Below are 143,290 nucleotides of genomic sequence, written 5' to 3' on the forward strand. Positions count from 1 at the left end.
TTTAGAAACAATAGCTGTCTAAATTTGACATAGAACATGGTTATACTTTCATAGATCTTGAGCTTCCAGATACCTGTAAGTGTTCTTAATTTGAATAGTCTGAGTAAGTACACATAGCTGTGAACATCTGGTGTGCTTAGAGGTAATCATGTGTGAATATCAGTCCAGCAGTGTTATTGTCAACTTTCCCAGCTTACTTGGACATAGAAACTCTTCCCTGTTTCTACCCATGGGGGTTGTCCTTGCAGCCCGATCACCTCTGCTCCAATCTTCAGCCTTCAGATCAGCTGGGTATTCTTGTTTTCCCTTTTCTTCCAGAAGGCTCTGCTGAAAGGTACCTGCTCTTACAGTTACACACTATTTATAGCTAACCCAAGATTATTAACTACCCTCTGCCAGTGCTGGTTTAACCAGCTCTTCATTAAATCAGACTGTTTGTTTTCCTACTGCATCAGTACAAAAGCAGTTGTTTCCCTTCTTAAGCTCTTGACTTATTAAACAAACCAAGATTATTTGGTTTTTGTTTGGAAGACATGATCTTCATTCCTCTGTACATCAATTCTCATTTTAATTCACCCTGCTGGCACATGCCTGAGAAGAGCTATAGACACTCTTCTAGAGTGCTGGTGCTTTTTGTAACCTGGTCTTAGTATTTCCCTGACTTGCAGCACCACTCTTGCCTGCTATGTCCATGGCCTTTACCTGGTCACACAGAGTTGACTAATCCTGTTATCAACTAATATGTCCATGCCTTTGTTCTCCTCCATCACTGCCAAATGGTGAGGCTGCAGTTGGCAGAAAAAGTTGCTGGTTCATGACCTGGAACTTGATTTAATGAGATTTGTCTTGATCCTGATTCTTTGTGATCTCTCCTGGTGACTTTCCTGCTCACCAAGAACTCCTTTTAGGCACAGCCCATCCAACTAAAGGAAGAGGACAAGATTTGTCAACCATGCCATGTGTTTCATCAGTGCATGTTGCCATTCAGCTCATTTTGCAGTCATCTACAGGGTGGTTTGGGGTTTTTTGCTTGTTTAAGACAGTGGGAATGGATCAAAGGTGTCTTTGCCTCATGTCTTGGTAGGAGATGCTACATTTGCCATTGTCAAACTTCATTAGAGTCATCAGAATGACTGCCCTCAAACACTTGTCTGTGCTTTTTCACTGTTCAGAGAAGGACATCCAGTGTCTTAAAACCAGGTACGTGTACTGAGCATTATATTTATGCTGGTTGCCATACTCTCTGTTTCCATAGTATCTTGACTTTCCAAGCCCTAATAGGCAGCATACAGGATTGGACTGAATACCTAATTTCTGTACCCATTCCAAAGACACTGCTAGCAGTTAAGCACTTGGGTATCTTCATGTCTAGAAATGCAGGTTGGTCCCTATCAGACCAACCTCGGAACCACCTGATGTGTTGATGTGCTTTGCTGTTGGGCAGAAAAATCTCTGTAGGTGCCTGTATCAACCTTTACACAGCATCACTTTTAAAAATAGATTTTGTGCCTCGGAGGCTTTCTTTGACTTCATTAACTTGGTATTTTGGTTTTCCCAGTTGTTTTAGATGCTAAAATAAACTCAGCAAACTACATTTTCAGTTCTTTTCAGTAAGGGTACATTTTATTCTCTCTCAGAAGCATGTTTTCTGAGCTGCTGGTGGAGGTTTCCATGCTCTGAATACATAGACAGACCTCCACAAATTACAGGCATTTTGATTTGTCTTTTGGCTCTGGGTAATTTGAGAAGATTAAAACCATCAGAACTCATTGGTGTGCTGGGCAAAATGACCTGTTTTGTGCAGCCTACGAGCCCTTCTGTGGGGCAGGTGAGGTGTAGATAGGGCTCAGTGATTTCAACAGAGAAGATGTCTCCTTAAAGCTCCAAGTGGCTACACAATTCTGGGCATTAACTTGAGTGTGATCATGTTCAACGCTACCTTAAAAAACTGATGCTCCCATGCTGCATGATGTCACCTTGACCCAATCATAACCCATTTTCTGTGAGCATAATCTTAACTCCCCAGAGAAGCATCCGCTGAGTGACAGCAGCATCCCATGCAGCCGTTGCTAAGCGACAAGATTCAGCTTTCAGCAGGATCTAATTTTAAAGTATTTAACCCTAGATCTGTCAAGGCTCATTATTTTCAATGTGGTTGTTAATCCCTACTTGTTGGTGTCCAACTTCACAAATACCCTGGTCCTGGTAGTGTTGCTGGTTTATTTATCATAGATAGTGGCTCATAACAAGAAGCATCTCACCTCCTGGTAAGCACCCCAGGTAGATCTTGATACCAGATTTCATTCCAGTGATGGCCTACACACAGAAATATGGGATGCAATTAGAGGTGGAAAACAGTGCATTGTCACTTGGTGAATCTTCCTTTCTTTGCTGGCTCACACAACTGGCGTGCACCTTTCTAAGGAATGCAGGTTTTCAAGTGAATGAAAGCTTACAGATGGGCAGCTGGCAATCACAATTTAGCTTCAATTTTTAGAGATATTATGTGTCCTCTTACTTCTAGCTGAATTTCATCTAGGTTAAGGAGCAAGCCGTCTTACCTAAAATCATTCAAAAAACCTTCTGTCATTTTGAAATGTAAAGGGATTTTAATACTGGAAAATTTCAAGTCTTTTAAATCATTACCTAGATTATTCACCAACCATAAGGAAGTTTTTGGGGTTTTTTTGTTTTGTTTTCTTGGTTTGTTTTGTTGTTGGTGGTTTTTGTTTGTTTTAAATGTAAACATTTTTCTTCATTTTATTTCTGTCTAAAGTGTAGAGGCCTGGATACCTACTCCCATCTTCTAAATGTAATCTCTTCATTATTTACTACACATGTCTTTGTAAGTGCATTGTAAGTGCACTCAAGTTCACTGCTAGCTCCTTAAAGGTATGTGGTATGTGCTATTTCACACAGCTGAAATAAAGCTGCTCTTAGTGGTCAGGATCATAACCAGAAAAAAACCTAACCCACTGAGAACTGCACAACAACCCCCTAAAATGTAGGTAAAAGTAAAACAAAAAACCAAAACCAACAAAGAAAAAAATTAGGTTATCATAGATTTTAAAAAATGCTAATATAGTTCATCCCAGCCTCATAATCCTGCCTAAGGTTCTTCCTCCTCCCATCCATTGTTAGGATTTAAAATGGACACTGCGTTGCTCCTCATGCTGTTTCTCTTTGCCAGTTCATGCTGATCTGCAAAGATAAACCTGTCTTGGTCAAGGCACTTTTTCCAGCAGGCAGCTTGATGGTAGTACTCTCGTGCTGCATTTCCATCCTCCTGAGGCATCCCTCCTTCCAGTGCTTCAAGTTAAAGGCTTGCAATGTACAAATACCTGTATGTCACCTCTTTCCACATGGTGTGTTGTGCCTTGTTCCCGTGCTCTGTCAGTGAGGAACCCTGCCCCACATCTCCTCCATCCTGCTTCTTTTTCCACAACATTCTTTACACCCGAAGGACCTGGCTTTAGTTCATTCCAAAAGCTCAAATTACTTCTGGAGGTGCCATGAACATGAATAGTTCTGATTAAAATGTTTCCTAAACTGCTGGAAAATCTTCCAGATCCCTTTTCTTTCTCTGCTCATGTGTCTGTCTCTGGAGAGTTGAGAAAATGAAGACAAACTCATGCCACATTTGCTGCAGGTAGCTCCTCACATAGGTGAGCTGGGACTTCCATCAGAAGCTGTGTCCACACCTGGTGCATGTGAAAGAGCATCCACTTCTCACTGTATGATCTTCATAACACCCCTTCTCAATTCAGTCTTTTATCTTTCTCTATGTAACAGGACAATATGTCTCTAGGGATTTAATGTACATTGTTTGTATTTTTCTTTCTCCAGCAAACATAGAAGACTGTAGAACCTGAGTGCAGGCAGTCTTAGCTGAGCCAGTGTTTCTCAGCAAGGGCCCCTTCAAGCATGAAAAGCAGGAAATGAGGCTGCAGATGTGTAGACCTTCAACAGAAGATGCCAAAGCTAGGGAAGAGTTTTAATTTTCCTAGAAGAGGGGGAATTCCATATTCAACAAAAGGGAAGTAACAAACTTTTCCAGGTGTTTCCACTGTCTGCTGGTTTATGAAGTATCAGTAAGGATTTGCTGTGAAGATACAGAAGTTGCTGCTGTTGCTCCAAGGCCGGTATGTGTTGTACCCAAGTGGAACATGAGCTGCAAAGTCAACTCTGAATTATCACAGGCAGCTGCCTACTCAGGCTTTTTTCATCTTCTTGTTCTCAGCAATTTCGTTTTACACAAAGGCACCACTCCCCCAGCCACGCACACACCCTATAGATGACTCAAGCTATTTATCCTATGGGCTGGGAAGGGATATGAGAGACAGAGACTTGTTTTCATTTCTATTTTTAAATGCTATGGAAACAGTGAAATTATAATAATGAGGACCATAAATAATTAAGAGAAACTGTTCTGTGAAGTGCACAGTTGTATGGGCATATAGCTTTGGTTGTTTTGTTGGAGTACTTCCCTTTTTTATCAGCACAATCGCAATTTGCAAGAGGTGAAGGTTATGAGCAACAAATGGTTTGTTACAGAGTCACCATGAGAAATAACGAGCGTGTACAGTGAGCACACATCCTGCTGTTCATACTTGCTGTTGCTAAGATAACAGAAACAAAACACCAGTTTAGGGTGTTTGCAGCTTCTGAGGATGTGGTTTATGCATTGCTTGCAATAGTCTGATGACTGAAGATGGCTCCCTTCCCATCATTTATGATTTTTTTGCAGGTCTTAGAAACCTTTTTGTTGTGAATACTTGTAAGCATGTAAGTGATGACAATGAAGTTTATTTTCCCTCAGCACAGAAAACATTCTGAATAACTCAAAGGATCCTCTTTTATTCTCATTTCTCTACCTGCACCTATTCACAGAGTATGTAAGTACAAATTGTTACTAATGGGATAGAGGGGAAGGCTTTGTTTGAGCAGGGAAGGGAGGATAAATGAGCTTGGAAATAGAACATATTGAAACAATCACTGTAATTCTTTAATAAATTATTTTTCTCAAGAAAGTATCAAAACTTCAACACCCATTATAGCAGCTGCTGAGCACAGACATAAAGTGTGGCCTCAGTTCCACTATATATATCCCTTGGTTTGCATTCTCCCCCACAAAAGGCAACAAGACAAGCAAAAATGCTCCGACCCTTGGAAGGGATTTCTTTGCTCAAGATGTCATGCTTTAGCTTGTATTAAGTTCTGCTGCCACAGCGTGCTCTTATATTTGTGTGGATGCATTTGCAGAAGGGTCCTGTGGCAATGACCCCACACTGGCTGGTGTTCCACTCACTTCCATTCTTGCTCTGAACTTCTGATGAGAGGATCAGTCCTTTGCAATTACATACAGAGTCACTGATGAGGAAGCACACGACATCACGCTGCAGCAACGTGCATGGTGCACCTCTCTGGTGCAGTAGCTGGACATCCTTGCTCTCAAGAGAGAGATGTGTATTAAGTGACTGTGAGGAAATGGCACAATTAAGACATTTTTTCCATAGCTGAAAGTCGGGGAGCAGCACTGCAGCTGCAATGACAAATCAGAAGGATGAATCTGAGGATTTCCCAGGAGGAAATAGAAAAGGCAAACCAAACCAAGCCACAGAACTGTTTGTTACCTGTATGTCTGGGGAACTTTGGCTCGAGCTGTTCACCAAACACCACCATGGAAAGGTGATAAATTACCAATTGTATGTTCCTAACATTACAGGGCCTGCAGGATCCATGAGAAAACAGACAGGGCCACTCTGAAATACAAGAGGCTGGCCTGATGCTCCAAATACATTGAAGGAGAGCTGTTCCATTGAACCTAAAAATCCCTCAGTCAGCTCTCAGCCTCACAGCCTTTGAGCAGTAAAAGCGCCATCTTTTCATTCACTTTGCTTGTGTTTTAAGAAATTGGCATTTCCTCCTATGATAAATGCCCTATATAATGCACATTTGGATCTTGCTATTCTGGATGGACGTAGGCAAATGAATTCTGTGTTCCTCCCCCCTGAATGCTCGCTGCCCAGTCAGGAACACCGTTGTTGTCAGTGCAAAAGCAATTCATTCTGCTACAACTAGGCTCTGTAATTCCCCCAGCTCCCTTTCCCAGCTTTCAGCTGTGAAACCTCTCTGCCAGCATTCCCTGCACCAGCCACAACGGGAATATTTTACCAGAAAAGCATTTTTGAACACAGAACTAACCAGGACTGCTGTATTTTGCAAAGTATGTTCAAAGCATTTCAGTCTTAACACATCATGAAAGGCATATCCTGGAAAATGCAAACCTAAAAATACAGGTTTCAAATAAATTGTAAAGGTTTGGGTTTCTTTTGGTTTTTTTTTTTTGGGGGGGGGGGCTTTGTTTTGTTTTGTTTTCATTTTCTAGTATAAATTTAGTGCACTGACATGTGAGGACATAGTATAAGGTGTGCTGCTGTTAACCCTGCTATGATAAATGGCAATTGCAAACTCTATCCACTTCGTTAAGAACTTCGGTAGGGTACACAAAATGGAGTGGAAGGAGTAGTCTATCAGGACCCTAATGTTAAAAACTAGAGCTTCCTTATTTCTTATTCCAGGATTGCTGTTTAAGCTCTTGTGGTCATACGGAATAGCAGTAAGATCATTCGGATGAATAGTGACAATACATGTCTCGCTTTTTCAGCCCTTTTAGACTTCCTAAAAATGTGCAGTCTCTGTTCTTGGCAACCTGGATCAGTGACATGTCCTGCAACACTAAGACTTACTGTGGAGATACAAACATATTTACTAATCTGGCCACCGTTATCTTATTTAGTGCTTGCCAACTCCACTACCATGATAAGCAAAAGAATAGCACACACCATCAAAGCCTCGAGAGTAAGGAAAAGGATCAGCTTCCATCACAGGCACCTACTATCTACTCCTACTTTAGGGAAACAAAGAGAAAAGGAGGCAGGAAAACGATGACTTAGTGTCTCTACCCACTAGTGAGGAAAGGCTATGAAGACAGCATGCTGAAATCAAGTGGAAAAACCTGATACCATGGAAACTGAAAATAATCTGCTGTTACATCTCTATCCTAGACCAGGAAGCCCTTAACCTGCAGATGCTCAGTAAATACTGGTGAGGTATCACCACACTTCTGCCTTGTTATTCTTTCCCTTTTCCAGTCATTTTCAGAAACAAAATCCTACATTGGTTGGATATCTGGTAGGACCAAACACACCTATTACAGTGTCTTCAGATCCTGCTTAACGAGGGGTGATGGTATAGCCACATTTAAATACTTGGCAAATCTGAGGATGAGGAGTAATAAACACAGGAGATACTCAGCACAGCCCAAGCAATGTCTGGAGGATGGCTGAATGCAGAGGCTGAAAGGCACCTCTGAAACAAAGGGGCCGATAGGCTGGAGGCAGCAGAGAAGCCTTCACCCCCCCCGGGAACCACGGGGTGCAGATACCCAAAATGACCCCCACGACTAGTAGTTTCTGCAGCTTATGAGCAGGAATTATCCGTGTTCCCTTCATCGCGATACAACGGCACTGAAGGTTGAGCGCAGTAGGAAGCGCCAAGTGCTGGCACCTACTAATGCCATCCCCGCCATGAGGAATGACTTCACTGCCTTTTGTCTCATTTCTTCCCGTATGGGAAGATGCACATCTGCATTGGTGTTACGTGCGCTGTGTCAGACACCATGCCACATGCTGCAGGCCTCCTTCCCCGCAGGCAGCCAACAGCCCGCACGCTGCCCTTCTCCCCCGGCAGCACGCCCCAAGGTCGCTGGGAAGCCAGCCCCGGAACACCTGTGGTTCGGATGGACCCTCAGCGGCCCGGGGTGGCTGTCCAACCCGCTGCCGCAGGCCCGGGGCTCCCCCTAGCGATGCGACCGGGGGACCGGCACTCTGCCCGGGGAGGGGCCGGCTCCGGGGCACCGCCCGCCTCTGCCCCCATTGCGATCCGCAGGCCCCCCCCCCTTCCCCTTTACCCCAGCGCGGCGGGCGCTGAACGCGCAGCCGATGCTTTTTGAGCAGGGTGGGGCCCCGTAGCCTCGAGGGCGCGCGGCGCCCGGCCGCTGTTACTATGGCAACAGAGGCGGTGGTGACAGCCTCGCCGGTGTCACGTGGCCCCACCCTCCTTCGTGCCGCCATCTTGGAAGTTGCGTCAAGATGGTGGCGCCTGCGGCTTAAGCTCCGCCCTCTCCCCCTCCCCTCCCCGGCGTGCGGGTGCGTGGTGATGTCATCGCGCTCCCGCCACCTGAACCCGGAAGTACGTCTTCCCTCCGCGGGCGTGAGGGGTTGGCGGCTGTGGTGGCACCGGGCTGAGCCGAGCCGGCGGCGGGGACATGGCGGCGGCCGCGGAGCTGCAGGGGAAGTACCAGAAGCTGGCTCAGGAGTACTCCAAGGTATCAGGCGCCAGAGCCCGTCCCCGATGCTCCGCAAGCGGCGGCCGCCGCCCCTCTGACGGTGCCGCCCCTCTCCAGCCGCCTAACGGCCGCTTCCCTGAGAGGGCAGCGCTCGGCCCGCGGGGCTGTCTGTCCCTGGTGTTCGTGGCGGCGTGAAGTGTTTGGGGCCCGCAGGTGGCCGCTCTTTGAGGATGAGGTGAAGGCACGGGAGGTGCGAGTTCGCAGGTGCTGAGGGAATTCGATGGTGCCGGATGGATAAGCCGGTGTGAGCATCCAAGTGGCCTGGTCTGCAGAGCATCCAGTAGGACAAAGAAGAGGTTCAGCAACACCAGGGCAATGCTTTCTCTTGCTTTTCCACTTTTCAGTCAAGCATGAGGCTTAGTGATCATTTTGGGTGTGAACATCTTTTGGGGTCTTGGTCTTGTGTCTTACCTGTAAGCTCTGAGTTTAACTCGTGGAAGTTCAGTGGTAGTGGTAGTACTTACAATGGTGTTGCAGTGTTTTGGCAATGAGGATACTTGATTTCACACTTCCCTGTTCCCATTCTTCTGCATCTGCCTTAGGTAACTTTGTTTCCCGTTTCTGGTGCTGTTTGACGGCGTATTTGCAAAGACTTATGGCCCATAACAGAGAATGCCTTTCCAAGGTACTAGCAAGGATCTTTTAAAGAGTGAAGTCTTGCTTAATACTGAACTCTTCATTCTTGTTCCTCCACTAAGAGGAAGAGGAGACCATTGGTCTTGAATGGCTTTAGGAAAGCAAGCTATCGCTTCTTGTATAGCCCAGCGTTAGAGGTTTGGCACAAATCACTTGACTGCATTTGATATCTTTCCCTAGATTACAGAATGATGTATCTTTAGATACTGTTCTCCTTGGAACTGCTAAAACCCACAAACCAACCATAACCATACAGATGTTTATTTTTTAATGCTTTCACAAAATCACTTATAAAAACTGAAATAATTTTGGGGCTTTGTTGGTGACAGGGTTTATATTTCTTGTTGCTTTCTATAGTGGCTCTGCTGTACCTTGGAGATAAAAAATGGCTTGGGATAAGGTAATTGATAGACTTCGGTGCTTGGTTCCCAAATGAAACTTTTAAATGTAGACTTTTAACTACAGCTTCTAAAAATTCCAGCTACTGGGTCCTCTTTCGTTTAGTGTCATGGTGTCCAAGAGCTTTTATTTAACTTCATCTTGCAGCTTTTGGTCTGTGATGTCTCACTGGTTCTTTGCAGGAACTATTTCTTGGTCTCATCCCACTTCTTGTGCAGTAACTTGAGGGCATTGTGGGATCCCCTTTGCAGATAACTCACCTTTTTGTGCGAATGATCAGTTGTTCAATTGCTTTTTTATTGTGGTGGCTCTCTACTGTGAGTAGAAATGGCAAGTAGCCTTGGGAAGTGATTTGATTGTTCACTTACTAGTGTTGTTGAAGCTAAGGAGAGTGGTAGACAAGGGCTAGATAGACTCAGGGAGTCTAAAGGGAAGTACTTGACAAAGGATTGCTTTCCTTGTCAGTTCACAGAGCAGTCCAGAAGGATATGTTTTCAGAGTCTCTTCCCCTCAAGTTCTTGGTTCTCTTGTGCAACCCTGATGGAAGTAGGAGTCAGAAAAGACTTTTTCAACTTGTGACAGCTTTTGGTGGATTAGTCTTCAGCCTGCATATCTCAGTGCAGCATAGTTGAGCTAGTTCATTCACTGTACTTAGCATGAACCTGCATTTGTAGCTGTGGCAGAAAAGTGGTATATAAAAAGTACTGCGTTGCTTTTTCTTGCTAGGGAAACCCTGTGCTTAGAAGTCTTTCTGTGGTGCTCTTGCAGTCTTCTCTTGCCTTTGTGATGCCTGAGCAGCACAGTGGGAATACTGCAGGGCAGAAGCCTGTGCTTAGCAGTGTCAACTGACTTTTGACCTTTCAAATTTATTCAGTCATCAGACTGAAAAGATTAGCCATTGCTGTTTTACATTGAATCTTGCCTTTTATGCATCTGCCAGATGTATTCCCAAACACAGTACAAACCCTTCTAATTTGTATCTGCAACAGTTGGACTCAGACATGTCAAATGAATGCAAACTCCCATTGAAGAAGCCAGGATTCAAGCAATTATCAAGGAATGGGAAGATGGAACTGTCGGTATCCTCATTGCTGCAGGGTAGAGGTACTCTGTGAACTGACTGGGAGATAGATTTCTTGAGTATCACTTCTCACCACAATGATTTTTAGCTCAGATTTCTGAACTAGATAAATATGACTTAGAGGGCTTTTTCTTCCATGCTTTTTATGCATTTTCCTCAAGTGTTTGTCAGGCTGTTTTCTCTGGATCATTTACTGTTATTAGGTATTTTTGCATTAGAGTATAGTTAAGCTCTTCTTGAACTGATATGAATTTTGACTTTATGAGTCCCGCTTATGTCCCAGAACCAGCATGAATAGTTTTGGGGAGAAAAGGGGTGACACAAAAATAACACTGAATATGAACAAATACTTGGTTAGTTAGGGAAGAAGTCACAATTTTTCCATGTGTTCACTATTCTTCAAACTTTAATTATATTTGAATAATTTTTCTTACAAGATATTTATTAAGAATTATGTTCTAATTAACCAGAATACTCAGATGGTAAGGTAACTTTCTGTTTCTTAGAAATTCTAAATATGAATTGGATACTTTTTTCAACCTGATTCTACTTCTGTCTGCCTGAACAGAATATTTTAAAAAGCATGCACAACCTGTGCTGTCATGAAACATGATATGATGCTTCATGCACATTCTAATGAATGGCTTATATTTATTCTTTTGTCTTGTATAGTTACTGGCGTCTCTTATTTTTCAGCTTCGAGCTCAGAACCAAGTACTGAAAAAAGGGGTTGTAGATGAGCAAGCAAATTCTGCCTCTCTGAAGGTAATCTTGAAAAACCACTCATGTCAAATGTACTAAGCTGTAGCAGGATAGTTAAATAGGAATACATTTTACTCAAAGTATTGTGATTTAAAGAGTAAGGAAGGAACTTGATAGAGTAAAAGAATTTCTGTTCTGCAACTAGTCTTCATTGTTCTCTGAAGATGTAGACTTTGAAAGTGGAAGGTTGCTTCTTGATAATTACCTTACAGAATGAGGTACCTACTTGAGTGTGATCTTTGGGCAGCTCAAGAAAGTGAAATCTGGTTTTACTTTAGAAGCAATAGTTTTTTCTGCTTCAGTGTTCAAATAGCAAAGAAAGCAAATTTTTAATGTGTTCTTTTTTTAATGCAGTACTTCTTCCTAAAAGCATGCATGAAAGTAAGTGTAAAAGTTTAATTTTAGAACTTTTTGGTCATTCAGGAACAACTGAAGATGAAGGATCAGTCACTGAGAAAACTGCAACAAGAAATGGACAGCTTGATCTTTCGAAATCAGCAACTTGCTAAGCGGGTGGAGTTACTTCAAGATGAACTTGCACTGAGTGAAGCTAGGGGCAAGAAGAGCAAGGTATGTGCTACAGGAAAAAAACCCTTGCTTAGCAGATGTCTGCTCCTCACCTGACCGTGATTTCTGTCAGGGGTTGCTCTGTGTCAAAGGTTGAGCTGAATGTTTTTGTTAGAACTTGTGGTATTCACTGATGTTAGTGAAAATACTCACAAAACAGATATTGATACATATAATGTGTGCTAAGTGGTTCTGTACTCTTCTTTCTAGTGTGTCAGCTAACTGATACTGTCTCCTTTTCCAGATATTTAAGCATTCAAACAGCTTGGAGCTCTGTGATTAATCTATTGCTATGAGAAAAGCTAATCACTCCTCATCTCTTATCTCCTTGCATTGTAATTTTGATGTCAATGGTTAACTCTTCAGACAATGACTGTAGCTTAGGTGAATCTTGTAAAATACTTTGAAATCTAAATTTTTTGCTAGTATTCCCTGTGTTATTTCAAAATGACAGAATAATTTGAGCTTTGCAATCTTTGTCTGTCAAAATGCTTGCTGATTAAATTTGATTGTATCATGTTCTAAGCTCACCAATATCTTCTGTAAGTAACATCAGAATTCCAGGGGTGGTGCGTCTGAACTTAAAGAATTCTCACGCATCCTTTGCTACCTTCCTCTTATGAAGAAACCCCTCTTAATTACTGTCATCTTTTCTTTTTGGTTAGCTCCCAAAGTGCTGTAGCAATCAATACTGTCATTAAAGAAATTATTCAACTGATTAGTAATACAGTCATCTTCCTTACTTTTCCCCTAAACTCTTGTGCATTTTTTTTTGCTATCCAGTACCTTGACAAGCATAGTACCTCTGACTTACATTGTTCATGCACCATAGTAGGTTGTTCTTCAAAATACAGTTTGATCCTTCTTTTATCTCATATTAAGTTACTGCTTTGCCAGATAGGCTTCCACATTTTGAAGGACCTCAGTCTGGCTTAAGTAGCTTTGCAAGTCATTGCCACTGACTGATTTTCATGGTGATGCAAGCACTTGAAGTTCAGTATTAAGTTTAAATGTAAATAGCCTCCCTTTTGTTTGGTACTTCCTTTGTTCAGCAGTGTGGTTGAGAAAAGTAGTGTGGAATTCACTGGTGGTCTCTGGGTCTTTTGAATGAAATGGGTGAAAAATGAGGAAGCAGTTGGCAGAGAGATGTCTGTATTATCAGGGTAGAGGGTAGACATTGAAGACACTGTGTTTACCAGTGCAACCTTGTGCTATAGCCTGCTGTGGAGCAGTGTGCTTTCAGTGATTATTGCTGGTCCCTCCTGAGATCAGACCAGCTGAGATGTGGATATTTGGTGTGGGCAGCTGTGCCTTACAGAGAGCTATCAAACCAAATAAGCCTGTGTCTGTACAGTTTAGTATTGCTGACTGTGTAGAATCATGGAAGAGTCAAATTATGTCAAATGGACACCTGCTCATACAAGCCATTTCATGCATGTGAATGTGATGCCTGAGTGGAGGCTTTCCTGAGTCATTATCAAGTTGGCATTCTACCACTATACAGTAAGAAAAGTGTGAAGAAAAAGTGCTGGTTTTAGGCTCATCCTTTGTGCAATATGTGTACCTTTTGAAATATTAGTCAATGTATGTAACAGATATATATATATATATATGCACACATATTGCATCTATTGGGAGTTAGCAATGGGAAGTGTTTTCATATACTTGGGGCTGGGCTTTGGGGTACCCCCAGAGACTTGGAGATCATGAAGGCATTTTCTTTTTTAGAAAAGTGCAGAATCCTCATCTCAGTTGAGTCAAGAGCAGAAAAGTGTCTTCAATGAAGATCTTCAGAAGAAGATAGAAGAAAATGAACGACTACATATACTTGTGAGTGAAACTTTTTTTTAGTCTTTTTAGTTCAGAAAACTGGTCACATAAACAAAAATAGAGAAAATGCCATCTGAAAACTATTGGGTTCAGAAGCTCAATCATATGCAAAACAGTGAATTAGAGTGGATAGCTTGTTTATAAAGACGTTCAGTGTGCAAATGAGAAAGTATTTTGACTTTCGGTTCTTAAGACAGTATGTGGAATAACCCATGTAATACGTGTTTTCTCATTTAGATTTGTGACTTTTGGTGACACTTTGCTACTCTACTGAAAACAGCCATATAGTTAGTACTGGGTGGAAACCTTTTGGTTCACTAACTGTTTCAGGATCGCCTTAAGGCTTAAAATATTTTATGCAAGCTGCCGTAATTGAGTTTGTATTTTTTTACTGAAATTAATGCATTTCACTTCGGTTTTAGAAACCTTGAGGGAAACTTTATGGCTGAAGTCTTAATTTTTCAGGGGTCTACTATTAATCAGCAATATATTTAAGGAATGCTTGGTACTGCAAAACCTTAGTAACCACAAAGTGCTTTGTTCCTGAATCTTTTCTCTGTAAATATAATAAAGTTTCTGTTTGTCTGAGATCTAGTACTTGCTATTAACCTGGACTGACTAATTAAACTAGTATAACTCATAAGACTAGATTCTGTAGTAAAATGGAACTTTCTAAGGACTCTGCTTTTCTTCTTTTAGTTCTTTGAAGCAGATGAGCAGCATAAACGTTTAGAAGCAGAGCTGAGAACTAGACTTGAAGTTTTGGAAACTGATGCTGCCCAGCATCAAACTGTGGTGGACAGTTTAACGAAGAAATACACGGATACTATAGAAAAGCTGCAGAATGATAAAACCAAATTAGAAGTAAGGAGTCTTTCCTCTTACTTGCAAGTTTTAAAAGTTTTGAAATGAAATGTCTTGCAGTACTTACATTGTAAGATTATCTTCTTGCATAAAGATCAAGTCTCAGACACTAGAAAGAGAAGCTAAGGACTGTAGGCTTCGAACCGAAGAATGGTAAGTGTTTTTATTTCATATAATGAAAAATTGATTTAAAGAAATAACTGCTGTAAAATATTAACTGGGTTATTTTTAGAGAATACTACCTTAAAAATAATAAGGATTTTAACTCAAAATGCCGGGCAACAGCACATTAACACCAAGACTGTGCAGGTCATGTTTCCTTCTGCTGAGTATGTAGCTAGGCAATCGATTCCACAGATTCAGCTTTCAGTAACAATCGATTCCACAGATTCAGCTTTCAGTAAGAGCAGCTTTGTTGCCAAGCTGTTTTAAGTAGCAGTGAAGTTGATGGAAGCTTGGAAACTTTATTTCTAATGAAATACTATAAAATGTAGAGAAACTACTGAACTTATATGAAACAAAAGTGCAGCTGTTTCAAAAAACAAAGCTTGGGTAAAGTATGCTGATTCAACAGACTGGAAAGTGTTTCAAAAGTCTCTTTCCACATCAAAAGCTTCTTGAGCAATTGCTTTTCCTTAAAGTATAACATGCTTAGCTAGAATATTTGGCAGGAGGGGGAACACAAAGAACTGCTTTACCTGAAAGGAGCATGGAGTGAGGAGATTGCTGGTCCTTTCTCCTAAGTGACAAGTGTTAGGACAAGAGGTAATGGCCTCAAGCTGCATGAGGGGAGATTTTACTGGATATTAGGAAAACTATCTTCCCCAAAGGGCAGTCAGGCATTGGAACAGGCTGCCCAGGATAGTGGTGGAGTCACTGTCCCTGGAAGTGTTCAGAAACCATGTAGACAAGGCCCTTAGTGACATGGCTTAGAGGTGGCCTTGTTAGGGGTGGGGGAACGATTTGAGTTGATCTTGGAGTTGTATTCCAACCTAATTGGTTCTGTGATTTAATACCTGAAAGCTTTTGTTAAGGATTTTATTGCTTTTGAAATACCTTCTTTGTCTGGAAGACAAGTTGTAGAAAATGGGAAGAATTTGAGGACTGAGCAAATCAAATTAAGTTAGTTGTTAAAGTGTGTTTTTTAAAGATGTATGTGCAGTATATATATTTAATGGGTAAAAAACAGTGAATGATAAGATGAGGAATTCCTTCTTTCAGATTATAACCTTGAAGTATGTATTTTGATTGTTTTGATAGATGTGAAGATACTTGAATTCCAATAAATCTGCTCTAGTACAGGTCTGGGTTTCACTAAGAATGACTTGCAAAAGAGGGTGAAAGCTGTGTTTTGCTGCTGTTTGCTTTTCTGTGGTGTTTGAAACACAGTGTAGTCTTAATTTGCTACTATTCCGTTTAGAGCTTGTCTGTCATGTTCCATAATGACTGGGTAATTAATGTAATTGTAAGAAATTTCTGTACCATTTAAGAAGGGAGGCTTGAAAAAATTATAAAGCCTGACACTTCTTTATTTTAAACACTGAAATCAGTATCTCATGAACGCAGGACAAAGATGTCATTGAGAGTACTGCTCTTCTGTTTTCCCTGCTTGCGTAGGGTAAGGGATCCATTTGCGTCTGACGCCCATGCTTTATTCAGGAAAGCAGGGGATATGAAACTTGACAGCCTGCACGCCTTGAAAATTACAGGGCAGAATGTAAAACAGTACTTACCAAACTACTTGTTTGTTGTTCCTTTATAGTACAAAGGGAAACATCCATACCTCTGCAGTTTGAGTTTTCCTATCGTGCCCAATGCTACTGTGGTTCATACTGTACAGTATCTATGCAGTTTTGGAGCTGCTGTTCAAGAAAAATGTTTGCTAATGTGCACAAGCTACTTTTTAGCCTGTTTCTTCATATCTTGCTTGTTTATTTTGGATTCTTTTTACTTGTTAGTCCTGATAAATTTTCACATATCAAATGTTTTTGTGAAAAAGGAGAAACTGTCACTTTGACACCTTCCCCCCACCCTCCACTATATGTGCAGGAGTTCTAGATGTCAAACGGGAAGCAAAACAGTGAAGAATTTGGGGGCCTAAGTTGGGTAAGGTGTGGAATTCGATATGGATCAATATACAGTAATCTTTGTTGACATATGCATATAATGCTGGGATATGTTACTGTTCATTTCAAGAATCTGTATAAATGATATTGATGATCTTAACTTCGGTTTGCATCTATATACACAATCAAATGCAAGTGAAGTAGATTTAGGGAAAAATCACTTGAGAACACATCAGAAACATATCTGCCAGGTCTCTGGTAGTGGGCCATATATCATAGTAGTATTTAAATATTCGGCCTTTAAAAGCTTGCAGGGTACTTCTAATAGTGATGTGACATAGTTAAATGAATTATTGACAGCTTGCATATTTGAATACCTCATTGCTTATATAGTAACCAATTTAAAGATCCTTTTGCATTCCCATTCAAATTCCCATAGGAAAGAATATCTTCATATTGCTCATACAATAATAGCAGAATTGGAGTATAATGTAAAGGTTAACTCTGAAGTAAGTTGTGCTTCTGAAGGATGGACATTGTGATTTACAGCAATTTATTGCATCTTTTACAGCATATTTTAGGGGTTAAAATACATTAAATATGACATAAAGGAAGAAAAACAATTCCTACTGTCTTATTTCTATTTAACTTCTAGAAAGAGACAGATACCTGTATGTTGAAGGGATGCTTATGGTAAGCTGTGGTGTTGGTGATACAGATTAAATTTTGAAGGATTACAATGTGTGTGTGTGTGTGTGGTTTTTTGTTTGTCTTTTTGTTATTTAGCCAGCAACAGTTAAAGAATCTTCAAGCAGCTTTGGGCAGTAGACTGGAAGAATCTCTATGCATAATCAATGAAAAAGTCCCTTTTAATGACACAAGTACGTATTGCTTTGGTCTGGGTTTCTTGTTTAATTTTGGGTCTCCATCTGGAGGGAAGTACTCCTTATGAATTAAAACGTATTAGCTGCAAGAAGTGTTGGATATCTGAACAGTCACTTGGTAATTGTAATAAGTATTCGTAATACCTGATCTTGTTTAACAATCTTAAAATAACAAGGTTTTATATTTTTATATATATACCTAATGAAAATCAAAACTTCTGAAGGCTTTTGTGTAATTTGCTACTTGTCTTGATTAGTGTTGACAGAATATTGTAAAAGATGAAGGAACACTGTCATTTTACTGGTTTCTCCACAAAGATTTCTTCAGTTACTCATCTCAAAGAGTATTATTTTTGGCAAGGTATATTCAAGAGTTAGAGTAAATTAAAATGGGGATAAACTAATGGCTGCAGAGACGCTGACTTTAATTAATGGGACATTGCACCAATAATACTTAATACTAGTGGGAAGTCTGTCAACATGTCTCATCTCTGATCAAAGAGCACCCACACTAGTTCCTGTCCATGGTTTGTTTCGGACTTGTTCATCTTCTCAGAAGAAAAAACACCCTTTGTATTTGGGGACTTATACCAGAAGCAGCATTCTTTTCTGCTTCCTCTACAACTGCTACTAGATAGGCTGAAGTGCAGCAGATACCATGGAGTTAAGAGAGCTCAGTGGTTGCACTGCTTTGGTACAAGGATTGATTAGTATGTGCTAGATCAGTGCTGTGTAGTGGATGCTTTTGTAAATAGCTTGGACATGAGGTTTTAGATAGGCAGGCAGCAGTCTATACTCTTTAGCAGTGAGACTAGGAAGACCTGGAATAGTGAAAAAGCTCAAAGTAGTGGAGAAGCAGAGAAGTGAAAATAGGCTGCTAAATTTCTAGTAGGTTTTATTGGTAGCTTTTGCATTCTCCATTCAGTTTAAAACTTGCTGACAATGTTTTGAATAGCCTTAGGTTTTCTAAAAGCTGATCTGGCAGGTGCTGCAGGAGTGAGGCTTCCAAGTTCTCCACTGGGTTGGCAATTGAGTGAGTCTTGGCTTAGAAACACCAGATCATCTTCTCTTTAGGAAATGTTGACTCTCATATAGTGTGTTATGCTTAGGTATTGATGCCTTCAGTTGATACCCTTTTCACTTCTTTCCTCTCAAAAAGATCACTTTGCCTGGCATCTGCTCACCATTTCTACTTCTCTGGCTTCTTTAGCTGTTTACTTTTTGTTGTTTTTTTTATGGGTGGTTATCATTGTAGCAAGAACTTTGATACAAATAATTTATCTGCTCAATAGCATAATGTTTTTTGCTTTTATGGAAAACACTAGAAATAGTGGACAGATCATTAGTGATGGAAAAGTGAAAGAAAGTCAGGAAATGTTTGTCTGCTATGGATTTCAATTTACTTGTAGGCTCTGTAGTTGGTTTTAAGTGTAACTAGCAGCTGGCTTCAGTTCAGTAACAATCAAACGACTTGCTGAATACTAACCATGATCTTGAGAGCAGAAACATGACAAGAAAGATGTTCTAAAGCATTTTACTTAGGAGTAGGATTTGGTAAATTCAAACAGTTATTTGTTCTCAATACAACTGCTTCCGATGTGTTAACTGCCAGATGTGAACAGTACAAAAGGAATGAGATTTCTGTTGCATGCAGACTTTAAACTGAAGTGGTTATTATTTCATTTAATCAAGGATGGATGTGATTGCTTTAAATCTGTAAGACTTTCTAAGCTGTTCTGTAGTTGCAAATAGCCATCTACATCTTTAAAAATTGTGACCCCCTGTAATTGAATCATTCTAGTTTCTGTAACTGGAACAGATTGCTGAAACGTGGAGAGTACATCTTATTCTTAATTATGAACAAATCAACTATATGCAGGAGCTTTGTTTTTTAAATGTATAAACCATGAAAAACATACATTCAGATTGTCTGATGGTACCTAGGATGTGAATGAAATTTGAAGATATCTTGAATTCCTTAAAGGTTTTTAGAAACTAACTTTTCACTCTTGTCAGTGAGGAATACTGTTCTTTTGGGCATGAGGATTCTGCTCTCAAATTCAGGGTGTTCAGATGGGTAAATAAGGCTTGTAGTTGGAGACAAGAATGGAAGTGCTGTCTCTCCACCTAGTCACAATAACAGCTCTTAAGGATGTTTATGCCTAATTTATTGAAGCCAATTGTTTGTATCTTTTTAGTTCATATTACTTACATGAACTGTAATATTACTGCAATGACACTTCATTTAAAAAAAAAAACAACTACTATTTACTAATAATTGTCTCTTAAAATACCATCATGTAATAAGTGCATATTTTTATCTTGTAGGATCTAGCCGATACAATGCTCTGAATGTACCATTACACAACAGAAGATACCAGGTAAGCACTTTCTGTGGCTTTGTATGTGATGATGCAGCTTTCTACACAGATGCTGAATAAAACCAGTCATTTTAGTGACATGAAATTGGCAATGATAGGCTACCTTCCTACTGTCATGATATTCCAAGGGAATTTCTGTCCACAGAACCTCTGTGCTTTTCAGAATGTAATCTATACTGCTTTTGTGTTGGACTCAAGTTGTCTGTTTACCTCGCTTCACTAGAGCTAATCTGTTGACTTCTGGCTGATGATCTCTGTAGGTATTAACTTGTGCATGCCTTCCAAATGAGAATGGCAAGAAGGTTTAATATTTGTCTCTTGGTAAAGTTATATGAAGAATTCTTCTACTATGCCAGCTTGCAGTAAGTTAGGACTTAAACATTTCATTTTTAACATTGTTTAAAACTATGTTAGTTTAAAGCTTTTTGTGGAAAGCTTTAGTTTGGGTATCTTAAATTACATTTTCCACAAACTGAGCTTCTTTAGTCATATCACTTGAGCCCCAGAGAATGTTTGTATTTGTAAACTGTACATTGGTGTGTATGCTGTAATACCATGTTAGTTGATGTTACTTGCCACTAGTCATAATCCTTTTAAGGAATAAATCATGTATCTTTGAGAACTCTTAATGGCTTTTTTACATTTTATAGGATATTTCTTGCCAGAGCACCTCTTACTTTCAGCCAAGTCACCTGTATTAATGTAAATGTTATTTTAAACAAAGACAGTTTCTGTTCATTTCTGTAACTTATATTTCCTTGGGAATGGGGTTTGCTCAGTATTCAAAAATGAGGATTAGTTTTTTGTGAGTAGCTAACACTTTTTTACAGTAGTGAATCAGATGCCTTGATGCAATCAAAATTTTCCTGTTTTGCTGCCACTGAGGATGGGCTCTGCAGAGCTGTTTTTTTCTCTTTTCTTGTATAAGATGCCTCAAACCTTCAAGTTAGTGCATTGAGATGCCACTGTAGAAAGACTTCAGGTAGCTGCTTTCTCCGTTCTTTAGAAGTGCCTACAAAGAGACCTTGTTCCTAATATGTCTGCTGTGAGAACAGGTGACCTGATGAGCAGTTCTGTGATGGAAGTAGCCCTAAATTAACCTGCTGCTGAGTTCTAAGAAAAATCTGAATAACTGCATGAGATGTTTCTCATTTTACTATTTTCTGCTAGCACTATGTCAGCCAACCTCATGCTTCAGGATCTACAGTCTTGAAGATGCTCCAGGACAGATTTTTATGACTGACTTTGCCAGCAGAGGCAGAATGCTAGTGCATTAGCACAGGCTGCAGTGTAAAGGATAGCAAATCAGTAATGTTGTCTGTTTTCCTTCCTTGCATAGTTAATTAACATACACAAACTGAATATAATGGCTGCATTAATTACTTACCAACATTCCTGATCCATAATCAAGATTCACTTGATTTAATACTTCATTAAAGTATTAGGAATACATCTCTGAAGGATAAGTCATTCTTGGCTGAAATGTCACTTTAACCTTATTCTCTCCTCTGTAAATCACAAGAACGTGGTTTTCTTCTTTGACTTTGCTTTTTCAGGCTGTTCTATTTTGGATTCATTTCTTGAATACTTTCCTACTGCACTAAAGCCACAGAACAGCCTTATTCATGAGCAACAGCTCAGTTGTGTCCAGGACAGAATAAGAACTAAGTGTTACTAGTTAGAAGCAGGCACCTTTTATTCTGACTGAAGACCTCATTGATTTTTACTTACTAAAATGTATGTTTCCTGACAACCAAATGTTACAAATTTCTTAACTATCACCACACTGATAGAACTGAGCTGTTGTCAGCAGTTAGTCTCCTGGTCTTTAGAAATCTCAATTTCAAGGATTGTTTTCTATAGTTGTAACCTCTAAGTGTTCTTGTGGCTTGTAGTTTGAGAAATGCAGCAGAAGGAAAGCATACCCTTCTGTGTGGCATTGTAGTTTATTCATAAGCTTTAAAAGTGAAGTTAAAGATAATGGCAACTATGTATTTTAGGCTGAACTAGTAACAGGAAAGAAATAACTTTTTTCATATTTTTACAAGTGCATGTCAAGTATAATCATCTTATAACTGTCTTTACAGCTTAAGTTGCGAGACCTTGCTGGCCAGGCACTAGCTTTTGTTCAAGAACTTGTAACAGCTCTTCTGAACTTCCATACGTACACTGAACAGAAGGTCCAGATCTTTCCCATTGATTCTGCAACAGACACTATATCACCGTTAAATCAGAAGGTAAAGCTTACAGATTTCAGCTACAAGTTTGTCAATTACTTTCATGTGTGAATGATCTTAGTCATGCAACTTTCTGCCACCTCTACTGGAGTGCTGTGAGTGTGTTCCTATGGGGCAGCCTCTCCTGCATGAGGAGTCTTTTTCTATTGAGTGAATTCTCTGAATGCAGGCGAATGTGTAGCTGCAGAGAATCCTTTTCCCCTGTGCCTCTGCTATGAGAGCAATATGATAGTCAAATCAAGGCTTTGCTTTTTAAGTGCTAAATTTAAGTGCATTTGTCAAAAGTTCAGATGATTTATTTAAAAATACACAAATACTGCATTGGTAAATAGATACTCATCTTTGTTAATGTACTGGGGCATGGCAGATGTTGGCATAGGAGGTCTTGTGTAAAGTGAAGTAAACTGGATATATGATAGACTTATGAAGGAGCAGAATTTGGATTCTGTTCCCTTGTCAAAACCAACTTTATAATCTGATCTGGGGCTATTTGTAAGACCTTTCCTGCAAGTGTTCTGAAGCTTCAGGTCTCTAAAGTATGTTGAAATTATTGGGAGAAACCTGACCTGTCTCTTCCCGTGCAACTCTGTGGGAAGGCTTTTCTGAGAGTATCATTCAGAGCTGTTAAACTGAATCTATTGCCTTTCTATGCCATGAAGCATGGAAAAGAACTCTTTGTACAAAATTGCTTTAACATCAGAGTTGTTGACTTCATAGTGCAAGTAGACCTATGTGCATGTAAGTTGCTGGATGACAGTATTTTCTAATTTAGACTATAATTTCAATGCAGTTGTTTGTAGGGCTCAGACTTGAGACCAAGATGAATGTGACTTGCATTCATCAAATGGCTGTGATGCTTGTATTGGCAATGTTAACTATCATTAAACTTTCCTGTTCTTAGGAATCCCTCCTTTAATCTCTTTGCAGATGACAAATACGCTTGCAAACGTGTTTATCCGCCACAGAAATCACACTCTGTTTGTCTTCTCAGTTGTTTATACTATCTGAATTAAGAGTCCACTTTCATGGAGATTCAACATAGATCTTAGTTTAAGAACATTGTTTTCTTGCTTCCTTCACCAAACATAGTCAAACTGGCAAATCTTCCTTGTGAAAACTATGCAGCTTTGTCGTCTTCCAAATTCTTTGGGGCAGGATCTGTGTCTTGCTTATGTAGCCCAGTGTGGTGACTGCATTCTGCAGATACTACAGCAGTTTACACTAAGGGAATAAAACCAGGTTTCTTAGACATCACTTCGTACACGATTTTTCTTAATGTCCTAGTTAACTTTTCTTTGTTGCTTTTCATCAGAGAACTGATTCCACACAGCTGAAATAGGCAACGCTGTCAGAGCTGTAATTTGATTCTCCTTTTCTGATAATGGACTTTGATTCAGCAGTTCAGGCTTTGTTTGTATTTATAATTATGTATCTTCTAGTCTGCCCCACAGTGTATTCATGGCCTAATTGCCTCAGTGCATACTACCTCTCGGGCCTTTTGCTGTGACTTCCCACCAGTGAAGTATCTTTTATTGCTCACTGAAGCCACTGTTGCCCCAGTATTTTTGATTAATTTATCTGTTTGTTTGGCAAGTGATCTTAGTGTGATCTTGACTCCTCCACCAAGTGGTTCAAAAACTTTCCCTTAATGTGGTAGAGAAAATGAGACAAGTGTCAGGTAGTGGCTTAGCAGAATTGCACTGATTTATTTTTCCCCAACTCCAGGTCTTGTCTGGTGCTTTCAAGCTATTTTCCCCACCAAACATTCAAAGTAGATGTGGACAATTCCCTTCCAGGTTCAAGTATTCCTTTTCTCTTTAAGTATTGGATTGCTGGGTTCTGCTGGGTCTTCAGCATTGTGCCAGATAACTCCAGTCCTCTCTCTTGCAACGGAAGTCAGGAGCACTCTGCATGTGTTATTTCTTCCTCCTTAGATTTAGGAATTTTCCCTAATTCCATCCAGATTTGTGCATGCCTGAATGAGAGCTTGGCATCATTCTTTCTTGTTAACACTGTGTTACTACACTGTAATAATAGAAGGAATTAAATTTTCTCATACCCTATTTGCCTGGGATCTTTAACTGTTGTGGTTTAAATAATCAAAGGTGAAGGTATCTTTCTGTGGGGTGAAATAAAAACCAAGATCACTTTTGACTACCTGTGCTGATCTGTGGAATGAACTTTTTTTTGTAGTGCTGTGCTATCAGAATTGAAACCTGATGGTACTGTGAAGTTTTTTATGTAAGAGTAAATGCTGTTGTTCTCAGGTGTATTTTTTTGAAGGTGGAATTAGCCACAGAATTTACTGAAGCAGTTTTTAGCCAACTCAGGCAGTTCTATGAGGCTGAAATTTTGTAATAGCCCAAACGTGTCACAGTTCTTGAAAGTAAAAATTTTCCCTTTGATTAGTCACTGCTCCATCGTTTGCATTGGCATAACCATGTTTTGAGCCATTTTGAAGACTGGATACAGATAAAGATCAAAATTAATCTCTTGCTCTCAGTTTTAACTTTTAGTTCTTCAATACTTTCCACAGCATAGCTGTGCAAATCAAATGTTTGTGCTGCTGTACAGGGCAAGGGCTGAAAGAGAAACAGCAGCTGGGAGAAAGGTAGGATAGTTTATTCTGGAGGCTTAATGGTGCATGGATTTAGCCTTAATTTCATGGAGCTGAGGAAGGAATGCAAGAATGTTTAAACTTAAAAAGCAAGGGTTTGGTGTGCTCTGCATGGCAGTTAAAATGAGAGAGGGTACTGTGGCAAAGCCCTAGGTGGGGTTTTGCCTGGACTTCCATTGCAGTCTTCACTGTTTCTCAGTGTCCCTCAAGGTTTGTGTTTGTGTGTCCTGTAGAAGAGGTTGCTGTACATCACTTGACTATTATGTCTTATTATTGACATCCTGGGGATCACTTAAAATGCAGGAGCTTTGCTAAAGCAGACCACTCACTTGTTAACATGAAACAGTTTGCAAGAGCCTTCAGCAAGCACCGTTTAAAAATCTCTCTGTACTCAGTTCTCACAGTATCTTCATGAAAATGCTTCCTATGTTCGCCCTCTGGAGGAAGGAATGCATCACTTGTTTGAGAGCATTACAGAAGATACCGTGACAGTGCTGGTAAGATTTCTTGGGTTTACTACTGAAAAAAGATTTATACAGAGCAAAAGTATTTATGTGTTTGTTCTTCCTTTCAGGAAACAGCTGTGAAATTGAAGGGCTTCTCAGAACACTTAGCTTCCTACCTAGGCTTCTTAAGAAAGATTCTTCCTTATCAATTGAAAAGGTACTTTTGATTTGATAGATTAAATTAAAGGGGCACTAAGTGTCAGGCATGCAGCATTATTGACATCTACAATGCAAATATCAAGTCAACCTTTAAAGCACACTGTCTTAAAAGGCAGAATCTTTAATTTTTTATTTCCTGCTGGTTTTTGAGACTTCAGGTTATGCATGTTTGTTCACTGGGCATTAAAGCTAAAGACATGTATTTTAAAGCCTTTTTTTCCCCCTCTCACAGATGGGACTTTAATGAAAGCTGAACAGATTTTAATGTTTCTTAATATTGTTCAATAGCATTGATACTATTCAGGGATGATACACTGAAACTGCTAATTTCTTCAGCCTGTTTGAAGATTATTTATCATATTGTAAATATAGCAGTGTGGTAAAACTTGGCCAGATGCACATCCCTTCTGCTGTGAAAATCTTTGTTCTTGAGTGGATCAAAGGGAAGAGAATTACCAATGTAAAGGGCTACTTGAAAGAGGTTTTGGATTGAGGAAGGAGAAAAAGCTTGGTTTATGCCACCTTTGTACCTGTTCTCCTGCTCCTTAGGAAGCAAAAGGTAAATTATATGTAGTAGAGGAAAAAGACTTTAAAATGATGCAGTCAATTCCTTGTTGCAAATGTAAACCATTCCTTAGGTCTGAAAGCCCTAAGACAGGGGATAATACACACACAGAGTAACTTTTATGTATTACTAGGTTACTTCAATATGTTAACCTTTCTAAAATAAACTCCTAGTCCATTGTTGCTTAGGAGTAGGGATGTAGACAACACTGGTAATCTACTTCAAAAGTCATGAACTTGGTTTATTTTTTTTTTTAAGATAATTTCTCACTTCTTAAAAAAAATAAATTCGTATGTTCCTAGTTTGGAAGAAGAGTGTGAGTCTTCTCTTTGCACAGCTGCTTTAAGAGCCAGAAATATGGAGCTACACAGAGACATGAAAAGGTTGACTGCAGTCTTTGAGAAGCTACATACATACATTAGTCTTCTTGTGTTACCAAGTAAGTGTCAGGTTTTTGGCTCAGTTGGTTGCATTGAGGCTGGAAGGTACTAGCTTTTCCTTTTGGACTAGTATTGAGGTTCTTGGGGGTTTGTTTGGTTTTGGGTTGGTGTTTTTTGTATGTGTGTGTATGTTTTGTTTTTTTAAACCACACACACAAAAAACTACTGTGATAGAAACAAAACTGATTAATGCTACTCTTTAGGTACAGTCTAAACTATGAGGCAAGTGAGTTCAACCTCATAGCTGAACTTTGTGGCTTGGAGCATGAGTGTGCTCCAGAGTGTTTCTTTAATGCCTCCACACTCTTCCTTCTGGCTAGATATGAGCATGGTGCAGGCCTGGAAATTAGCAGGTCACATGTAGCACATTTTAGATAGTCATAGTTAACTGTAGGGGAGAAGTAATGACTGTGGATTTTTATAGTATGATTGACAGTGTCTTTTGTCATCCTTTAATCATATAGTTAGTAAACTACACTTTATTACTAATTGCACTTCCAGCTTCTGTTCATAAGATTATTAAACTGTAGCTCTCATGGGAATGACTAGAATTGGGTAGAACCTTTGTGTGTGTGTATGTATGTGGGGAAACTACCTCCAAATGCGTACTGTAAAGAATAAGGAAACAGTTACTATGTAGCTTCAGGTTATTTCAGTCTTCACTGTTTAGAAGGACCCAGATGGTGCTTCCTACAGCAGTGAACATGTAAATCTTTCTGCATGTGTAATTGTTTTTTGAGACCAAAACAGATGATATTTGTAAAATCTGAATGAAACTGGGGAAACTTGGGAGTCTTTTACCTGCCTACTCTGGCAAAATCTGGTATATCTACTTTTGAGATTAAAGTATATAAATCTCTTATGATTCTCATACCCCATGCAAATGTTTCTAGTAGATGGAAATTGGATTACTTTCAAAGCTAACTCTTCATTCATGGTCAAATCTTAGTGGTGTTTTTCCTTCCTACATTGTACTCTTAGGTACAAAACCAGAAGGACTTCTTAGGACAAATTACAACTTGGTGTTTACAAACATTGCTGCAAGTCTTCATGGATTTCATGACATTTTAAAAGGTGAGAGTACAGGAATACTGTTATGTTTCAACTCTGTTTCTTTCTGTTTAACATAGCACATGTGTATTCTGTCTGTAACAATGTTGAATGTATAACGTGTGATAAAACTGGTTTGGTTTGCCTTTATAAACTAAGATAAGAAATCAAACCTACTAACTACCTGTTTTGGACACGCATGTATGTTTTTCACTCCTGTTAGATTTGCTCTTCTAAGTTGCTAGAATGCTTGATTGTGGTGCTCTAGATCTTCCTGAGCAGTTTCCTCTTACTTTCTGAACTTCATTGATCTAGGGGAAATAGCATAAATGTACGTGTTTTCCCTTGCTTGCATACTGTTGACATAGCACCTGCCTTCAAAGTGGAATTTTAGCTTACTGTGTATAGTTTTACAGAAAATGTGTTATGTGCTAGAATTTCTGTACCATATAGCACTTCCCAGGGAGAAAAGAATCCCTATAGGTGAATTGTTTTATTACTAGTCAACTGTTTAAACATTAAGCTTTTATAATTGTAAGCAAACTTGAGAGGGTTTTGTTTATAACATCAGTAGCATAGCTCCATTTTGAAGAGTCTGTTTTAAAAAAAGATTATATTAGAGATTTTCCCTCTAACAAAATGAGATACTAAACCCAGAGTTTGTAGCATAGATAAGTTGATTGATAAATACATTGTACCTTTTAACATAGCTAGTATAATGTAAAATCAACCCAGCTTATACTTTACTTCGTTTTTCTTTATTTCCTTTTTAAAAGTGCTGAGGAAGACTCATTAGAATTCATCAGCTAGCAATAGAAATATTGTACTTAACATCTCACACTCCCATCCTCCAGAATGTTTGTTTTGTCCCTTCTGTCCTTCATTCCCAACCCAAACTAATTTCCAGCTACTTAAGCTTGCCTCAGATTGTAGTTTTTGGTGGTGGTGACCTGGGATTTCTCCATTCTGTAGCAATAGTACTTTATTGCAAAGTTGAAATTAATTAGTGTATTTAAGATATCTTTTCTTTTTCTAGATATTTCCAAGCACTACAGTCAGAAAGCTACTTTAGAACAGGATGTTCCAACTGCCACGCAGAAACTCATAACTACAAATGACTGTATTTTATCCTCTGTTGCTGCTTTAACAAATGGAGCAGGCAAGGTAATGGATATTTTTGTTTCAGTATAATGCCCTTCCTTGTGCAGCTTTAGAAAAATCCCCACAACTTAAGTGAATGATTTGGAAAATCTATGTATGCCTCTGATACTAATAGTTTATCAGGTGTGTTCTGAGGTATTTTCAGGCTACAAGTTAAAAACAACTGAATGGGTGATAAAAGTAGGAACTGTGGAGAGGATGCTTTACATTAGAAAGGTCTAAGTTATGTGGAAGAGTCTATAGCCTGCTTGAAATGCTTGTTATGAAGTCCTGTTTCGCTCAATACTTGTTTTTCTCTTGAAAGAGTAATTGCCCTGATGAATCATTCTGGCCAACTTAATTCAAAAAGTGACTTTTCCTGATCTGTCTAGATTGCCTCATTCTTCAGCAACAACTTGGATCACTTCACTGCTTCACTAAGCTATGGACCTAAAGGAGGAACAGAGTTCATCAGCCCTCTTTCAGCTGAGTGTATGCTGCAGTACAAGAAAAAGGCAGTTGCTTACATGAAGTCTTTGAAGAAGGTTTGTTCAGCTGTCGTGCTTGCACAGAGAGGAAACAATTCTGTTGATAATTGGTTTTGCTACAGAGAATACAGACTAAGGATTTTCAGTATTTGGAATGGGTGAGATTCTTTGAATGAGAATCTTTGGCTGAGCAATAATGCTGTTGAAAATTTTAGAGAAAATAGTTCTCTGAGGATATGTGCCAATTCTGCCATTACCCATTTCCACTAATTATTTCTTTGCCAAGACTCCAATGAGAAAGAGGGTAACTGCTTAGTTAAATTTCCTCCCATATTCACCAGGAATATAGAGTGAATGACATCATATTCTTACACTTGCATTCACTGGAAGGCAGTGGAGAGCAGCAGGAAAAAAAAAAGCTGAAAAGGAGGTGTGCTTTACCCAAAGGACTGGACAGTCCCATGTCTCCCTGTTGTCTCCATCAAAATCAACAATTACATGATGGTGTGCTTAACAGTTGTTAAATCTGTGAAGTAGGCCTTAGGATGCATTTGATCACTTTTTAATCAGGTGTGCATATTGGTTGGTGTTCTTTTGTGAACTTAGACTATGCTTTTTTTTTTCTACTGGCTGGTAAACACTTGGAAGATGGTTTGTTTTTTTTTCCCCTTTATTAAAGTAAGGAGGACAATAAGAAGATAAGCATAGAATACATAATCTGATCTACTGAGAAACATGTTTTGAGGTTTCTTTTTATCATTCTGCAGCCTTGTGCAGCTTCAGTGCCTTATGAAGAGGCTTTAGCCAATCGCAGAGTTCTTCTGAGTTCTACAGAAAGCAGAGAAGGTCTAGCACAACAGGTATTCTGGTATAAATTTTACTAACGTGTATGATAATGTATTTTATAAAGGTAAAGTAGTATCAAATAGTCTCCACATTTATGCATGTGGTTGTTTGTAGGTATATATGCATATACTTAAGCTTAAAGTTAGTCTGTAAATCTCCTGTAGAGTTTTGAAAGTAAAATTTATGCTTGTCAGGCTGGGTTATCCAAGATTTGTTCTGTACCTGCAGAACGTACATGTAGTTATAAAAGACAGCATAATACCTCTGTTGTCTTTGTTTATAAATACAATAAATCAGGCAATCTTTAGTAATTCAAATAAATGCAAAATAAAGAATAAGGTATACTGAAGTATTCCTTTCTAGTGTTATGTACTGCTGTGAGTGCTTTTTTGGACTATGCAGGTTTTATTAGCACTGGTAAAGAACAAAGATTTTCCTTTTCAGTTAGTCTGTTAATAGACAACAGTTTATCACTCTTGCAGTGTGCATAGATGCATAATTTTTGCCCATTATCTCATGTGAATGAGACTGACTGATCAACACTAGAACATCCTTTATTAGCTTGAATGCTCAAGCTATGCTTGAGTCACCATCATAGAACTTCTATGAAGAAAAAGAACTTTATTGGTGTGGGCCTTTTTTGTAGTGGCCAGTATTCAAACTGTATTAAGAGTGAGATGAATTCCAACAGAAGTGTATGGAGTGATGTGATAAGTACTGTTCCATAGCAGATTTTTCCTTTAATCTGGACAAGTGGGTTCTTATCAGGACAAGTGTAAGGTGGGGCTAATGGGAGGGGAGAGGTTGGTTCTCTTTCTAGGGTAGAACAAGACAATGCTGGTGCCAGCCACACACCTTTCAAGTTTTCATCAGAATCTTCCCTGCTTTGATTTTTCACCTAGTTATGTTGCCAGTTCTATGAGCTGTAACTTTGTGATGCATGTTTCAGACGAATTAAATAACATGGTCATTTATGAGAGGTGACTACAGTTAAACATGCAGCTGAAATCAGTAGTTACCTGCTGCATTATTCATTCGCTCACGTAATGGTTAAAAATAATACAGTCTCAAACGTTTCCTGTGTGGCTTTTTTTCCCCTGGTGTTCAATAACCTGGCCTGTAAACTTTCCCTCCTAAAGGTCCAGCAGAGCTTGGAGAAAATTGCAAGACTTGAACAAGAAAAAGAGCACTGGATGTTAGAGGCCCAGCTAGCTAAAATAAAGCTAGAGAAAGAAAACCAAAAACTGAAGAACTCTCTTAGTGGACATTTAACTGAAACTATACAAGAGCATTCTGTTTTGCCAAATGTAGCTGAACAAAAGAAGGAAACCACAGAAAAGAGTCTGAGGGAACCTATTAGGAGTACTAGTCTGGTAAGTGCCCCTTTTTTTCAATAGAGAAAAATCCTCTTTCTTTAGTGTAGTGCTGTTTGATCAGTGGAACAGTAATAATGAAAGCTTTTTTGACTGTGTTGAAATGCATTCACACTTGGGCTCCCTGTATTTGCAAAGCTACTTGCTAATGCTTTCTGCAGAGTTTGGAACTTACTGGATTTTTGAGGCTTTGCTCACTGCCTTTAGTATCATGGAGATATTTTTGTAGTTCAATACCTGTGTGACTTAGGGAGAAATAATAGGCACTGAACTCCTAAATTTTTCTTATTTCTTAATTAGGAAGCCTTGCAAGTAATATGTATCTTGGGTCTGTTCTGAATTTCCAATACTTAATCATGTGTAGGCATGTTTTAAGCAAACATAAGTAGGTAATTAGTATTTTTAAATGGGTTAAGACCTATTACAGGTTAGTTTATTATAGCTTAATTTTAACTTGAAACTACTCAAGCTTTCAGTGTTCTCTGGAGCATTAATTTTTATGTAACCTTCGTAGCTGCATACAATTTGGGTTCAAGAAATGCCTTTGACTATGGCATGCAATATTTCTTTGTTCTTTTATTGTTGGTAAATGGCTTTTTCCTGTTTATTAGTAGAATTTAAAAGGGGCTGACCTTTCTTCTGAGTTAACCACTTCTGAAGTGGTATTAACAGGGATGTCATCTGTAAGAAATAATCAGTCTACTCAGCACACAATAGAATTTCCCCCTCCATCCCACACCCCCTTTCCTTTCCAGATCTGGGATAAAAATGACCAATGGATTGTTTTGAAACCCCTGATCTTAAAGTAAATTGGCATCATAAGTTTTTGATCCTCTATTTTGTCTGTTAGGAATTTGAAGGAGATGCCTTTTTCTAGTTACAGTGTTTAATGCAACTCACAGGTCAACATATTATGTAAATATTTTGCATATACCTAAATATCCATTCCTATTGAGATCAGAAAACCCCTTCTCATTTCTCTATGAAGATATTCTTCCATTAAACTAGTTCTTGGCATACACTCAGCTGCTAGAGTTCTGTCAGTGCTTTATAGCGAACTGGCCATGTAATGCACTAGTTGAAGTGGAAAGAAGGGAATTCAGGAGATACTAAGGAAATCCAAGTTGTATTTTCTTGCTGTAAGATATGCAAAGTAATGTTTCAATATACTACCATGCCTCTGAGTTAGTTTAATCAAGCAGTTGTGTAATTGTACAAAACTAGCAGCATCCTGTTGTTTTTATTGTTTTTTCTCTATGTGCATCGTAAGGAAAAATATATTTGGAGAGTTGGTGTCAGCTTTAATTCTGTTCAAGGCATTCATGGTATTGTCACCCATGTTTGTTACAGGTAGAAGTACTTAAATCTGGTTTTGGTCTTAATTGTGAGAATTTTTTTAATTTAAAGTCCTTCTATAACTGAAGCTGAAGTGACTTGGAGTTATGGTATCTATTTTTGCAGTTCTCACTTAAGTGTATTTTCTTCCTTGTTCTAGATTGGAATGTTGACTATAACTACTGATAATGAAAAGGTAATCTGTTTTAAACATTATAAGTGTACATCTGGTAAATACTTCAATTCTGATTCTGTTAAACATATTTCAAAGGTCTGATTACTAAGTATGATGCCGTATAATGGCATGAATCACCCATGTAGTCTGTAATACTGTATGTTCAGGTTTCTGAAATCCATGTACTCATTTTCTTGTTTAGTGAACTGTTATCTCTTATTCATGTAAGCAGTTTGGAGCAGTGTGAGTTATGATCCAGGTCTTATCTGTAACTTGAGGAAAGCATTCCTCTGTTTGTACTTCAGTAAACCTAACTGCATTCCAAACCTCAATTCCTAACCCTTGGGGAAGAACTTAAGCTGCAGATAAGTCACTGGCTGTAGTGTCTGGTGTTTAACACTTAAGTGCAGGCTACCCCAGAGTACAAGTCACACCAAAAGAAACATGGAATCAGCTGTCAGACTAAATGTTAGCTCTTTATTTAGCACTGCAATAGTGTTATGCTTGCCCCAGTAGGAACTTAGCAGCATAAGATTCAGTACTTTCTGCTAATAATTCAGGGAACTGATGTGTATCTTAGTTTATTCCTCCTTTTTTTCTGAAGGTGTGATTAAAAGGGGTGGGGGTCAGAAAATAACTGACACAAATGCTTAAAAGCTCCTGTGTTGGTTATTATCTGACCTTGAAGGTAATGAAAGCTGGTTTTAGTGAGCTGCTCTGTAACTTACAGTGAACTGGCAAGTTGTCTTGGTGTGTTTGTTTCTAAAGTTCAAATGTCTAGAGAAACTTCTGGAACATGCAGCATTAGAAATAGTTCTGACTATTGTGAGCTTCTGAAATTCAGTTCTGTGAAGGAATTCTTCTGTGGGAAGTTTTGATGTGGGTGAAAGCAGTTCATTTCTGCATTGGATTTTCATCTTTGTCAGAGACTTGATATGTTGAATCAAGCTAATGTCTTACCTCTCTGCCAGCTCTTTGTTCATTCATGTCAAAAGTCACCATCAGAGTGCCAGGTTGCAGAGTGACCTGCTATAATTTCTATTGTGTTTGGAGAATGTAATGTTTTCGGGTAGAGCAGCCAGGCCTCAGGAAGGAAGAAAAGTTAGTATAGAGGGCAATGTTGTGATGTAAGTATTCAATCTGAGAACCATGAATGTCTGTCTGCTTTAATTTTGGTTTGCCAGACTCCAGATATTGAGTCTCGTGAAGATCTGATAAAAAACCACTATATGGCAAGGATAGCAGAACTTACATCTCATCTGCAGCTTGCTGACAGCAAATCGGTACACTTTCATGCTGAGGTGAGCATATCTATACTGAAAATAATAAATCCCTTTTGAACTTTCCACAGGCAAGTGTTACAATAATGAGTTTAAATATATGGAGCATAATCTTCCATAAAAATTTGTTTCTGGCATGTTTTTTTGCCTCTTATACAGTATGCATAAAAATGGATACTGTAGAAAGACATATATGAATAAATCCTTTGGTAGCCTTGTCTTGGGTGTATTAAGAAGTATAGTGTGTGTCATGTATAGGCATGTTCATAGAAGCTGAAGCAGCTGGCTTTAGTTACCAGGCTGGTTTTGACTTAGTGATGCTGATGTCATTCAAAAATTTGAGTGTATCTTGAAGTGATGAAGCAGTTCTCTGAGAAATTGCTTCTTAGACGTAAGTTCTAAATAACTTCAGGCATTAACAAAATGATTTGTCATATCTATGGCTTCGCATTTTCATTGCAAACCATGAGGTATTTTTTCTTGACAGTAGTGGCCATTTCAGTTTGTAATGAACTGATGTGGAATATACCATAGCCTTCAGGTTAACTGAGCAAATTATACTAAATATCTTTTGAAGGTAGATGACATAGTGTAGAGGAACCGTGTTTGTCTGATACTCTTGCCATGTATGAACTGAGTTGTTTGTATTGCTTTTTACTTATGACATATTTCCTAGTAATTTTGTGCTAAATAAGATGGATTTAGAGGATTGGCAAAATGATAATTCTGTGAAATGAAACAAAAGTGTGATGTTAACTATTGCATTACCTTTGCATTTAAAAAATGTGCACAAGCTCTGACTAAATTTCTTGAAATGTAAGGATTACAGAAAGATGGAAACATCCAACGCAATCAGTTAAAGATGGCATAAAGTAATACTCTGGAACTAACTTCCTCCCTTCTACCTTCCCTATGCTGCTCTGATTGACAGTGTCGAGCACTTGCCAAAAGGTTGTCTTTAGCAGAGAAGTCCAAGGAATCGCTCACGGAAGAGTTGAAGCTAGCTAGTCAAAACATCAGTAGGTTACAGGTAAGTAAAAAGTTGTATAATGTAATGGAGGCATTTTGTAAGCGTGTGTAAGGGGAAGTTGGAAGAGAAAAATTGGAGCCATCAAGCGTGATCATGCCTTTATTAGGTCCTTATATGATGTAGAAACTCTAATGGTTGGTAGAGAAGAGACTTAAATAAGATACTTCAAATCCCAGGTTTAAAGTTGAACATGTTTGCAAGGAGAAAGTTACAGTAACCAAGCCTGTGTTTTAGCACACCAGTCAAGGCTTTTTATGAAAATGGCTTTTTTAATGTCAAAAGGTGTGGTTGTATGGCTGATTTCAGATGACACAATGAACTCATTATCGTTTCTAGCATCTGGGACTGAAAGTCTTAAAAATGCTAGGGTGTTTTTTAGACATGGGTAGCTTAACATTAAGCAAATGTAACTCTAGGGTAATCTTTAAGAAGCCCATCTTAACAATAGATAATAAACTCTTAAGCCAGACATCCTGTAAATGTCCTGCCCCTTTGTCCTGTCCGTCCACACAGCTGAGAAAGGAGACCAGTAGTAAAGTATATATAAATATTCAGTTCATAAATGCCTTTGTGTTTTCTTTATGTTCAGTTTATATCTTTATTGCTCATCTGTGATGGTGAGTACCTAAAATGCTCCATACAGGCAGTTAAGGAAAAAGATCTAAATAATTGTTAATAAACATAGCGTTCTTTTGATTTTTCTTCAACAAATTCCCTAGTCAGTATCCAAGTTGGCAGCATGAGATGTTCATCTCCAATTACATATTAACATCCTAAGAAAAGATAGCAGGTTTACCATTTGTATGTTTAGTAGTCTGCATAATACTGAATGATGGAATAGGTTGGAAGAGTCCTCTGAAGGTAAGCTGGTCCCCTCTTATGGTCAGAGCAGGAGGAGTTCAGATCAAGCCATCCTGACCTTCTGCCATGACTGTTCCACTTCCTAAGCATTGTACTGTTCTTTGCTTTGTTCTTGATTGTTCAGCTTTCCTGAGCCCCTTTAACTTCCAGAGCAGTTTTACCTGGGATCTTGCCAAGCAGACCTTGAAATAAGCCAAAATCTGCTCTTCTTAAATCTAAGGTTGCTGTAATTCTGCTATTCATCTTGCTTCCCTCAGAATCTCAAATTCCACCAGCTCATGGTTCCTGCAGCCAAGGCTACCATTGGCTTTCACATCCCTGACCAGCTTTTCCTTATTTGTGAGTAGCAGGTCCCCAGAGAGCATCTCCTAGGCTGATGGATCACTGCTGTCAGGAAGTTCTTTACTACACTGAAGAGAACCCCTGAATTGCTTGTGTTACAGCTTGTTGCCCTTCCAGGAGATCTCAGAATAGTTATGAGGATCACGATCTTGGGGTTGAGAGATTTGTATCTGCTTGTAGCAGATACCTGCCATATCAACCTTTTTTCCTCTGATCCCTATATATAAGATCTTAATTGTCTTTAAAACACTCCTTCATGTAAAGCATGATTTCACTGATTTTATGCTGTCATTCCTAAAGTGTCTGTATCCTCCCTTCATTGCTGAGTTCTAGTAACTCACAGATGTGCAGTATCCCACCATGTGTCTCTAATGCCAGAGAGGTCATAGCTTCACAACTGCATATGGCTTGCTGATTCCTTCAGTTTTGTATGCCATGTATGTTCAAGTACAGGCTGTGCTCTAACCCTAGAAACTCCACTTGTTTGGTGGCTGGAAGCAGTGTTGGAAAGCTTAGCGGTGTTAGTCTTTTATGTAAGCCATAAAAAGTAGGGAGGGGTGTAGAAATGACAAAGGAAGCAGAGCAAAAATAAACAGTACAGACCATGCATGAGACTTAAAAGAAAAATAGCTATTTTCTTTCATAAAATATTTTTTCAATGATTTAGTTTAATTGTACACATTCAGCATAAAAGTGTATCTCACTAAGTGGAGATGGAAGTCAGCTGCTGTGCCAGTTTTCACTAATACTGAGCAAAGGCTTGTGGTTATTTTTTTCCCCTTAGGATGAATTGATGACAACAAAGAGAAGCTATGAGGATCAGTTAAGTATGATGAGTGACCATCTCTGCAGTATGAATGAAACCTTAACTAAACAAAGGGAAGAGATTGATACGCTAAAGATGACTAGTAAGGTAAGTTTGGAGTTCTGCGGGTGGCATTCGGCATTCCTGCAACACTAATCTTTAACAAACCAATTCACAAGTTGTAGTTCTCATTCTCAGCCAATTGGAAAGTAAACTCCAAACCTGTGAACTTAAATGCACACTTAAGTTCTTTTCCAAGCAGGGTGTCTACCCATATATCAGAAGCAAGTTTTTGACTTACCTTAGTGTCAATGATGAAAACCACGGAAATCTGCTGTTTTGAGCAGCCAGTGATTAATCCATGTTACATCCTTATTCTTACAGTTCTAGGGAGATGTCAAGGCAGATGTGAAGGCCTTTATCCTTCACTCACCTGGCTGTGAAACTAATAAACTAGCATTGTTCTCCTTAACTGTGGGAATGTATGGAAGCAGGTTTTGCTGAAGGGTTAAAAAGAATTAAAAAATCTATGTTTTGATTAAAGGTCCCATGATGGGGATTTAAATTTTTTTAGGATAAACCCTTCCCCCCCCATTTATGAACCTGTTTTCCTTCAGATATCTGAGTGGCTTGACTTGGCATCGTAATCTTTAAGACTACTTTTTGTTGTCCAAGCTCTTGTGTTTTTAGAGAGAAGCTCTTGGCTGCATACTGACCATAGCACTTCGTGTTTTTATAAGATGTTTTCTGGAATTCTTCACTTGTCATACTTTTAAGACTTGAAGTGGTACTCTGTCTGTAAGGAGGGAGTTCAGAATCTCACAACAGTACATTCAGGTTTTCACATGCAGAAGGCGATTGGGTTGAAATCAAAAGGATGCCATTCAAGCTATTATCACTTGGAGAGGGTTGCTGGTTAGTTTAAAAACAAGTGTTATCTTCAGGAAATAGGAAGACAGAGAATTGCCAGCAAGTAACTATTGTACTTGTAAAATAAACTTGTAAAAGTTTATTTTAAGCTACACATTTGCTTTGTGGAATTGTTGCAAGTCAAATGTGAGTTGGTTAGTTGTAGAACTAGTTCTTTGCTAAAGTAGGAATAGTTTGTATAGGCCAAGTTAAATTTGTTTTGGAACAAAAGGATAGGGTGGAGCATTCATTTTAATTTGAGGCAATTATCCTATGAGGTTTATATTTGACAGAGCACTTGTGTGAATTACGATTTAACTTGACTTCACTGCCCTTGCAGCATTAATGATGTTGATACAATTCAGTGTCTTGGGATGTAACTCAGATGTCTTATTTTCTACAGATTGCAGCTAAAGTAAGGTACTGTTGTGCTTATTTGAAGTATCTGGTACTTTCCTGTCATGCCTGTAAAGATAAGAGGGATTTTCAGAGCAGGCAGTTACAAGCTTCCATTATTAAAAGCCTATGGACTGTTTATTTTGAGTTTGACCATACTGCTTTGCTGTAGACATAAATTATCAGACATAAGGGTGTATGTTATCTGTCTAGATTTTCTTATCTGAATTATATGTTCTGTTCACTTGTTTCTTGTTGCAGGGAAATTCTAAAAAGAACAAAAATCGATAGCTTGCAGCCAGTCAACTATCTTCCGAAGCTGCTGCACAGGTTGCAGATAGTGAATGCTCATTGTCCAATTCCTGTTCCAGGAAGCCGAGCGTCATATTGGGTCTAGTAAAAACTGATTTGGTGCTGTAAATGGCTTTAAAATATTTAGAACTTGTAACAAATCAGACAGAACTTAATGTTGGCTCTAAACCCGGAAATAGACACTCTGTGGATAATTTATATGGTAATTACCTTCAGTTTTTACTGTGCACTTTTTAAAACCAGGTTTTAATTTCATGTAATAACTTCAGATTTTGTATATTTTCAACTATGATTATGCATTAACAAATTTGGATCAGTGCAGCAGTTGTCTATTTTTGAGTTATATGTTAAATTGTCAACGTGTACATTCCTTGTTAATTACAGTTTAAAAATGAGTTTGGAGACTTTTGGCCATGCAAGCTGTGCAGTTACTGTAAATGTATTACTCCTGTTCTCAGCCCTTTTGAATTAATTGGAATTGTGGCTTTAAATGATTTCTGTCAACTCACACAAATAAATGGGATCACTGTTTCATTTTAGACTCCCATAGTGGAAACTTTTGCTGCTTGTATTTGGCACTTTGGATTTTGAAGTAAAGAGCACAAATAACTGAATTGGGATACTTCTATGAAATCGCTTGAAGCCCTTATTTTAGGCATTTTGTTTACATGTGTCTGTATATATATATTGGTTGAACTAGCTGTTTAGAGGAAATTGTGATTGTAATTTGCCCCAAAAGAGTGGAACAATGCGTGTGTAGAATAGATCAGCTTACTGTGCTCACTCTTACAGTAAAGAAGAATATGAAATATGTAGAAGATTTAAACACTGAATTTGCAAAAAGCCTTCATGGAATTAAGTCCTCATGGATTCACTGGGGGGATGCACATGGCTTTTCCTGTGTTTTGAGAAGTTTGTGAACTCGCTCCTAAGATTATTATTTCCTTTTTTTAAGTGAATTCTAATACCACCGGTTTTCACAGCACTGATTTTTTTTATAGATATAATTATTATTATTTTATTATTTTAATCAGATGCTGTGCTGTTCCACACTTTACACTGATCTTCTCTTCTGTAATTTGCATTACGGCACTTACTTGTCCCATAAGGGTTTACTCTGATATCAGTTGTGTCAATATGTATTATTAGTATGTAATAATAAAATCAGCTACATGAAACCAGCTGCACTGCTTTCTTAATTCTGATTATACCACGGTTGCACATTATGATAGTATGGTGAGATATTAACATCTATTCCCAGTGAGGTAAGCTTAAGTAATTATACCAGTCTAGTTACTCCTGGTAGTGCTTCTCTTTGAGCCAGGCTGCATTTCTGTATCTAGTGCAAATACATTGTGTCCAAGTTAGCATTTTTCACCTTCTTGTTTGCCTAAAGGCCAACAATCATCCAGCTTACATTGATTCAGCTGTGGAGCTGTTCTGATACAGTTTTTCCTTTTAATGACAGAATGGATGTGGTTGTGAAACTGGTGAGGAGGTAGGGAGGGCCTGCATGCTTTCTTACTAGCAGCATGTTGAATTGAAAACTACATGGTGGTGCTAATGAGGTTTGGGAAGTGGTTACTTTCTAGCCATTTTATTGAAGCAGATAGAGCTTCAACTGTTTCATTTAGGGTTGGAAGCTAATTACTTTCTTTCAGTTCTTTTGAAACTGCCCTTTCTGAAGACTTTCATCATGCCATGAAGGTATTAATTTGATTGTTAATTTAATTCTCTGAATCAAATTGCTGAACTTGTTACTGATGCTACTTCTCTTAGGTGGTTGCATCGAGAAAAGGGTTTTGCTTATGCCATTTTTGTCAGGCTTAAGTAAAAAAATCTTTGAAGACTGAGACTTTAAAAACGTGCATAAAAAGGTTAAATGTAGCTTACCTCAAAGTGTGTTTACAACAGAGTATATCCCCTGATATCAAAACATGAATTAATATAGACTGTGTAGGCATTTAGGTACAGTTGTGATGTACATCTGTTTATCAGCATTTTCTTCTAGCAGTATCTATTTGGAAGTGTGTTGGGGTGTCCCTTTCACCGATCAGCAATAAACATGCTCAAGAAGAGGCAATTTTGATCGCTTGAGCTACCTTCAGTGTTTCAGGGAGCTGTTTTCAAGTTAAGTTCCAGACTATCATAAACTATCAATATACAAAAACAGAATCTTGGAGAAATTAAGTAAACCAGTATTTTGGATACTATTGTAGTAATGCTATGGAGTGACATAGTATACTATATGTAACTCAGTGGCATTAGAAACTGGAACAAGTGGAAATGCCCAGGTAGCTTGTTGCTCATCAGCTCACCAGGTGGTTCTGAATCAGTCTTTGAATATCTCAAATGCTCTTAAATACCTAAAGTGTTACAGAACAGTGCTGTGTTATTGAAAAGCTGAAGGCTGTCTTCAGCATTGCAGTGAAGAATTCATCTCTGAGACACAGTTACTCAGAAACAGACATTTGAGCAGTCTGTGTGTATTATGGGATGCACAAAATGTGGGCAAAGAAGTTGTACTAACGCTGGAATTAGTGTTCAAAACTTTGACTTCCTACCTGGTTAATCAGGGACCTAATGACAAACAGTTGTAAGGCAGGAAAATGTTTAGAACCATACAGTGTAAAACCAGCATTAAAGAAGAATCCCAATGCTAGGGATTTTTTGTAATGGACAGCTGATTGCAACACAGGTTTTGAAAGCATTTTTTGGAGTGCTTATTCATTTCTCTCTAATGCTGGGCACCTCATGAATAACCTTTATACTTGTAAATAAACAATTCAGGAAAACAGCACTATTTCCTATTAATGGTTTTAATAACTGGGTTTTCAGAACTTTGTTTCAAACCTATGCGAACACCTTCAAAGCTTTCACAATGTTTAGCTATCCTAGATTTCTGAAAATACACCCCTAGTAACTATTCTGTGTGTGTTCAAAATCAGTATTTGCTATAACCAATAACTAATTTAACTTCTAGATTGCCCTTTTAAGAGCTGCTGCTTCATGACTTGAAAGTACCCAAGCAGCACCAAATCATTGGCTATTTTAAAAGGCCTTAAGCTCTTGCCGGTCAGGGTTCCCTACCTAAAAGATTAACTTCTAAAACAGGAGTCTTAGGCTGACATCGTCATAAGCTGCACAAGAGTGTCATCTCATTGCTGTTTAAATAATGATGTGATTATTTTGTTTCATCTATGAGTATGCATCTGTGATTTAAGTACGAGCATCTTTAGTGTTGATTTGGTGTTTGTAATGTCTCTTGCTAATTCCTTCAGATTCATTCTTAACCAGCTCAACATTTCAGTAATAGCGGTGTCAGGAGCTTCACACTAGGTATGATCTAGTTGCACTCCATGCAGCATCAGTATTAAGACTGGAACATTTCGCTTTCCCATCTTTGTTGAAAAGCATTTGCTACTTGTACGAGGTATTTTCCCTTTTTACCAAGCCAGCTTCATTTCTGATTTATACTTGTAATCCTGGTGCTCTTTCTGCTCCAACTTCTCTTGCTGACAGATGAGTTGAAGTTTTGATGAGGAAAGCTGGTTGGTCTAATGTGTTTCCTTGATGCTGACTTTGTGCACAGCAGGGCCCCATCACCGTTTAGCAGTGCTCACTACAGCTGCAAAGAACAGATTTGCTCAGGCATCCAAGGCATCAGTTGCAAACAGGAAAGGAAATAAACTTTCTATCCAGGTATCACCTTCACAAGACTGGAGAGGTTATTTACTGGCTTGGTTGAGCAGCGTGAACTCTCTTTTGGTTTTTTAATCATATAAACCCAATGATATATTGAACTGTGGAGCACCATTTGGCTCTGTAACCTGTTCTTTAATACAGTATGTATGTAAGGTAATTTGAGAGCACTGTCTTAGCAACAGCAGGGTCATAATAAAAATAGAGCTTAGTGCAGTAAAAAACTGTAATTGGTACCAGAGGCCTGATTACTTCCTCCCACAAAGGCTAGACGCCGCTCTATTAAGAATGCTTGCTTTGTCTTATTCTGCCTTTCCTGCCTCTGTTACTACTTGCAGTATTATTCAGCAGTGAATTAAAAGTATGTTTATTTAGAAGAGGCCATGTTTGCCCTCATTCCTGAGTATTTGTTTTAATCAGAGTGTTAGAAACCTACTTTAACTATGTTTGTGTCTACAGACCTGCTAACTCAGTCACAGATGGGGACAGAGAAGAGCTTTTGAGGACCTTTATAAACCAAGGCCTGAGTGGGGCTATGGAATCCACCACATGGAAACTTGCCTGGGGCAGATCTCATTGTTTGCCTCTGCTGTGTGTGTAGGCAGCTTTAGACATGCCAATGCTAATTTGGCTTCTTACAGAAGCTTTGAGTGCAAATACTGTAATGCTGAGGTTAGGCAGCTGAGCTGTAAAGCAAGAAGCAGTTGATTCTGGTTGGGTTTCATTTGCATGGCAAGCTACCATGCTAACAGCCCTTTTGAGTTTAAACTTTTATATATGTGAAAGTCAAGAGATAAAGCATGCTCTCCCCTGTTATCTGTACTAGTTTTAATTCCAATTCACCCTGTAAGTCCAAAGCTTTATAAACTGATGAGGTCTTCACTCAGGATGTAGCCTTTGAAATGCAGGCCTGGGGTCAAAACTGTGTATATAAACAACACAGCTTGGTCTTGAGAAGAGTTAAACCCATGAAACTAGAATCCAGGTCATTTCCAGTCATTTTAAGCACTATGCATTCTTTCATGAGTTGACTAAGATGTTACTCTGTGGTGGTAAGTAGCTTCTTGTAAACTTTCTCCATATAAAGCTCATTGCTTCTGAAATTAGTATGGGGGGGACATTAAATCTCCCCACACACCCCCTTTCTACTACAAAGCCTTCATCCTTGTCTGCCCTTCCACTAAAGCTTTAAGTTTCCTTCCTCTCTGACTTCGAAGGCTTCAATTTGTGCTCAAATAGGAAAGGCAGAACACTTTCTTTGGGAAAGATTAATGAAGTTATGAGCTTAAAGTCTGAACTGAGAATTTGGGTGCAGTTTCATTAACGGCAGTCTTTGCCATGAGGCACAGCTGGAATTATTGCTGGTGGACCTATTACTAGTGACCTAGTGGTAGGAAGTATTACTACTAACCCCACTGCTGGTGGGATTATTGCAGCTGGAACTATCACTATTGGAACCCCTTACATGCCTTCTACTTGGTGACTTTCAAATTGCTTTTAGAGACCTAGATGATCTTAAGGTCCTTTCCAACCCTAACTATCCGATGATTCTATGAATATGCAGCTTTGGACATGGCAAATATTCACCTTGGGATGGAGGGAGTCAAATATACCTGAAGTTTCTTTTGCCATCTGGAAAGGTTGATTTATTTTCCACCCAGACAAGTAGATAAGAACAAGTTTCTCTTGGATTATCAATCTAGCCCCGGAGGTCAGGAACATTTGAAACCAACCAGCACTCAAACCACAAAATAATGTGAGTATGCTCAGTTTTATAAAGAATTTATACGTAGCGAACATAAAGTACTTAACTGGTGAGTATAGCAAACTTGGGAGGGTTTTTTGGTAGCAACAGCACAAAGACAAATGAATGTATTAAACGAGAGGGAGAGAAGACTTTGACTCCGTTGGGGTTTGGTTTGAATGCTTGGTTATGGTGGACTTTGTTGGTAAAAAGACAAATTGGTTGAAAGACAAATTCTGCCCTTCCCTGACTCTGCAAAGGGAGGCCAGGCCAGTGATACCCTACAGACATAGTTATGACCAAACATAAAACCAGAGTCACCCTAACTATACTTATTAGTACAAAACCTCCTCTGCTGCTGCCACCCAAATGAAATAATGTCATCAGACATTTTCTTCCCTGCTTTCTGCATTCCATAGCTTGGATAACTTCCTTACCTCTTATTTACATGAAGATTAAATTAATGCCCTCAAAGCACTCAGTGCTGGTGTAAAGTGAGACTGTGCAGCAGTCCAGAAGGACTCAGTGGTATTTACTGCATATATCAGGATTTGTGTGTATGTCACTAGCAGAAGCTGCTGAAAGCCAGCCCTGGAGCTGCTGTATTGTATTGTAAGAATTATGATATCTAAGGAAAAGGGGCAGGGATGCTACAGTGTTCCAGCAACAGCCCTAGAAAGAAATCTGTTTGAAAGTAATATAAATAATGTAAATTAGAATAAACACTTCTTGAGAGGGAGGCCCCTGTCCTTTGAAGAAACTGATTATATGCTGGTGAGTTGGAATAGAACTGTAATTCCAAATAGGACTTGTTTATCATGGAACCACAGACTGGTTTGGGTTGGAAGGGACTTCAGAGTTCTAACCCCCTGCCACAGGCAGGGACACCTTCCACTAGAGCAGGTTGCTCCAAGCCCCTGTGTCCAGCCTGGCCTTGAACACTGGCAGGGATGGGGCAGCCACAGCTTCTCTGGGCACCCTGTGCCAGGGCCTCAGCACCCTCACAGGGAAGAATTTCTTCCTAATGTCTCATCTCAGTCTCCCCTCTGTCAGGTTAAAGCCATTCCCCCTTGTCCTGTCCCTACATGAGGGGATTCTCCCCCTTGCTCCACTTTGGTGAGTTGTGTCCCTCCCACCACCCTCATTCCTGTATCCAGCTCTGGGGGCAGCAACACAGGAGGGACATGGAGCTGTTGGAGCGAGTCCAGAGACAGCCACGGAGATGCTCCGAGGGCTGGAGCAGCTCTGCTCTGGAGACAGGCTGAGAGAGCTGGGCTGGGGCAGCCTGGAGAAGAGAAGGCTCCTTAAGGGGAGACCTTAGAGCCTAAAGGGACCGACAAGAAACTTGGAGAGAGGCTTTGGACAAGGGCCTGCAGGGCCAGGACAAGGACAACGACTCCCGCTCCCGCTGGGGGATGCTGACCCGATGCTTCCCCCGGGGGCTGGCCGGGCCGGGCCGGGCGGGGAGGGGAGGGAGGGGCGGCGGGGCGGGGTTTACCCACTGCCCCCCCCGCTCCCGGCCGGTGCTGTCTGCGGGCGGTCCCGTGTCCCGGCGGGCGGTGTGAGTCGTGGGTAAGGAGCGGGCGGAGGTCGGGAGCGGGGGGTGTGGGGGGGTCCGTCCGCAGTGGAGTGTTCCCGGTAGGGGGGGCGCAGCTCAGCAGTCCCGGCGGGGAGCGGCCGGTGGATGGGGCGGCTTTGTTTTGGTCTGAGAGCAGGACTGCAAACGTATGTACTTGGCTCGGGCTCTGTTTGGGTGGTTGGGGTTGGTGGTTCCCCCCCCCCCCCCCCCACCGCCTTTCCGCTTTTCTCCTTTTCCCCTCTTTTCTTTTTTCTTTTTATTTACCTTTTTCTTTTTCCTTTTTTCTTCCTTTTTCTTCCCTTTTCTTCCCTCTTCCTTCCTTTCTCCCCTTATTTCTTTCCTTTTTCTTTCTTCACTTTTTTCCCCCTTATTTCTCCCTGGGTTTTTCCCCCCTTCATTTATCTTTGGTTTTATTTGTATTTTTCTTCCTTTTTTATTTTCTATTTTTTCGCTTTCCCTGTGATTTTCTTAAAGCAGAAGTGCTGAAAAGGGGATGGCTTCTCCTGGGGTATCCGGAGCTTTGAACCACTGCACAAGTCCGTGGGGTTTGAGTGATGGATATCCCGCAGGATCGAGTTCCCATGACTTCTGCTTTGTTAGGGAGGAGACTGGGGCGATGGAGAAGTTGTCTTAGTTTAATCCTTGAAGTGAAATGAATTCCTGGAGCCTTCCTCATGTTTTCTAATGGCTCAGCTGATGACGTTACGCTATGGATGTAGGCTCATGGTGCTTGAAGTCATTGCTGCAGGAATCTCTGTTGTACGTGCAACAGGGCTCAGGGCTTGGGAAAACAACTGGAGCGGATGCAGAAGGATGTGCTGCGCGGGGCTGAAGTGATTTGACTGCGCTTACCATAGGCACCCTTAGAGCAAACTCTACAGGTGGTATTTAAGCATAGAGCAGCTGAGAAGGAGGTATGGGAGGTTTTCACTTTCTGGCTTTAAGTACTTGCTGAAGGGGACTTCCCGGTTTGTTTCGTGTTAAAGATGTGGGTGTTCTGATACTTGCGGCAAATAAAAGCCCTTCTGAAATGCGCTAGGAAAAATGCTCGCTAAGGCATTTTATGGGAACCCAGGGACAGTTCAGTTACAGAGGTCTCCCCTCGCCTTCCCCAGTGTTTTCTGTGTCTGAGGTGGCCGCACTAGAAACCCTCAGTGATTCCTCTGCAAACAGGACTTGGATAGTTTTGGGAGAGCGGTAATGACTGTCTGGGGAGGAGGGAACTGAGCTTCTGAAGCCTGAGGCTTTTAAATGCGAACCGCTCATTTTGCTGTTAACTCCCTTTTCCCTGTCTGGAGGCTGAGCCTTTTCTAAGTGTAAGAGCAGAAGGAAAAGCTGAATACAAAACGTGGAGTGCCTGGTTTAGTGTGGTGAAAGTACAGCTACAGCGAGAAGGTGTTGTGAGGAAAGATTTGCTGCTCTCTTGACTGAGTGTATGAGTAGAGAGCTTAGCACTGCACTCTGAATAGTTGTAGCCGAGCACAGTAGTTTGTACTGGCCACAGACTCGACTTAACTGCGTTGGAATTGTAAATCACACCACTGGGGAAACCTGTGTGAAGGCAGGTCCAGTGCCCTCGTTCCATGCTCAGGTTTCATTATTTCCCTTCTCCCCTAGCTCCTTTTGCTCATATAATGAATGCTGCTTTCTATCACTTTAAAATTGTTGGCTTTTATAAGCTTAATGGCCCAGCTTGTTGATGCTTCTGCCCAGATCCAGATCTCTAAATAGAAATGAATGTAAGCTTTTAAGTTAATCTGTGTACAGTTGTTAACTCCAACATGAAACACCCGATTACATGACTAGAGATGCGCTATCACAGACCACATTTTACTTCATGTTTGGTAAACAAGATTCCTTTAGCCCACCACTCATTTCCTTATGGTTTTGATTGGTATGAATAGGAGCTGCTTAAAAAGCTTTTGGAGAGGAACCCAGTGAGGTTTTTTTTGGATGGCTGCATTATGAATTACACTTTCTGACGTGACTGTCATCAGTTGCCATTACAAATACCTCTATCTAAATTAACAAAGGAGGATTCAACTGTGACTCTTCTCCTTGCCAGCATTATGGCACTATATTATACTATAAGGCCTTAAGGCAGGGAGAATGGCAGTAACGTCTGTTGGAAGATGTTACTGACTTGTCATGTTCAGAAGACCTCTGTGTATCTTACCCCATGGGCTAGTCTCTGCAAAGGTACCAGAACTTGTTTATTGGGCACTAAAGCATCAGGTAGTTTTGTATCCTTCATGGCATTTCATCCACTGCTTCTCTTGGATACTGCAAACACTAACAGAGGACCGGGTTGAGATTCGCTTCTGACCATGACCAGTTTAATACATTGATACATGATCTGTATGCCAGAGGATTCAGGCCTTTATGTTGTTTTGACTTGTTTCATCCAAAAGGCCTAAAGAAATGAGGCTGTGGCTTTTACAGACTGGGACAGCCACCCGTAATTGCAGTTATGCTGCTTGGTAGCATGTAATAAATCTCTGCCTCTGCTCAGGGGAAGGGGAGAGGGAAGGGTTTGGGATGCACAACTACTTGCCAAGAGCCCTGTGTAGTGCTGCCATGACCAGGGCACTTCTGTGGGATGTTTGTATGTTTCTAATAATAACAGTGTGTTTCCTAAACACAGTTAAAAATTGCCTCAGTAGATGCAGAAACATTCCATGAACTTCGTGACCTGAAGGAGTACTGTGAATAAAAATAGATCTATTTTCCTGTCTCTTCCAGGCCAGAGCACTGTGCAGGGGGCTTGTTGTGTTGGTTTGCTTTGGGTTTAAATTACCCCCCCCCCCAATCCTTCTGTACAGTAAAACATCAGCTAGTGACAATAAATAGTTTACATGAGACTCTTCTGACGCTGTTGGCTTTCCAAACTCTGCCTACAGCGTCTAAGTTGTGCAGTCACTATGGAGATGCTGAAGGGGAGTGTGCTCAGAGAGGATAAAGCAGGACTGGCTGAGTGAACTGAATGGGAGGAGGAACAGAAGCATCTTTCAGGGGGGTACCCATGCTGCTCCCTGCAGCTTGACAGCACAGTGGCCTCGGCCTCTTCCCTGTCCTTCTAATGAGGGGGTTCATTTGTAGGAAGGGAACAGGCCCTGGGGAGAGGTGTGTTGTATATGTACGAGAAACATGCATATGTCCAGTGAAGTGAATGATAAGTGATTTGTGTATCTTGTCTAACCAGATAGTAGGAAGAAATTCAGTGCAACATCATGGAGCAGTGCATCAAAAGCCGATCTCCAGCTATAAGGCTGCAATGCAATTGCAATTGCATTGCAGGCTTGCAATGAGCGCTCTCTAACATTAAAAAAAAAACATCCAAAACCCCACGTTTTTTGACCCACCTTTTTGTTACCTATTTGGTTTTGAGAAGATGTGATTACATCTTGCATGACATCGGGCAATCACATGTTGCACTCAAGTGATGTGTCTTAGAAGGCACTGTGATATCCAGGAAGGAGGAGGAGATAAATACTGAGCAGTTAATGTGGATTTGATCAGGCTTTTTGTTATTTCTTCTAGGAAGAAAAAGTTTTCTTCTGTTCAAGGTGTTCAGTACAACCAAGATAACCATTTTGTGGTTCTTACGGTTTAATCCTATCCTCATTCACATCAGTAAAATGCTCCAGCTCACTGATGGAGAAACTCATGAGTGACTTCCAACAATTGCTTCAGGTGTCTGTTCAGGCATCCTTCCCACCAACATATAAATCAGATTTCTATTTTAGTTTATTTATTTATTTTTAATTTATTCTATTTTCTTTATTTTATCCCATGCTGAAAGTTACGTTTGTGATAACAAACTCTGTGAACCCCCCCCCCAAAACCAGCCTTTGGAGGACCAGTGGTGTAGATCCAGGTGTCTGCGTTGTAGCGATGTATGAAAATCTCTCCGTTCCTGTAGAAAGCATCTTTGTCATAGGCCTATACAATCCTATGGGCACTTCCAGTCAAGCATTGTCTCTGGGCTTTCCTGCCTTGATTTCTATGCCCAGCTGAGAAAATACTGAAGGACAAAGCTGGTCTGACTCAGCCGTGATGGAGTGGCCACTGGAGGGGGGGTGAGGGAGGGTGTGGGAATCAGGGCTTACAGTGTGTGGGTGATGGGTTGAGGCTGATGGTGTTACACACAAGACCGGTCATGCGTAATGTTTTGTTGTGTTTTTGAGGCAGCTTTGAAATGGCTTCAAGTCTGAGTGTTAGGGAAAGGCCTCCAAGAATGGAAATAGACATGAAACGAGTTTATAAACAGTGACCAGCAGGTCTGGGTGCTTACTTCATGGCAAAGATGGGAATTGTTTTGAACAGCTACACTAAACATTCATATAAACTGGATGGTCCTCACCATCTAACCTCCTCCTGTTGTGAGCAAGAGGAGCTGTTTCCTTGGGGAAGACCTGCTTCAACCACAGGCTACAACAGTTGGCAGAGATGTGCACCTGGCAGCAGTGCTGCTTTTCTTTCATTTTTCTTGGAATCCCAGACTGGTTTGGGTTGGAAGGGACCCTAAAACTCATCCAATTCCAACCTCCTGCCATGGGCAGGAACACCTTCCACTAGGCCAGGTTGCTCCAAGCCCTGTCTTTAGGTATTGGAAGAAATTTGAGAGCTTGCCATAGGTTTTCCCTCCTGCATGAATCTCATACCTGTTTACAGCCTTTAAAGCATGAGATATGACTCTGAGAGGCAAAAGAGCCAATGTTTCTTCAGGTCTCCTTCGTCTAGTAGCTCTATGTAGCATCCCTCCTGGGCGCTGGATGCTCTCCCTGTGTACAGAGAGCAACAGTGCCATTGCTGTCTGTGTTTCCCCTTTTGGTGAGGAGTCCTCCATGTCCCAAACCATCCTCATTAGACTGTTTCAGCCCTAAAACTGTTAATTTTCCCCTGCTTGCACACACAAATATCAACCACTTGTAAACTCCCCTTTGACTGAAGGCAGAAACAAGTAATAGCGAGGAGTGTGTGCATGAGTTCTGCCTGCCTTTGCTCTGGGGATGTGTGTGCTGTCAAAAGCTGAAAGCTTTAATTCCTCCGGCTCTTGAGGCCAAGAGTAAGGAATTCCGAATTAGACAGATTTGCTGTGAGCTCTGAACCTCTCCCAGCCCTACCTATGCCCCAGTGGGTGAGCAACGCAAGTATGAGTTCACATTACACTTTGAAGTCAGTGTGTATTTTTGACTATTACACCAGTTCCTTATTTTCTAGGAGTAATGGACATGAGTAATGCGGTGGGAGACTTAATCCACATATATATCCCAACTACAAGTGAAAGCCAAGAAATTCCTATTTCCTTTCAGTTGTGCCTTTTGCTTATGTTTATTTCAGATGTATGGCTTTGAGAACTAGGAGAGGTAGAGCAGAGTTAAGTAAAAGTGCAGCCATCTGTAGTCTCAAAGCAAAACTGGAGGCAAATCAACATAAATCAAGCTGTATTTTACATGGAAGGTGTGCTTCAAGGGGTTTTTTTTTGCATGGTTAAGTAATAAATGAAACAGTGATGCAAAGAATAGGGCTGTAAAACACAGAGCTAAATCTGCCATACTTTACTTGGATATCACAAGGGCTTACAGACGTTTAGGGTATTTTATATGTGTGCTTTATTGCTTAAACTGCAGAGAATTTGTACTTTCCTGCGAGACTGTTGCACTTTATGGCAAAACGCTTGGAGAATTGTCTACATATTTGTACAAGAGAAGGTAACAGCTCATACGGTGTTGTTATGGGATAGCTTCAGCACAGCATGCAGAGTTTTGTGTTAAATTTCTCTATATGCAGCAAACAACATTGTTCCTGGCAATGTAAGTGACATGTAGTAGGTGTATAGGGTCCATAGTTGTTCTCTAAGGGTGGGAAGGTAATGACCAGGCGTTAACCACAAACAGAGCAGCTCGTGTGAAGAGTACAGCTTATTCTGAAGGGGTTATTTAACCCTTCTGTCAGTCTGGATGGGGGTAAATCTGAAGCAGTTTGTGAGGTTGGTATTTGCCTGGTAAGACTCCACCATACAGGAGGAATGCGTAAGGAAGTAGCAGCCTTCAGTATCTGCTGGAGAGAGACTCTTCATCAGGGACTAGAGTGATAGGACAAGGGGTAATGGGTTTATACTTTAACAGGGGAGACTTAGGTTGGCTATAAGGAAGAAATTCTTCCCTGTGAGGGTGCTGAGGCACTGGCACAGGGTGCCCAGAGAAGCTGTGGCTGCCCCATCCCTGGCAGTGTTCAAGGCCGGGTTGGACACAGGGGCTTGGAGCAAGCTGCTCTAGTGGAAGGCATCCCTACCCATGGCAGGGGGTTGGAACTGGATAGTCTTAAGGTCCTTTCCAACCCAAACCAGTCTGGGATTCTATAATGTATAGCTTACCAGTTTTGAAGCCACAGCGGCTTCTGGAGCAAGAGAGGCAGTAAGGAATGTATTTATGAAATGATGCCCTTCTGTGTGTTTTGGAATGTGAGTAGTGTCTGTGGTACTTACTTGCTTTATGCTTTGCAGAAGGGAGGTTGTTTCCCTGCCATTTCCTATTAGCTGATCCCATACTCCTCCAATACTTAAAAAAAGGACCTTTGTGTTTAAATCCAGAAGGAACTGCTGGAGGGTTCTAACTGCTGCCAGATGTTAGGGAAGACCCTGGGAGTGAAATGCTCGGGGAATTCAGTTGTGCGCTGTGCTGCTTCAGATGCTGCCGCTTCCCTGCCGTGGAGGCAGCTATGGAATGTCATGGAATCAGGGTGGTGGTGGTAGGGGATGTTGCTGGATGACAAGTCAGTGCCCTCAGCTAGCTGAGGACCCAGGCATATCGGGATTTGAAGTACCCAAATCAATACCTTGAACTGCACCTCGGAGCCAGTGGGAAGCTGTTATTACTGTTTCACTGTGGGAAGAGATAATTGTATCCCCCAGCAAGACACAGAAGCTGAGCCCTGTTTTCGCTGCAGATTTGATCTGGGATTTTTGAAGCAACAAAGGACTCGGTAATAGCTGCAGCGCATAAAAATCTCTCAACAATAGGGTAGGATTTCTCTTCCTTGCCTCCTCGAGGTATTAAAAGGAAAAAATGAAGCCTCAACTACTGTTCATTAAATGCTATGGGGCTGAGTTAATCTGATAAATGGGGAGATTGTTTTCAGGCAGAGGAGGATGAATTGAGATGAGTTGCGTCTTTTGGGTTCACTGGAATGGGCGCATTTAGGATGAACTGTTATTCCAGCCAGCCTTTGTGTTTGCAGTCTCAGTATGCTAAAAACAGTGTTTCCTGTCACATATCTGAATGAGATACCACACGTGCTTGTAATTTAAATGTTATGGGCTGCGTAACATGTGGTAGTGGAGATCAATGGCATCTTGTATCGTGTTCCTCTTACCCAAAGTGTTTGGGTTATGTTAGCACGGGTCCTATGGGAGCCTGTTGGAGGCAGAGTTTATGGCAGTTTTGAGGGAGAACATCCTAAGTCTTGAGAAGGAATTTGGAACACTTTAAAACAAAGGAGAGAGAAAGGATTGCTATATTGTGGTGTGCAGATGGAATAGCTTTTAAAGATCCACTCATGTCTTCTTTTTGCTCCATTCCTAGTAGTCAGCTTAGAGGAGCAGTGAGCAATGGTAGGGGACCCAGTGCCTACTTCCACACTCGTTTCTTGGGGTTTTTTTGTTAACACCTGTTTTTTCACTTTTCTTTTCAAAAACACATACCTAGAACAGTAATAAAAGGTGGAAGCTGCAGCCCGTGATGCTGAGGGTGTCGTAGCTACAGATGAGAGCTCAGTCTGTGAAAGTGGGTTTCTTTCTTTCTTTATGGACTGAAGTGAAAGGTTTGGCAGGTGAATTTCAAACATCTCTTTGTTTTGTAATGGGGAAAAAACCCTACGGAATAAGCTGTAACATCACATTTAAACAAGTGAATAGTAACAGACCTTGGGGAGGGTGGGAATCAGCATCTGGAAAGAATAAAGGATGCTGAAAAGCTTCATTTCTATCAAGAAAGGGAAAGAGGCTGCAGGATGTGTTCTCTGCTGTAAACTACATTTGTATTTACTTACATGCCCATTTTATGTTTCCTTTTCTGCTGGAGTCTCCTGGTGTTTGGTGATTTGCCTTCCCTGTGGCTGTGGTCACAAGGAGCAGCTGCCCCTTCTGCAGTACCTCTGGTCATCCCGGAGCCCCTCTGGAGAGAAAGGCTGGCTCTCCCTCCCTTCATTCTGTGTGTTTTTTAACTCTTTTTCTCTAAGCAGTGGCTTATCTCTTGCAAATGCCAGAGCAGCTTTTAATGGCCACATTCAGGCTGCTTCCCAATGCTCTGTTTACCCACGTGCCCCATGGTCCTGGGTATTAGAGAAAAGAGTTATGTGCCGAGTTAGCATCACATTATAACACAGGAGGAACACGGACCTGCTCAAGGGAATCCAGAGGAGGTCATGGAGATACTCTGAAGGCTGGAGCAGCTCTGCTCTGGAGCCAGGCTGAGAGAGCTGGACTGGTTCAGCCTGGAGAAGGCCCCTTAAGGGGAGATCTTAGAGCAGCTCCCAGTGCCTAAAGGGGCTGACAAGAAATCTGAAGAGGGACCTTTGACAAGGGCCTGTAGGGACAGGACAAGGGGGAATGGCTTTAACCTGACAGAGGAGAGATTGAGATGAGACATTAGGTAGAAATTCTTCCCTGTGAGGGTGCTGAGGCCCTGGCACAGGGTGCCCAGAGAAGCTGTGGCTGCCCCATCCCTGGCAGTGTTCAAGGCCAGCTTGGATGGGGCTTGGAGCAACCTGGTCTAGTGGAAGGTGTCCCTGCCTGTGGCAGGGGGTTGGAACTGGATGAGCTTTAAGGTCCCTTCCAACCCAAACCAGTCTGGGATTCTGTGACAAGCTGTTGTTAACAAATGAAGCTTGTTAAGATGAAGCAAAGGCTGAAAACTTTAATAGTTCTCAGTGTAGATATAACCAATATATACTGCTGAAGAAGCAGTGCTAGCAATCAGAGGGAAAGGAGACGAAGGGTGTGGAACAGGAGGAAGAAATGATGACCAAGTCAGAGACAAATAGCTGTGATTTTTCTTTCCATTGCTACACATTATTTTGATGCAGTGACTGTGTGGGTGAAGGATACACTGGTAGTTGTGTGTGTCTGAGCTATGGCAGTCATTTGTAACTTGTTTGCTCCTTTTCTCTCTGTGTAAGCGGAGGGGAGAGTGCTTATAAAATAACTAGCATAATGCAAATAGTTTTACTGAACAAAAAGGGCGAGAGTTCAAAAAATAATGAAGGACCAGTCCTTCTCCATTGCAAGGTCTTGTTTGCTCGGCTGCAGAGTGAGCAGGTTGTGTCAGTTTACGGTGCTTTCTTAACGGCTATAAACTGGCCAAGACACGTGGAAAAAAGGTAAAAATAATAACTTGTCATTTAAGATTTCACTTGGGTGAACTTTGGCATCTCTAGAAACAAACTGTTCTCTAAGTACTACAGATAAATAGAATCCCAGACTGGTTTGGGTTGGAAGGGACCTTAAAGCTCATCCAGTTCCAACCCCTTGTCATGGGCAGGGACACCTTCCACTAGACCAGGTTGCTCCAAGCCTTGTCCAACCTGGCCTTGAACACTGCCAGGGATGGGGCAGCCACAGCTTCTCTGGGCACTCTGTGCCAGTGCCTCAGCACCCTCACAGGGAAGAATTTCTTCCTAATGTCTCATCTCAATCTCCCCTCTGTCAGGTTAAAGCCATTCCCCCTTGTCCTGTCCCTACACACCCTTTTCCTGGCTTTTGTGGTTACATGATTATATGCTGTAGCACTGGGCAATTAATAATGGCTCTTCAGGAAATGGAATAGCTTTAAGTCATCATTACCTAACCTTAATTAACAGAGTAACATACATGCAGGTGGTTTTGTCTGTCTGAGCTCTGCCTTCCTTGTGCTTTCAGGCAAACATGAATCTGTTCTGACTTAACAAGAATAGCTTTTTATCAAATGAATGATGTTTCTATGTGCCCTGTGGTCCTTCATTGTACTTGATTCCTTCTCAGGCATTAGAAAGTATTGCTCGCTTCTTCATCAGTCAAAAGCAGCAGGGAGGAAAATCTTTGGGGACAACATACCCTGCATAAGGACACCGTGAGCATGATTTAAAACCATAAAGGCAAGTTTAATTATTTGCTGTTTGCAGTCCTGCTCTGAGGACATCCAGCCAAGCCCTTTACTAGAGATACTTCATCTGATGAAGTGTAGTTCATTAATTGCTTTAAACACCTGTACTTTTTCCAGGCTACCAGCTAATGCAGTGCTGAGTAGGTGTGTATGTTGTTACTTGGCCTTGACTTGTGCTTCACCAGTGTTTTACCTCCAGTGGGTGCCTGTAGTCTACCCTTCAGCAGAAATAAATCAAATTGCATCTTACTAAAATGCTGTTTTGTTTAATGGGGGGAAGGAAGGGAAACCTCACCTGGAGCAGATGCCCACTGTGGAAAATCTCTGTCCTTATTCCAAGCTATATGTAAGCTGTGTAGCAGGAAGAGTTACTGAAGCAGTCCTGTTCCACTGTGGGACCTTCAGCTCTCTCTGACCTAGAGGCTGCACACATCAGATGCTCTGAACAGCCCATAAAGCTTCGATCTCTCTTCAATCCCCAACCTGGAAGAGCAGTGGGGATTTATGGGCAGTTTCTCTGTTCTCATAGGGCTATCTCAGATTATGCTCGTAAAACACAAAGTACACTGGACTTGTGAGCTGCACACAAGTTTTGAGCTTTCTGAGGCTTGAATTCTATAACGGTTGTGTTTCTTTTGTCTTTCAAGATAATTCTATGCATTTATTTGTGCTCACGTCTGTTGTTTCCTCTGTAGATGGTTCGTGGGTGATACGTGCGCAAGCGCCTCGAGTTTCTCCTACAAGATGTGTTCCACAAATCCAGCAAATTGGGTCACCTTTGATGACGAGCCGCTCTTCCAGTCTCCTCAGAAATCAGTGGATAATCAAAGTAGTTGTAAAGCAAACGGCCTTAAACTCAATCTGTCTAGCATGCATGAGTCTTCAAGTAGGTCATCTTCTACAAGCAGCACTCCACTCTCGTCTCCTGTAGTTGATTTCTACCTAAGTCCTGGACCCCCCAGCAACTCTCCACTTACCACACCTACCAGAGAATACCCAGGAAGTTCATGCATCTCCAAGTCTGGGATTCACATCCTTTATCCCATCCCTGAATGGCCATCAAATGTTAACCTTCCTCCGTCACCCGGGATTTGCTCATCCCTAACCTCGCAGACACCGAGCAGCCTTCCTTTGAACACCTCACCTAGCGACCATCCAGTGAAGACTTCAGTCTCCAATACAACAGATGAAGGAAGCCCGAAGCTGCCAGGAAGCTGTGAGGAGTTAGGGGAGTTGTCATCGGCACCGGGGCACTTCCCATACTTCCAGAGTGACTGCGCTTTTTCCAGTCCTTTTTGGAAGGAAGGGTGCTCGCTCAGCACATCACCAGCTAATGTTAGCACGCACAGGAAGGACAAAGCACTTGACAGGAGCATCTGTCATCCTAAAGACAAGGAAACTTGCCACGACCAGAAAAGCCTTAACCAGGGCTCCTTCAGTTACATCTGTGAGAGGCTTGAACACCTGCAAGCTGATAGCTGTGATGCTGCAGGAAACCTGCCTATCTCCAGCACTCAGGCATGGCACAAGCATTCCCCCTCCATCCTACACAGCCTCTTCAGGAGCCGGAAAGCAGATGGGTGGCCATTCATGTTGAGGATTCCTGAAAAGAAGAACATGATGTCATCTCGGCAATGGGGCCCTATCTACCTTAGCGTCCTACCTGGAGGTGTATTACAGATGTATTATGAAAAGGGCCTGGAGAAACCTTTCAAGGAATTCCAGCTGCAGCCGCACTGTAAGCTGTCCGAACCCAAATTAGAGAGCTATAATGTCTCAGGAAAAATCCACACGGTAAAGATTGAGTGTGTATCTTACACAGAGAAGAGGAGGTATCATCCCAAAGTGGAGGTGATCCATGAGCCGGAGGTTGAGCAGATGCTGAAGCTGGGCACCACAGATTATAATGACCTTACCGATTTCCTCGCAACGGTGGAGGAAGAGCTTATGAAACTTCCTACCATTTCCAGGCAAAGGAGGACTTATGAAGAGCAAGAAATGACTCTGGAAATAGTGGATAACTTCTGGGGGAAGGTCACTAAGGCAGAAGGAAAACTCACAGAAAGTGCCGTCATCACGCATATCTACTGCTTGTGTTTTGTAAATGGAAGTGCTGACTGCTTCCTAACCCTGAATGACGTGGAGCTCCAGAAGAGGGACGAGCGTTACTTTGAGAAGGAGAAGAAATGGATTGATATTCTTGATTGCCATTTCCATAACTGTGTTAAAGTGCAGGAATTTGAGCAATCACGAATTATTAAGTTTGCCCCCCCAGATGCCTGTAGGCTGGAACTGATGCGTTTTAGGACACGGTATAATGGGCAAGACCTTCCCTTTTCTGTGAAGGCTGCAGTAGTGGTTCAGGGGGCATACGTTGAACTTCAGGCTTTTATAAACATGTCTTCAACTGCTCCAGTCCCAACTCGTTCACCTGCTGTGAAATACTGTGAAAACGTTATGATACACTTTCCCGTTCCCACACAGTGGATCAAAGCACTTTGGACCATGAACCTCCAAAGGCAGAAGTCCCTAAAAGCAAAAATGAATAGGAGAGCGTGCCTTGGTGCTTTACATGAGGTTGAATCTGATCCTGTAATACAAGTCTCAGTTGGAACAGCAAAATACGAGAGTGCCTACAGGGCGGTTGTGTGGAAGATAGACAGGCTTCCAGATAAAAACTCAAGTAAATAATTTGGGCTATAAAATGATGGGTTTGGGTGCACCTTTTCACCTTTAATCAGCCTCCATGGTGTAGTTTGGTTGTTATCTGTGTGTTGGTATTGTTAGAAGAGTAATCTTTTATGACAAAGAGAATATAACCTTATTTTTTTCTAACTTATTTGATGGAAACGGATATATTTTTGTCAGTAATTATAAGCGTGCGGTATCAGGGAAGTGGATCTGATCATTCTGAGTGAGCCTCAAATCTGCAGTAAGAAAGAGGGAAAGACTCATGCAATAGCAAAATGATCTGCCCACCGAGTATCGCACACTTAATATAGAAGGTGGTATTGTAACTGTTGGGTCTTGGCTTTCTAGCATCACTTAAGAAACGGTAGGCATGATGCATAACTAGAAGGCAGGGTGTTCAAACTTGCTGTAGGAAGTTGACTGTGCTTTTGCAAAGGCAAAAGAAGGTGTCTCTTACCTCTTTTATGGGCTTGGATATTGAGACTATGTGTTCACGGCAATAACCGCACTGACAAAAGATGCCTCCCGCTTCATTCCTCTTTCTCTCTGGTGGTGGTAGCTCACTAAAAAGCTTTATGGAGAACAAAAATATTTACATGGTTTTACAAGACCAGTTTTTAATCATGTTACCAGATTAACAGCCTTATATGGGACTGTTCTAGCATACAAATTCTCAAGGAATACAGTATTCTGCTTCTAGTGCTGTAGAGTGAATTTGATCCTCTGCTTAGATATGCATTATGTGTATTTGAGGCTTTGGGTAAGGCAAGGGCATCTATTGAGGCATTTTGCCTAAAATATTGATAAAATCTGTACTTTTAAGAAGAAGGTAAGTGTGTAGTAGTAATAAATGGATTGGCCTGTACTAACTGCCTCTTTAGAATGTCTAGAAAAGGTTTTACCTTCTTAAGTCCTGGTTTCAGGGATGCTAGTACTGAGTTGACATATCCACTCTGACAGCTAGATGTGTGTTGGGGAGAGTTAACATTCAAAACTATTAAAAAAAATATATTAAAGTCAAAAAAGCCCTCCAGAGGATATTTTGTTTCCTAATTTTGAACTAACTGTAATGTATAGTTAATCTGACCTGTTGTTTAAGTAATTGAGACTTTATCTTTTTACAGTTTGGTGTTTGGATTCTGATTGGTATTTCAGTGACAGAAGCAGCAGATTGACAGGAAAACTGAGGCAGAAGCAAATGAAGAGGGGAATATTAGCCTGAGCCTATATACAAACTAAATAAACTGATTTTAGTGTTAAAACAGCATTTGAAAGCATCCTATAGCAACATCTTAATGCAGCAGTTGTGAGGGTATGAATTATTGCCTGGCTAGTGGCAGACAAAACCTAGTATTTTTGCTGATGATGTTGTATAGCAGTACTAGTCTCTTTTGCATGCAGACTATGTCTTGCTTTGGCAATGAAGTCTCTCAAGTCTTGAGCAACTGCGTCTTTAGGCTTCCAAGGACGAGGAACAGTACAAATGACACCGTGGTCAGATTCAGAAATGATGTTGTGTTAATGCCATCTCTGTTTTTCCTCTTTTGCTGTGGAAGAAGCTGTGGTTAGCTTGGACCTGTAGTCCAAGCTGTAATGCCATATAGTTCCTCCCAGATTGGCTGAGTGCTCCTTTCTACACACAACTTGTTCTCTGGGTATCTCACGCTCTGCTCCTAGAGGATGCTGGTGGCTGCCAAGCAATGGGCAGCAGGAGAGATGCAGCATTGGCAGACAGGCTAACATAAGACAGGGGGCTCAGCCACAACTAATGATGGGGGGAAGAAGATTCTTCAGGTCTTCAAAATCTGTAGGTATGGGTATTTTTCACTCCAGGCTTCAAGGATTTGCAACATGCTGCTGTGATCCATGTCTTTTCCCAAGGCTTATGGGACTGACTGCTTGGGTAGCTTTTAATATTCTTTGCTATTTAATGTAGGTTCACTTCTGCAAAATCAAGTCAGCAATTTAGTCAGGCAGTTTTAAAGAAGATTATAATTCTGCTGAAGGCTTTAATTCCCTGCAGTTCATTCACCTTAAGATTTGATGTACACAATTAACTTCAGATTTATATATTATTTGAAGGTAAGACCTGCTTTTGTGACATTCTGCAGCTTTACCTTATTTTCTAGCAGTAGCTCAAGCTTTTGACATTTGAAGAATTCCTCTGGCTGAGCTCTGCAAAATCATTTGTATCCTTGAAATGTTCATGCCTTTGAAAAAACATTTTGGTAGTAATACTGCCCAGTCACATTTTAAACCCCTCTATTAAGTTTTCTGTATGCAGCTAAGAGTTTAAAAATAGACTTGGCCCAAGGCATGCCAAAAATCTGGAGGCACTCAAACTAATAGGAATATGTAAACTTTCATCATGCGTTTACTGCAGGGAGAAAAATATGCCAAGGTTTTTGCTTTCAAAAAGCCTTTGTCCAAGGCTGCTTAAAAAAAAGAAGGGAAAATCCTATAGTTATATTGTCACTTCATGTATAGACATCAAAATATGTCACTATCCACTGGGTTCTACTCAAGTGCTTCCTTGGAAGGGTGCTGGGCAAGCAAAGTTGATGCGAGCTGTGAGACCCCAGGTTTTTAAAAGCTGCCTGTGCTTATTCAGGTATTTAAAAGGAGAGTTTGGAGCCAGAGTGTTAGCATTAATAAATGAAGAATTAAAAAGCAACTGACTTTGAAGGGTTGAGCCAATGGAATAATTGCAAATTGAGTTTGTGCTTATGAAATCAGACCATCACATGAGGAAATGTAGAATGTGTTATGATTTCAGCACAGTCTTTGCAATGGAGAAGCTTTATGCACCTGGGTTACCTATGGAGCTGGGGAGAAACTGGACTTAGGAATGCTGTGTTTTAATCTCTTGCTATGTGAATTTGTGCCCAGTGGTGCTTCCTGCTATGACACATCCATCCTTGGGCTGCTGTGTAAGGCAATAGTTCCTCAGCTGATGATTTTCTGCATTGTGAAGCCACACTGCGGAAGCAGTCAGTAAGCAACAAAAGAAATGAAGCCAGGGCAGCTTGTGGCTGATGGCAACCCTGTTACTTGCCTTTTAGTGTGCGGGGTGATGTGGGTCCCATCAATGTTCAGCTGCTGCTTTCCTTATTTCTAAACTGCCTAAGTGGAAACACCAAGCCATGACTCTGTCAGATGGGCTCCATCCCTGCCCAGCCACCTCTGTCTGCTACCAACACCATTGCAAACTGCTCCTTGGTGGTGGTACCTTCCTCCTCCCCTATTTCCTATGCATTCCTCCCAGCATGTGGGATAAATGCACCCATTTCTAAATAGCAGCAGGAGCTGTTGACTCCTAACAATCCTCATGTAAATCTGTTCTTAGTTGTTGATGTTCTCATGTTCAAAATAAGACTTTTAGAATTCGACCTATTTTGGCAAAAATAGAATTAATACTTAGCTAAAATATCCAGCACATGTTTTTTTTTGGTGTAAGCTGCTTGGCTTTATGAACCTTTCCCAGATCTAGGTTACTTGAATGCTACTCAAAAAGGGGAAGTAGTCATAAATAGTGTGAGTAGATGCAGCAAAGTTAGATTATTGTTTGTGAAGTGCTATCTGAATGCTAAATGACAGTTTGAATCAAATTTCATAGTTTTACTGATCTTTTGTTTGGTTTGGCTTTCTTGTTGGTATTCTTCAAAGGATGAGAGCAAGAATTGGGAGCATTTTTAGTAAAAAGCCAGATTTTCAGCTGTAAACCAGGAATGGCTTGGGCCAGTCAATTCACAAAAGTCTTGTTACCTAGACACCTAAACCACAGAGTTTCTGTCTCCTAGTTAGCTAGTAAAAGCTCAGCTCTCCCCAAAGTATCTGGTTGCCTTTCAGGAGTGATTTTGATTTCATCAGTCCAGGTGGTCATGTCTCCATAATGCCTAATGGGTAGGGGGGCTTGCATCTGAATGTGTTGTCTTAGCTCAGTGTATGGATGTACACTGTGCCTGCTTCAACCCACTTGTCTTCCCACACCGTTACCTTCTCTCTCTGTTTCTGGCCAACATCTAGCTTTTTCAGCATTACAGTTTCTTTTGCAAATGGATCTTGTACATGCAGCCTCTCTTTCTTCTTCTAACTCCAGTGTAATAGGCCTTGGAAGCAATAGTTCCATGGAGCAAAGATAACAAGGACTGGTCAGCTTTAGGTGAAAACTAAGGCAACGCTCACAGTCTTCCAATGTGTTGGTCAATCACTCTGTTGGCTGACAGTGGATGGGAAGAAGTTGCTCCATGCTCCTAGCATGGCCCAGCGGTGGGCAGAACTTCTCTGCAGTGAAGTGGTGAGTATCTCCTGACATTGATGTTGGTACAGGAGATGGATGGCATGGGGGAAACCCCGTGTTTTGGGAGTAGGCAAAAAGGTCCAGTGGAGGCTACTCCACAGGACCTAGGGCAGTAGCCTTACTCAGACCCCAAAACTATTGTCTCTGCCTTTGCAGGTTACCACCTAGGGGAAAGGAATCAGAATCCCACCACTGAGACCACCTCATGGGTGTTGGTTAGCTGGAATATAGGCCCACATACTTTTTAAGGGCTACATGGTACTGAGTCATAACTATGCGAGGTCTCACAGAGGAGCCTTTAGCAGCAGACCAAGAGGAATAGCACATGCCTGGGCTCAAGTGGACATCTATCATCCAACATTTACCAGGAAAATTCCAAGCAGTGGTTATTTCTGGATTCCATTTCTCAGAAGACAGTTTTCAGGCTATTCCCATTGCTACTAGTTTCTTCATAGGCTTCCCTCTCACAACAGGAAGATGCTGAATTTGATCTCCAAAAGCCCTTAGATATACACCATTTTCCTTTGACCATGAATGGACTCCAAACAAGATGTTGCTGCTGTTTGACAAACCCTTTCTCCTCGGATCCTTGTTCAGCCATCGCTCCAGGGACAGTGCATGCCACTTTTCCTGACCAAGGAATGATGTGCCACCTAAGGGTTGTAATTGTAACTCCTGTTTCCTGCAGGACATTTCACTTGTGGCTGATGTGCAGTCCGCCCATCCCAACCTAGCAAACAGATCAGACCAGGTCAAGTATGTGTGTTACCATGCTGCATCCTGGCACCACCATGTGTGAGTGGAGCAGGTCCTGGAAGCCAAGAGGAGCACAGCTCAGGCAGGTTGTGGTGCCACAGATGAGATGAGATCTCACAGTTTGGCTCTGGAACATGGTGCTTCTTATGGCCTCCTTCATAGCTTCACCACAGCTGCTGCTGGGATGGTGGCAGATTCAAGAATGGGGAGTCCTACCTCAACAGAGGCTCCTTCCACCATGTCCAGACAGTCTGGAAGAGGGACTGTGGACTAAGAGAGTGTTAGTGTAGGAAAAATGGGCTTGGACACAGGAAGAGACAACCAGCAGCAGACTGGACAAGGACCACGTCACAGCAGTATACAGAGCTGCCTGTCACTGTGTTTGTTCATGAGTGACAAAGTGCCATCTCCTCCTCACACTTTAGTGCTCCAGTTTCATTCTCAAGGGGTTGGGAAGTGATTGTAACATTTGTTTCTGACTTCGTTCCCTCCTCTTTTTAAATAATGATGTCCCTAATGTTACAGTTTTACCTGTCTCTGTGTATTATCTTACTGTCCTGAGACTTCAGCCACATGCTGTGTGCCACTGGCATTGCACTCCTTTGCCTAAGACCTTTGTAGGCTTGCAAACTCATGTGTTAGTGTGTTGAAGGACCCTGTAGTATGCTCACAGACGTGAGTAATGTCTTGCACATGCTGGGAGCACTGATTTAGCACAAATCACAGTCAGTACCTCCTGCTCCACCTCTATACCAGCCTTGCTGTCTAGCTGCATGGGGGACTCAGAGCCTCCTGCACAACTGAACTAAGCAGTAGGCTATTACATAAAAAGAAGGTGACCATGCTGCTGCTTTTGGTCGTGGGCCATGTTTTGGGTTGTGGTTGTCATTTATCAAGTGTGTCTGGCTTGTAAATTGACTGGTGCAGCTGGTGGGATGTAAAGTCAGCAAGGAGGTGCGAGGTTCTTCCATCCCATCTCTCCACCCTGTCTGTCTGGATTTGGTGATGGCCACTGCTGGACACCTACTTCTCCCCACTCACCTTAAAGTTGTGCTGGACATACTTAGTCATAGAATCACAGAATCCCAGACTGGTTTGGGTTGGAAGGGCTCTTAAAGCTCATCCAGTTCCAACCCCTGCCACAGGCAGAGACACCTTCCACTAGACCAGGTTACTCCAAGCCCCATCCAACCTGGCCTTGAACACTGCTAGGGATGGGGCAGCCACAGCTTCTCTGGGCATCCTGTGCCAGCACCTCAGCACCCTCACAGGGAAGAACTCCTCAAAACTCAGAACCTACCCCATTTATAGATCTGCTCTTGCAGTTATGAATGCAAGTTTCAGTACCTCTTCATTAAATTTCTGTAACCAGTTCCTTATGAGCATGTATTAGAGCCATGCTTTGGTAGAGAGAAACAGCTAATCCCATGTGGGGAGTGATTGCTGGGCCTCATTGTGATACATGTACCTTTAGGAGACTTCATGACCAGTGTTCTTCAGGGTGCAGGATTCTAGCTGGTGGGTGTAGTTATTTTCTGAACTCCAGTCTAAGTTGTCTCTGAATATTACAAGTAATTATGTAAAGAAACAGCATTTAGGATAAGAGTTGAATGTGATGTACTGCTGGAAGCAAGCCTGCAGGGGATGCTTGTAAATCAGCTTTGTACAGAGTCCAGCTGGTGAAGGACTGCACTTGCCCAGTGACATGCTCCTTGTCTGAAGCAGTGGCTGTAAATGCTTCTGTGTTTCTGTGTGCATGCCTTTGGGGTCAACTGAGCACAGACAGGAACGCTTGCAGTCAGCAAACAGCTTTTCAAGCTACTGATTATGGTTGCTGTTATTAAACATGGATGAAAAAACGGGGAGAAAAAGAATTGGAGACCTCCCCATCTGCAGTCTAAGGGCTGATAATCCAAAGGACACATCCCGTTCCTCTCTCTCCGTCTCTCACCTTTTCTTCCAGGCAGTGAGGTGTTAACTGTGCTGTTGAGTGTAACAAAAAGGAAGAAGGAAGGAATTATGAATTATACTAATTATGTACTTACTCAAAAGGAAACCAAAATGTTAAATGTTTCAGTGATTATGATTAAGACAGATTAAAACAAATTTTGTGCTCTTTAAGCCTTGATTTTTGGGGACACATTGGCTTTATGCTGGAATTGGATTGAAATCTGAAGGATGGTTTATTGAATTAGACTTTGTCCTGGTAAAGTCAGAGGCATGTGACAGAACTGCCCACCAAACCACTCAAATGGCAATAGTCTCCTTATACCAGAAGTGGTTTGGGCAGGCTGTGAGGCAGGCTGCAGGGCAAACCTGCACAGACCCAGCCCAAGGCTCCCAGGAGCAATGGAGAGGTAGCTTTCTAAATTCAGTTTTGCTTTAAAAAATGCCTCTTGAGCCTGTGGATGTGGAATGTCACAGCGATTTTTCCCATGATATGGATATAGCTCAGTGTATGATAACTCCATCTTCAGTATTTCCTTCCTTCTGGTATGAAATTGATTCCTGTCACTGGAGAAAGCCAGTGCATAAAGAATGGAACTTTGAGATGCCGCTCAGTGTAATGGATGAAAACCAAATCTACACTGCCAGGCTTGCCTTTGACAAAATACAGCCAATGCTTTCTTTCTCTGCTTGTATTTTTCTGCCTGCAGCCAAATGGTAGTCAGTTGTCTGTGCTGATGCTTAAAATCCTGGAGAGCAAGGGTAATGCAGAATTACTACATTTTGCCCTGAAGAATTTGGAGAGGCAGCTGTGATATAAAGGATTCTTTTCATTATATTGTACTGTACTGCTTTCATGCACACAGCATGCTCACTGACCTCAGCTTCTTTGGAAAGCAGGTTTTTCCCCCTAGTGTTCCTGTGTGCCAGGAGAAATGCTGTCCCTTAACCATTGCCACATAGAAGAAATGCTAATGCAAGTGATCCCTAGGATCTAAGGCCGGATTGAAGTAATTTAGAGTATGCATGGGCAATCCTCCATGACACTGCATTATAAGGTGGCAGTTCCTTCAGTAATGCTTTGCTTTGGAGGAAATGGGGTATGTTCTTTCCCAAACTAGAATAGGAGTCTAGGTAGCCTTTGTCCTGGCAGCTGGGATCTGTCTTGTTTAGCAGCACTTTTGATTCGCACCTTTATCTGCTGCTATAGACATACTGTAATAAGTGATGTTACACAAGATAGCTGTAGTTCTTTAAATAAACACTGTAGTACAATTCCTATAGCAGAGAGCTCTGGAAAGCATAGTTGTTGGACGCAGGGCAGCATCTCAGCCTTGGCTAAGCTGGGGCCTTCCAGGTTTTATTTTTCTATGAGAGTAAGACATGTATTTCTGAGGGAAAACTGAGATTCTTCCCTAATATAGCAACCAATCCCTAAGCCTGTAATTCTCTTCTTTCAGTCTGAAGCTGGAAGGGTCTGGTAAATCTTGTCTAATTTAACTTGTAGAACTGCAGTGATTGTGAAAAGTGTGCTGAAGCAGACAAATAGTGAGGAAGAGACCACCTTATGCCCAAGTAGCGAAAGATTACAGATAATCTTGTATTGTACCAACAGCTCTGCATTAATAAAAGGTAGAGCTGTGCTCTCTTCCTAGGAGATTAACCTTGCACTCTAAGCAAAGAAAAGATAATTAACTGATGGTTTGGGTTTTCTTTTTTTGTTTCCCAAGGTTCAGATCATCCACACAGCCTGTCTTACAAATTGGAACTGGGATCAGACCAGGAAATACCATCTGACTGGTATCCATTTGCTACTGTCCAGTTCATTGTTCACGATACCTGTGCCTCAGGAACAGAAGTCAAGTCACTGGGCATAGAGAGCGATGTGCAGCCCCAGAAACACGTGGTTCAGAAAGCTTTCTACAATTGCCAGGTATTTTCAGGGCTATGTTTCCAGTGCTTTCCTCCTCTTCTTTCTCCCCACTCCCCCATACAGTATTTGCAAAGCGAATGTGCTTTGCATTTTAAACAAACCTTGCATGTACTCGTGATAACGACTTTGGGCAAAAGGATCATTAAAAACCAATTCCTTGTCTGATCAGAGATGACGCTGAAAACAGAACTGCAGACGCAGCATGGTTGTTCCGCAGCTGAGCTGTTTTTAGCAGTAGTGGTTTTGAAATCTGTTTGGTCTGGAAATGTTTTGATTCTGTGTCCCAGCTTTTCTTCATCCTGTTGCTGCAGTTCACACTTCCAGTGCCCAATTATTTGCTAATTCTATGTGGGTGTTGTTTTTGTTTTCTGACTACAGGTTGAAATTGAAAAGAAGTGGATCAGGCTTGATGGAGAAGATCCAGATAAGGCTGGCAACTGCCTCATGCAGTAGAAAAGGACAGGAGACACCGTCATAGATGTTAGTAGGCATCAAGTTACACAGGAAATCCTCTTGTTAGAGGAAGCACAGTGACCTAGTTTAGGGTAAACGTGGTCATTTTATTTCTTTTCTGCTTTTGGGTTTGATTCTGCAAATCAGTACTCGTTTGACTGGTCTGTGTTCAAGTAGACTTCCTGTCATGGGAATACTGGTATGAGTAAGGTCTCTTTAAGAGTTGCAGGATGTGAGCACTTAACTGACTGATTCTAATATATTATTTTCCTGTTTGGTATCTATGACTTGGGAATGATCTCATACTCTATATTGAAACCTAATGGTTCTACTTAAAGAGTACATGTCACTTGGACATACAATATTCAGCAATAAACCTGCCAGAGTGCTTATGTGCAGACCAGCATCTGTGTAAGATCCAGCAGGACCAATTACATGTTTTAGTGGTGTCTGAAAACTGAAGTCCCCATGTTTCTGCTCCCCTCAATATATGTGAACAGAGCAAGTTATAATATTACCCTTGACAAGAGCCTCAAATAATGAGTTGGAAATGGGGTGATTTCATTGGTAAAATGGGAAAAGTTCCTCTGCAATAATGTTCTTCATTTAAATGTGGCTGCAAGTGTTTCCTTCCCAGCACTTTATGGTTTCAGTCAAAGTAATCTCTTGGGCAAAAAACCGTATGGCAAATGTGATCAAAATGTGTGAAGTTCAGGCATTAGACAAATCTTTCTCACTGCTGCAGTAAGTGAGGCAAGGGTGGATCCCCAGCAAGCGTGCATCAGTCCAGGCCCATGTCATATGATGAAGCCTTGAGAATTTGATGAAGCTGTGAGAATTTGCTCCAGAGGAGAGTCTTCCCACAGCCTGAAGCCATTGCTGGTTGCTGCTGTTTGCTCTGGGTCTTCTTTAGGATACAAGTTCCAGAGATTGGTTTGGAAACTGCAGGAGCTGTTGCTTTGAGTAACTTTTAAGACAGCCTTTCCCTGCTGTGACACTTCAGCAGGCAGTTTGAGCTACTAATCCCATATCAATGTGTTAACTGTGTTTTCAACAAACAACAGGCATTGAGGGAGAGGTTTTAATGCTTCCCCTCAGCCATTCTGCCATGTGTCATCTCTGCAGGCTGCAATTCCAGGTTGGAAAAAAATCTGATCAATTTAAAAACTGCCCTTGATACCTTTTTTTTCCTGTATTTTTCCTAAAATTATCTTTCCTTCAAACTGAAATTAGTGGAGAAGAAAAACACAGTAATGCACCGAATCTCACTTCATATTTTACACAGCTTGTAACTGCTCATATGAACACTGTGTAAAAATACAGATCAGTGTGATTCCTCAAAAGTAGAAATATGTAGGATATGCACTGAGGAAAATGACCAGTCTGAGGAAACAGAAGGCCATAATGTGAACCTAGTTCATCACAATAAACTTTTCCCCCCTATTTGGAAGCTGGGAATAAAATGGATAATAAATTCTATAATACATCCTGAGGGCAGGTTTTTTTATGGGTATTGCATTGGCAAAGCCCCAAATAGACAATTATGGTATTTTGACTTCTCTATATATCCATTTTTATTAGCAGATTATATTATTATAAATCTAAGCAAGCATTTGAGTGCAATAGTGATCCAAGTATGTCTCAGCTATCACATCCTCTATCGTGTTTTTACTTGAGAAGCCATTAGCACCTTCAAGTCATGTTTGCTTTCTTTTATTCATACTAACTTTTAGTTTATATACTTCTCAGCTGAACTGAGAGGTACAGTGGGTGCCAGGGCAAAATGTTTGTTCATAGCATCACAGCAGAGCTCTGCAGATCACTGGAGTCCATGGTTATCCTGGAGCTACAATATCTGTTAACTTCGTCGCTTGGTAAGGTAGAGGACACAAAATACATGTTGCTGACACCTGCACTAACCTTAGTCTGAGGCTGATTTGTTTTGATTTCCATTAATACAGCTAATTGAGTAAATCTGGTAGCAGTTGTTGTCTAAAGCACATCTTTCCCAGCTGGCCCCTATTTTCCTGCTTTTCAAAAGGAGGGACATGCAGGCTGATCTGGGGCTCTTTCACCTTAGGATCACCATTTGCAGCATTCATTCCCTGGGTATTTAGTACCTGGTGGTGTTACGGGTTTTGCAGAAGCAACAGCTGCTTTTCTTCTGTCGGGTGTCTGCTGTATCGTAGAATCATTGAATGGTTTGGGTTGGAAGGGACCTTAAAGCTCATCCAGTTCCAACCCCCTGCCACAGGCAAAGACACCTTCCACTAGACCATTTAGTGTCTGGAAGTCCACATAGCATTGACCCCTCAAGATAGGAGCTGTTGTTTTGAATGGCCTAAGTTATGAACAGCCATGTGAAGAGGCATCTTTCCTGCTAGTGAATGTGCATTATATCTTGTATGGTGCTTGTATGGTGTAAGGATCATTCAGCCTTTTTGACATAAAAAGGTCAAGCTACAGCTTTATCTGTGTTGCAGACTTTTGGATTTCTATTTGAGGCCTGCGAGACTCGCCATTTACTTTAATTGGAATTGGATCAGGATCACAGAGAAGTAATTCCATGGAAATATTGCCACACTGAAGGAAAGTTACTCTGCTTAATATATGACGTTCAGTTTAAACCTGACAATTAGTGCAGCGTGAGGTTGAGTAATTACTCTGTTCAGTCTCAAACTCATGTTTGTATGCCTTGCTGTCAGAATATTTAGAAATAGGCTGCAGTTTCATGAAAGTTAGGGCTGTCTGACATCTCCCTCCATCCCCCCTCAGATTCTGACTTCCTATGCTATTGCAACATGCCAAAGCAGAAATATGCTGTCTTCCCCTGCCTTCTGCATTGTCTGATGTCCTAGAGTATAACCTATTGGGCAACTGTTCTCAGTGTTTAATATGATTCATTTGCTAACATTTCCTATGAAGACTGTAGCAGGTGACAGTGCGTAAATGCTTTGATTCTTTAGAAATCAGGGATATAAGTCATCTAGTTTTGGGAGGGGAATGGAGATGAGGAACAGTTGCTACAAGCTGTTGTGATGTGCAGTGTCCAGTTAGCAGAAGGATCAGAGCTTTAAATAACCCATGAGGTACACTGGCATCACGCGAGGAACCAGGTTTCACACATATCTGATCTCTGCTTCCCACAGCTACCGCCTGCAGTCACTGTAATGCTTCCAACTGTTTGGGTCGCTTAAGATGCTGACACTTCTCTCACATTTACTACAGGGCAGTATGTAGATATTATCTGTGTTTCCTTCACAAAGGACTAGCAGGGTTTGGGATATTTTCTATTTTAAACAGAAGTCAATAAGAACACCTATTTTTATAGTGTGTTTGCCTTATTTTACAAGTGTCCTATTTGCTGAATCCAACAAACTTTATCTTTGTGTTCATCTTTCTCATATGATTGTATTACTACTGTAGGTAAATGGTACTTGATGTAATTCTGGACTCAAACACCCATTGAAGTCAATGGAAGTCTTTTAACTGACAAAATGGAATCTGCATCGCAGTCCCTACTAATAAAGGAGAGGCAAAAAAAAGAAGGAGAAAGGACTAGTGGCAATGTGCAAAAAAACCCACAGAAGATTCTTGATGCCAGTAAGCAAGCAACCTGCAATGCTCGTTTATTCCAACCAGAAGAGAGCAAAAAAGAGGTGTTATTGGGTGTCAAAGCTGAAGCTTTGCAGTGACTGGAAATGATGGTGTGGCTGCCCCTGCAGGACAGCTCTCGAGCAGGGAGGATGACGGTGCACTCCATTGAACATGATGCCACACTGCTCTCATCTTTATGTTCCTTGCTTTCTTTTCCCCCTCCAGATTCCATGTAAGTTGTCCAAAAGTACTTTACACCTGAAAGTGTGTTTTCATGTGTTGCTTTTAGTTGCATTTATTTTACTTGACAGACTTCTTATTGGTGCCTGCACCTCTGTTTTACACTAATTTCTCTTTTTGTTGACTAAACAGAGTAACTAACTGCTGCAGTTAGTAGTGCTTAGGTATAATTTTGATAACTCTGAAGCAGTGCTGTTATTCTTAATGGAAAATATAATTTTATTGGGGTCTTCTGTCAGTATAAGTATAAACAGGTCATGTTGATAATCTTGTAATAACGTTTTGTAGATTGCATATTGATTAAAAAATAAAGTTGTGTTTCAAACTAGCAGTTTCTTGTCCCCCACCAGAAATTTATCAAGCTTGTTTTACATTTACTGTAATTAACTGGTTGTCTCGTGTCATCGAGTATTGCAATTTATTATAAAGAGTGGTTCTCATCTGTTTTTGAGTGGGGGATATCACTCCTCGTCTTAGGTAAAGCTAGGTGCAGAAAGCTGGGCATCTTTCTGCACTATATTCCATTAATGATCATTTATGGCTGGTCCTTTTCCTGCCTTACTTGTATAACAGTAGTAGCCCAAAGAATACTCTGTTTTTTTCCTGTTGTATACTTCGTCTGATCTTTCTGGGATATCTGAATATAATGCAGCAACAACTGGTTTAAGACTTCCACAATTTTCAAAGCCTGTTCTTGAAATAAGCTGTTACTAGGGAAATAGTGGAATAAGGCAGAGAGATTTGTGTAGCAACATTCAAAGAATGAGCTTAAAGTATAAAATAACCATACCATGTGTCCTACACTGCCGTCTCTGTAGCAAACCAGTCAGCTATTCTAGGGAAGACTGGGAAATACAGTTAATAATAATTTTCACTTTATTGGTGTTTTATCCTTCAGTGAGCAAATGGAAAGCTCTAGCAGAAGGCATCTAGCAGAAGTATAGTCCCCTTCCACAGCTTAAACAGTTTGCAGTGTTTAAAAGTATCATTGAACAATATGATTTAGGTACATGAAAAACTGAGATGGTAAATTGCTAGAATACAAGTAAAAACATGAAAACATTTATTTCTGGACAGTTTCCTTGTATGTGCTATTTTATAGCCCTGCTTTTTCCTTAGTAAAAAACAACCTGTAATTTTTTACAGTAACACTCATAACACATTTTAAGTGATGTTCAAGTTCCCTGCTGAAGCCTTACTGATAGAAATAAAAGAGAAAGCACTGGCTCAAATTCTGTTTTGCCATCCCACAAACCCCATGTGATTAGGTATTTCTGCATGTGGATAGGTATAGTCTAGTACTACACTGTGTTGTGAGGGCCTTTTTAATATAAAATAACTTTCACCTCCATTTCCATATTCCACAATAAAAGTCTGAGAAGAGAAAATCAGAAGTGGGATGGATGTGCTGGGAGCAGAAGAGATACATGATGAGTGGAAGCAGCGGAGGTAAGAGGAAAGGAGGGAGCAGGAAGTTGGTAGAAGGGCAGCAGGCAGAGCTTGTTTGGAAGGGCTAAGGAGAACTGCTGCCTCTCTAAGTGAAGGTGAAAAGTCTACCTATAAATGGGACTGAAATAAAAAGGCAGTGAGGAACTTATGCAGAAAAGCACCTTCAAGGGAAGGTATTGAAAACAAAGTTGTGAGTATCTGCAGATGGGAACTGGACTGAATGCTCTCCTGGGGTTGAAATGAGTAGGAGCTGGGAGATGCTGAAGAAGGGCACAGTGACAGGAGACACAGCAAGGTGGCTGTGGGACTGACAGGGCACAGAGAGAGGTTCCTTACCTGAACAAGATGAGCTGATGCCTGCTTGTGGTGTGGCACAGACCAGGGCAGCTGGCTCTGCCTTCATTTAGTATGTGCTGCCATTACATGCCAAGGAGAAGAACTTGCTCAGTCTTGAGCATCCCCACGTCACATCTGTATAGCTGTCAGTAATAGAAACCTAATCTCCTGGACAGGAAGATCTTGCTTGTGTAAGGGACTAATGATGCAGTCATGCTAGAGGAGATGCAATGAAAATACCAAAACTCAGCAGTGGAACAAGGCAGATTTAAAGCAAGAACTTGGGAATTAGCCTGATGATACCCAGAGATAAGCTACCACTGTGACCTTGTTGGACTGCTCTGTAGGAAGGGACCTTCATCCATCAAGTAATTTGTAATGTTGAGTAGATTTTACTGTCTAAATGTAAGTACTGACACCAGGATTTAGATGACAGTTCATCTGAAATGGAGGAAACCATCCACTGCCTGGAGAGAAAAGGTGACAGGCTGTTTCAGCCTCTTCATGCAAAGCCATTACTATCTTTGCTACAAATTATGTGATTATAATGTCAAAAAGGGTGTGCAGAACATCTGCTTCAGGTAGAGCTACACAAAAGGAGAGTTGGAAGAAAAAAAGAAAGGAAAAAAGAGAAGCATGAAAAAGTCAAGTATTAGCACAGGGGGAACCCAACCACGTTTGCTTAGAAAGATGACCTTGAGCAAATATTGGGGTCCTCACACAAATGCTTCCAAGACCTGATGGAGGTTAGTCTCCATACACCTGAGTTATTCTTCAGTGGTGTTAAACTGACATCAATTAGGCAGTAAAAAGAAGAACCTGTTTGCTAAACTGTGCTTCAACCTGACTCTCAAAGTCACCTGCTGGATTATTTCAGTGGTATGGCTGGTGCTGCAAAACCCACTGCTGGTGAAAGGGGCTCAGCTTTGCATTTGGTAATTTGGAGAGGAATCGAGTCAGTCAGAGCAAATTGGCCTTGACCAAAACATGCTGCTCTGCTCTTATTTAACTTTGCACTAAAACTGCTGGACTTCTGCAATCATCTGCTTGACTATGAGATTCCAGCAGCGAGAAGGGAAGGGGATTTCAACCGTTTATGGAGGGGGCAAGATGTCAAGGAAAAGAGTTAAAAGGCAATGAATGCAAAAGCAGTTGACGAAAGAGGAAGAAGCTGGACTGGGGCTTTTCCTGGGGATGCAGGGCAGGAGACTGGGGTCTCTCTGGGAAAGAGGGTACTATAAGCGTCTGTATGTCATAAGTAAACACAACAGGTAGCAAAGGAGGTGAGGGAGCAGGAGATGAGCACTGAGCTGGGCACCGGCATGAGTATGGCAGAAAGCAGGGACAGTGAAGTGGCTGGTGGCTGCTGTTTCCCTATGAGGCTTTCTCTCCACATATGGTATTTGTATCAGGGTGAGTATTTAGGAAAGGCAAGCCTTATTTCTTCCTTAATTAGGCTTACTCATACTACGCAAGTCCTTGGGCTTATCAAGAAGCTGAGATATACAGTACTATTCAGTATATTCAATCCATCAGGACTGCCATTTTTATATGGCAGTTTGTAGAGGTCAAAGCTTTTCTTATTCTATCCAGTGTCCTGAAAATCTGTAATTAAATTGAATTAGAGGACAGGTCTTTCTAGAGTCCCTCTGATAAAGTGGTTTCAATGGTTTAAAAAAGGAGAGGCCCTTGAAGAAACAGGAATTACACATGAACGATGAAAGAGGAACAAATCACTGGTCCCAGTGTTACCAGTCTCTAAACCCCACAGAAATGATGGGGCTTATAACAAAATCATGCTGTTAATAAAATTGGTTATGAAACTAGAGTGTTGGATGTCAACAGCTGAAAACAAAGGGAGCATGTTAGAGAATACCTTTAAAATGAAATTACAGTTCCGCCCGTGTCAAGGCATTTCCATGAGGACTGCCAGGATTCTGCAACCGGTTCCTCCTAAGAATGATTGCATTTACTTGGAAAGAAGGGCAATCTGTATCTGTAAAACATGCCCGACAAAGAATTCTGCAGTCCTGCGGTTGAGCAGCCGAGCTCCTCTACAGCAGCAATGCTGCATTTAAGCAGAAGAGGGCATTCGTTACCAAGCATCTGAGTTTGCCGAGGGCTCCGTTTCTAGAGGGAAGGCATTCGAAACCAGTAAATTATTATATATATTTTTTAATGATTAATAAAGGTTCATCATCCAAAAATAAATCTTCTCTAGACATCATGTACCAAGAGGAGTATAAATAATTACAAATTAAAACCTGTCTAGTAAATGAATGTTCGAGGTGCCCTTAAGCAGCACTATCCCAAATGCTGACAAAACCCCGAAAAAGCAGGAGGGTTTGAACAGCATGCTAATCTTTCCCATAGTTTGACTTCTAAAACTCTTGTGAGCTGTTAAAGAGCCTGCAATGGGGAGAGCTGGACTGGATTTTCATTAGAACCAAGTCTAGTGAAACCTGGATGCTGCTCCCAAATGGCATTTCTGAGCTTGGGCTGAAGATTTGGTGTGTCTGTGCCTCAGTTTCTTCTCTTAAAAGCGGGGTTAAATTTAACAGAAACCATATGCATGAAAATCATGACAGGGCTGCACTTTGTACTGCAGGACACTGATTAGGTTAAGATCACCAGTATCAAAGCTGGCCAGTCAGTATGATTAATGCTATTCACAGACAATTGTGGCTGCTCCCTCCGTGGCAGTGTTCAAGGCCAGGTTGGATGGGGCTTGGAGCAACCTGGTCTGGTGGAAGATATCCCTGTCCCTGGCAGTGGGTTGGAACTGGATGAGCTTTAAGATCCCTACCATTCTATGGTTTTATATTTGAATATTTTTTTCTTGTTCAGAGATTGATTTTTTTCAGTGTACACCAGGGTTCCTCATGCTGTTCAGCTGACACTGCTCACAATGCTTGGATGAAAAGACACCTTCTCTAGGAGTTTGTAAAAGAAATTAGATAAAGTATGCTGCTAGACCTCAGATGAAAGCAGATGTGCCTTGGTGTAGCATGAACTGTGTTCTGCAACCTCCCTGTGCAGTTTGGAAAGTTGTATTCCCACTCCCAGTTTTTGCCTTCTCTGCAGCGATAGCTATGTATTAGCAGGAGGCTTAGCCTGTTGTCCTTTGCATGAAGGGAGCTGACACACTGAGCTTGGTGACAGGAGTTTTGGTATTCACTGGCAATACAAAGGATATCATTTACAACATATGGGATATATCCACAGTGCCTTGCGCTGGTGGGATGTGCTAGGTATATGCAAGCACTGAGACATGCAGTCAACCTGAAATGTAGGTGAATAACGTTTGATTCACTCAGCAAGTTTTAATGTGGACATAACCAAAGTAACCCAACCATTATCTGAGACAGCTGAGACATCCTCTGGTATCAAGCTCCCCAACATCTCCTTGTTTTTGAAGTTAGGCATAGAAATTGCACCGATTTCAGGGCACTTTGTAATCCCTGGATAAACAGAGGGTGGTAGAAGGCAGGGAACTGATTTATAAAATCTTCAGTCTGCACTTCCACCTTTCTGAAGCTGCTGTGCAGCGTGCTGGCAGATAGATGGCTCAGCATCAGGTTTATCTGCCTGATGAATAAGTCGCAGCCAGATGCAGGATCACCATCTGCAACCTCCAGGGCCCAGTGAGATCCTCAAGGCTGCAGTCATCTCTGCTAACACGACAGGACTCACCAGACAGGGGAAGAATAACGATGCTCTTGGTATGCACCATCCCAGGCAGTTTCAAATAAGCACCGTGCTTTTAAAACTAAATGTTTCATCACTTAAATTATTCTATAAGCAAAGCAACATGAGTAAAAGGCCTTTTCCTCACGATGATGCAGGGCATACAGAACAGCTGAATATGCAACTGCTGTTTAATTCAAGACCCAGACAGTGTCATTAAACAAATATTGTTGCAGAGCAAAATTACTTCAAGAGCAAATTGCATTTGTCTCATTTGTGAATAGGCAGCTTACAATATTATTATGGATGTTGCTTCTTTGTTGTTGTTGTTGTTGTAGGTGTTAAGTCTAGTTATATAATTAAGGGTCTGTCAGTATTTTCATTATAGTCTTTTCATTTTTTAGGATGTGTAAGCCTTAAAAAATGAAGCTTAATGGCTGAGTCGCCACATGCCATATAGCACTGTACCAACACAACTACCTAAAAATCAAAAGGAAAAAGAAGGAAAAAGATGGTGTTTCTAGGCTCTCAGAATCATAATGGCAACACCAGTCCATGTACAGAAGGTGTATAAAGACCAAAGTGTATATTCTCCTACATATATGAGATTAATGAACATTTTACAGATGAGCAACTGTGAAATTGGTCTGTATTAACATGTGAACAGATTGCTGCAAATGTAAGCAATAATTTGTGTACTTGTACCAGATTGCTGCTACTTAACTGGGAGCTTCAGCTATCTCCCTGTTTACGGGGTAATAATGACTTCAGAGTTTATTAAAGCAAAATAATAGGCTTTTGTAGCCAGCTTTCCTAGGTGTATTTTGGCATCACAGGTAAGTGGTTCTCCAGACAAAGCCTCCTTTCCCCTGTGCTCACAAGCTGAAGCTCTATGCTATTGCTCAGGGCCTGAGCTACAAACCGGGCCCCTCGGCGGCCTTAAGCTCTGTGCAGCGGCAGACCCCTCTCTCCAGTGTCTGGAAGCAGAAACCAGGGCTCAGTAACCACCACCCGGATACCGTGGGTGTTTCGGGGTAGAGAGCACAACAAGGACCCCACCAAAGGGAAGGAAGGAGGAAAGGCCGAGGAGGGGAGGGGCCGGCGGTGGGGAGGCGGTGATCCCGTGGCTACGGCGCTATAAAGCGGGAGGGCGGTCAGAGAGTGGTCGGCAACATGGCGCATGTTAACTTTGTGGTGAGCTGTGGCGAGGCTGGGCTCTGTTCCGTCCCGTCCCGACATCATGGCGTGTCAGCCGGGGCTGAGGGGCTGTGAACGGCTCGGCGGGGTCTGGCTGCTCCTCCGTGGGGAGAAAGAGGTTGCGGCCGGGGCCCCGGCCGTGACTTCCTGCTCCCTGGAGGCGGTAGTGCCCAGGAGGAGCCTCCGGCTTTTCCCTTTGCAGGGCGTTATGGTTTAGTCTGTGGTTGTTTAAAACCAGCGTTGTTTAGGCAGAAGCATCGTGGCAGGTGTTGGTGTGAGGTACTGGGTAGCTCCAGGATGCTGTGCAAGCTTAGAGGTGACAAGAGGAAAGGTGGTTCCCCTCCGGGCTTCGTCTTCTGCTGCCTCTCCTTAGTGGGGACTTGAGAGGGTGCTTCAGATGGCAGTAATCCCAGGGAAACCTTGGAGGCTTTGCTTTAAGACTTGCTTTTGCTTTCCCTATTATCCCACTGGAGTTTGTTTACCGATGGTGCTGGTAGTTCCAATGTGGATGGCTTGGTTCTGTCAAAGAAAGCTGTGTGTGTGGAAGCTGGAGTACTGTAACATCTACACTGTGACCATTCCTCTCCAGTTTGGAAATGTAGTGTTTGAATTGTACAGTCGCTGTGCATGGTTTTCATATAGTGCAATGGATGTTCTTTCCTACTGTAGCTTGGCCATCCTGGGGAGAGGAATGGGCCTGTTGGAAGACTTCAGTTTCTCTTCTGGATTAGTAATGAAGACAAAGCATTCAGGCTAGTCAGCATCTTTTAGTGTAGTGGTACAAGAGTCATTATTTGTTTTCTCTCTATTTTCCTAGTATCCTGAAATGTGGGAGAATGGAAGATGTCTAAGCTCCCATAAGAAAACATACATGAGTATGGTTGTTTTAAAGTAGTGCTATGTTATGATGGTAGCTTTTTGTGAACAGTGTAACTTGTTACTTCTTAATAACTTACAGGTTGTTTTTTTGTTATTTTTTAAACAAGCTTTTTATCATCTTCAGTTTAGCACAGCTTTAGAGCAGTAAAATATTTATTTCATGTTGTAAACTGATAGTTTAAACTTTAGCAGTTTAAATTGTTAAAAGCTTATTTTACACTTGCATCTGAGTGGGTCAGACTTCCAGCTCATGTGTAGACCTCTTGCCCAGATCTGACTAGGATTTAATCACTGACATGAGTTGGGCTCCTGTTGTGTTATGAGTGATATGTATTGATAATTTCCATAGCTAAACTACTATACAGCATCAGACTGTTGCCACAAAGAATAAAGTAAACTGTCTCTGATTTCTTGCAGGTTGCTTACATTGTGCTCTTGGTAGAATTGGCACATCTCAATTTTAGTAGTTTGTGTTGGTTGGTCTTTAAGTTAGGTGTGATGACACTAGAACGATACAGTTTTAAACTGGCATTTTAGATGTGCTTTTTTATTTCAAAACAGTATGGCACAGCAACTGTTTTTGTAATATTTCTAGGATTTTCTTAAGCATTATTGTAGCACAGAAGCCAATAATTTGAGGCTTGAATCCAGTGTTTTTCCAGGGATGTTGGATTTAAAAGAATGAATGGTCTTGCAGACCTTTGCACTTGGGAGCATTCAGTTTATTACACTGCTCTGTTCATGTTCTTCAGTTTATAACAGTAGTTTTTACAGCAAGATTAGATTGGTGCTGTCACTTCAAGTGACTTAATGTTTATCTTAACTTGAAAATATTTTTATTTTCTTTAACATAGGCTAAACTATACAAGTCTGTTATTGAAGATGTGATTGAAGGTGTGCGGGAACTCTTTGAAGAGGCGGGTTTAGAGGAACAGGTTCTCCAAGACTTGAAGCAGGTTTGTTGGGTTCCCCTGCATTAATAGAAGTTGTATATTTTATTTGTTTCTCTCGGGATGGTGCATCTGACCTTTTCGTTGCCCTCTAAAACATTCATATTTTGTCTTAACTTAAAGCTACAAATATCCTGTGAATGATATGTTGGGCTGCTGGAAGTCAGAATTCAGTGGTGATTGTCACTATGTTTGTTGGATAGAATCAGTTAATTTACTCTTGGGAAAAACAGGAGTATGTGATACTTTTAGCTGTGTACTTTAAAGCTGATGTCTATTGACCTTAATCTTTCTGCAGCGTTGGGAAACCAAGGTGGTACAGTCTAAAGCAACAGAAGGCTTCTTCAATAGCCACCATTCTCAAGGGCTTACCATGCAGTTGCCACAGAATCTTCACTGTGTTCTGCAGGCTTCAACAGGTCAGATGTTGTTAATTACAACAGATGCAATTTAAGAATTATTTAGTGATTTGGGAATCTTTTTGGAAGACTTGAAAGTTCTGGAATAATCTTGGTTTATGATGCTTATGTATCCCCATCTAGCATGATGGGAATGGTAATTATTTGAAAGCAGAATTTTACCAATAAAGGACAAGTTAAACTTTGATAAACTAATGTAGTTCTGTCTACATGCTTGTAATCTGCTGTTTATTTCCAGTAGCAAAATTTGGAGAGAGTTTTAGCCAATTGCAAATGTACCAGTAGGGTTAAGGTTTCACTTCGCCTTTTGATGTATGGCATGATGTGTGCAGAGGTTTCTATGGCATATTTGTGCCATGCAGCTCTGATGTTGTATTGGAGTTTAATGATGTTCTACATTTGTTTAAATGTAATCCCTTGCTCAAACAGAAAAGTGTGGTTTTTTGTTCACCTTTCAGTTAGTTCTCCTAAAAACAGCATTCCCTTTGCAGAGGAGTACTTGACTTTCACACAGCCTCTTACATCAGGGCCTATCAGTCTCAATTAAGTCCAGCTGACCACTGTGGTAATGTTGTGATAGCGTGTCATCCTTAGCTGAGATTTCTGCCAGTGAGAATCCATTAGCTCTTCTCCTGGTAAGGACAAATAAACACAGAATCATGAGATGATATAATTAAAACCTGTGTTGTAGTGCACCTCAGGGTTAGGCACAGACTGTTCATCTGGGTTGTTGTTTTTTTTTTTACAGTCTTTATAGTTGCATGGGCTGGTTTTGGGGACAGATGTTTTAATTATTCCATCTGGTTAAAGGGACTATACTTTTGAGTTTGTTTGCTGTTGGAGGCTTTACATTTAATGAGCTTTACTTTGTTACTCCTAGTTTTTGGAAGAGCAATACTAAGGCAAAATAATCTGTTGAAGCCAGTGAACTTTTTATTTTCTGGGGTTTTTGTTTGTTTTTGGTTTTTTTTTTAATGGAATTTGAATTTTTCCATGGCTAGGGATTTTCAGAATAGTTAGGATTACTCAGTTGTTTGCTTCTTCAAATCTGGGAAAGTTTCCCCTTTGGTTTATCTTCACTGAAGTCAGTATTGAGAGCTTTTGAAAATCCCACCTTAGTTTTCCTACTATTAGCACTCTTGGATTTGCTGTAGTGTAGAAAAATACTCACATACTTTCCCCTTGTTTACAAGGCAGTACATTTTACATGTGAATTCTTGGTCATGTTAACATGGTGGTATTGCACATCTGTCCATGTAATTGATGGCGTGTAGAAATGGCATGCTTAATTTTTACAGTGCAGCTTAAACTTATCAAATACTTATAATAAATATTTGTAAAACAAACAAATCTCCAAGACCAGCTTTTAGCAAAATACAAGTTTTGTAAATTCAGGGTATAATCTTTTCTTCCCTCAAGTACAGCATAAGCTTGAAGCAGCGTAAAGGGAAGTGTATTTAAGAGCCTTACCTTGATGTGCTTGTTTGTTGATCTAATGAGTGTGAACTGAAATTAAATTGCTTTAGTTTCAGCAGTCCTTGCTGTAAATTACTGAAAGATCAACTGTGTCTGAAAAATTAACATGTTTATATTTTTTGATTTTACAGCTTCTTTTGTCATCCCGGCTGCCAAAGGTTTTCAGCATTTTACAGCAGTAGACCCAGTACGTAGCTGTAGTGATGTTTTCTGTCAGTTTTGATTATTCTGAATTCTAAATGACTGTCAGTTGTTAATAGGCTTAAGGGGAAGCAAATATTATGTATTTTCCATGTGTAGATCTTCAGCAGTTGGGGACTGAAAAAGTAGCGTTTCTCATGATTTCACCTATCCAATATGGCAAGAGGGTGGGAGCTCTGATGAGAGAGATGAACAGCTAAGGAAACTCATTGTTGTTGCTTCTGGTCCTTTTAGTTACTTATTTTTTGTGAAAACCATGCAAAAATTAAGAGTCTGCAGAGAGAGAGCTGTAACTTTGCTGCTTCCATTTGAGCAGTGAAAAGGAATGGGAAACCTACCAGTTGATTTTGCAAGCAGTGCAGCCAGAAGTGTATTGAAAGATGTGGCTGTGTGTATTTAGCCCATAGGATAGAAGTGTAGTAGTGTAAATGTGCATCTACAGATCCTTTTTTTAATCACTGGGTGTTACAATAATTCATGGTTGGGATATCCTAGCACTAGTGAAGCTGCAAGTAGCATTATCCATGAAATACAGAAATTGCACAGAAGATGATGGGTGTTTTTAGAGTTGACAGGTTCTCAACTCTGGGCATGGCAAAATTTCTTTGGGAAGAGGCTATTAACTGTCAGAGCTTGATGAATTTACTGAGTGCCTCCTGAGCCTGAAGCTAACTAACTTGCCAGGCTGATATATAATACAGAGAAGATGTTTGTGTAATGTGCAAGTTTCCTGATTTAAAAATTGGGGAACAGCTAGTTTGAAAGGGAGACATATATCCAACTCCACTTTCCAGGAGAAAAAGCAAATGTTAAGTGCCTTCACAGACTAGGCAAGGAGCCTGTGCTGTGTGGAGTAATGCATAAGCTTAGGATAAAGTGGCTCTAAGTGGAAAAATACTTTTCTGGATGGTGTGTACATTGAAGGGGTAGAAGAAAGTGTTCTGTTAACAAAAAGGAAATGTGATAATTGGAAAATAGAAAATACTTGGGACAAGTTATTATCCTATCAACATAGAATGCTCTTTGCATGTCTGAATTTCAAAAGTCTGAAGCAGCTCCTCAGTAAAGATGATCACAAAAAGACCCTCATTGATGCTTCAGCTGGATATGTTATGTGTGACATCTAGGGCCCTAGGAGATAAAGTATGCACTATCTCTTAATGAAGCTCTTGTGTATCTAGGGTGCTTCACGAGCAGGTGTAACTCTTACTCACCCTTCGGGTATTGCTTATCCTGTACATGTACCAGCTGGAGTGATGCTACAGACAGCATCTGGTAAGATTAAAGAGATCTAAAATGTTATAGCATGTGGACTGTGTGTGGGTAGTGAAAAATGGTGCTGAGAACAGTAGATAAAACAAATAGGAAGTGAAAATATAGGTGGGTGGAACCATTTATCCTCCACTTTTTTTGTCATTTGTGTTTGTGATTGCTGCATAGAGAAGTAATAATGTTGGGTAATTAGTGTCTCAGTTGTGCACACTTGCAGGTTAGTTAACATGGGCTGACAGGTTATTTTGTTTTACAATTGCTCACAGTGCTCCTTTGTCAGCCTGGGCATGGGTAGCTCCTCCTATATGAGGGGACAATCTTCTCTTCTGGTGCTTTGGAATTAAATTGATTTCTTATTCAAATAAAATCCAGTCATTCATTAAGCTTTTGCTTACACTCTTTTGTTGATAAAACTGCCTGTACTGCTTGTACAAAAATATGCTTGTATTGCTTAGGGTGTGAGGAGTGGAAGACTTATTTCTGTCATAGATTGATTCTTCTCTCCAACAGCTGTTCTTTGATGAGAACATATGTCTCTAGATACCTATTTCAGATATAACTACTAAGATTTGGAGACCTATAGGCTGATGTGAGTGACTCTGTGTGTAAGCATGTGTATGAGGAAAAGAGTAATTAAAAGAAATTGGGAAGTTAGCTGTGGCATCTCAATTTTAACACTGATAAGAATAACTCTAAGGATTAAATTTGGGAAAAATACTGCTTTGTAGGCATCCTGTTTCTCATGATTTGCTTTCATGTTTGCTATTGATAATTAGTGGTAACAGGACAGTGATCTGGATAAACCTGTAGTTTAACTTGTTGAAGCAATTTGTAATTCTTCTCTTTGTAGGGCACCTTTATAAGGTAAATGTGCCTGTTCTGGTCACGCAGACCACAGGAAATGTGAGTATTCTCCATCATCCTGTTCAGCAGATATATCAGCCCCTTGGGCAACCTTCAGTTCTGCCAGCCAATGTTGCCAGTGTTGCACAGGTGAGTGATATCACCTGTGAAAAATGCACAGCATCTTCTGCTGAAATATTGCAGCCCCAGGACACTGCTGTCCAGCGCACCATGGTTTTTCAACCAAATGTCATGGAAAAAGCTAATCCGGAGGACTCTGCCAATACGCCTGTAGTCCAGCATCCCTCTGTGAGTCAGCAGCAGCTTCCAACTGATGCAGCATTAAATCAGAGTGCAGACTCAACAGAAAAATCCCAGCATGGGAGTTCTCACACAGCTGTGTTTACTCCAGAATCCTCCAAAGGGTTTTCTCCTGCTAAATCCCTGGCAAACAACTCGAGCAGTGTGCCATTGGATGTGAAGGAGCAGTTAGATATTCAACTTCAGGAGTCAGTGCACCAGCAGGTGTCTGATGATATCATTGACCTGATTATCATGGGCAGTGGTCTGGATAATGCCCCTGTTCTGAAAGATCAGGACAGAATTGCTTCCTCTGACAAGGTAAGAACTTGTATTTCTCAGCTGGTGAAAATACATCCATTGGAAATTGTTGGTTTAAGTATCATGAGAGATGTGGCAGAGGGGTTGGAATCAAATGATCTTTAAGGTCCCTTGCAACCCTAACCATTCTATCATTCCATGGGATCTTGAGCTTGTTTTGAATAGCAGTACCTGCCTGTTTAGTTTTACATTGAGAATTGGTCACAAGTATTGCTCAAATACTGGGATTGATTAGAATGTCAATCTAAATGCTAAAAGTGGAGTGGATTGATATAAGGTATTCTTAGACTTACTGACAGTTTTGGGGGATTAGAGTTGGTTTTTTTGTGACTGAGAAAACATGAATGATCCTTTGAGAACTCCTGTGTCATTCTGACACAGAATCTGCATATGGATACTGCCCAGTTGTGGGCAAATTGCTTTGCAGTTTCACCCTGAGTTAGTTTTAACTTGGAATGTGTGAAGAGCATTGAGAATGCATATTAAGTATGAAAAGTCAGATTTGGTAGGTGAAAGTCTGCTGGAAGGAAATGTATTTCCTTGGGGGGGGGGAATCCTAAACAAACTGGAATTCAGCTCAAGCTGTGAGAAAAACTTGAATGAATTTAATTAATAAGCCACTTTCTTGACCTCATCTAATTTTTGTTCCAGAAATTATTTGCAGATGTTTGAAGTTCAGGCTGGTTTGCTAACTTTGAGTTGTAGTGCCTAGATGTCATTGAAGCAAATCTGTTAAATGCAGATTTAGTAACAGTAATGAGAAATGGCTGTAAATTGAAAGTGTTCTGTTTCTCATCTGAACTTTGATGGCAGGATGAGGAAAACTGTCTGTAGTAAGAATGGAAGGTCAAAACCGAGTGTGATTTTTCTTGAACTATAAAGTGCATGTGGAGGCGAATTAAGTGCTATAATAAAAAATTAACGAGAAACTGAAGGTAGCTGAAAGCTTAAGGCCCTTTTATGCTCCTGTGAATGCTCTGTTTAGGAATTCTAGCACTTTTATGAACAGTAACTTGAAGTACTGAAATACTGTCTCTCAGCTTCTTATCTCTTATTTAAACAAAGCATTTTGATTGAGTTGAGGAAGAGGGATGAGTTCATATTGACTTCAATTTCAAAAATGAAAAATGCTATTTATGGGGGTGGGGAAGTAGTTTATTTCATTGTTTTGGGGTTGGTTTTGGAGTTTTCTTTGCAATAGAAATTCTAAAGGCCTGCTCTATCAACTTCTTAAGTGGTTTGAGTAGAATAGTGTTTAAAGAAAAGTCTAGGAAAATGTCTTTCTGTATTGTCGAGGAATATATGGCATGGATTCCATTTAAGCTTAAGTATAAGAACAAGATTTGCAAATGTACTCAGGGTTTACAAGAAGGCCAGGACCTGAAACTCTCATTGCCCCTATTTTGTTACTTTATTAAACAAAAATCCTAGGCTTTGAGGCATTTAAACAATGATAGCTATGTGGTGTTAATTCACAAACTGTCTCTGGTCTGTTTTCTTCCTGTCAGGTGGAATCTACTGTGCAGATGGAATCTAATTTACGATCAAAGAAGGATATCTGGAGTGACATTGAAGGCATAATTCAGCTAGATGGTACTGGTGATGCTTCTCCCAAGAAAGAAATACCACATACAAAAGCTAGGGAGGAGGACAAATTTATTACTGTTGTTGAATCAGAGGGTCTAAAAGTTCTGAATGATGAGGATGATGAAGAATGTGGCAGGACTTCAGACACAGAGTCTAACAGCAGTGGCAGTGATAATGAAGAGCCCCAAATAGATATAGTTGAGGAGGTAATTTACTTTTAAGCCTTGTGATGCACAGTATGATAGTAGATCCATCTTGACTGTTGAATTGTTTGACCCAGCCTGATTCCTGGTATGTGTAAAGCATAGAAGGCATAGTTAAGTTAGATACCTCTTGAGATAGAAGGTACTGCTGAGAAATTATTTGAGCTCATTCTGAGGACTGTGGACAAATAAAAGAGATGTTGAGAAGTCATTTGTTTATTGGATGAATTAAAATAGTTAATCACCAGAATTAAAGTTCAGTAGCAAAATGCTGGCCTCAGTGGAATGGAGTTCTGCTTTTTAATTAAGTAAGATCAGGATACAAATCTAGGTTTCTTTCCCTCCTGAAGGACCCAGGGGATTAGATGGAGACGAGAACAATGTGATACAAGTACATAACCTTTCCTAGGGAAAGAGTTTCCTTGAAGATGTGCAATTTTGTATTCTGGAGATTCACAAGAGAACCAACTTGTAGCATCTGGGTTTAAAATGAATGCTACTTGATTAGCAGTGTTCCAGTTACTTGGGTCAGTTTTGTTAGTTAACAGTCTTGCTTTTTGACCTGTGTTTTTTGTTTAGAGTGTTTTTGAGACTGTAAGCATGTAAAGATGCTTATAAATGAGCTCTGTACAACATGGTCTTCATAGCCCCTAGGTCTTTTTTTTTTCCAGTGGTAACCTTTATTATTCTAGGTGTGTTTAATGTCAAGTATATTCAGTGCTATTCTGAAAGAATGTATAAAATACAATTTTATCTCTAGGATCCCTTAAATTCTGGTGATGATATCAGTGAACAGGACATTTCAGACTCGCTTGACACCAACAATCTGATAGTTTGTCAGTATGACAAGGTAGAGTATAGTTTTATTTTTGATCCTTAATTATTCTAAATAATATCTTCAGCAAGTCCATGGTCTCCTGTCAGTGCCATTTAAAGGAAACCTGATGCTGTAATAACTGAGTGTTTAAATTACGTGCTCAGCTGACAGTAAGCTGAAGACTTATCTGCTGTTTTCTGAAATGAGACTAATCAATGGATTCATAATGGCCTATTAAAAGAAAGGGGACCAAACCTTGCAAAACAAAGATTTGAAAAGCAGCAAAAGCTTATGCATTTTGTTAACTTTTAAGTAATATCAACAGTACCATGGATGAATGAGTGCATTTTCAGCCATGGATTAAGAATTTCAAAACTGATAACAGAAAGAGGAGTGCATGTACTTTCTTTTACGTTTCTTTGTCTTTGAAGTGCTCGCTGAGAATTTTTTGTACCAGAATTCTGTTGTTTGAAAAACAAAAGAAGTTAAGGGCTATTTTGTCCTCCTTCATTTTTTAATTTTTATTGTTTAAAATTCAATCTTATTTTGAACTCTGGAAGATCAAAGTTAGGAGTATTTAATTTGGTTTTGAACACTTGTCAGTAGTTTAAAAGCTGACAAAACAAAGTCCATATTTGATTTAGAACCAGATATGGACAGATATGCCTATAGTTTGCTTAAGAACCTTTGGCTTTTATTGTTTCAAAACAGACTACTGATATTTTTCTTATGTGTGTTCACCTAGGCCTCCCTTAACAGTGTCTGTGTTTTAGGAAATAGTGAGGTGCGAAGAAAATTATCTTTATTAAAGTGTTACTGAAACGAGTAATTTGGGAAAACATGGTTAGAGAGATTTGTTTAGAAGATTCACCTGAAGATTCAATGCAATTGTGTTGCATTGAAAAAGTATGCAAGGTTTTTGAATCTGCTTAACTCAGTATATAAATAATGCTTTTGGCAAAATTATTGTCTTGTTTATTTTTATCTCTCCTTTTTCCTTCTGGACTTGAAAATAGACTGATGATTAGCATCCAGGAAAATTTCTAGAGATGTTTTAAATTCCTTCTTTTAGTATTAAATATTTTCTTCAGTATAGGTTGGTTTGTAGGCCTTTGAAAAGAAACGGAATATGCAAACACTTCATGGGTTTGCGTGGCAGTATTTGCTTTTAAGCAATGTTTTCCCCCTTTGGCCTCATCCTAATGTGTGTATGCACACAGTACCGCTTTGCAGTGTGTACTGGAGAGGAAAACCACTGCAGTTTAGTTCAGCCATACTTGTTTGCAGGATGCAGTATATTTTGGGATTGATACAGTAATGAAATTGCTCAGTGTCATGCTTCCTGTCACACAGCTCCCTTTGCTTCGGGAGCTGGGGAGATGCTAAGATTCATGAGGTTGTTCCCTTGTGTGTTCGATGACAATGCTTCACATGTTTTGGGCTATCAGGATTTTAAAAGAAAATAAAGGTTTGTAAACTAAGTTGTGCTTAAAACACCCTCTTTAATGGATGGCCTAAGATATGTATTTGGGGGGGTATTGATTTGTTTTTTTTCCATCAGATACATCGAAGTAAGAACAGATGGAAGTTCTTCTTAAAACATGGAGTGATGTCCTTTGATGGTAAAGACTACATTTTTTCAAAAGCCATTGGAGATGCAGAGTGGTGAAACCTCACTGAAGTACGTACTTTAAAGCTGTAAAGCTCCCTTACAAGCCTTCTGTGAAACAACTCACCTTGTTTTGCCATAAAAGATAAAACCAACAAAACAACAAATCTATCATAAAAATATGCAAAAAGTGTTGTTAATACGTGCAAACTAAACCACATTATTCTTAGCTACTCAGTTATCTTCACTGTTCTTTTCTGATCATTACATTTCTACACAAGAATTGTCATTGGAATAAGTATCTTTAAAGACCAGAATGCTGAATCTGTTTGTAATTCAAGAGGGTAGTGCAATAGTAAGTGGATAAATGTAAGTAAATACTTGTTCTATTGGTTTTCTTTCCATATATTTAAAAAAAGAGCTGAAGTATGAGTTGAAATGTAAAGAAATATGAAACTACACAGTTCTTGGTTATACTGTGCCTTTCTTTTCAAAGGCTGCTGAGTTAGAGTAAGAGCAGCATCTCTGTAAGTTTGAAACCTGTGGTTGTTTCAGCTGTGTACTTTTCTCTCCCTTTTCCTTCCTACTTTGCTTATTTTGTTGTTGCTTTATGTTTTTTTGACTTCACCTTAAATACAGGTGGTTAAGATTTAAGTCAGGAAATGTGGGTGGAAGACCTTTGAGCTCTCAATATATGAGAATTGTTTATTCTATACCTTCTGTCTACTGAGATGCAGTGAACAGTGAGATTTAACATTAAAATGTGATTTATTTTCACTGTCAATGCAAAATTATTTAAGTTTGCTTCTGTACATATCCACCACATTCTGGGACTACAGACCAGTAAGCTGTGAATGATGCAAATTGTGTATGATAATAAAATGTCATCTCATATGTTTCAAGCAGAGTTGTGTTTGTGTTCCCTAAATATAAACTTTGCTTAGAGAAGTGTGTAGAAGCCATACATGTGACAGTAGCTCATCCTTCCATGAGAACTGCATTCCTAGCAGTCCTTAATATTTTGTTTGTTCCTCTAGAAATAGAGCTCAAAGAAATTCTGTGCCCATGCATCTGGACCACAACCCAGCTACAGCTTTCTTCTGGCTAGCTCTTGTTCCTTGTAGGGCAATAGTGAAAACTAAATGGTAGATCCTCAGCAAGGCAGACTTAGAATGGAATAATCCTGCTAGAATCATAGAATGATTTGAGTTGTAAAGGACCTTAAAACTCATCCAGTTCCAACCCCTGCCACAGGCAGGGACATCTTCCACCAGACCAGGTTGCTCTAAGCCCTGTCCAACTTGGCCTTGAACACTGCCAGGGATGGGGCAGCCACAGCTTCTCTGGGCACCCTGTGCCAGGGCCTCACCACTCTCGTAAAGAATTTCTTCCTAGTGTCTAATCTAAATCTTTCTGCTGTCAATTTAAAGCCATTCCTTTTCTCTTGTCACTACATGGCCTCATAAAAGTCCCTCCAGCTTTCTTGTAGGCCTCCTTTATGTATTGGAAGACTGTTACAAGGTCAAGCCCAGCTCTCTCAGCCTGTCTCCATAGCAGAGGTGCTTCAGCCCTCACAGCATCTTTGTGGCCTCCCCTGGACTCACTCAAGCAGGTCCCTGTCCCTCTTGTGTTGGACAGTGCTACAAACAAGCACATGGCACCAGTCCTTCCTGGCTGCTTTTACATCTGCTGAAGGAAGACATCATGAGACAATTTGTTTTTCTCTGCTCCCTTGGAGGATGCAGAGGCCTTGAAGAGTAGGAAGAGGTGGAGAGAAAGAATATATAAAAGTGGTGGAAGGAAAAAAACACTCTTGCTGATGGCATAAGCAATTGAGATGCTTTCCTTGTGGGGGTATGTTTTCAACAACTATTGAGTTTCTTGCATGCTTTCTTTTGTTTTATTTTTATACATACCTGCTGCTTTCCAGTACCAAAGACAGGACAATGAACTACAGGGCCTGACCTGAGTGTGGCAGTTATTTTGTCTTTTACAGGTACTGCTGATGACATGTGAAGAATTGTGTATTTGGAGACAGTTAAAATATTACTGTGTGTGATTACTTTTTTCCCCATTCAGCTGACTTGCAGCTGCACTGGTGCTGTGCTTCAGAATCATAAATGCAAAGGAAATGTAGCTGTTACTATATGATGGATGATTTTAGATTTCAGCACTCTCACAGGCTCCAAGGTGTTCATGCTTCATAAATGTGTACATTATGAACTGTGGGACCACCTTCAACTTTGGGCAGCTAGTGATGCTTCAGAAGAGACTTGAAGCAGAGGTAGTGCAGCACAGGAATCCATGGGACATGAACGGACATACAGCTTTCACCAAGTACCACACAGTCTTTGAATGTTGCTCCTGGAAACAGAATTTTGTCTTGTTAGTCACTATAAATTGAAGTGGCTGAAGGGTACCTAATTTTGGGCTAGTTTTGAAGACAGCTTTTTCCTCTTTGTGGCATCTTTCTACTTTGTGGTGTTAAGACTGCCCCCATGTGACGGTAAGGGTGCTCTGAGCATCCTCATAACTGCTCATGCTCTTTCTTCCTGTTCCTTTTCAGACCTTGTTCCGCTGTGAATGGATGCTGAGATATATTGGAGTTAAATAGAGTAGAAATTCTCCCCCATCTCTTAGACTTCACCAATTCATACTTATTTACATACCTTCTACCTGTTAGCCTCTTCTGCCTTTTTATTCCGTTCTTGAAACACTTTCTATACTTGAGAGTTTTTCAAGTTAATTTTTACAACAACTTGCTGCAATCCTTGTGCAGTTGAGTATGATATTGACTGTGTAGACTGCACATCTAGGACTGGAAGTATTTCTAACACTGATCTCTTAATTCCCAAACTTCTTGTTTTACAGATTGGGCATTAGTTATATTTTCATCCTCTTTTGCTTTTTCACAACTCGTGTAATATCAGAAATCAAAATCCGAAAGGGTGGTTTGCCATCTTTCCTTCTGGAGCTTTGCTAACAATATGCATAGCTGGCTGTTGCTCCTGGCTAAAGCTGACCTGCATCAAAAGATGTTGTTGAAGACAGCTTAGCTATACCAGCAAGCATCTTCTGGGTTTTCATTTAGTTGTGTTTTCTAATGCAACACCCTCTTGATATGAAGGACCCTTAATGTGGGCTCTATCCAGTGCATTCCTGAGCTATCCAAGGTAGAAGCTGTAGGGATTAGATTGGAGTTTTGCTCTTGTTATCTCAGCCCTTCCCCTATTTGAGGAAATGGCTCCTGAATTCATAGCACTGTACATCTGGCTCCTTCCAAACTACACTGCATGTATTCCTTGGGAGTGCTTGCAGTGGTTTTCTTGGTGGAGAAATATGGACTTTCTATTTGGCCTTCTACGGTAGGACTGGTTTTTGTCTTCCATCTAAGCGCACAAAATTTGCCCTGTATTTTGCTTCCAGTCATCTTGAATGGACATTGGCAAAGGCTTAGAGCTTTGAATAGACACAACAAAATATACTGAAAGTCAGGAATTTAATATTGGAGAAAGAGATTTCTTATTAAAATGTAAGCTCAGTTAACTAACTACTGTAGCCTGTGAATTGAGGAGTAATCAGATCAGAGTGCTTTTGATCTGAAAAGTTACATATTAATGTTTTGATAGCCACTGATAGTTTAACAAACACATTGCTGTGGATGTGATGGGAAGAGGTATAATACAAGTTGTGGTCATCAAAGATCCTTCAGTAAATGGCTGCATGAAACTTTACGCTAGAAAGAAGGTAAGTTTACAAAAGGAAATCAGATAGAATAACAAGTGTAACTTTAATGAGAGGCTTTTGACTGAATCTAAGTAATCACTAAAGTGTTGCTTTAACTTACTTGCTTGTTTTTTGTGTGTAGAAAAATTTGAAGTATATAAATTTGTGTGTTTTGTGGTGTTTTTTATTTTCTGTTTTTTTGGGTTTTTTTTTTTAACTAGCAATTATTTTCTAAGTGGTAAATTTCATTCAACTTTCAGAATATACAAAAAAATGCAAAAAGAAAGAGAAGTATGAAAGAAAATCTCATACTTCTTTGCTGTTACCTAAGCAGCATTGTAAAACAAGTACTCTCAGTTGTTGCTATTTCAGACTCATTTCTCTTGCATGTAGTTGCCTCCTAATGTTCTGTAGCAGGTGGACAGGAAGGGTGGGCTGGCGAACTCTTGTCCTGTTGAAAAATAAGGTAAGTAAACCTTATTTGCCCATTTAATTGCCCATTATCAAGATATGTCCTAAATTGTGTGCAGGATTCTTCCAGATGCTGTCTGCATAAACTAGTCTTGAAAATCGGTTTTGAGATAGGTGACAGAGAAGCCTTAGGCCAGGTAGACTTTTCACCAGTGTCTTTAGTTTCTATTATAGTTAAATATCCTATGCTAGTCCTATTTGCTTATCTGTTAAGCTAAGAGCTGATGCACACGAAGGGGTACATCCTATGGAATTTTTATTGATGGCTAGAGTTTTAAGTGTCCTCTGATCTTGATCTTGCTTTGTTCCCCACGTGTGTGAACTGCTGGTGAGTACAGCTGTGCTTACACAGAGCTTGTATACTGATTGGAAGCAAATATAATTTGCAGTGCAGTGTTTTGGCATCAAGAGGTGTGCTTTGGAATGCAGATTTTTATTCTATTGCTGTCACAGACTTGAAAGGACTCAGTTCAAAAGGAGAATGGAAAAGGTTTAAAGTCATTGCAAAAATACCATTTTCTTCTGTGTCAGAGTCTGTGCTTTTGGTTTGGAGCTGTTTGGCTGCAGTCTGCAGCTGGTCACTCAGCACATATTGTTTGGTCCATACAATGCAGGTGAGAGCTTACACATCTGAATCTCCAGCTTCAGTACAGTGTGGTGATGGCTCATAGCAAGTGATCTGCATGAAGGTGACAGCTTATTTGCTGCAGACAGAGTAAATGTGCTGCAGTAACAAAGGAATGCTCAGAATTCTCACTTAAATTAGGAATGCAGGCACAAATCTGGATCTCCTTAGCATCAGGAAATGCATGGTGAAAGAAAAGGTAGATTTTTTTTTTTTTAAAGGGAAAACAAAGTCACTAAAAAGTAACTACTCTGTTTCATCAGCTGGGAATTGAGTTGAGTACTGAGGAGTCCCTGGTGCATCCCACATGCCACTGGCACTGGTGATGCTGGAGGGTGGGCAGATGAAAATAATTGAGACTGTCCCTGGAGAGTAAACAAGGCAGCATGTACTTGCCTGTGCAGGAAGCAGCTATCCTGCTGCTGAGAGAAACCTTTGACAGCCTACATGGTTTGTCTGTGTGCACGTATGATACATGAAATACAGCCCTATGTGAATCTTTTGTGATTTCCAGATCATACATGACTGTGTATGGGTTAATTTATTGAAGTAAAGTACCTACCAGCTCAGACTGGAATCTAACGTAAACAACAAAATTGCTAGTAACAAAGGTTCAGCAGATCAACTTTTCTGCTTGCTGACATCTTTGCAACTACAGCTTCATAGAATCATAAGAATCATAGAATGGTTTGCATTGGAAGCAGCCTTAAAGATCTTCTAGTTACAAATCCCCTGCCACAGGCAGGGACACCTTCCACTAGAGCAGGTTGCTCAAGGACCCATCCAGCCTGTCTTTGAACATTTTTCTTTAGCTGGATGTAGGTGGCTGTGTAATTGGAAGATTCTGCTGATGAAATGAAAGGAGGCATCTAGTTTAGTGCCCTTTCTTTCACCCAACAATGCTGGCACAGCTGACAGCAATGGAAAAAGAAGGTTTGAAAGATAGCAGTCAGGCTTTAAATACTCCAGAGAAGCAGAGCTGGAGAAAAAAGCTAGACTGCAATCACTGCAGTACCTGTTAACTTCAAGAGCACCTTGACTCCTCCTGGGCTCCACTGGTTCCCCCAAAGAAGAGTTTTCCCTGATAGTTACCTTCCACACCTACCATTGCAAAAGAAGGAGAGGGAAAATATTCCTGTGAACATCAGAACAGTTGCATTGCATAAGAATTCTAGATAATAATTTTTATTTATTGTCAAGTGTTCAAGCTATTACAAAATAATGTCTAGTCAGTAGAATAATTATAACTGGCCTTGCAGAGTGCTGCATCTACTGGCTCTGGGTTAAGTTTTGTTGTAAGACATCTTCTCCCCTGCTGCAGGATATGGCTTCTCTAACGCCGACAAGAGCAGCAGTGCTTGTGAGACTTTGCTGGGGGCTGTAGCTGAGCTGCCATTCTTGCAGTTGGAGGTATAAGCAGAGAAATAATTCATCCTGTAAAGCTCTGCTCTGCTCTTGCAACAACCAAGCTTGCTCATCAGTAGAAAGAAATCCCTTCGAAATGCTTTGGTGAAAATTGCGTAGAGAAATGGGTTTGCACAGGAGTTGACGGGGTAAAATAGAACCAGCAGGATCTTGGAGTTTGTCACTGTGATGAGAGGTACCTTAAAGGCAGCAGATATGGCAAAAAAGGAGATGGGGGCCATACAGGTAAAATCTGTGAAGATCAATATTGCCATTCTCTTAGCCACCTTGGTATCTTTATTGGCAGCTACCAGCTCTGGATTCTGAACAGCTGTGTAAATCTTAATGTAGCAAGCACAAATGACAATGAAGGCAACAACGTTTAGCACTAAGATCAGCAGTATATAAGCCTGGGAAAGACCCGTTTCAATATCCATGGGTAAACAAATGCTGACCTTCATGTAACTGCTGATCCCTAAGAGGGGCAGCACTGCTATTAAAATGGAGAATATCCAGCCACCAAGCATGATGGGCACAGCGTGTCTCAGCCTTAGTTTTCGGTCCAGCTGCATGGCATAGGTGATGGTGTGCCACCTCTCTACAGTGATCACAGTCAGTGTGTACACCGAGAGCTCGCTTGCAAACACGGTGAAAAAGCCGGCAGCGCTGCAGCCGCTGCCCGTTTGCCAGTCTATGGCATGGTTGTAGTACTGACCGCTGGTCTGGGCATCAACAGAGGCAATGAGCAGCAGATATAGCCCCATGCAAAAATCTGCAAAGGAGAGGTTGCACATGAGGAAGCGAGGAACAGTGAGCTTGTAATGGCTGGTGATGAGAACGAGGAGTACAGTGAAATTGCCAGCAATGGCAAGGATGTTTATGAACCAGATCAGGACTCGGAGAAAGCTGTATCCCAGGATGTCTTCACAGGGATTAAATGCATCTGGTTCTGGAGTGCACGTGAGTATTTTAGGCTGACAAAAGTCATACTCGAAGTCAAAGCCGGTCATTTCGCCATCATTGAAAATGGCTGAGTAACTGTAAGAAGTTTCTTCATCTGTTGCAAATGGGTACATGCCTTTTTCTGCTGACCACAGCGATGTGTTGTAAGAGCCATCTCTATAGCTATCGAAAAAACAAACCCCCACAAATGGAAGTGAGCTGTTTGTTACATGTTGCTTCCACTCCTTTGTAAAATACAACAGATAACTTGTTTTAAATCAGTTACTACTTGTGTTTCTACAGGGTGTTTACATATAATGAAGCCTTGTAAGGAGGCCTATTTATGGTTAGCAGCCTTGGAGAGCAGCAAAGGTCACAGTCACATCCACAGGAGTGCTTTCTTATACAACTTATTTCTTTGTAAGTACTTTACCTTGATTGCATTGTAAGTGAGCCATTGTTCTCATGCTGCCAGTAGGCTGCAGTTCAAACTACAGTGCTGCTTGCATTGATGGATTATAGGTTTCATGTGTATAGGTTTATCAGACAGTTATAGAAACCAAACTAAAGTAACCTAAGGATTTTAACAGCACATCATTACCCTCCCTTAGTAAATGCACTTACTAAACAAAGTTCTGAGAATACTTATGACTTGAGAAGTGTTGAGGTATTTTATGTTCACAATATTATAAAGTGAGGAGTAGAAGTGCACAGTTAACTAGATGGCTAGGAATATATTAAATTCAGACTGGACCTTATGCCTAACTATAAATGTTTTAGGTATTTAAAGTAGACCTTTCTAATCTCCAGGTCGCCAATAGTGTGAGGATAAGCCTACCAAAGAAGAAACATTTCAAAAGCAAACGCTGTCTCTTCTGATTCCCTGCCAGCACAGGTACCTGTTTCACAACTACCCAATTATCCTGACAGAGTGGTGGGCAGACAATCTGCAGTGTGAAACCTGGAAAGTATCTCTACTGAGGATGACTCTTCAGAAAACTGGTAGCTTTGGGATAACTTAAATATATGCTTAAACTTCCACATCCACTGAAGCATGTACTTTAAACTATTTTTCTGGAGCAGGGTCTTAACTGGCAAATGAAGCTGAGCTACTTTTCAGCTATTCCAGTTGGGCAAATAACTTTCCAATCTTCTTATCCTACCTCCTCTCTCCTTACATGAAAAACTGCCCAAAGTCGTGCTTTTACTTGCCTGGCTTACATTCCCTGCTTGTGCAGTTTATTTGTTTCTATTTATGACTATAAAATAATTTTGATTTGTGGGAGGCCATGTAAACATGCTGCCGTGTGCAAGCTGGTTGGTTTGGTTTGGTTTTGTCTAATGAGAGCTTGGGACTTTCAGCTGATTTCTGCTGTGGTTTTCCAGACTTTGCAACTTGCAGCCAGTTCTGCTCGTGAAACACGACCTTACTTCCATCTGCTTAATCTAATGTCTGTGCAGTGAATTGCTGGGGTTGGGACTTAGCAAAGCAAAATCTTCAGGAGCCGATAGACTGGGCAGACTATTTACTGCACAGTGGGAATGAAATAAATGCTAATCTGAAGCAGAGGGATTTCTCTGGCATTGGCAGTGCTGATTTGCGTGATCGCATTCCTCACTGAGGTGTCACTTCACTCACCTTTGTAATATGGTCTATTGCTCTGTGTTTACCTTCTTGCCTCACCTTGCTTCTCCCCAAAGCCACCCATGATAGAGGCAATATATTCTTGGTCCTGTTGACTTCCTAGACTTTGCCTTTTTGTAGTCCTGAAGTGCTTCACTTTTGTGGTTAGGAGGGGAGTGGACAGGACTGATTGAGAGGCATGCAGAGGAGATGCAGGCATGCAGCAAATGAGAAGCAGTGACAGGAGAATCAAGGCAGTTGTTGCTTTACAACAGGTTGAATAAAACTAAATGGCAAGCGTAGAAGTTCTTGTTTGCGGGAGACCAGCAAACAAGATAATGTCCAAGGAAGTCACTACCCCAGTGATTGATCACACTTCAGCTCTATTTAGCTGTTGGAATTTTGTGACTGTAACCTTGTTTTTTCTAGACTTTACAATGCTCCAACCCCATTTCACGGCTGCTGAGAAATCCCAAGGTCTTCCATTTAGCTGCAGAGGGATAAATAGTAGCAAATCCTTAAATTTCACCATTACATACTGGTTTAGAGCCTGTGTCAACCAGCATGGCCAACGCAACAGTTTTGATGTTAGCCTTTCTCACTGTCCCACTGAACCCTGTCAAACGGAACTGGGATGATATGGAAAGATGCGTTTAGAAGCAGTAAAAAACTGCATGGGGTTATCACACTTCTAACTCAGGGACTCTATTTCTGCCAAGGGAAACTACTGATATACGGAATTGTAATTATTCTTTTATAGGCAAAAAAATATGAACAGTAGCAGCTCTTCTTTGAATCATGCAAACAACGGCAATTATCTCAGGGCATGAAAAGTCTCCATGTAGGCTGTTAACTTCCTTAAATATTTAATCACTGTTTTGAAAGTCTTTCAAGAATTCAGAAGAGAAGCTAGAATAAGTAAAGCTTATGACTTCTTTTTTTCCCCTTCCCTTTTGAACATCAAAATCACAAATCTTGGTTTAATGGTAGTAAAATTACCACTGTGCAACTTACAAGGGTGACTGAACTGGCAGCAAAAGACCTGCTGTTCTAGGAAAAACACACAAACAAGAGGAGGGGGAAGTCTGTATTTGCTTCTTCTAGCATCTGCATGCAGAGAGGTACTTACAACATTTCATTAGTTGGTTTCCTCATGGTGCTTTCACACTCTTTGGAGAACTTGTCAAAAATGGAAAGCAAGGAGTTTTGTCTGAAAGAAGAATGAAAAAGTTGAGCTGCAGCCTGGATTTTGGCCAAATTCTCACCTTCTCTGCAAATGATCTTCACAGATACGTAAGGTAAGCTGGAGTTGGCTACACAGCAGTGTGAATGTTCATTTAGACCTCTGAAAGTAGGGAGAAGAAGGCTTCAAATACTGTGACAGTAAGCAGTACCTCATGGGGAACTTCAGGATGGTCTTTCAGCTTGGTTATTGTTTATGATCCAGTTTTTTATAGCAAAATAACTTGAACTGAAATGAAAAGCTATGGTTTGCCTTATGAAATACTGCATTGAAGTGGGCTGGATTCTCCACCATGAATGATAGCAGTTATGCCAGCTTTTAGAGAAGTGCATATTAACAAATGCTGGGAAGCTGGCCTGATTCTCTATTTTTAACAACTGTTTGAGATCTGGAGGTAGACTTCACATGGTAGAAGTAAAGCAATTTGAAAAGTACAAGTTGAAAGATGATCTGTTTGGTAAAATCTCTGGTTTTGAGGTGTTGGAAGCATGGGCCAGGTACTCTACCAGTGTGAATGGAAATGGCTTTGAGCTTATTGCTGCAATAGTAGAAAGAACCAGCAAAACCACTAAGTTGTTTTTGTGTATTCGTAAGAAAATCAGACACCTGAAAGCTTATAGAAAGTTGTACGTAAAATGAGAGAAATAAGATACCAACCCCTATGTGATGCTTATCAATAATAAGATGGCAACAGAAGCTGGGTTTTCTTTCTTGTATTTTCTTTTAAGTTGTGCTGTATATACCTGCTGCCTTCATTCAGGCCAGTGGAAGAAAGGGACTGAATGCTGAACTTCTACTGACGTGCCTCAGGGAATGAGCACACCACAACTGTACCCCAGGAATCTCAAGAATATTTGGTACGAGGATTTTATTTCCCTAATGTCTGTGATGCTGTCTTAAGTGAACCTGCTTGCCCAGTAAGATGTATGTAAGACTATGTCGCCACATCTCACTAAGTGGAGAGTGAAGTCTGTAGGTGTTAAGGAGTAGGACATGGGGCAGAAACAGTAAAAACTGGGTGAGATGACTATGTAGAGTACAGGGTAGAGAAGGGGGTAGAAGGAGACAGAAACAGGCTGTAGGCATGTGAACATGAGAATTCATAACCACACAAAGTCTCTTCCCTAAGTAAGCTGGGAAGGTCCTGGGAGGCCTGTCTCTGTGGTCTTCTGCTGTTATTGATAGGTGACAAGAAAAGCAGCCAGAGTTCTGCTTCTCATTCTTTTGTAGTAGCTGGCCATATGGAACATAACAGCCCATTGCTTATACAGGTATATCTAATAGCTAAGGATGTGCAGATAGCTGATCCATCAGCGCTGCTCCGAACCCTGCCAATGCCCCATTAGGAGCACAATCCAGTTTCGTGATTTGCAGGGTTTTTTTTCCACCAGTTTACTAAGGAAATAGTTACTAAATATAAGTAATAGTGACTTACTAAAGCACCCCTGCTTTCATAGATTATGATCACATTGCAAAGTCAAGCACTTGAAAATTAATATAATATCAGAAACCTGGTTATCTTCATCTGAATAATTAATTTTTTCCCTCCTCACAGTTGCCTCTGCATTTAATATACTCAGAGACTTCATCTGGGACTGAATCGGAATTTGGAAGCAATGGGAAAACCTTGACTGTAGAATCTATTCTTGCAGAAGCAGGAACCATTTAGTAAAATGAGATAGGCAGAGAAAGCATACCATCACCCCTAATTCTACCTGAAAGAATTGGATTCTACTCCTGCCTTTGCAGCATAGACCTGATGCAATGACATGCAAGTCACACAGATCAGCCTTCTCACAAATGACTGCTCAGTATGTCTTTTCTGTACCCTTCATTTGAGACAGATGAGAATTGAGACATCCTCATAGCTTAAACTAATTTGGAGCTGCTTTGGCTGCCGAAAGCCTACTGAGGGTTGATTTTTTTGAAACAAAAATGCTGGAAAACCAGCTCCAGTTGTCTCACTGACTGCCTGAATTGGCAGATGCAAAGCTCTCTGCACCACAGTTTCCAACTGTGGGAAGAACAATACTGTCTATTATCCGAAATGACTGGAACTTCACCGAGTAACCTCTTTCTGTAGGCATATGTCAGGTCCTAATTTCAAGGGGTAGCTGAAAGCTGCCTTTTTTACTAGATCATCATATTGCCTGCATTAAATAAGCTACGTAGCTGAAGGCTACTGCGGGATTTGTTTTTTTTAGGGCAACATGCTGTTGATGGAGATCTATCTTCCATGCACCGGTAGGCTTTTTAATTGGAATAGAAGCTTTAAGCAAACTTAAAGTAATATTTCTGCTGGCAGATCCTGGCCACAGGATGGGATCCATTTCAGTTCTAAAATAAGTATTTTTTTTATATATAAGTATATTTAAGGATCATTTTCCTGCCTTTAGCAGAGATCTGTTTTTTCATATGAGGCCTTGCTATGTACCACGTACAAGCTTCCTTGTAACTGGAATAAGGATAATCAAACCTTGTGAGCTGAATAAAGAAAAAGTGCCATTTTTGAGCTACTGAAATACTGCAATACAATAATGAGCTACTTGAACTTACTTTTCTCTCCTTAGATTTCGAAAAGCACAGCAGTGGCTGGGGTATGTTAGAACAGCTTCCACAAGGCTGCTGAATTTATCCAGTGATGGCAGTCTCTTTAATGAGTATGATGATGTTGCATTTAGGACTTGAATGGCCTCAAGCCCATAGCTAGGCAGGGACTCCAGGGCTGTTGAAGAAATATCCCTGTGAAATAGAAAGTATTCTCTTTTCATATATATAAAAGAAACCACCAAAGCATGACAGTAGGTAGCAGCAACTTAGTTTTTCACAAAGGTCTAAGTCTGCAAAGCTACTTCAGCACCTGATACCCTGCTCAGAAACATGGCCTGTGAAGCTACAGGAGCCCTAGTGAGGCAAGGTGCTCATTTTTTCCTGGGGAAATCAAAACCCACTGCTCCAAGGGCTGTGCCCTGATCTCTCTCAAAGCCACCATGCAGAGTGAAGGATGTCTGTTTAGGTCAGAGAAAGGAAGAGGTGAATGTGATTCTCCAGCCAGCTAACAGGTAAGACACCCTCTTAGCTCTCTACTTGGCTCCAAAGGGTTGTTCTAGATGTTTTACTTAACTATTTAAGTAAAACATATAAAAGAATCTGTCATTCTTGCCAGGATCAACTTAAGCAGCTTGGCTTAGGGTAACTTCAGAGGGCTGTTTGTGTGAGGAAAGGCTATCAACACGACTAAGGATTTTCAGTGTCAGGGGAAAAAAGGCTACAACTGTGAAAGTGATGTTAGTAGTACGATGTACTTTAAAGCACCAGTAAAAGGAACAAAACAGCACATGTGCCACAGAGAGCTACATACATAACCACCCATTGTGTTTTATCACAAGGTGTTACAGTCAGTGCACCCCTCCAGTAATTGATTGATAAATCATGAGGAGGATAATGTGTTTAATTCAGCACAGGCTTATAGCATGCATTCAGCATTCACTTTTATAACCAAATTCTGAAATAATAGATTGTAAAAACATACTTATCCTACCAAAAGATAAGTTGTTTTTCAGTGTCAAAATAAGGCATAGGAATAAGATCAGGAGAAGCTGACACAAATAAAGCAAAGGCTGAAATATCTAAGAGGTGGAGGTCAATGCCAGTGCTAGAATTGGCTTGTCTGCATTTGTCATGGTGCAAACAGCCTTCCCCCTGTAATTTCATGCATCTCATTGACATGTTTCCATTTTACAACTAGAGTGTAAGAGATCAAGTCTCCTTCCAGACTCAAAGCCCATGTTTGCAGAGATGACAAAGCCCACGTGGCACAGCACCCTTCCCATAGGACACTTATAAGCACAGACAGTGGAGCAATGGATACTTACAGGACATCTGGCCCTGTGGCCCCTCTCAGGGCATTGTTGTGTATCCGCCTGAGATTCTTATTGTCCCTCAGGATTCTGTGGAATCAAACACGAACTCTTTACATCTTTATTTTGATGGGACTTTGAGCAACCTGGTCTAGTGGAAGGTGTCCCTGCCTGTGGCAGGGGGTTGGAACTGGATGATCTCCAAGGTCCCTTCCAACCCAAACCGTTCGATGATTCATTTTTTCTCTCTCAGTCTTTTCTCTTACCACAGCAGTTGTTGCAATATCTAGCCTGGGAGTGCTTGTTTTCTCATGTGACCTTTCCCTCTGCTGATACCATCAGACCTTTATCATCTGTCCTTAATTCTGGTAATTTCTGATTTCTTCTGACTTAGATCAAGAACAACCAGGCTGGTTCCTTTGTGGCAGTAGCAGTGTCCAAAAATGCAGCAGTTTTGCCCAGATGAAGAGGCTAGTCCTAGAGCATGTGAGGTTGATTTAGAAATGATTGTTGTTTCCAGATATGAAATGTAGGTGCCTCAGTTTGGGCTGCAGTTTCAAGCTTGCTACCATTGCTGCTAAGTTTAGAAATCTATGAAATTTTATTAAAAATAATGGGCATTTCTCACAAAACCTGCAGTGTTCTCTAAGGGATGGTGTTTCAGGAAAAGCACTAAGTACTGCAGGATTAACAACTGAGTTGCACTGAAACCTCAGTTTTCTAATGGATATCAGGAAATGCAATCACTTAGGCTGAAGGAAGAGTCTTTACTATATTAGTATTAGTATACTATATATACTATTATTTAAAGTTTAAAAAGAAATACTGAGGAGGGGAAGCATACTCACAATTGATTCAGCTTTGTCCCATTGAAGGCGTGGCTGTGGATATCTTCAAATCCATTTTTATACAATTTGCTGGGGATTAAAAAACCATATAAGGGAAAAAGACTGGGAAAATATGAGGTTATGTTATGTATTACAGGTTTAAAACCTTAATGCTGCATTCATTTTAATGATTAGAGGGTCTGCTTATAAAGAACAAGGGTAACTATTGCATGACTTAAGTTAACTCTAAAGTTAAGAAGGTGGAGCTTAAATACCCTAAGCACCTTTCTGTTTAGCTGTAGAAGTGAACTGCTCATGAGCAGATTCTCCCTCTCTGAAGGGCTCACCTAGGGCTGAGGTCCTGAAACAAGACATTAGTCTAGGAAAGCGCACAGACGCCAGCCTGGAGGCAGAAGACCTGGATTTTATGGTGTCAGCCAGTGTAAATGAAAGACTGCAAGGGCTAGAGAAGTGTCAGATGGAAAGCAGCTCTAAAGCCTGGATGGTGCTACTGCGCTACTGTAGATCCCATGTAGAGAAATCTTCCAGCAGCCCCAGACAGCTTTGCAGAGAAGCAGAAGTGAGTTGTGTGTCATCTAGTGGCCAGTGAGCTATCAGCTCCTCCAGAGTACTTCTGCCAGGCTTGATTTTGCTGTGGGAAACCTCCTGTCACCTGTACTGCCTTAGGTTCTCTTGATTGCCCACCCTGGGGCCAGATACACAAAGGCTGGGCTCTGCTGCACCTAAGTCCAGCTCTTTTCCTTTATTAGGATATCTAACCTATGGGTCTGATTTCACTGAGAGAAATCCATTTGTGATATGGACCTGCTCAAGTGTGTTCAGAGGAGGCCATGAAGATGCTCAGAGTGCTGGAGCACCTCTGCTATGGAGACAGGCTGAGGGAGCTAGACTTATTCAGCCTGGAGAGGAGAAACACATGAAACATGAACTGTAGGAAAAAATAAATCAGCTATTTGTAGAAACAGCTATTACTCTATATCTTCATAGATGACTTGTGTTTCACCAGACTATGCTGTAATGACAGGAATTACTTCAGTTAATTACAGTTAAGCACATGGGGTGGAGTTAAGATGTAGCTGTACAGTTAGGAATCTGTTGGTAAGATAATCCCTTTCTTCTAATGGTGAGCTCCTTATCACAGAAGGATGGGAAAAACTCATCATTGGCTGTTTCCTGACTTAGACTCCCTCTCACTTAATACACTTTAAGGTTACAGTAAAAATTCTAAGCACCTTTCTCCATCTCTTTTATGTTTATTTTCTTGCACCATCAACAGAATCATAATTTTGCTGAATTTTGTTCGTAGAACTTGTTGGTAGGAAAAGAAGTTCATAAGAGGAAATGATGCTCTAATCTAAGCTTAACATTGTATAGTAGTAGTCTTCAGTCACATTTATGCTCAGTCCCTTTAATGGTTTCACAAGGTATTGGTCAATACATAAATTCTGTGTCAGAATTGCTGTCATACCTGCACATTAGCCTGATGAAGGGCCTAATTTGGCCAGCTGCAGTTCTTGCTGCTTCTATTGCCTCAGGAGACCTCAATTTTGGGCACATCCTGCAGAGAGGCTTAGTCTGTGATTTCCCTCCCTCCCCTCTCTCAGTACTTCTTTGTGGAAGTTTTTGTGGGAACAAGGATGCTGTGAAATCCACGTGGTTCTTGCAGTGCTGACTGATGACACTTTGGCTTTCTGCTGCTTTTTGCATTGCTCGGGGGGAGCATCTCACCTAGCATCAAACCATCTCACAGGTGGCTGTACCAATGAATCCGCAGTTTGCTAAAAGGAAAGTCTTGGGTGTGGAGACTTATGGGACTTTGTACCCATTTCTTCTCTCCTCTCCTTTGGAGGGACTCTGTGCAGCTGAAGCTTAGCACTGTTAGGTCAGCACTTTCAGCCTGATTGGTCCCTGATGAAATCACTATTTCAAGAAACCATATCCCTGTGGGGAGAAGAGGGATTTTGACATCCAGCTTGTGGTGTTCATGTCCTGTTGGCGGTAGATTTAAAAACAACAGTGCATGGAAGATGGGGATTTGGATTCTTCCTCCTATTTCCTTTCCTGAGTGAAGTTAGCTTCTGGATAAAACCCACCTCTTCAGCTTGAAGAACACCCCTCCGTTTCCTAAGAATTTCAAGTTTAATTCACAATACAAACACATATTGCATGGGACTTAATTTCCAGATTTTTATGTAGCCAACTTCAAGCTTTATAAAGCTTTCCTCAAGCAGAAGTGTTTTTGCTGCAGAAGGAACTGGAGCTAGGATTATTTTACTTACAGTGTCAGTGATTCATTGTTCATCCCCTGGAAAGCATTCTGCGGGATAGTTGTCATACGCAAGTTATCACAGAGCTCCCTTTGGGAAGAAAAATAAATCAAAAAACAAAGGTATTTTTGTCAGTGATCCAGGAGGAAGAAGATGGCAAAGACTGACAGCTGTGTTAGGTTGGTTCTCTACTTACAAAATAAAGTAAGCTTCTAATGAGAAGATCTGTGTCAGGTCTGGAAATTGTCTTATTCCAGTGTTACAGATGCTCCTAGAGAAAGGCATAATTCCTATTTACAGGAGGAAATATTACCACAGTGGATGCCACAAAAAGCCAACTCAGGAGTTTAGCATGCATTAAACAATGCATTAAAAGGTCAGTGACAAATATAATAACTTTTAAGTAAGCTCCAATTGTGTTTGTAAGGCCTGTAAATATTAAGTTTCATAGCATCCTCAAGCAGTGTTCTGGAGAAGCAGTGTCTGTTCTGTCTACATTAAGGACAACGAGGAGATTTTAGTTACACCTTTTGCATAGAACCTTGTCAATCTGAAAGCTTTATTCTAGAAATAAGCACTTAGCAGAACTAATTTTCAGGCTTTACTACTTTTCTGTCCATTACTGTCCTGGGTTACGTTATTTTGTTGCCTATTGACAGACCTCACTATTGGTTAACTGCACAGTAAATTATGTATGTATTCCTGGTGTATTGTAATGTATGAAAGCCTTTTTTGCCTTATACACCTTTATTGGTCTATTCCTATAGAGGGAGGAAAACCAGAAAAGAAACAGAACTCTTTCTTTCTTCCTTACAAGTATTTTAGCCTTGGAAGGTTTCGGAACGCTCCGTCCTCAATGTGCAACAGATTTTTCATGTTCAGGATTAATCTGTAATGAAGGGAAAATACGTCAGGATTATAATTGTTATACATTTCAGACGGTCCTGAATTTTTTCCTTTGTCAGAAAACAGCCAACTGCAGAATATGGGAGAATGTTCTCTTGCCATGAACCAACCTTCTACAAATACACCATGAGTGCATTTTGAAGCACTACTGGTAATAAAAATGGCCTGCAGTTGTTAGTTAGCTGGCAAATGATAACAGCTGCATCATCCCTTGTTTCAGTTATATGACTGATGCCCTGCCTAGCCAGGAAAGGCAGTTCCTGAGAGGGTTTAACCTCTCAGAGTACCATGGACTCCCTTAGAGCAGCAGCTAATAACACTAGATGCTTACTTAGATCTGCAGAAACTGAGAGAATGAAGATAAGTGTGTGAGAAGTAGTGTTTCCTACTGGTCACTCAAAAAGTGGGCAAGTCTTGATCAAGTAACACTTTTTGCAGCTGCACTCTTTTATACTGTTTGTATAAAAGCACAGTAGCTGTAGCCCAGCTTCCTCCCTGTGCATAATTTACAAAATTCAAAGGTTTTAGCATGTGAAATTGCAATAAGAGTTGAAATTCAGGAATGCCATTGAACCCACTTACCTTGATCATCCATTAGAAGTGGCCTAGAGTGCAGCTTGGCACATCAGGCCCTTGCAACGTGAGGCAGGTGTGGAGCATTTGGAGTCCAAAAGAGTTTACTTTCTAGCTGCTACTTTCTAGCCAGTAGCTCTTGTTTACCTTTTTGGTCTTGGAGGAAAGGTAAAGAACAAGCTATCCATAAAATGCAGGTGAATGCATGGGGTCAAATCTTTTATTCCTTCCCTAAACCCACTATTGATTCTAGTGGAAGTTAGACCCAGTCAGAGCTGGATAAATCTGTATCTATTTCTTATGTGAGTAACTGACTTTAATGGATTTCACATGTAAGGAAAAAAAAGAGATGGAATTTTTCTCACTCAGTTACACCATTTTTAAGGCACTCACTGATCACACTATGTGAAAAAGGCAGTAATGAGTTACTGAACCAGATTTACAGTTTCCAATTTCACTAAATATTTCAGAACATTCTCCTAGTCATTGCCTTTAACTCACTCAGATGCCTGTGCTATGTGGGTCAAGTTTAAAATCAGTACATGTTCTGTTTGAGTAGTATTTTAGCGCTCGAAAGAAGAGCTATGCATACTAAGCAGCTGTACTTAAATACTATAGGGCTTTGAGAGCTGCATCTTCATAAAGGAAGATTTTTCTCATCAGTTGTCATCTGGAATTATTTCCCTGCTTAGAAAGCTTGACAGTGCCAGCAGAATTAGATAGAGCTCCGCTTCTGCCATTGAGCTCACTGCAAGCAATAGTACTCTCTACACATGGATGTCTTTGCATGATTTAGCTCTCCAAGGCTAGACCTTACACAGTGCTCACTATTTCATATGGTACTTTGGAGAGAAATGTTTCTCATCGTAGATCTAATCCAAAGGCAAGCTAAGTAATGGAGGAAGATTTGGTCCAAGAATAGTTCTCTGCAGACTGCTTATTCCTTGATGATCCTAAATCATGACATGGATGCCTTTTTTTTTAACTGATGCTTACATTTCAGACAAAGTGGGAAGGCTGTCAAATGCGCTCGCTTCTATTCTCTCCAGGGAGTCACTCTGAGAGATTTCACTGTAATGAAAAAGGCAGACACAAAGCAATATGTTACCAGAAAAAATACCAGAAATCAGCTTTCCACTTTGTATTTCCTCCTTTTATGCAGAGTTGTTCAACCTCCCCACCAATTCTGTTTGGCAGCAGTGTCCATGCCTCACCCCAGACTACTTGAGAGGGATTGAGAGAGACCAGCCTGTTGCTGTCTTGGTAAAATGGAATGCCAACACTTTGGAGTAAGTTGCTCTGTAACAGCAAATTTCTATCTTCTCAGTAAACTGTTGTTTTTGATATTACACTAGTTACTCATAAAAGATAGATGTAGGGCAGGTGGCCTGCTGGGCACCTCATCCTTAGAGACTCAGGGGCTGGTGATGTCAGTGCCTGCTGGCAAAACTTGAAGAGTCTTTCAGGTCTGGGATCTGAAACATGATCCTTCCATGAGATCCCTCCTATCTGCCACTGGTTTTCCATTTACATATGTTGGAATGACTGATGGTAGTGAGAATAATTTATCATTTGATTTGCAGAGGGTGATCTGTTGCCAAATAGATGATTTAGAGATTAAACTAAAAAGATTTTAAAATATGCATTCTTCAAAGTAACACTAAATGTCAATATAATTATGAAGTGTTCTATAGATTTGCTTCAGACAGATACATCGATTTCTATGCTGTTAATTCGGAGAGATCTATTAAAAGGACACAAAGTGATCAATTAAATTTTCTTTATCAAAGGGAAAATGTCAGTGAACAAAATATTCTCTGAAGAACAGGATACACTTACAGCTTAGGCAAGTTTAGCCTCAAGTCATTCAGGTAGGAAAAACTTCATTGGTTTAAGTTAGTCTCCTATCTGAAAATGGTTAAGTTCCCATTAATCATTCAGATGCAAGTGAATGTAAGAATACGTTACGCTTGGGTTTTACAATCATACTTTGTTGCAGTGGAATACATGCAGCAGAGTTCAGCTTGTTTTCTACTTTCTAGAGCTACAGTAACACATGAATTTTTAATTTGACCAAAATTATTTAACCAATGAGCACTAAAAGCTGAACTAGTCCAGCTGAGTCTATTCAGGCATTTGAATTACTCTCATCCTTAGAAGGGTACCCAAAGAAGGCACCCCAAAAAAGTGTTCTACTTTCTTTTTTTTGTTTACTTGAAAGTAAATTATGTAACATTTATTACATATTTTAATATCTGATACACTATGTGCTTTTCATAGGTGAAGAGAAGTTATGAAAAGTGCTCTTTGAAAAGAAAGTGGCATCCTTGGTGCTCCTGCTTAGGTTCTGCACTGCCCTAGTGTGTCACCAGCTTTGTCCTTTAGACACCACACAGATCAAGTAAAAAAATAATACATAATGGAGACTCCAGCCTGCCATCTTTCAGCTAGAATAACGACAGAAATAGTGTTCTATTTCAGTAGTGGCGAGAGTGGTCAGGTGAGCTTTGTGATCTGGGTCCTTGGTATAAAATAGGTACAAAGCTAAGGGAAGGGAAGCATCACAGACACAGTGTGCAAAGTTACTGCATATGTAAACCAAAAGATCCAAGAAACGGGTTCAGTCCTGCTGATCCCCCTGCCAAGCTTATCTCTTGGTGCAAAATACCAAAGAAATAATCTCATTTGTGTATTATGTATAATAATGAATGCCATAATAATTATGAATATAATGAATACCATAGCTGTTATTGCAGTGGTAATGATGTATGATAAAAATCTATCTGCTCTGCCAATCAAAAGCACCTATCATCAGCTGTTAAGCTGTACCCAGTTCTCTCTGACATGATTAATGTTTCATTATGTGATCTGTTAAATGTCTGATAAAAATCACACCTTTTCAAAGAATCTTTTAAATACTGCTTGTAAGAAAAGAAATGCTGTATTTATCCTTTCCCAGTGGGTTTTTGGGTTTGGTTTTTTTTTCACCTATAGTATGTTTTAGCAGCACATTTTCACATTACTGTAAAAAAAATGTTGTTTGGGATAGAGGTTTATGGTAGAACTTCTAGTGAGAAATTAAGGAAAAGCATGTGGGAAATGTCATCAACTTACATGATGAAGGCATCTCTAAGTCCTTCAAATGCATGTGATGGGATTACTTTTACAGGGAGATGAGTAAATGATCTGAAAAAGAAGAGAGGGGGGGAAAGGATTGTAAGGCATGGGATTTCCTTGTTTAGCCATTTTACCATTATGGTAGGGAGAAAACCAATAATTCTTTAAGGTCCCTTCCAATCCAAACCATTCTATGATAATGCCACTTCATTTTGCCTACAGTTCTCTGTGCTACTGGGGCCTGATCTGTTTACCATTGATCTCAGCTAAATGGAATTCAAAGGATATTGGGGCAGTTCCTCAACAGCATAAATTTGAGACTAATCACAATCAAATCAATAATAATCATAGTGTAGTAAGTATATTAATAGCCTGATGGAAGTGAGCAGCTGCATTCACAACGGAAGCTATAAGCTTATTTAAAGTTAGTTCCTCAGAAAAAGTGACTGCCATGTGAAGATTTCTTTATAAAACAGTATCTTTGCATTTGCTGGACCGTGCTTTCATCCCAGCAGCATCCCTGTAATGTTGTACCATGGCACCCTGCATCCACTGTTGGTGGTCTGGCTGTGTACAAGTGTAGGAGAAATCCAAATCAGTCCTGATATGTTGGGGTTTTATCATTCTGTTTTAAAATGAGTTGCATCAGTCTGGTTAGCTGATTAAAAGCAAGCATATATTGTCCTTAATTTTTAGTTACTCAGACTGAGAAGTTAATAGTGATGTGGGAGACAGATCTGCATTTTACCATTCTACTGCATGTCTGAAACACAGTACTTCTACCAGCCAATATATCTACCCATGGCCATACTCTCCCTGATAATGGCCAGAGGAAAATATTTACCATATTTCAAGACATTATCTCTGTGCAGACAGATAATTGCTCTATTTTGCTTTATAATTGTCAGAGACATTTGATTTCCATCCTTAAAACCACCCCTCAAGGTTTTTGACTGAAATGTTTACATGCTATTCATATAACATGTTTTTTTCTCCCCTTTGTTGTCATAATCTTTTATGTGAAGACAATTAAGTTTATCAACTTTTTAAAATATATGTATTTTATATACATGGCTCATGCCCACACAATATAGTGGCAGGCTGCAAAACACATGTATGTCTTAGAGTTACAAATCTAGATGTGCTAAGGGACCTGGCAGTCAATTCCTAGCTGTGTTCTAAACAGTCAGTATGATTTAGGGCAAATCATTTAGTTTCCTTGCACCTTGATTTTTATGTCAGCAAACTGGGAATAACAACCCTTCCCTACATAATAGGAATGCTGTAAGGATACGTGTGTTTTTCATGCCACTGTGTCTAGATGGACACTGGCATGTTTTGTTGTGTGTGAGGTTTGGTTAAATCAGAAATGAAACTAAATGCCTGAAAAAAATGTATTTGTCCTTGAAAGGACAGACAGGTAGAGATAACCTGTAATAGCCATCCAGAGGGACCTTGACACGCTTGTGTGGTGGGCTGATGCCAACCTCATGAAGTTTAACCAAGCCAAGTGCAAGGTCCTGCACCTGGTTCGGAGCAATCCCAGGCACAGCTACAGGTTGGGCAGAGAAGAGATTCAGAGCAGGCCTGCGGAGAAGGACTTGAGAGTGTTGGTCAATGAAAAAATGAACATGAGCCAGCAGTGTGTGCTCACAGCCCAGAAAGCAACCATATCCTGGGCTGCATCAAAAGGAGCGTGACCAGCAGGTCGAAAGAGGTGATCCTGCCCCTCTACTCTGTTTCCTGAGACCTCACTTGGAGCATTGTGTGCAGTTCTGGTGCCCTCAACATATAAAGGACATGGAACTGTTAGAACAAGTCCAGAGGAGGCCACGAGGATGATCAGGGGACTGGAGCATCTCCCATATGAAGGCAGGCTGAGAAAGTTGGGGCTGTTCAGCCTGGAGAAGGCTGCATGGAGACTTCATAGCAGCCTTCCAGTATCTGAAGGGGGCCCACAGGGAAGCTGGTGAGGGAGTCTTCATTGGGACTGTAGTGATAGGACAAGGGGTAATGGGTTGAAACTTAAAAAGTAGAGGTTTAGATTAGATCTAAGGAAGAAATTCTTTACTGTTAGGGTGGTGAGGCACTGGAATAGGTTGCCCAGGGAGGCTGTGAATGCTCCATCCCTGGCAGTGTTCAAGGCCAGGTTGGATGAAGCCTTGGGTGATATGGTTTAGTGTGAGGTGTCCCTGCCCATGGTAGTGGGGTTGGAACTAGATGATGTTAAGGTCCTTTCCAACCCTAATTATTCTATGATTCTATAATTCTATGTTCTGAGCCAAAAGGAAAAGAACTTCAAGAAGTAAAAAGTAGAAGCTGAGCAATAACCTCACAAACAATGCTCCATAACCCTGGCCACAGGAACTTCCCACATCTGTACCATCACCTGGGGCTCCTTGGAAAATAAAATATGCTTGTTGTGAAATTGTCTGCCAAAAAGTATTATAGTTTACATAAGAAAAAGAAATGTAACTGAAAGTGCAAAAATTAAAACCAGGTCTTACTTTTTAATTATATCAAAATATTAACCCCAGAGCCTCCTACCTCCCTGTGATGTGCCTGTGAGCAGCGTGGTAGCTGTAATATCCCCATAGTGTGTGGCTTGGAGGAACCCACTCCCTGCTTGCAGAAAGCCTTTGGCAATGGTGCTCCATTCCATTCCTTCCATTAGACCAGGTCTCTCCAAGCCCCATCCAGCCTGGCCTTGAACACTGCCAGGGATGGGGCAGCCACAGCTTCTCTGGGCACCCTGTGCCAGTGCCTCAACACCCTCACAGGGAGGAGTTTCTTCCTAATGTCTAATCTAAATCTCAATCTCTCATCATTCAGTTTAAAGCCTTATCCACCAGTGCTGTCATGCTGCTGTAGAAGGCTGTTATATTTTAGTTTCTTTATTTTATAGGATTACTCATTCTTCTAATGCCCCAGAAGTGAATCCATAAGGTAGGCTCCTGCTGGGAGTGGCAAACTTTTATTCTTGGACTTAACTCAGAAGGGTTGGGAATGTTGATAGAAATTAACACTGAAACCCTGTCATCTATCTAGGATTTTTATCAGCTTCTGGGGGCAATGCAAATTGTTGCACTTTACATTGATTTTTTAAAGCCCTGTATATTGGGCATTATCTACCTGAAATGTAAAATATGATTCTGGATATATTACACATGCAGCTAGAGAGTACTTTCCCCTAGATGATGTTGGGTGATTCATTATCTCCTATCAAAGACAACTTGGCTGTGAAATGGAATTCCTCTGTCAACTCCAAAGAGCCAAATGTGCACCCGATGAAGATATGGTAGAACTGTCTACTTCTTCAGGCTCTTGCCACAAAGATTTGGATTTGGTATCTAGTGATTTGGTGCCTAACAATGTGCCACTCACCGCAAAAGCCCTACATACAGGGGCACACACTCAGGCACAGCAAAGCGAACCTCCCTGTAAAACAAGGTTTTGTAAGGGGCAGAAGGGTATTAGGTATCCAATGCCCATTACTGTACAGCTGGAGTTGGATGCCTGTCCATTTAGACTTTGCTAAAAAAAATCCACCCCAAAGTACATACAAGACTTCAAAAGAAGGAAAATTGTGTTTTGTTTCAAAATATAATGGTGTGTGAAAGAGCATTTTTCTGCTAAGACTAGAAGATGCATAGCTGCTTGAGCCAAAATGGTATAAAAGGTGTCTGGATAATGGAGTTTCTATGGGGTTTGTGTAATGTTTAAATTAAAAACAGGAGCCTGTGAAAAAATATGGTCCATTCAGGACTGTATAAAACCCATCATTCTGCAACCTGTTGGAACTCTAATGATTTTGGAAACTCTTCCAGCAATAATGTGACATGGCAAGAATAACTTGGGTGAAGAGAAATGGTTGACATTTACCTACAGGGTATACAGTTGGGATATAAAAAATTATCAGAAGTACATTTGGAAGCATGGCTCATTACAGTATCAGGGCTTGAATTACTCAGGTATAGCTGGACTTACATGTTGGTGTTTATTTTCTTGAATGACCATAGTAGTAAGGACTTTAGCAAGCACTATTCTGCAGTTCCCCTGGTGCCCACAGGTATGGATATGGCTATGCAGGAGCAAAAGTAACTTTCTCTTGCTTTGCCTCTCATACACAGAGCTGGGCAGTGGGAGAAGAGAGCTAAAAATACTGGTAAAGTATGGAAGGAGAGGGAATCAGTACTAACAAAGCTGGAAAAGTAAGAGAGTGGGAAAATGAAGGAGCTGGATGTGTCTGCAAAGTCAGACTGAAAGAGGGATTTTCTTGACATCTAAGTGTAAATATTTTCTCTGTAGGAGTATTGAGCAGAATCTTGGTTGAACTGTTTTCTGATTGTAAAGTTGATTTCTGCAGCCGGCCTAATGTCTAGACTTTGTGCACAGTCATAAAGATTAAATATTATGTTAAAGCTTGAAGGGAAAAATTCTTCTCTTACTTTTACCCATAATCTAACCCTATTGATCTGAATGAAGTGTAACTGGCAGCAGCCGTAAGCCCATTATCTGTCTTAACCTGACCACTGAGGATGGGATGTCACTTATTCTTGTGGTGATAGAAAAGGAAAAATAAAAGAGTAGACCAAAAAAGGAAAGAAAAAAGTCAGTTTTTGACAGCCTCTCTGGGCAGTGATATGCATCATCCTAATAAAGATGCTAAATCACTGCAAAAACTAAGCTCCCATTTGTTTCTGGTGCTGCAGGGATCCTTGGTGTGACTGATGCACTGTCTGCTCTGCCCATGGTACAAACACCAGGGAAGAAACGTGCTTGTTGCAATAACTGTGGAGAGTCTCTCCAGCATCCATGGGCTCTGCTTTCTCTGTCACTAAGGTAAGGCAGGAAAATGTGGAATTACCCATCCCTGGCAGTGTTCAAGGCCAGGCTGGACAGGGCTTGGGGCAATCTAGTCTAACGGAAGGTGTCTCTGCCCATAGCAGGGGGTTGGAGCTAGATGAGTTTTAAGGTACCTTCCAACCCAAACCATTCTATAGTTCTATGAAATGAGGAAGAAACCGATTCAGGACAGAGAGTTTTCTAAGAACTGAGTTTGGAGGAATGATTCACATGGCTCTAGAGTAATACAACTTAGTATTTTTTTTTTCTCCTATCAATTCTCAAGCCCAGGAGAAAGGGAAGAGGAGATCAGGGTTAGTATCATCTCTAGGGAATGTCAAAGCATGTTAAATTTACAACCAAATCAAATGAAACTTGGAAAACACAGGCTTTGTTACCAAAAGGGGCATAAGTCATGCTCCTGTCATTCTCAAGTCATACACAGATAACTGAGGAAACAATAACTATGGTATCTGTAGGTCGCCAAATTTGTATTTTGATGCCATGATTGTTTAGATCAGTGCTGTAATTGAACCCATGAACAACTCAACAACACTTAAATACCTACCTATATCAAGTAGTTGGTCTGATGTACTAGATCCTGAGCTTGGAGTGTGGTGTGGGAGTGGGATAAGGGAATGCCTGTGATTCCCTGTTGTTATAATTTAACCCTAATTCCCAGAGGTGAATTAGGCAGCAAGATATGATGGATCACCCTACAGAAATCCAGACAGCCCGTCAAAACTTACAGCAGCTTTTTCACTACTAGAGAGGGAAAAATGCCTAGCCACTCACTTGTCAATGAGCTGGAACTCGAAAAGAGGCAACAAGCCCTGCTCAGAGGATTCTGATGCTTCAATATCGAGGCATTAAATGGCACAAGCTTTTGGAGAAGAACTTGCAAGAAGTCTGATGGATTTGTGAAAGAAAAAGCAAGGAACACCCAGAAATGGCAGAAGCTTTAAGACTAGATATCAACCTTTCAATCGGGTTTGTTTAAAGTTGACCATGCCACTACAAGGTGCTGGTTTTAGAGTAGGAAACCCTGTGCCTCCTGCCTCCGCCGGAGAAGACTGAAAGTTCTGACAACTTCCCTCTGCCACCGGGACTGGTGCCACGCGGTTCTGAGAGCATCATCGAGAAAACGTCCCGAAAGACGCGCATCTACTTGCCGGGCAGAAAACTCCGCGCCTGGGCTTTCAACTCCCCGGCAGCATTCCGACGGCAAGAAAACCCCAGTCCCAAGCGCCTCACCACTTCTCGCCTCCGCGGGGGTCAGTGATGCTCAAACCCCGTCCCGCTGCCCGTCCGTCCCAGTCCCCATTCCCAGCGGTACTTACGCACGGGCCGGCGCGGGGGGCGCCCCGTGCCTGGGCGGTGGGCAGCGCAGGGCGCGCTGTGTGCAGGCGCAGCGGGGCGGGCAGCGGCCGCCAGCCCCGGCGGGCAGCAGCGGCTGCAGCAGCAGGAGCGGCAGCAGCGCAAGGACCATGGCCGGGGCGCATCCACCCTCGGCTCTGCCGCCGGCGCCCCCAGCTCCTCCTGCCCCCGCCCCGGGGGCGGGTTCGCCGCCCTCCGCAGCATCCCGGTCCCCACCCTCCCCACGGGCTTCCCGAGGAGAGTCCTTCCTCAGTGCTGGGGAAGTTGGGTGCAAAGTCCAGAGGAGGCCATGGAGATGCTGCAAGGGCTGGAGCACCTCTGCTATTGACACAGACTGAGAGAGCTGGGCTTGTTCAGCCAGGAGAAGGCTCAGGGAGACCTTAGAACAGTCTTCCAATACCTAAAGGGGCCGAACAGAAAGCTGGAGAAGGACTTTTACAAGGGCCTGTAGTGACAGGACACAGGGGAATGGCTTTAAATTGACAGGGGAGATTTAGATTGGGCATTTTATAATTCAGTGATTCTATGATTCATTTTATGATTCCAAGTGATGCTCTCCATTCCCAGAGGGGTTCTATGGCCAGTATTACTGATGAAAAGACCATGCTCAGCTCAGCATCAAACTGTGTTGTGTGAAAGCTGAGCTGGTGGAGGTGTGGGGCATGGAAACTCCCATTTGTCTGGTGTTATTGAGAGGTTGTGTCTGGGGGAAAATACATTGGTTTTGCCTTAATGGAGTAAAATGCTCATTGTGCAGATATGACAGCCTTGTTAGTGTATGGGAATGGTTGGGATACAAATGGCCCTGTCAAACACTCTATGCACAGCTTCTGTATCACTAATGAAGGATTAAAATTTGCCTGCAGAGTCATCAAAGAGAGGCATTTCAGGGTGCATGTCTCATTACTTTATGATCAATTATACCCTTTGTGTGCAAGTACTAATCAAGTTTTCAGGACTACTTATCTTCCCAAAGGTCCATTCATTTTGTAAGAGACTGTTTTGCACCTAACTATCACTATTGCTGCTGCTGTTATTTATTACTACAACAGTAGCTTCTAGAAGATGCAGTTAGAAATCAGTTATGCTGTTTATGACGAGTGATGGAACAAACCACCAAAAAAGATGATTGCTTCCCAAGGTAGATTTTGCAAGCTAAGCAGAAGGGTATGGACACATCATCAAAAACTACCTCTGCCTTCAAGTGTACCTAGGAAAAAATCCAAAGAGTGAAGCAGGGAATGACTCAGTACAATGTGGGGTTTGCCTGAAATGATTTTTCCAGTTGTTGCTTTAAAATCATGGAATCAAATAGTAAAGCCTTTTACAGGATTTGGTGGTTAGGACTAAAGTGTGAGATGTGTGGGGTCCAAGGGCACCCCTGTATTCTCAGAGGCACCTGGGAGATGGAGATTGTGAGCAGTTGCTAAACAGCTCACCTGGGGTGGCCTCAGTACCATGACCTGTGTCCACCCAGATCAGGAAGTGGAACCAAACCTTGCCAAGGAAGGTATGGTGGCAAAGCCCTGCTTCACTGTCCTCGGGAGTGCTACCATTGACTCGACCTTCTTCTTTCAGCATCATCCACTCTGATTTAACTGATGGGAGTCTTCAAAGCAGTTTTCCAATACCTAAAGGGGGCCTACAAGAAATCTGGAGAGGGACTTTTTACAAGGGCAGGTAGGGACAGGACAAGGGGGAATGGCTTTAAACTGACAGAGGGGAGATTGAGATGAGACATTAGGAAGAAATTCTTCCCTGTGAGGGTGCTGAGGCGCTGGCACAGGGTGCCCAGAGAAGCTGTGGCTGCCCCATCCCTGGCAGTGTTCAAGGCCAGGTTGGATGGGGCTTGGAGCAACCTGGTCTAATGGCAGAGGGTTGGAACTGGATGAGCTTTAAGGTCCCTTCAACCCAAACCATTCTGTGATTCTTTGATCTTTCTTGTTACCAGCACAGATCCAACCCTCAGTGAACTTTAAGTCACAAAATGCCTCACGGCCACTGGCGCTTGACTTAGAGATCAGAATAGTGAAGGCAAAAGGCAAGCAGGTAAGGAAAGAAAAATGCCTATACAGCCTATAGTGTGTTTGCATTACTGCCAAAGATGAAACTGCAGATCATACACGAGCTAGCCAGCTCCAACTACAACATGCCTCTTAGTGCAGCTTGAGCACTATCAGCGAGGAATTGCTTTACACATATTGGAATGCTTTCCTGAATCCTTGCTTCAAGGCTGCTGTGCAGAAAGTGTACGTGAGCCCTTCCACACTCAGGAATCACAGGAGTGGTAACAGCTGCCAAGGCTGCAGCTGCAGGTTGTAGGTTTGCTCTGCACAGGCAAAAAATATAAACAGGAAAACCCCGTGAGCCCTTCCTCCATCAGATCTCCCACTGATCTGAAACGTGGGGTTGATGGAGCAAGGACTGAGAGATCTGGCTCACAGGAGCTGGTACAAGGTTTCTCACCTTGACATCTGACAGCAGGGCTGCAACCTGTCAGTCCACTTTCTTGGGGAGCAGCCCAGAACTTGCAGTCATTGTAGACTCAGTTTAGGCCAGTTATTCTAATTTACCACCTTTTCCTCTCCTTCTCCATTTGTTACATGCCTTTTACAGTTCCTCGGAGAAACGGTGCCAATGGAATACTCATGTGTAGAAAAAAAGGCTTTTGAGATACAGAACACAACTAATTACAGCGTTACAATTAGCTGAATGCCCTTAACAGAGTCCAAGGTGGGGGGAATCACAGTGCAGCATCTGCTATAGCATATGCTTTCCTAGTTTCCAGAAGATAACAGCGGGCATGTATGCTGCCGTGGATTGTGCTTTCTGCCTGAAGAGCAGAGCAGCCGCAGATGCTCCACTATTTCTTCCACCCAAACTCAGTTAGAAACGTCTGATGCTGCACACATCTGTCATGATGAATTATGCTTTCTTGGCTTCAGATCCTTCATGCAGGCAGACTTATAATGATGCAATGGTAATTCATATCCCATCATTCGTGAATGCATACTTCATCCTAAGGGTAGGTGTTGTACCAAGAGCAGTGTAATAGGCTGTATGGCATCACATGAGTTTGTGCCCAGCTCTGAGGTGCTTCACACTGTTCACTGAATTACCATATAAAACAGAGGAATTGCTGCTTTCTGCCTTTTTTCTGTTTTTTTTCCCCTGTGGTATTGGAAAGCTGCAGTGCTCTTCTGTGCACTGTTTAGTGAACTAAACCCAAAATGCCTTGTTATTTTATTCTGTAGATGAACTTTGCCTTCCCTAAAACATCCCAGAATAGTTGTAGCCCTGCTAATATACTGCTCAACATGCTGAACTATGGTACTTACAGCTGAATTAGAGCTGACAAAGACCGGGCTAACTTAATCAAATACTGCTTCAAATTGAACACAAACCGTCTGTTCCTTTCAATTACTTTATTTTTTTATCACATATTTGATGTTTTGCTGTCTTTTGCCTTAACCAGGCCCAGAGCTCCAAAAAGAAATATGTTTGTAAAGACATTAGTAAAAAATATGTCACTATAGTCACAAAACAGTGAGTAGTAACTAACTTTGTACCACATCCATACTCCTAAGTACTGATTAATAGGAGAGCTTGCTATGGAAAGAGGGGTTCTGTTATTTAGCCTGTTGCTTAATAATTAATTCTCTCTTCCCAGTTTGTTGCCAGCCTTGTGCTGTGATCTGTATCAGCTCCTGACACAATAAAAGGAATTGTTAAATTATTTGGAAGGGCCTTGGCCAGGGCATATAAACCTGTGATTTACCTCTAGTAAAGCCTAGAGGAAGGATGCTGAGAGAGAGAAAGGCCTGTGGCTCCTCCACCAGCAGCTGGAAAAGAGTCTGGCTCTGGTTGGGTGTTTGTGTGTGTAACTCTGCTTTACTGGGCATGTCTTCAATGTACTGCTGGAGCTGATTGATTGTTCTTCACTCATATGATGTCATATCGTTAGTACATATGTCTTTATGAATTAGAGGACTGTGACCATCTTGTGAGCACTGCCTGTTTTTATGTGGAGGCTATGAGTGCAATGGTGGTTTAACCCTGGGGTCCCACTGGTGGGACCAGAGCTACTGTGGAGGGTAAAAGTGGATTAGAGGAGGCAGGATTTTTCTCACTTGGGCCAGATGCACCAGTTGAGTCTTACTTATTTATAACCACACATAATTATACACTTGCAGGTGTTAAAGGAGACTGGTGGGGCTCCTTGTCTGCAAGAAGGTCCGAGTGCCTGGAAGAGGCACTGAGCCGAAAAAGCAGGCTGTGACTTTATATATGTACAAGATGCACAACAAAAGCCCTAAGACTGGATATGGCTTGAAGTAGGATGAGTTGCAAGCTTTTCTCACTAGATGGCAAAACCCATGGTCTTTGATCCAGTAATCCCTATGTCAGTTGGATCACAAATCCAATAATTAAGTAAGGTGTAGTTTTTCAGCCCTTCTTCCAAAGACTTTCTTTCACATTCTTATTTATCTTTTGTCTGTTGTCTTGAAATGTCAAAAGAGGGTGGTACAGCCATCACAATCAGGTCTGAGCCTGATTCCTCTGTCACTTTTAGCATGTATTATGCGCTGATTTAGAAACTATTTTAAAATACATTAAAGCCACCATGAGAAATGAAGGAAGCCCGGCACTTCTGAGTGTGTGTTTGATGCTTACCTCATTGAATTCAGGAAGAAGGGATTATTACAGACATAAAAGCTGTCTCTTTATCAGGAGCTTAAAAACACTCCAAGGGAAACAAAATCTGTTGTGCTTAGCTGCTATAATTTAAGAGCCAACTTCTGCTCTCATTTATAACAGCATAAATTTGAATTTGATTGAACTCTGGATTAACATCACTGCAAATGAGATAAAAATGTGACTTCAGAAGTTCATAAGGTAAGAAGCAGTTTTGCACCTGACCTTGTTCATTTTATCCGTAATATATGCTCTTACTGACTCTGCTTTGGCACATCACCCTGGAAAAAAGATAGCTATGGCATATTTGATCTCTTTTTAATGGTCCTAGTCAGATTGGATATTTTTAATTTAGTGCTAGATGTAGCCAAATTGGTAAAATTCCACTGGGTTTTGTACACTTTGCCATTCCCATGATATTTGAATACTGCATGAAAAAATAATGGCATGCTGCCTAGATCCCGAGATTGTGGTTCAGGTATGTCATGGACTTTCAGGTTCAAAAGGGCTGCAATTACATTGCATTTCACTTGCTACATAATGCAGGCCAGCTTGTGTGATTCTGACAATGCAGAGATGAATAGGAGATAGTCTAAAAGGACTGCAGTAATTTCAATAATTAAATATTGGTTTAATAGTTAATACAAGTTCATTATGTAAGAACAATAGCTCACAATCTATTGTTGTAAAATCAGAACTGCCCATACTGTATTGATTAAAAACTACTTAAAAGTTATGAAGTGGATTATTAATATATTTTTTTGGAGCCCATGAAAGTTGAAGTTCTTGAATCAGAGTGTAGATTTATAGGGGAAAATAATTCCAAATCTTAGTGTTCGTTCCAAAAAGAAATAGTGCTATCTGTCTTCAGCTTGTTCACTTTCCCACCTCTTCCACTGACATCCACTAAGGTTACATTATTTCAAGGTCAGTATTTCCAAGGGTGATCCTCTTCAAGGGTGCAGGACGTTGTGTAATTGGCCATCAGTCAGAAAAATGCATGAATCCTGATAAAGCATGTAGGAACTTTTTCTGCTTGTCCTTATACAACTTACAAAACATACAGCTTCTATTTCTCCCATCCCACCCCAACTCAACGTCAGATTAATGGAGTTTGTCAGCTGTTTAGGCAATGAGCTAGAACAGACATTATGTTTATGGAGGAGATGTGTGTGTATGTTATATTGTGAGGCCAAAATCCAGAAAGATGAATGTTTTCAATTATCTTACAACCAGACCCTTTCCCTGCATATTCAGTGCCTAGTAGCTTTAGAGGAAGATTGTTCTGTAAAACCTTCTAATGATTGCTGGCAGAAATACAAGAAAAATGAAAGACACTTCAATTTACACCAAAACTGAGATCAGAATGGAGTTCTGAATGACAGACATTTCCAGTTTATTTGTGGTTAACCTCTTACTCCTCTTTTTTTCTTTGAGTAGTGCTTCACTGGTGTGGATAAGGAGTTAGCGTAATGCTTGGGAACAGGCCCAGGAGGTGACTGACCCCAATTCTTCCATGTCTTACCTGCACTCAGCTGTGATGTGTTTTTGCAAAAGCTAATAGTATCACCTGAGCTTGAAGGGTTGGAGCCAATACCAAACTTCTCTGCATAGCAGCACCTGTCTCTGAAGTTTGGTCTGTCAGCTTCTTGTGCAGCTCATGGAAGAAATTAAACACCTCCAAAAAAGCAATCCCAAATGATGCAAATTGTATGAAGAGCCATCCAGAGATCTCTGGGCAGAGGCATGAAGATAAAGCCCAGCTCATGCTAGAGTGGGGTTCCTGGAAGCAAACAGCTTCATCCACTCAGGATCCACAGTTGCTAATCCTTATAGCTATCACCTGTGAGGAAGAAACGCTTGCAGACTTGTGCTTGATTGTAAAGTGTTTTCACGTGGGGAATAATTGCTGCTGCCTATAAGGAGAAGGAGGGTGGGGTTAGGCCTCTTTCTTGTTCTAAGAGGATTTGAGATTTGTGTTTCTCACCTTCTGGGTGAGTAGTAGCAGCTTTTGGTTGGGGCTTGAGCTTCTGGAAGCTGCTGTTTTGCAGAAAGGAAGGTAAGAGGTATTTTTCTCATGTGCTTTAGGTTGCTGTAATTTTCACCTGCTTTTGTTTTTCTCTATGATTTCTGGCTCAGATTAGCTGAGGCGTTTTTGCTGATGTGGTGTTACTGCCATTACCTTAGTTTATTGTTGCTAATATCCTTCTAAGTTGTGTATTCTGCCAGTTATGTCTGGAATGCTTCTCTGTGAGTTTTCTTGTTCAGCTGAAAGGGGATTTCTAGGTATTTGTTGATTTAAGGATAAAAGAAGTTTCCATTTAAATCCTTGTACTTTCTGAGCTTACTTCACTGTTTCCTGTAGTTTCTCAGTTTGCACACTTGGAAGTTAGGACTTCTTGTATGGTTTTTATTTTCTTCTTTTGGGTTAGTGCCAAATGAGAGCTTGATCACTTGATCTAGTGCTATGTTCTGTGAATGACCCTTGCATAATTGCCTCCCATAATTAGCAGAGATGGAAGCAGGTGCCATGTAAGCATCCAAAGGGATTCTCTGCCTTGTGGAAGGCAATGACAAAACTTTCCTGGCACAAGCTTGCTATGGTTGTGGAGTAATATGGTAACAGCCCCTTAATTTGCTCTTCACTGGCATTAGTACACAAAGCACTTGTGTTTGCCTTTTAGAAAGTTAGGGCAAACTGCTTGATGTTGGTGTTTGAAGGGAGTGTTGGTGAGTGCTGGGCTCTTTCACTGGCCATGCCAGCCTAAGATGCTCAGAAGAGAAGGTCTTCAAGGCTAGTGGAGCTCTCTTGGTGCACTTGCTGCCTGTCCAACTGCAAGTGGGCACTGCTACCCCACATCTCTGGCATCTATAGATGTTTTTTCTCACTATTTCCAGCCCCTGCACAGTCTCCTTTCTTACTCCTTTTGGTTTCCTCTGCCTGTGGTCACCCTACATTCCTCTATGTTCACATGTAAGCTCAGGAGGCTAAAATCAGCCTCAGCTGCAGGTCTGATGCAATCCTGCTGTGCCTCTTGCTGGCCCACCCTTGCACAGATGAGGCATGTATGAAGGAGAATTGGGAAGAGTTCTGGCTTTGCCAGCTGGCTGTTGCTATATGGCCAGATCACACAGCAAGCATCCTTTGGCTCAACTCTTCTGTCTCCAACTCATTCCCTTTGGCTCAGAGTAAGTTTTGGATGGTACATGTGGCTGCTAGAGAGGAGAGTGTTTTCAAGATAATAAATAAAGCAGAAGAAACAACAATGAGAGAAATATCAGAAGGACATTTCATGGAGCTTCCCATACTTTCCTTTTTCTCCTTGCTTTCTCAGGTGCATTATGTCCCTTCCCAAGGGCAGGCTGGCCACAGGATCCTAATCTTTCTTTGCTCTCCTGAGGGCTTTTCTTGGTGTGGCTGCTGAATATAGTGATGTTTGTGGGATGCTGGTTGCTTTGGGTTAAAATAAACAGGAACAGGGTGCACTGCTTGTGAGTTCTTATGTAATTGCTGCAGCCCCACAGATTAAATTAATCCAATGCATCTCTTGTTTGTGAAGAATTGAGAGGTCACGATAGTCCCTTTTCCTTTTCACACCATTCCTCATTATTTTTGAGTTGCATGGGTTTTAGATTAATAACTGAGAAACTGGAAAAAATAGTGACTGGTCTCTTAAAAGGAAAAAAAAAAAGCTTTGTTGCTTTGATCTTTATTAAATAAATAATTACCTGTTTGATCAAATCTTAGAAGAAGGAGAAAGAATCTGATACTCTTTATGTACCCATGAGCTCTTTGTATGGATTTGTATTCTGCTAAAGTAAGGGGCTCAGTATAAAAAGAAATGTGAATACTTCAATTTGTGATGGATGAAAACTAAAGGAGTGGAATTATTTCAATTCTAGACTATTTAAATTGAGTATTTGCTCAGAGGAATACTGTGATGACAAGAAGTGATTGCCTATTTTTTTTTTATTCATCCCTGATGTCCGAAATGTCTTTCAGTTATTGGATTTGCATGGATGTGAGCTATCTCATGAAAAACAAGTTGAGTGTGCTCATGGGACTGAAGTTAGTTGTGTGTATTGATCCCACTGAGTTTAGGGAGATGAATGGTGTAAATAAAGCTACTTGTGTGTTTGTGGATCCATGGATTAATAGCTTCCGTCTTGCAAGGATCTACTGAAGAAGTAAATACTTGCTGAAGCCGCCACATGAGGTGTGTGTCTTTCCCATCTTCCATCTCCCCAGATGAAGCAGTCAAATCCAACTTTTATAGCCCAAGCCATTCACCCAGTAGGCCGGATTCTGAAATCCCTACTCAATGACATTAATACTCGTGTTTTCACATAGGCAAAGCATCCACTGGTAGAAAGGAAATGTGTGCCCAAATAAGCTTAAAGGAGTGATCAACTAGTCTATGGTAGTAATTTCTTGCATACTCTCCTCTGACTGCACATCTATATATTCTGTAAGGAATGGTTCTGCACCTTAGCATCCTCAGCTCTCTTAAGTAAGTTTGCTTCACTTTAAACTGAAATACTTTGGAGTTAAGGCATGAGCGAGATCATGTTTATACGCTACGCTGTGATGTAGTGTTACTACTCTTGCAGTAAAAAAACACCACAGTGATCTTGTGAGACAACATTTATGATGTATCTATATTTAAATCTATCTAAATCTATTCTAAATTCTGTTAAGGGGGGAATTGTGATTTCTTGACTTGAATTCTTTTCTGCCTTCAAATCTTCCCGTAATATGAAAGTTGCAAATGAAGGCACAAGTTTAACAGTTTCTTGTCAGCTTTTTGTTTCTGCATGAAGACCCCACAGAGTAACATGCCTCAATTAATGGAAAGCAAGAATGGTTTGCATAAACACCCAATGAATATTTTCTTAGCAAATTAAATCTGATTGAATGCTTTAAGCCAAAGAAATATTTGCATAGCTAATGAAACTGATTAGCTTGGAATTAATTTGCAATGTTTAGTCACACGGCTTAAAAGTAAAGTGGTGTTAGTAATGTGTTGATTATTATTAGTACTCAAGATAATCAGGCTTGCTCGATGATGAAATGTAAATACATGGTAAAAAATTGGTTCAGGTTAATAAACAATTTCAAATAGGAAAATGCCCCATGATGATAAAGTGAAATCAAGGGGTGATAATTGTACAAGTGGAAGTTAAGAAGTGTGGGGAAAGCTCTTCGGGTGAAAAGCTGGGATTTTTTTTTTCCATTTCCCTTTGATTTGCTAATGACTTCTTTATGGTTTGTGTTACACTTATGCCTGGGAACAGCCAGTATGGGCCACAGACCTGGTGTGCTCAAGTGCTGTACAAACAAATCCCGGTGAGCTCATGGGAGTGTGGATAGGAACTAATGGGTAGAGGCATCAGGCGAAGGAGATGGTTTGTGGGTCAATGCCTGTGTGGATAGACAGCAGGGACCTTGTTTCTCTAGCAGCCTAAATGTAGCTGGGACTTTTTTTTTGCTTAGTTCTGCAAGCCTCATAGCAAAGGTTTGGGATGGAGTTGCAGGGAGAATCATGTAGTGACTTTTGGAGACTCCCCTGTTGAGATAAGGTCTCAAGTTTATGCTTAAAAATGAAGTGGTTGTGCTGCTAAGAGGTGGTATTGCTGACCTGTAAGGATGCAGAGCTTGCTGGTCAGTAACCTTAAAGAGTAGATAAATAACCTTGGCATAGGAGGCAAATGGCATGGAAAGGATAGAGAGGCACCTAATAAAGTACCTCTTGTCTGGAGACTCAATCAGCCTGTAGATGAACTAGAGGTAATGCTACTTCAGTTGTGCCATCTGTTTCAAGAGTTTTATGTTATGTTTTTAAAAGTAGCTACTATAATGATGGCCTGGCCTCTGCTTGGATATTCTAGAAGCTGGGGGAGGGCTGGGAGAACACGTTGTAACTCCATTCCATGGAAAGATATCATATTCTTAATATTATCCAATGCTTTTGCAATATATAACCCACACGTACACACATGCATTTAGCTCCCAAGGTGTATTCAGCTCTTACTTGTTCCAGTAGAAAATGAGAGGAACCATAATGAAGTCTTTAATTCAGGGCAGAATCAGGCCCACTGCCAGGTTAAAAATATTGTTATATTCAGGATAACTCTGTATACTGATAATATCAGGAAGAACTTCCTTTATAGCCTCTGACTGCATAAGACATCTAACCTTGTAATGTGTTTAATACAAGAGAACGATGTTTATAACGAGAGCGTCGTGCTTATAATAGTCATCTTGGTCAGCATCTCTTGATGTTTTACAACCAAATTAAAAGTCCATTTAAGTGACTTATTACACCACAACCTGGATAGTAAGCACAGGTAAATAGGTTCTTGGGAAGATTTAAACTGGGAGGACAGTCACTATAAAGCCTAACAGAAATTCATTGCACTTTACAGGTGGACCAGATTAAAAAAGAAGTCCAGAACTACAGATATCAGGGAAAGTCCTAAATCATCAAGATGCAATGAAAGCCTGTCACAGGGTGCTATACTAATGACTTGGAAAGCAATTTTAATTGATTAATTAAAAGAGTAGATGAACACTGGACTTGGTTATGAGCTATTTTAAGACAGCCTTCCAGGCTACCTATCTCCAGTGGGTCAGCTTAGAAAGCCAGTGTGGTTGTGCTTGGCTGGACAGTGCATTCACTGGGGTGGGTGGGGGGACGACTGTAATGATGTTTTGTGTTGCCAAAACCTGACAGAGGCCTGCAGACTGAGGAGAATGAGAGTCCCAAAGAGTTAAAAATCACATGAAGCTTTCATGCAAATCACTTCATGTCAGGATTTAATTTGTTTTCTACTCTTCTGCTTTCAGGGTTTGCTTTGTCCCTGCTCTCCCAACTCCCCTCTGTGACTGTGAGGACTAGAGGCTTATTTTGTAAATGGCAAGTTGAAAAACATGTCAGCTGCTGAAAGATCTGCCGTTTAGTCAATCAGGAAAGACAGCACTAAAAAGGAACAGAACAAAGTCACTGGCAATGAGCATGGATTAGGAAATTTAGAGAAAGTGATAGTTTTCAGAGCTCTGATATGCCAGCAAAGTACAGAAAAGCAGGACAGAGCCAGCAGAGAGGCTTAGAGCCGGAAGGAAATAGCATTTGTGAAATGGCTGTCAAGCCCACAAGTTTTGAAAGAGATTTTTGGAAGTCTGGAGAGGGTTAGAGTCAGTAACAATCTGTTATTTGCCAGTTAACGCTGACTCAACATCTTAGTTGTACCCCTTAGTTAGGGCCCCTCTGCTTAATGAAGAGCTCTTAATACAGACTGGCTAAACTGCAGCAGTGAACTTGCTCTTGGTGCAAGTTTCTTGTGGCAGGCAGGACTAAGTTGCCAGACTCAATAAAGTTGGTGTCTAATATCAGTGCTGTATCCGACTTGGAGCTGTTGGCTTCATCCTCTGGTTTTGTTGCCAAGCAGGTTTTGAGGGACAGGGAAATGGAACAACCTGCTTAACACTATCAGTCGGGTTAAAAGAAACGGGAAAACAACCAACATCTTTGCTTTAATCTTGAAGAATTTGTGGCTCTATTACTTTGCTTATTAAAACTGAAGACACCCCAATAGCATTGTTCTTGGAGGGAATTGCAATAACCTGCCTAGATGTATAATGTTTAAAGGAGAAACTTTGCTTCAAAGGCAGAATTTAAGTTACATTCCAGCTTTGGTTTTGCTTTTGGAATACAGGAACTGAAGTGCCACCTGCTAACAATTTTCCCTCATTCTTTATACAGACCCACACTGAGTCCTTCCTTTGTAAAGGCTTGTCTCTAACTTTGTAACTGCTTATGCAGGGAGGAAATGAGAGGTTGAAGTCTTTTCTTGCTTTGTGATGCCATCACTTGCCTAAAAAGGAAGAATGATTTGATGTCTCTTTCATCCTGCTTACAATACCCAGACAATAGGTGGGCCCGTTTTGTTGAGTTCTAGACAGATTTTACCCACTGTAAAATGTATATAATGCTCAGAGAGATCATGTAAACAAGTATACTGACAGCTGTTTTAAATGGTGTCTGAATCCTAGCTGTCAGCTGGTTGGGTATTGACCGGGGAAATAAACAAGGCTCTTTCCAAAACCTGCCTACAGTGCACAGTTCCCTCTGCTGTAGGGGCCATTATGTGAACACTCATTGCATGTGCCATGTAGGAATTTGAATTAGACATTCTTATTACGTTTATCTTCCTTATTTATCCATATCTTCATATAAAACTGATTCTGTGTTAGTTTGATGCTTGACTTGGATGCTATGAGCAGGGCTTGACCTCATCCATCTGTGTACCAGAGCAGGTCAGAGGTGGCCTTCACGTTAGCTGATAGCTCAGGAAGCTAGCAAAAAATAGCATGGTAACAACCAGTAAGCAGAAATAATAGTGGTTACAATTTTACTCTCTGATTTGGTTTTGGCTGTTTGGCACACCTGCAGCTTTTTTGCAACTCAAGCGTGTTATCATCAAAATGGGAACAGGTAGAGGGTCTGCCTTAAAACTTGTGTCTTTATACCCGAGTAATAAAAGACCTCGTAAGAAGTGTAGATGTAGTTTGCAGTAAAGTCATTTTATGTTGTCAAATATAAAGAAATCTTTGATGTAGTTGACAGTTTAGATCTGTGTTTCTACAATATAAGCAGAAAAAAGAAGTCTTGAGCACAGAATAAGTAACAATGAATAATAGTTAAAAATTGCAATCTATAGGAATGTGCAATTTTCTGTTAAAATCAATTGGCTTTTCAGTTCAGATGTTTATTATCTGTAATGAAATAGATTTATGCCTTCACCAGCAACCCATATACCAATCATGAATCCCCTGTTAACCCACTACTTGAAACTTGTGGCACATCAAAACACTGCAGCATTCTGAAGTCTGCAGTAGGTGTGTGCATTCTCTTGGCTGTGCTTGCTTCCAAGGGAATGTGCTGCAAGGACAGATGAAAGTTCTGGTTTTGCTGTTGCAAGCAAATGCAGTTTGTGACAGGAACAAAATTTAACAGGCAAAGGAAGCTGAGACACTGCTTCTTTTGGTAGGGAAAGAAGTAATGTAAAATTTCATGCTTGTGTTTTTATGCTTTATAAACATGGAGTTCTTTTCTTTTTCTTGCTAAAATCTGAGATAAGACAGTAGTTGAGAGCTGGTGTAGTTGGACCTTGTTTCTATGAAGTTGTTGATTTTTGTAATGCAGTAGTTTTGTTGTCTTTGTTTTGTCTTTTGTTGTTTTTGTTTTGAAAGTGGCTAATGACTGCAGTGACTGGTGAATAGGACTGTAAACTGTTGATAAAAATATTCCATGGTGGTGGTTTTGATAAAGATGCAGAGAGCATCCATTTCCAAGGCGTTTTCTTCCTTACTTTCGCCATTTCCTTCCTATTCACCACCCTTTTCTTACAGCGTAGCATACATAGAATAGGATCACAGAATGGTTTGAGTTGGGAGAGATCTTGAAAATCATCCAGTTCCAGCCCCCTGCATGGGGGACACCTTCCACTAGACCAGATTGCTTCATGCCCTGTCCAACATGGCCTTGAACACTGCGAAGAATGGGGCAGCCACAGCTTCTCTGGGCCAGTGCCTCACCACCCTCACAGTAAAGAATTTCTTCCTTATACCCAACCTAAATCTCCCCTGTTTAAATTTGAAAGAGAGTTTGAGATGGAACTGTGTTTTTCAAAACACAGTTCTCATGTGTACAGGACTTTAATATTCTGTCCTTTTTGAGCAGCTGAAGCATGCAGGGGCAAGGTTTCCTTGCCACTTGTACAGACAACATGTAGCATTTGCTGCAGCAGGAGCTGCCTGAAGTCAGTTTCAAGGAAAAGAATAAATCCAGAATATTCAGTACCCATAATGTGATGGTCATTTCCCCTGCTGGAATTTGATGGGGAGAGCTCATATTTCAGCCTGTGAAAGGATGTGCTTTGCCAGCAAAGCTGGCTGAGTGGAATATACAGTTGATATATTACATTAGGTTTATACTTACTTCATGCCAGTGTCCCTCTGAGACTACCCAGAGCACAGTTCTTGCTCAATAACAAAAGGTATAGCAAAAGAACCTGTTCACTTACAAGTAGCATTCCCTTTGCTTTTGAGCATTTCACTATTTCTACTGCTAAGGGCAGGATAGTGAGTCAGTTGCTGAGGGGAGTAGCTTGAGAGATGACCCCTGCAACACCAGATTGGAGCAGGGGGAGATCAGTGTCCAGGGGCCTCACCTCAGAGTGATGAGAGCCACTGAGGAGGGAGCCTCAAGTCCTCGACAGGACTTGCCCAGGAGCTGCCTGCTCAGCTCACATGAGGGGCTGACTCACCGGGGGCGGAGCCAGGAGGCTCAGCGGCAGGTTCAAACCGGCCATCAACGGCCATTCTGGGTCAGTTGCTGAGGGGAGTAGCTGGAGAGAGGACACCTGCAACGCCGGAGCGGAGTGGGGGGAGATCAGTGTCCAGGAGCCTCACCTCAGAGAGACAAGAGCCACTGAGGAGGGAGCCTCAAGTCCTCAACAGGACTTGTCCAGGAGCCGGCAGCTCAGCTCCTGTGAGGGGCTGAATCAGCGGGGCCGGAGCCAGGAGGAGCGGCACCAACTGTGAGTGGTTAAAAACCTGCCCAGAGAGTGGGGCAAACAGAGTGGGTCGAGGCAGTTTGCAAGGCAGTTTGTGAGGGCAGGTGAGCAGGATAACTGCCTCATCAAGAGGACTCACCTGGAGCACAGGAGGAGAAGGAGTGCTTGTTTGTGTGGAGAGATGTAGATGGATCGATTGACCAGATAGATCATGGTCACAACACGATCAAAAGCGGTAGTGAGGAATAATGTGTGTATCCAGACTGAGCCTTCCCACAGACATGCGGCCGTGCAGGCCTCTGGCTGCAGCGAATGCCTGAGCCTGGCACTTGTAATGGAGGGAGCCAGTGACACTGCTTGTGTTCGCTGTGAGCAAATAAATGATCTGCTCAGGCAGGTGGTTGAACTATGTCCCTATGTACCTCAGGGAGGAGGTAGAAGGTTTGAGAGCCATCAGAGAACGAGAAAGTGAAGTAGATTGGTGGAGCCACACCCTAAGGCAAGGGCAGAGGGAAGTGGTTGAACAAGTGATGGATCCCGTTCCCTCCTACCATCAGACAGAAGGAGCAAACTTAAGGGACAAGGATGTATGGAGGGAGGTCCCTCCTCGGAGAGGTAAGCAAAAACCCTCGCAATCCCTTCCTTCCTCCCAGTTGCCCTTGAATAACAGGTATGAGGTCTTGGAACTACTGGGCCAGGTAAATGGAGATGGAGAGGTAAATCTATCTAGTGAGTCACCTAGGGCTTGTCACTCACCCCCATGCCTTAGAACTTCCCCAGCCAAGAAGAAGAGTACTTGTGGTGGGTGACTCCCTTCTGAGGGGAACAGAAAGGCTCATTTGTCGATCGGATCCATCCCACAGGGAAGTCTGCTGCCTACCTGGGGCTCAGATTAGAGATGTTAAAAAGAAACTCTCTGATGTGGTGCAGCCCTCTGACTACTATCTGTTGCTGGTTTTTCATGTTGGCAGTGATGAAATTATTACAAGGAGGGCAAGGGCAATGAAGAGAGACTTCAGGGCCCTGGGACGGCTGGTTAAAGGGTCTGGAGTGCAAGTGGTGTTTGCCTCCATACCTGTTACAAGCAAGGGTGAAGAGATAAATAGGAAGAGTCTGCAGATTAATGTATGGCTACGTGACTGGTGCCAAAGGCAGGGTTTTGGGTTTTTCAATCATGGGCTGCTGTATGAGACACCTGGTTTGCTGGTGGCAGGTGGGATACACCAGTCCCAGAGAGGGAAAAGGGTTTTGGGGCAGGAGTTAGCAGGACTTGTTGACAGGGCTTTAAACTAGATATGAAGGGGGGAGGGGATTTAACTGGGCCTGTTAGGGACAAGACCAAGAGATACGTGCTAGGGCTTGAAGGATGGCGGACTAGGGAGGACTATCTATTGTTTCATTTGTGGGAAAGGATAGTTGTTTAGACCCTGTCCCACAGGAGAAAAAGGGTACTAGGACAAGAGTTAGCAGAGCTCACTCACAGAGCTTCAGGTTAGATTCAAAGTGTGAAGGGGTTGTAGCTGGGTTTGAACTAGTGGGGCATTGTTCTAGTATTAATGAAGACCAGAAAGCCTCCTGCCTCCCAAGGGTGCCATCAGCATGCTCTGCTTGCTCCCTGAAATGCCTGTACACCAATGCATGCAGCATGGGGAATAAACGGGAGGAGTTAGAAGTCTGTGTGCGGTCTAAAGTTTATGATCTAGTGGCAATTACAGAGACATGGTGGGACAGCTCACATGACTGGAATGTGCTCATGGATGGCTATGTCCTTTTTAGGAAAGATAGGTCAGCAAAGCGAGGTGGTGGAGTTGCTCTTTATGTGAGAGAGCGACTAGAATGTATTGAGTTCTGTCCGGGGTCAGATGAGGAGCAAGTGGAATGTCTGGGTACAAATTAAGGGACGGACTGGTGTGGGTGATACAGTTGTGGGGGTCTATTATAGACCTGATCAGGACGAAGGAGTTGATGAGGCTTTCTACAGGCAACTGAAAGCAGCCTTGTGACTACATGCCTTGGTCCTCATGTGGGCTTTTAACTACCCCGATATTTGCTGGAAGGCTCACACAGCCAATCATTCACAGTCTAGGAGGTTCCTCCAGTGCATTGACGATAACTTCTTAATGCAAATGGTGGACAAACCGACTAGGAGAGGAGCGCTGCTGATTTAGTACTCACAAACAAGGAGGGTCTGATTGAAGTGGTGATGGTCAATGGCAACCTTGGCTGCAGTGACCATGAGATGGTGGAGTTTAGGATCCTGTGTGGGAGGAATAGAATACCTAGCAAGGTCCCAGTTCTGGATTTCTGAAGGGCCAACTTTGGGCTCTTCAATCAACTGCTAAGGGAAGTCTTACGGGAAAGGGTACTAGGTGGTAAACGGGCTCAAGGTAGTTGGTCAGCACTCAAGGACCACTTCTTCCAAGCTCAGGATCAGAGCGTCCCAATGGGTAGGAAATCAAGTAAGGGATCTAGGAGACCAGCATGGTTAAACAAAGAGCTGCTGGACAAACTCAAGTGGAAAAGGAGAATCTATGGATTATGGAAGGAGGGGCTGGCCACTTGGGAGGAATATAGGACAGTTGTTAGAGGATGTAGGGAGGCAATTAGGACAGCTAAGGCCTCCTTGGAACTTAATCTTGCTAGTCGTGTTAAGGACAATAGAAATGACTTCTTCAAATACATAGCAAATAAAATTAACACAAGAGGCAATATAGGCCCGCTGCTGAACGAAGTGGGTGCCCTGCAGACAGAGGATATAAAGAAGGCAGAGGTGCTGAATGCCTTCTTTGCCTCTGTCTTTACTCCTGCAGACTCTCCCCAGGGGCCCCAGATTCCTGTAGCCCCAGAAGGAGTCAGGACAAAGGAGGAGGTTGCTTTGGTAGATGAGGATTGGGTTAGGGATCAGCTATGCAATCTGGACATCTATAAATCGATGGGTCCGGATGGAATACACCCGTGGATGCTGAGGGAGCTGATGGAGGTCATTGCTAAGCCACTCTCCATCATCTTTGGTAAGTCGTGGGAAATGGGAGAGGTGCCTGAGGACTGGAGGATGGCAAATGTCACACCAATCTATAAGAAGGGCAAGAAGGAGGACCTGGGTAATTATAGACTGGTCAGCCTTACCTCCATCCCTGGAAAGGTGACGGAGCAACTTATTCTTGACTCCATCTCTAGACATACCAAGGATGAGGGTGTCATTAAGAACAGCCAACATGGTTTTACCAGGGGGAAGTCATGTTTGACCAACCTTACAGCCTTCTATGAGGAAGTAACTAGGTGGAGGGATGATGGTAGAGCGGTAGATGTGTTTTTTCTTGATTTCAGTAAGGCATTTGATACTGTCTCCCACAGCATCCTCATAGATAAGCTAAAGAAGTGTGGGCTTGATGATCAGGTAGTGAGGTGGATCAAGAACTGGTTGAAAGGAAGAAGGCAGAGAGTTGTGGTCAATGGGGCAGAACCTAGCTGGAGGTCTGTGACTAGTGGAGTCCCTCAGGGGTCGGTGCTGGGACCAGTGCTGTTTAATATTTTCATCAACGACCTGGATGAGGGAACCGAGTGTACCCTCAGCAAGTTCACTGATGACACTAAACTGGGAGGAGTGGCTGACACACCAGAAGGCTGTGTTGCCATTCAGGGAGACCTGAACAAGCTGGAGAGTTGGGTGGGAAGAAACTTGATGAAATTCACCAAGGGCAAGTGTAGAGTCTTGCATCTGGGGAAGAACAACCCCATGTACCAGTACAGGTTGGGGGCTGACCTGCTGGAAAGGAGTGAAGGGGAAAAGGACCTTGGGGTCCTGGTGGATAGGAGGATGACCATGAGCCAGCAACGTGCCCTTGTGGCCAAGAAGGCAAATGGCATCCTAGGGTGCATTAGAAAGGGTGTGGTTAGTAGGTCAAGAGAGGTTCTCCTCCCCCTCTACTCTGCCTTGGTGAGGCTGCATCTGGAATATTGCATCCAGTTCTGCGCCCCCCCGTTCAAGAAGGACAGGGAATTGCTTGAAAGAGTCCAGGGCAGAGCCACAGAGATGATGGAGTGGAACACCTCCCTTATGAGGAGAGGCTGAGGGAGCTGGGTCTCTTTAGCTTGGAGGAGACTGAGGGGTGACATCATCAGTGTTTACAAATATGTAAAGGGTGGGTATCAGGATGATGGAGCTAGGCTTTTTTCAGTGATATCCAGTGGTAGGACAAGGGGCAATGGGAGTAAACAGGAGCATAGGAGGTTCCACGTTAACATCGGGAAGAACTTCTTTACTGTAAGAGTGACAGAGCACTGGAACAGGTTGCCCAGGGAGGTTGTGGAGTCTCCTAGGTTGGGGATATTCAAGGCCTGCCTGGACAAGTTCCTGTGTGATGTACTCTAGGTTACCCTGCTCTTGCAGGGGGGTTGGACTGGATGATCTTTTGAGGTCCCTTCCAACCCTTGGGATTCTGTGATTCTGTGAATGAAAGAGTTCAGCAAACCCTATTTCTCATTGATGTTTTCTCTAAGTAATCATAGCATTTCAGTTTGATTTTTACCATGGTCTTTTTCCTCCTCAAAAGAAGATTACAAGCTAGGGAGCATATTGACTGGAAGAAAATAGCTGCTAATCTTCTGAAACTAATGTTTAATCAGTGATGGAAAGAAAGAAAGTAACTAAAAAGCTTCATCTAGCTAATTAAATAAAGCTGGTTATTCTGCTGGAAACAGTTAATGAACCTGAAGTAATATAATTATTTTCAGAATATTAAAGGAGGAAATAAGTGATTACTTATTTAAGACTAAATAATTACAATATATTCCTTACTATAAAAGGTTATAGATGCCGAAGACTAAATAACCACTATGCTTCTAATTCTCCCTCAGAGGGTGTTTTGCATGAGTTATTACATTTGATATCTAGCTTATACTGAATTTACTTCTTTAAGATAATCTCCAATGATCTCCAAGGGAATTTGCCTCTCTTGGTGCCTCTTATTATTCTAATTTTTAGGGACTTGCAGTATTGATTGCCCTTAAAAATCAGCTGTGATTGTGGTAACTGCAGAAGGGATGAAACACAGTGATTCTGATCATGGCAGTAGCAACTCTGAGCTAAGCCTAGCAGTCTGCTCTGTTGCTGCAATGCTGCTGAGGCAAAGGAGTTTGGTCTCATGGGCTGAAATACTTCATCTTGGCTGGAGTTCAGCTTGTCTTTTGGTATGTTTCACATATCTTCTGTTTCGAGATTAAGGATGAAGGGGAATTTCTCTAGGAATGGCAGATTGTAGCCTAATTACCCCTGCAAGTGCTGGGAGATTCCATCTTTAAGAGCAGAGTCTGCTTAATGCTGGGCACTTTGGAAAACCCTGCCTGGCTCTGGCCTAATAATCACTGAAATATTTTTCTTCTCAGCATCTGAAAGCTAAGACACATGGTGGTTAAAAAAAGCCGAAGCCAAACCACCAACCCCCCTGCTGCTGTCCCAGCCAGCTCTAGAGAAAGGGCTTTTATTTATAAGGTACATCCTGGAGGAAGGGGCACTGCAGAATGTCTTGCCCCAGGAGGCATCCCTGAAGGAAAGCATTAGTGTGCCTGCTCTTGCTCCTTTGCTAATGCTGGTGATGTTGCACCCACTGCTGTCCTCACTGATTTGCTGCCTTGGAAGGCTCTGGTTCTCCATCTCCCCACTGTTTATATCTGCAGTGATCAGGCTCAGGTTTTGGGAGAAAAATCTTCAAGAGCTGTATGCAGTGGGAAAGAAAGGGTCTAGATTTCTGCCTGGCTCAGCTCCCTTTCCCATCCAAGGACATCAGATGCGAACCACAAAGAGCAAAACACAGCTTCTTATTGTCAGTCCTTTCATTTATTTGAGTTCTATTCAGTGCACCACCACATATACACTGAATACTCCTTTCACTTTGCCAGGAGCAACCATCCTAAATGTGGATGTGGCTCATATGATTACTGAAATAAACATCTCAGCCATTTAAAATTATATCTTACACTTGAGAGAAACATACTGAGGACATAGAGAAACAATAGATTTAATTAGGCTTTTAAAATGTGACACATCTATTATATGTTCCATTGCTGCTTTTGAAAAGTCTCTGGTTCTGTATAATAAATCTTGCAATAGTACTATCATTTAATTAAATGGGTGTCAGCACTGGGAACAATTAAAATAAGTTTATGCACTTTCAGGGAAACCCTATAGCAAGATGTGCAAAATAGCTTACAATAAAATGAAAAATTAAACCCTTAGTGGGTTTGTGCTCTTGCGTATAAGAAATATGATGAAAAGCATTTCAAGAAAGTAGGCTGTTTTACAGTGTAGTGCGTAGTCTGTTCTGCCTCAAAGGTACCAGCCCATGTCCCCTGGCTTTTTTAGCCATCAAATGGTTGTATTCATTAAGTCTAACAAGTGAAAATCATCTCAGGGGGGTGGGGTGGGAGGGAAACTAACCCAATTTCTTTAAAGCCCCAAACAAGAGTTAATCTCACCTAGCAGAAAGCGTGTGTAAATAGGGGAAAAAAATGTCTCTATTCTGAATAGCCTCTGAGCAGTGTCAGGCAAGAGTCTCTCTGCTTGCTGGATTTAGTGTCAGATATCTGAAGCCAAATTTGGTTTTATTATAGAGTTTGTATGGTAGATATGTAAGCAAACAGCGGTACTTTCTTAACTAGAACAATATATATAGATTTCGTTCCATATTAAACCCCATTTCAACATTGCATTCAACACAGTTTTGTTGTTTCCCCAGTCTGCTTATTTATTTGATTTAAATAAGCAGCCTTGAAATGAACATCAAAACTAAGTGGCATTGAATATAATGAAACGACATTGAGTCTAATGAAGCAGAATTGCTATGTAAACAGGGATGCTTTTATCTCACTGGAATTTTTATGTCCTTGCATGTGAGTCAACTACATTTTTGTAACCTGATTCTTAGGAACTGTCTGAGATCTCTTTATGATTGTTAGCAGAGACCAAGACAGAGCTACAATGTGTGTTTAACAGTGTGGTGTGAGAGTAATATCAAGCTTGCTGTTTTAGAAGAAAAAGTTTGTTGTCTTCACCTTATTACAGGGGGTTGGCTGTAAAACTTGGTAACCTTGAAAAGCCAGAAGGTCTCCTAAGAAGAACAGGTTTCATGCAGCCAAGGGTCAAGTGAAAATGTTGCTTGGATTCTCCCTGCCTATGAGCCCCTTCATTGTCTTTTAATGCCTTTGTCAAGATACCAATAGTAATAACACAAGCAATAACAGCAAACCTCATAAAACTTTCTTCAGCTAAGAAACATGCCACAAGAAGAGTTTTCACTTTCCTGCTGTTAATGTATGCTGTATCAGGATGTTAGCTGACCTTTCTCTGCCAAACAAGGGTGAAATACCCAGCCACTGCCTGTGTATCTGCTCTTCATCACCTTGGGCTGTTGTATGAGTTCTGAGAAAGTTCATGGTTCTTCCACTGCAAAGAAAAATAACTGGTAAAGACCTTCCTTAAATATACTTTTTATTCTCACCTTCTGATTTTGTACTCGTAAGTCACACTTAAATATCCTTGGCTTGTAGTTGAATGTCATCACTTCCTCACCAACATGTGCTCTTTGCCTTTTGGACAATAGCTCAAAATTTAGCTTTTCATGTCAATATGCTGCAGCCCCTCATATAGGAATGTGGTTGAGCAGAAGCATGTGAATGAATGGTGCTATTCAGTGGTGTTGAACATGGAAGTATCTCTGATATATGAGGCCCTTTCAAACTCTCTACAGCCCACTTGAACTTAAAAATAGATGGAAAGGTAAATTAATATGTGGCTTTTCTTGTCTGAAACATAGTCACTGGAAGAAATGGAAGGAAACCACTGTGATATCTATCACCAGAAATTGTCCTGTTCTAATAGGTTCTTCATGTAAAATACCATCAATGCTGCCAAGTCTTGCAGTTGTGGTGCAGTTCTTACACTTCTTGCTCTTGGAAGTTTGTGGGTTTTTTCCTAGACATTTGACCTGTTGGGTTTCTGTGTGCTGCCTTTTAATGGGCATGGTGCACAGAAGAGCTATGGTGTGAATTTTCCCATATCTTTGCATTTATAAAGGCTGGGGACTTGGACTTCGATCTTAAAATGCTTTCCTCAGCAGCCAGGTATCACATCAGCTCTTCTTAAGAAATATGTGTCCATTAGTTTGGCTTTTTGTTCGTTTCCCTTGGGTTGTTGAGTCTGCAATCAGAAATTGAGGGAAATGGCTAGCTGCCTTAACTTCCAGATATTGAAAAACCTCAAAGTAATGTAGCATGTAACTGAAATCACACAAAGCTTGGGTATGAGGAATGAAGTTTCCCACACCTTGTTTTAATTACAAAGAATGTAACAAGAATGGAAAATGTCACAAGAATGATTCAGTTGTTTTTGGTGTTTTGCATTGTAATTATCTAGTCCTTCTTGCTTTGGGCTCTCATTTTCCTACCTACCTTCTGGAACAAGGTGCGTTTGGCTTTTAATGGTCTAATAAATAAGAATTACAGCTTGTGATTTGTTTAATATTTTGAACTGAAAGGTCAAGGGTAGGAAGATTAAAAAGTCATTGGGGGAAATGCTCCCAGTAAAAGCTATCTGTTGCTGGAAGGAGCACAGTTTTTGAAGTAAGCATAAAATCAGTTTAAGAAGGCTCTAAGCCCAAATTAAAGCAGAAAGGAGGATAATGTTAGTGAATAGATATCACCAGCTATAGAAGAGTAAATGAAATGAAAAACCAGGCAGGGAAATCATACCCACGATTTCCCATTGGCTCTCTGGAGCACTGATTATGGTTTTTCTTTTTCATTGGGGTTTTTTTGAGCACGTGTGGAAAATCTCTCTGAAAGTCAGTGGGACCAAAGTCATGATCAAAGTGCTCTGGAGTCCAATCCTTTCAGTTTGGCTTTTGCTAATTAAATTGGAGCTTTTATGACCTTTCGAGGTAAATGACTGCCTATGCAGTAAGTAAATGGTACTCTTTGTGTATGGACCCTGAGACAGGGACTTTTGCCTCAGATAACCCCATTCTGAACAAACACACCTTTACAGCAAAGTATTTAAAGCTTACTGCATCCCAGTAAGCTTTGCATTGAATTACTACAGCTTACTATTTAGAGCTTAAAGTTATCCCTCTGTAAGTGCAGTTTAGTAACGTGTTTAAGGGCATATATGGCTGTATGCAATGATCTGTGTGTGCTGAAGTTTTGCCAGCAAACACTATTTCTTCTCATCTGCTTACCAAAAATCTTATCCCTACAGCATATCTTACAGCATATTGAAATGAGCTGAAGTTTTGCATGGCCAACCCAAAAGATGTGCTGTTGAGATCATCCGTCCCACCTTGAAAAGAAAATGTGTCATGAGTTAGTCTGTACTCTGACCCTTTAACCCTTCTCTCCCCCTCCTCAGTGCCTGCACCATGTATAAGGAAATAAAGGTATTCCCCTCTCCCCTCCGCTGAAATCATGTTATTTGTGCACTGTAAGAAATGGAGACCTGTGACAGATGGGTTTTCTTCTATCACAGGCACTATAGAGAGTTTGTGCATTTCCCTGGGGTCCCAGGCAAATGCCCTGCTTGTTTCCTCTGAAATTGTCTCTTTCCATCACAGAAAATGGAATCATGTCTGCAAAGATCTTGGAATATGCTCTTAATTTTGCATATTTGTTCTGAATGACAATATGGGAGCTGTTCCTCTAAAATGTCGTCTTTATTAAAGCAAACGGGCTGAGCAGATGTACGATGTGAGTTTCTAATTGTGTATTTGGTAAGCAGAAGGCAGGCTTGTTACCAATTTGGTGAAAGGATGTGGGAGTGAGGAATATGGTTTGGGAGGTAATTAACAGTTTATTGTGCGTTTGAGGATAGCTCCATTTTTATAAGATAAACCTCACTGAACATACAAAGCACAACCCCACTGTAAGGTGGTGAGAGCTCAGAAAAAGAGCTGAAGCAGGTCAGGTGGAAACACTGTGCCCCATCCACTGGTCCCATGGATGGCTGAAGGTCACCAGTGGCTAGGAGTGACTGTTAGGTACTAAAAGTGTAACTAATACAAAATGTGGTGTTTTCTCTCCCTATTAAAGGTGGAAATGTATTCATAAACTCATAGAATGGTTTAGGTTGGAAAGGACCTTGGAGATTAAGTTCCAACCCCCTGCCACAGGCAGGGGCACCTTCCACTAGACCAGGTTGCTCCAAGCCCCATCCAACTTGGCCTTGAACGCTGCCAGGGATGGGGCGACCATAGCTTCTCTGGGCACCCTGTGCCAGGGCCTCAGCACCCTCACAGGGAAGAACTCTCCCTATTGTACCTGTAATTGTCACTGTCCAGATTAAAAACGTTACTACAGCAGTGTTAGGTCATTCTGACCTTCTGCAGTGCAAAGAGAAAAAGCTATTTAGTACTTTACAATTTCTTAACAGCATCAGGCTTGGGTTTTTTTTCCCCTCCCTGGTGTGTTCTGAGCAGTTAACCAACCCTCCCACAGAGTAAGATCATGCTCTTCTTACTTAGTTGCGGAAAACATTTACCATATACTATAGCAAATCACACAATCAATTTTCATGCTAATCATTCTCTGCTGGAAGCTATTTACTACAAAAACTTCAGAAGTTTTCTTACTAGCTGGAGATCAGGGAGTCACAGCCAAAAGAGTGATTCACTCACGTTTAAAAAAACCCTCAAAACAAAACCCCAAATCAAAATTGAATGCTTTGAAAATGTTTGAGGTTTTCAGATTAGATAGGTAAAAGCTGAACAAAGGGATGCTCAGAATTTGTCTTATTCAGTGGAGCTTCTCATTTAATCCCCCCAGATCT

The 143,290-nt window shown here is 41.2% G+C and overlaps 4 protein-coding genes across 5 annotated transcripts; 3 read left to right on the forward strand and 1 right to left on the reverse strand.

Annotated features, from left to right (window-relative positions):
- Positions 1–8,229: 8,229 nt before the first annotated feature.
- Positions 8,230–39,924, forward strand: PPP1R21 (protein phosphatase 1 regulatory subunit 21). Its single transcript, XM_005151844.3, has 22 exons — positions 8,230–8,389; positions 11,223–11,291; positions 11,712–11,858; positions 13,584–13,685; positions 14,385–14,549; positions 14,644–14,702; positions 17,402–17,496; positions 19,828–19,880; positions 21,968–22,117; positions 25,130–25,231; positions 25,309–25,397; positions 26,267–26,403; positions 27,386–27,478; positions 28,491–28,618; positions 28,987–29,139; positions 29,850–29,942; positions 31,068–31,301; positions 32,797–32,832; positions 33,996–34,112; positions 35,023–35,121; positions 37,109–37,237; positions 38,696–39,924. Exons 1-22 carry the CDS (start codon positions 8,330–8,332, stop codon positions 38,723–38,725), a joined length of 2,340 nt encoding a protein of 779 aa, XP_005151901.2. The 5' UTR covers positions 8,230–8,329; the 3' UTR covers positions 38,726–39,924.
- A 5,789-nt stretch (positions 39,925–45,713) lies between these two features.
- On the forward strand, positions 45,714–72,161 carry STON1 (stonin 1). Of its 2 annotated transcripts, none has more exons than XM_034060913.1 (4): positions 45,714–45,764; positions 56,609–58,596; positions 67,338–67,540; positions 67,919–72,161. In XM_034060913.1, exons 2-4 carry the CDS (start codon positions 56,658–56,660, stop codon positions 67,991–67,993), a joined length of 2,217 nt encoding a protein of 738 aa, XP_033916804.1. In that variant the 5' UTR covers positions 45,714–45,764; positions 56,609–56,657; the 3' UTR covers positions 67,994–72,161. The 2 variants fall into 2 exon arrangements, with proteins under 2 accessions (XP_033916804.1, XP_033916803.1); XM_034060912.1 differs by lacking the exon at positions 45,714–45,764 and adding an exon at positions 45,870–45,917.
- Positions 72,162–78,542: 6,381 nt separating this feature from the next.
- Positions 78,543–90,223, forward strand: GTF2A1L (general transcription factor IIA subunit 1 like). The gene is made up of 9 exons (XM_034060783.1): positions 78,543–78,662; positions 80,233–80,334; positions 80,627–80,747; positions 82,355–82,410; positions 83,606–83,699; positions 84,547–85,160; positions 86,669–86,953; positions 87,711–87,800; positions 89,329–90,223. Exons 1-9 carry the CDS (start codon positions 78,543–78,545, stop codon positions 89,434–89,436), a joined length of 1,590 nt encoding a protein of 529 aa, XP_033916674.1. The 3' UTR covers positions 89,437–90,223.
- A 5,158-nt stretch (positions 90,224–95,381) lies between these two features.
- Positions 95,382–117,316, reverse strand: LOC101876506 (lutropin-choriogonadotropic hormone receptor). Its single transcript, XM_005151842.2, has 11 exons — positions 117,168–117,316; positions 110,980–111,051; positions 108,862–108,936; positions 107,201–107,275; positions 106,583–106,657; positions 106,399–106,476; positions 104,120–104,188; positions 103,287–103,361; positions 101,968–102,153; positions 99,298–99,378; positions 95,382–96,727 (listed from the first exon to the last, which is right to left on the reverse strand). Exons 1-11 carry the CDS (start codon positions 117,314–117,316, stop codon positions 95,482–95,484), a joined length of 2,181 nt encoding a protein of 726 aa, XP_005151899.2. The 3' UTR covers positions 95,382–95,481.
- Positions 117,317–143,290: the final 25,974 nt, after the last annotated feature.

The sequence above is a fragment of the Melopsittacus undulatus genome, chromosome 3 (genome assembly GCF_012275295.1).
Source record: "Melopsittacus undulatus isolate bMelUnd1 chromosome 3, bMelUnd1.mat.Z, whole genome shotgun sequence".
Classification (NCBI taxonomy): domain Eukaryota; kingdom Metazoa; phylum Chordata; class Aves; order Psittaciformes; family Psittaculidae; genus Melopsittacus; species Melopsittacus undulatus.

Coding starts and splice junctions, on each gene's coding strand:
- PPP1R21 (XM_005151844.3), top strand. CDS start 8,330: ATGGCGGCGGCCGCGGAGCTGCAGGGGAAGTACCAGAAGCTGGCTCAG. Junction 17,497..19,827: donor AGTCCCTTTTAATGACACAA/GTACGTATTGCT, acceptor TTTATCTTGTAG/GATCTAGCCGATACAATGCT. Junction 27,479..28,490: donor ATTTCATGACATTTTAAAAG/GTGAGAGTACAG, acceptor TTCTTTTTCTAG/ATATTTCCAAGCACTACAGT.
- STON1 (XM_034060912.1), top strand. CDS start 45,877: ATGGGGCGGCTTTGTTTTGGTCTGAGAGCAGGACTGCAAAC. Junction 58,597..67,337: donor GCTTCCAGATAAAAACTCAA/GTAAATAATTTG, acceptor TTGTTTCCCAAG/GTTCAGATCATCCACACAGC. Junction 67,541..67,918: donor AAGCTTTCTACAATTGCCAG/GTATTTTCAGGG, acceptor TTCTGACTACAG/GTTGAAATTGAAAAGAAGTG.
- GTF2A1L (XM_034060783.1), top strand. CDS start 78,543: ATGGCGTGTCAGCCGGGGCTGAGGGGCTGTGAACGGCTCGGCGGGGTC. Junction 80,335..80,626: donor TTCTCCAAGACTTGAAGCAG/GTTTGTTGGGTT, acceptor ATCTTTCTGCAG/CGTTGGGAAACCAAGGTGGT. Junction 80,748..82,354: donor TGTTCTGCAGGCTTCAACAG/GTCAGATGTTGT, acceptor TTGATTTTACAG/CTTCTTTTGTCATCCCGGCT.
- LOC101876506 (XM_005151842.2), bottom strand. CDS start 117,316: ATGGTCCTTGCGCTGCTGCCGCTCCTGCTGCTGCAGCCGCTGCTGCCC. Junction 107,276..108,861: donor CTTCCCACTTTGTCTGAAAT/GTAAGCATCAGT, acceptor CCTTCATTACAG/ATTAATCCTGAACATGAAAA. Junction 102,154..103,286: donor GCCACAGGGCCAGATGTCCT/GTAAGTATCCAT, acceptor TCTATTTCACAG/GGATATTTCTTCAACAGCCC.